This window comes from Emydura macquarii, unplaced genomic scaffold, assembly GCF_026122565.2.
Source record: "Emydura macquarii macquarii isolate MOO-44397 ecotype Brisbane River unplaced genomic scaffold, CSIRO-AGI_Emac_v2 contig_2846, whole genome shotgun sequence".
NCBI lineage: Eukaryota > Metazoa > Chordata > Testudines > Chelidae > Emydura > Emydura macquarii.
The window spans coordinates 1,129,289-1,273,467 of NW_027132983.1; the positions used below are offsets into that span (position 1 = coordinate 1,129,289).

Here is a 144,179-nt window from a genome sequence, read left to right on the forward strand (position 1 = left end):
TGTGCACATATGAATTGTTTAAGAATGAGTGTGTACATAGATGTGAATGGCATGTACATTTGTGTGTCCATGTCAATTGCATGCATGTGTGAGAGCAAGTGTACACTGGTGAACTGCATGTGTAAGAGTGTGTGTGTGAACTGTGTGTGAATTGCATATGTGCGTGATTGTGCACATGTGAACTGTGTTTGTATGAATGAGTGTACACGTGTGAACAGCATGTCTGAGTACACCTGTGAACTGCGTGTGTGGGGGAGGGGAAAGAGCACAGCGAGCGCGTGCCCATGGGTCCCGAGTCCCTCTGCCCGGCGCGCGCTCCTGCCCCCTCCTCCCCCCGGCGATGGCCCCGCCCCGACCTGATGACATTGGCGAGCGCCTGGCCCGAGCCGCTTTTCCTGTCGGAGGTAACTAGGCAAGGCCCGGCCTCCCCTTTAAGGGCCGGACGCCGTTACTAGGGCGGCCGGGGAGGCGCGGAAACCGAACCGCGGCGGCCGCAGAGCGACAGGGAGGGCACGGGCCTGGCCAGCGGCAGAGCGCGCCATGGCCGCCTCCGGCCTGGTAAGGGCCGGTCGCGGGGGCCCGGGGGAGGCTGGTGCAGCTCTTCGGTTACTATCCAAAGCGCGTTGCCAAGGAACGTCCGCCGTGAGGCCGGGGCCTTTTCTCCCTCCCCGCCGGCGCGGCCCGGAGTCGCGGGCGCGGGGGGGGCGGGGGCGAGGTGGGAAGCGGCTCGTTTTGCGGCGCTCGCGCGCCTGAGTCCCTCCCTGACATTCAAATGGGGACGGCGGGAGCCCGGCCCGGCTCAGCTCAGCGAGTCCGCACCGCCGCTGGCTGGGGAGGCGCGGGCCTGACGCCCGGCCGGGCCGAGCCGAGCCGAGCCGAGCCGCCCTTCCCTGCGGGGTGTTTGCCCGACACCGCACTGCATGGTGCTGGGCCTGGCCTGGCCTGACCCGGCGCTGTGCGACAGGCAGCCTGGGGTGTTTGCTTTGTGCGCTTCTTGGACGGTGCAGTCCTGGACCACTTTGAAAAGGAGAGCGACCCGTTTCCTCTCTGAGCTGGGAACCCCTTGGTGTGGAGGGGCAGGGAGGATGACCTGCATTAACGGCATCTGTGGGAATTTGTCTGCTTGCATGTTAAAAACCAGAACGATTTGATGAATTCGCCTTGAAATCCTCATCAGTTTTTAAAGTTGTCTTTGGAGCTTGATTTATTGTTTAGTAGCCCAGTGGGCTAAAAAATGTACCTTGATAGTTGACCTCCAATGTCTGGTGTCTCTCAAATCTCATTAAGAAAACAAATGAGGTGAGGTGTGACGTTACAACCATCCTGCTGCTATTTATGATCTTTCTGTTCTGCTTCTCTTCTTTGTTCCTCCCAACTTTCCTTCCATGTGCAACTGGCTGTTTGCATATATTGTTTCAGTAATTATATGCATACAATGCATACATTATTCAAGTAGTTACACATGCAGTGTTTTTTTTTTTTTTCTTTGCTTCACCCAGTGCTGTGGTTCTATTCTTTTGGAAACCTGGCCTTGACTATTTTGGAGTGGAGAAACAACCCAGCTTTGTCATAAAAATATATGTGTAGTATTTTTATCATGCAAAAGTTACTATTACAATTTAAAGAATATAGGCTAATGTTATTGTCTTTCAGGAGGATCCATCTCTGGAGAGACACTTTAAAGGCCATCGAGATGCCATCACTAGTGTGGATTTTAGTCTCAATAAGAAGCAGTTGGGTAAATTATCTTTTTGTGCTCTGATAGTCATCTGACAATCTCTTCTTTTTCAATGTAATTAAAAGAGCCGCTGTGTTTCTGACTCTATTTTGTAACTATCACCTGCAGAGCACTGAAGTGTTGTTTTCAAGACTGAAGGCCCACATTTTTGCTTAACTTCTAGAAAGGGCATTTAACGTGCGTGTGTGCGCGTGTGTGTGTGTGCGCGCGTGCGTGCATGCGTGTGTGCGCGTCCTGACAAAGTTGCAAGGAGCACTGTGTGTTGCATATTTGTGTGCGTTGCATATTTGTGTGCCTCACTTTACTCTGAGACCACTGTATGGTAAAATTTCACTTTTACTTGGTATGACTAAACCTAGGCTTATTTTCCATCCATTAGTAAGATGCATTGCATTGTACTCAGTTGTCTTTTCTGAGAACCAAATAGAAATTGACAAATGCCTGTTGGCCTGCTACTTAGATTGAGGCCCCTTGTGCTCTTTAGCACAGGAGAGAATTGCTATGTCTTGTGCAGAGGTGGTGAACAAAGAAATGATAGGGCAAGGGTGTCCAATAGACAATGACACAGCAGGGCTAAATGCATTGAAATTCAGTAGCCTAATAGGCTGTCCAAAGGCATATTTCAGTATCCCTTGTCAGGATCCTGGTAACCCACGTAACCCTTGCTCTGAAAATTAGGGCATATCAAAGTTAAGCAAACCCTCCTACCCTATCTTTCTTTTGTTTCTCAGTGGATCCTATATTCTGGTTTTGTTTCCTGTCTCCCTTCCCTTCCTCTTCTTTTTAGGTTCAGGCCAGCAGTTGCAGAGCAAGAGCAGTACTACAGTCCTACATAGCAAGTGCTGTGGGTAAAGCACTTCTATGAATGAAAATGCAGGCAGGAAGACTCAAAATATTTGAGTGAGGTATATTGAGTCAGCTACTGTATGTTCAAGCAACCTGTACACTTCCCATTTTTCATATTTGATTTTTCATATTCTTTAAGCTGAAGAACTGGGCCTTCATTTGATGCCATTTTACTGGGATGTTTACGCTACCTAATGCTTTTAATGATCCACCAATAATAAACTGTGAAATACTGCTTGTATCTCAAAGTGCTGTACGGAGATAGCTAAGCACTATTTTCCCCCATTTCATAGATAGGGAAATTGTGGTACTGCAGTTAAGTAACTTCATCATACAGTGAATCAGTAGCATATTTAGGAATAGAATTCATATCTCTGGAATCTGAGCCCTGTCCTCCAATCCAGATGTCTATAGCTGCCCTCTTTGTTTTAATCTTAATGTTATTTTTATCTTAACCTTAGGGAAAAGTGTTACTTGCAAAAAGCCACTGAATGGAAACGTGTACAAACTTTTCCCCTTAAAGGAACATGAATAATAGAACATCCTGTTTGAAATGGGTCTATGTTAATCTTAAATCACTTCCCAGAAAGGAGAGTTGTTATTTTTGTATTTTAAATGACTGTAAAATAAAAGGCTGTTTCCAGCAAAAGCTTATTGTGGCAAAATACAAATGTAATGAATTAAAATCTTCTTATGATTATGACACTATAGCATCTAAACCTAGCATAAACTAATGTTGTTTTTTTTTCTAGGCACTTTTTATGTTCACCGGAGATATGTCCCACTTGGGAGATAAAGATGATGCTTTAGTCTGTTGACAGGCTAAGATTTTTAAACCATGTAGTTGTTTGTTTGTTTTTTTTAAACCAAGACACAAAAGTTTCCCCCACAAAATTTCTGTATTTTAAGCGTAGGATTAGTTTGAAGAGGTATTTTAATTGTCACTGTTTTAGAGGTTTGCTGTCTAATATTTTTCTGTAAGTTGCCATTGAATATATGTGCCATTATACTTCATAGTAAGTGTCCACTGTGCTACAGACATATAAAACATGGCAGACTGTAGGAGAAGATGGGTGGTTCTATTTTCATCAGGGTTAGTGGCTTAGAGAAGCCTGGGAGCTTTCATTGGAAGCGGTGCCTCAGAAGCAAATGTAGGTAACCATGTAACTACAGGAAAGCCAGTGTCCTGGGGATACAAAGCACTGTCACAAATGTGTTTTCTATATGTTGCTAACTTGCTGGGCTTGTCTGCTTTGTGTATCTGCATTTGGATAATTAACCAACCAAAGTTGTGACTGCTGTTTGCTCTCCAATGGAAATAATCTGATGAAGAGACAGAGTCTCAAAATCATAGAGCATCTCCGCATGTCTGTGTTGCCTTTTATTGGACTATCTCTTACAGTGTTTGTACTTTTTTGTTTTTATATTGTTTACTGCAGTAACAGGATTACATGAACTATCTCTTCATTGAAAGTAGGCATGGCAACCCAAGCTAACAAGTGATGATTCTCGATGCTTGGTTTGAATTGCTAATGAAATATACAATGTGCAGTAGTGCCCAGGATTAACAAAGGTCTTAATTCATTGGAGAGAACTGTTGTTTGAAAGGGCTGAAATCTGTGCTGATCCCTTCAGTGTGTATGACCGTTCTAGTGTTTTTAGAGAAAATATTAATGTGAGTCTTTTTCCTCTAAATTTAGCAAGTGGCTCTATGGATTCGTGTTTGATGATCTGGAGTATGAGACCCCAGATGAGAGCTTATCGCTTCGTGGGTCACAAAGATGCAGTGATGTGTGTTCAGTTTTCCCCTTCTGGCCATCTGGTGGCCTCAGGCTCTAGAGACAAAACGGTCCGTTTGTGGGTTCCAAGTGTGTAAGTATATCTTGCTTCCTAATTTTTTTTAATACTAAGTTGTGGTGTGTGATTTCTTTCAGCCCATTGGCAGGAGTGCTCCAGTAAGGGGTTTGGGAATCAGTTATTTGCTAAAGGAAAGAATATTAGGTGATGCAACAGCCATTCTGCATAGGACTCTTCTGGTGAAGTGAATTTAGTCCTGAAGAAGGTGCCAGCTTACTAACCCTAGAGACTGAAATCCTCTGTCCACAGAACAGGTACAGCCCAGTGTAAGCTTCCTGACACAACTCTACTACTGTACTTAAATACAGGCCAGTTGGTTCCCCTACCAGTTCACATTCCATGTCTCATTAGTCCTTAGCTTTGTGCTGGCACTAAAAAATACAGTGCTGGGCTTTTGTGATGTAGACATCTGTTCTAGGAGCTAGATGCTTGTTGTAATCCACCAAACAATGGGTGGCTTTTCATGACATCTAGTTTTTAAATTTTAATTGCTGACCTAAAGGTAAATAACGCCTTGTTGCATTAATAGCAGAATGATGGTATATGGGTAAAGCACAGGCCTGGAAGTCAGGAGATCTGGATTCTCTTTTTGACGATGTCATGGACTTGCATTGAACCGTACCTTTTGTGCCTCAGTTTTCATCATTTCTAAAACTGTGATAGTGCCCTACCTAACTGGGATATTGGAAGACTTAGTTAGAAGTTTGTAATGTGCTTGGGGATCCTTGTCTGGAAGATGCTAACCATTATTTTTACCATTCCTCTAAGCCATCCAGTCTCTTTGTAGTGTGTTTTAAAATGATCCAAAGATGTTAGTTAGCCAAGAGCAGGCCCATCTATTACTCAACCAGCTGAAATACACCGTAAGTGGCAAAGGCCTGCATGCTACATGGATTCGTATCACACTTCTGTCCGCAGCTATACTTTTTCTACAAGTAATATCTGTTGGACCGCTGTATGGAGCTGAGGAGCAGCAAAGTAGCTGGGTGTGTCTCCCCCATCTTGTCAGACTCCTGCCCTAAACCAGGGAAGTGATATCTTCCCCTTCATGTGGTAGCCAACATGAGGATTCCAGACAAATGGATGGGAAGTGTTGCTTTCTGGGAAGTGCTGCTTTTAAAGACCATAAAGAAACAGTGGATCTGGGCTCCAAGAGAGAAGCAGGCTCATGATAGGTCTCTCTTATTGGGTGTTTGGTTTGTACTCTTTAGCATTCTAAACTAAACTCAGCACCCCAGGAAGCAGGGAAGACATTTTAAAATTAATCCTTTCTATTTTTGTTGGAATGTTTTATGGTTATGACTAATTGTATTAATTTTTAACAACACACTTAAGCCTAAATTAGCCTAAGTCCTAGCTCTTGCTGCAATCTAGAAGTGAATCAGATTTAAAAAATACAGAATCTATTTGCAGGGGAATCCAAAAAAAGATTAGACTTGCCAGAAAAAAGTTTCAAAGGACCCATTTTAAAAACTTATTCATAAACTAATAGGCTTGCCTGTAAATTTTTAAAATTTTTGTTATGTGCTCAGAGTGAGTAATACAGTTAGGGAGGATACATAAATTTAATCCCTGCTTTTAGTGCAAATCTTAATTTGTCCTTTAGTATGGAGGTGCCATTGTGCCTTCATAATGAGTATGTGACTATACAGTAGATCCATTTTACAGTGGAACTGGATAAGGTTAAGCTAAACTTACAGTGAAGCAGGATGAAAATGTGCAGATTGCAATTTCAGTTATAGTGAACTTCGGTTTAGTAGAACTTTTTCCTGGAAGAAATATGACGCATATAAAAACATGTATATTATTTAAAGACACTAGATAAATTACATTTGATTAAAATTTAATCTCGCCGTTCATTCATTTAGACAGGAAAAAAAGGAGTGACAGTTTCTTCTGCATCCAGAGCCTGGCTGCTAATACATGTAATGCTGAAAATAAATTAAACAAAAAACCAATCCATTTCCTGGAATTCTTGGAAGCAAATTTGTAAATTGTATGGAAAAACTGGAATGTTCTCAGAAGGCTGAATTTAAATGAATTGTGCTGGATGATATCTCAGTACCTTGTAGATATTAGTTCAGTGATTTGAAGCTGTATGTATGGTTGCTATCTTAGAAGTGAGCTAGAATGGAAAGGGAATTATTATACCTGTGCCTGTTTTGAGGTAGCTTATGTGGTAACTGTCAGTACTGTTGATTTTGTTTGTGGGTTTTTAATATTATCAGACTGAACTTCTATAACCATACTCAAGGGAAAACATCAGGATTAAGTCAGATGTCTCTTTATTGTGTCAAATTCACAGTTTATTGAAATGTAGTTAAAGGCACTACAGTCTCTTTATTGAGGGGAAGAGCTCAAATGTTCTACTGTATTTGTATATTTAAAAAGCAGTAATGGTAGTCTTGAGTAACTTAGCAAAACATGAAGGTCAGTAGCATTGCTGTTGGCAGTATATGTGTGAGAAGGTCTTGACTTCATTAAAAATGAAGGTAGCTAATTTGGTACTGAACATTTCTGAAATAATGTTTGCATATCTTGCTTTCAAAATATGGATTTTAGCCATTTTGAAATTCATCTGTTCCTTCTCCTTCCTTTTCAGATCTGGCTTGATCCCACTTATCCTGTTCTCTAATTAGTAAGATAAGGCATTTAAACTCAATGACAGGAGGTTCTCAGGAGTGAACCAGCGAGCTCTTATAAACACCTCCCTGGTGAATAAGGGTGTATCTGCTTCTAAAAAAGCTGAGATCTGCACCAGATAGAGAAAGACCTCTTGGTAAAATACTTGGGCCCCAATCCTGCAAACTGTTCTTAGCAAATGGACCTCCATTGAATAAATTGGGGCTACATATGGGTGCAGTTTGTCTGCAGAGAATAAATTACAGGATTGGGGCTTTAGGTTTGTTGTTGGGCCGTGTATACAAAGTTTGCCACTTCACACTGCTATTATCTAATTTAAATATCAGTTGAAGCTTTTTGAGTTGGCAGGAAAAAATAGTTACCAAGAGACTCTTTGTAAAACTAGGGGATGTTCCATACAGCTGCCAGAAACTAGAAGTTTCCTTTCCTTGTCAACCTTTCACACTTGAGGTCACCAGTTGTAGCCACCAGCCTCCTGGCAGATTAGAACTGGATGGAATTTATTTTGGAGCCACTCAAATGGGGGTTTGCTGTTGCGGATAAGAGGAATCTGTCTCTTCCCAGGGCCTGAGTGCTTTCCCTCTGCAGCACCCTTTAGTCCCTGAGAATCCAAGGGCTCAAGAATCTGGCAACAAAACCCTGGTTTTCCAATAACAGCAGTTGTGAGCTGGTCCATTAAATGTTAGCTTTAATGAGGAAACCCCCACCACTTCTCTCTTCAGCTCTTGGCTTGAGCGTTTCCATCTGTTATCTTCACGCTATTGCTAGCCCACTCTACCCTAAGGAGCATTGCAGGATTGGTAACCTACAATGCACATATTGAATCTTGAAAATCTCAGAATTTTGTGCTACAGTTGTATTTGTTTGCCAGAAAAATACCTTTTGCGCTACTTTGAAAATGCTGGAGAGAGGAAGAATTAATTATGTTTAATGTTAAATTATGTAGCTTGTTTGCGTTTTTTTAAATTAGCCTCACTTAGGTACTTTAAAATAAATCAGAAATACCAGAAGTGAATTTGTGAATGTCTCAGAAGATGCCGCATAGGAGAAGTTCAGCTGAATATTATTTTGTGATAAATATTAGACACACTCCCATTTGGTAGCACTGGGTTATCTGACTGTACTTGAAACTTTTCCTTAGGTACCCTTCTTTTTCCTTATTGCAGTGACAGTTTAGACTGATGTCAGCCAAGAATTTCAGCCATTATTGTTGTTGTCTCTATACACTGATGAAGCATCACTGATGTAAACAGTCTTTTTAGCAGAATATTTGATTTACACTAATTAAAAACGTCCTTTTTCTTCTCTGTATAGACACCATAGATATAAATTGTCTCAAGTTCGGATGGGCTTCAGTAACTAAAATCAAAAGAGCAGTTTCTTTTAGTGCTATATTTTTTACAGTTCCTAAACACTTGTCTGCTCAGGATAGGTCAACAATTTCCTCCTAATATAAATGTATCCGGTGCCCATAGAAATAGTGGTTAGAAACACTATGCCTACTGTACACAAGCTTCATGCTGTTTGGAAAATAGTCTCTCCTTCTAGTGCAGCTTAAAAAAATAACTCCCTACTCTTTCTACACAGCAAAGGAGAATCTACTGTATTCAAGGCTCATACAGCAACTGTAAGAAGCGTTCACTTTTCCAGTGATGGCCAGTCCTTGGTTACAGCTTCTGATGACAAAACAGTCAAAGTATGGACAGTTCACAGACAGAAATTTCTCTTCTCCCTGAGCCAGCACATAAACTGGGTTCGCTGTGCCAAGTAAGTACATCCTACTGGCAAAAAACAGTGGTGATGATGTATGCCTTAAAATAAAGAGTGCATTCAACATGTGGTTCTGATATAACAATATTGCATTATGCTTCAAATCAGTCCTGAGCTGAAGTAACTTTTGAACATGTATAGAGAGCCATGTATCTCTGTTCCCCACCCCAGGTAAATGCAGCATCTCAAATTTTTTTCTTTAACAGTTGGGTTTGTGATGACTGGGGGAAGCACATGGAAAATTGCTGGCTGGGTGCAAAAGTTGCAGACCTCTTGAGACACCTAGACAGACTTAAGTGTAATTGTGGGAAGAACCAGTGGTCGTAATACATGTAGATACCAATGACGTAGGGAAAAGTAGGAGGGAGGTCCTGGAAGCCAAATTTAGACTGCTAGATAAGATTTTAAAGTCCAGGACCTCCATGGGAGAATTCTCTGAAATGCTTCAGTTTGACAGGTAGGGCAGCAGGTCTTAATGCATGGCTGAGATGATGCTGATGGGAGAAGAGATTTGGGTTTATTATGAACAAGTTTATCATTTTGGAAAGGAGGAGCCTATACAGGAAGGATGGGCTCCACCTAAACCAAAATGGAATGAGATTGCTGGCATGTAATATTAAAAAGGTTATAGAAGAGTTTTTAAACTAAAGGCTGGGGCAAAGCTGACCAGTGCAGAGGACACAGTTTGGATAGACACATACCTGAAGTGGGTACTTGATACATCCTAGTAAATAGGAGAGGATAGAAGTTGAAAAAGTACAGCTAGGAACTGAAGAGAAACAGTCAAAGAAAGGCAGCTAACTAAATATTGACAAATTATATAGGGGCTTGTGTACAAATACAAGAAGTCTAAATACTAAGATGGCTGAACTTGAGTGCCTGGTATAAAATGAGGAGATTGATATAATAGGCATCACAGGAAATTGGTGGAACAATGGTAATCAGTGGGACATGATGATAATACTAGGGTACAAAATATATAGGAATGGTAGAGTAGGTCGCACTGGTGGGGGAGTGGCACTATATGTGGTTGGGGGAGCATAGAGTCAAATATAGTAAAAATCTTAAATGAATCAAAGTACGCTAGAATCTCTATGAATGGAAATTCCATGTGTGCATAATAGTATAGCAATAGGAATATATTACCAACAACCTAACTAGGATGGTAATGGTGATTGTGAAATGCTTAGGGAGATAGATAAAATCCCCCGTTATTATTGGGTTTTCTGGTTTTGTTGCTTCTCTGTCTGCATGTTGACTGGATGCATGTCATCTCAGGATAGGATGCAGGGTAAAATTTCTAGACACCATTCATGGTTGCGTCTTGGAGCAGCTAGTCCTGGAACCACAAGGGGAGAGGCAATTCTTGATTTAGTTCTAAATGATGCACAAGATCTGGTCCTAGAGGTGAATGTAACTGAACTGCTCAGTAACAACGACCATAATGTAATTAATTTTAACATCCTTGGCGGGGGGGAATGCAACAAGCATGTAGACAAAGGTGATCCAATGGATATAGTGTATTTAGATTTTTCAGAAAGCCTTTGACAAGGTCCCTCACCAAAAGCTCTTAAACAAAGTAAGTGGTCATGGGATAGGAGGGAAAGTCCTCGCTTGTATCAGTAACTGGTTAAAAGATAGGAAACAAAGGGCAGGAATAAATGGTCAGTTTTCAGAATGGAGAGAGGTAAATAGTGGTATCCCCCTGGGATCTGTGCTGGGACCAATAATGTTCAACGTATTCAAAAATGATCTGGAAAAAGGGGTGAACAATGAGGTGGCAAAATTTGCAGATGATACAAAACTGAAACACTGAAGAATGAAGAACCAAAATCTGTTTATGACAAATACAGTATTTGCGGGGGATTAGGGATGTATTTGCAGGAGTGTTGTAAGCAAGACACAAAAGTAAGCAAGACACAAGAATTACTTCTGCTCTACTCCATGCTGAAAAGGCCTCAACTGGAGTATTTTGCCCAGTTCTAGGCATCACATTTCTGGAAAGATGTAGACATTAGAGAAAGTCCACAGAAGAGCAACAAAAATTATTAAAAAAAAAAAAAAAAAAAAAAAAAGAGTCCTATAGCACTTTAAAGACTAACAAATTTAATTTCTGCAGGCATAAGCTTTCATGGGCTGTAACCCACTTTGTCAGATGTTGTTATTAAATGAATTATTAAAGGTCTAGAAAACATGCGGGTAGATTGAAAACATTGAGTTTATTTAGTCTGAAGACTGAGGGGGGATGTGGTAACAGTTTTCAAGTATGTAAAAGGTTGTTACAAGGAGGAGGGAGAAAAATTGTTGTTAACCTTTCAGGATAGAACAAGAAGCAATAGGCTTAAATTGCAGCAAGTGTGGTTTAGGTTGGAGATTTGGAAAAATCTCCTAACTGTCAGGATAGTTAAGCACGGGAATAAATTGCCTAGGGAGGTTGTGGAATCTCCATCACTGGAGATTAAGAGCAGGTTAGACAAATACCTGTCAGAGATGGTCTAGATAATATTTAGTCTTGCCATAAGTGCAGGGGGCTCAACCAGGTGACCTCTTGATGTCCCTTCCAGTTCTATGAGTCTATGATACCCAAATCAAGATAGTTAAGTCTAAAGCAGACTGCACAGGGATCTCTCAAAACTGGGTGACTGGACAACAAAGCAGCAGATAAAATTCAGTTCTGATAAATGCAAAGCGGTGTACACTGAAAAACATAATCATAGCTATTCATACAAAATGATGGGGTCTAAATTGAGTGTTGCTACTGGAGAAAGAGATCTTGGAGTCGTGGATAGTTCTCTGAAAACATTCACTCAATATGCAGTGGTAGTGTGTATTTTAAAAAAAAAAAAAGTGATAGATAATAAGGCAGAAAATATTATAATGCCAGTATATAAATCCATAGTACTCTCTCACCTTGATAATTCTGTGTGCAGTTCTGGTCGTCCCATCTCAAAAAAGATCTATTAGAATTGGAAAAGGTACAGAGAAGGGCAACAAAAATGATTAAGGATATGGAACAACTTCTGTATGAGGAGAGATTAAAAAGACTGGGACTTCTCATCTTGGAAAAGAGACAGCTAAGAGGGGATATGATAAAGGTCTATAAAATCACGACTGGTGTGGAGAAAGTATATAAGGAAGTATTATTTACTCCATCACATAACAGAAGAACCAGGGGTCACTCAATGAAATGTATAGGCAGCAAATTTTAAAACAAACAAAAGGAAATACAGTAGAACCCTGTTTATCCAAGCCTCCATTATTTGGCTCTCCATATTAACTGAACCACTAGTGCGTGCACAGGAAAATGGGAAATTGATGCTCCAGCCCCAGGCGGCGGGTCTCCCCGAGTGCCCACCACCTGGGGCTGGAAGGAAGGGTCAGCTAGTTTTAAGATGCGGAGCTGCTTTTAAATAACAGATAAAAAATTCTTTCCCTATTCTCCTGATTATCTGAATTTTTGATTATCTGATCTGGCCCTGGTCCCAATTTTATCAGATAAATTGGGTTCCACTGTACTTCTTCAAACAATGCACAGTCAGCCTGTGGAACTCATTGCCAGGGGATGTTGTGAAGGCCAAAAGTATAACTGGGTTTAAAAAAAGAATTATATCCCCATCCAGGGGATCATTCAATAATTGTCCTGTTCTGGTCATTCCCTCTGAAGCATCTGGTACTGGTAGCTGTTGGAAGACAGGCTACTGGGTTAGATGGACCATTGGTCCGATCCAGTATGGTCATTCTTATGTTCTTTTCTGTCCAATAGAGAAGCTGACTGTCTAGTTACTTCAGCCCTATTTCACTTCTCCTTATCTTGCCTAGGATAGGGAATCCTCTCCATCTCAGAGTAGTGAACAAAAGCAGTATTAAAATGCTTATCTATATGTATCTGATCACCTTTAGGCTGGTTTCTGCTTAGAAATTATCATCTGCACTCCTAACTTTGCCTCATTATCAGAAGTCTCATTTTTTCAAGAGAAAGTATACTATAAGAATGAAGAGATAGTCCTGGAGAAAAAGTATATATAACTTTAGCATTTTGTTGCGCTAAACTTGCTGTTATTTTAGGTATTCAGTATGGAAGCTTATAATGGGCTGATAAACAATTGTCACTTGTGGTCTTAGTCAGAAAAGCACACGAGTGCAAATAATAGCAAAAGTACTGTACAAAAGGAAAAAATCAGTTTAATGGGAAAGAATGTGCTCTTTTAAAAAGCACCTGTCAGCTGTGTCATACAGTGTCTATTAAATGAAGAACATCTAAAATGTATATAAGGGAAGGCTGCAGTTTCATCTGGGAGTTCTAATTAAATTAATCTCTAATATTGCTGTCATACTCTGGTGTCTGTATGTGTGGATATATAAGATGCGGTGTCAGGAATAGCGTATCCCTGATTACGCTATACACATGGCTGTAATTCTCTCATTGCAAGTTAAATCCCTGATCCTGTAAACATTTATGCATGTGAGTATATGTGTTTGATCTCTGTGGGACTACTTGCCCTTGTGAAGTTGTTGGAAAGGGCGGCTTAAGGTTGCACTAGTCTGGTACTGTTAAACAGTGTTTCTACTGCTGCAGTTACTATTGCCTATTTTAAACTTCTCATTAGAACCTTAACCAGAATATGGGCATTTAGGGGACAAATAAATTATCCTTCCTACAGGTAGTGAATCTAGTCTGGAGCAGGGCCTAGAAATGAAGCACTTGAAACAACCTTAAATGAAAAGAAGCAGGATAGATGATCTGAAATTAGTTTAACCAATTTTTCTGAAGAGTTGTTTAATCTATTTGCACGCTGTTAAATAAAGTCAGTCTTTTTAGGTTGCTTTTCTCAGTAATCATAGAAATCAGCGTTGCAGATTTAGCTCTGCATTGTGCTGACCTTGCTCCTCAAATAATCTTACTGACTTCAGTGGGACTACTCAAAGAGCAAGTGCTTGTCTACATGAATACTTAATTTGCAGAAAGTTGGGCTGTAAATCTATTGCATGCTAAGTGTCCGTGGACCCTGCTGCTGCACACTAGTGGTTCCCTAGTGCACTTTGATCTACCCTGCTTTGAAATGGAAGTCGATCAAAGTGCCCTAGGGAACAGTTAATGCAAAGCTGCAATGTCAACACAGACACTTAGGCTATGTCTACACTGCTGCGCTAATTCAAATTAGCTTAATTTGACTTTCAGAAACCAATTTATAGAAATTGCAGCAGACTGTCCACACTACAGTGTTTTGTGCTGGTTTCTTGCGTCCACACTGGCCAGCCTTAATTCGAATTAGAAAGCAGTGCAATGTGGGTAGCTATCCCCCAGTGCAACTAGCCATGGTGGCTGTTTGGAAGAGTGTCTTCATCCCAGGATGCAACACTGCTTCCCTTTCACCTCCCTCCTCCTCCTCCCCCCCCACCCAAAGAAACAGGAAAAGGATTTCTGCACCATTTTTTTTACTCCCCCCCGATCACCATTGCTGCAGAGACATGGAGACAGCTGAACTCTGCACTGTAATTCTGATTGTGACAAATGCAACGCCACGGAGTACTATAGAAATAGAGCAAGAAGGTGAAGCAGGTACTACACCTATGCCACTGTGGCTGCCCTGCTACAGGCAATCGAGCAGAACAATTCCCGATTGCTGCAGGCTGTAACGTTTCATCAGCAGTCCATGGACTGCAGGTTCTGGTGCAGGGAAACAAGCACAGACTGGTGGGACCGCATAGTTATGCAGATGTGGGATGATGATCAGTGGCTGCAAAACTTTCGTATGCGAAAGGCAACTTTACTCGGACTCTGCCCGGAGCTGTCACTGTCCCTGAATTGCATGAACACTTGCTTGAGACAAGCTATGACGGTGGAGAAGAGAGTCACCATCGCTCTCTGGAAACTGGCAACCCCCAACTGTTACCGCTTGGTTGGGAATCAATTTGGAGTCGGTAAATCTACAGTGGGAGCTGCCATGATTCAAGTGTGCAGTGCCATCAATAGACTTCTGCTATGAAGGCTAGTCACTTTGGGAAGTGTGCAGGACATAGTGGAGGGGTTTGCCACGATGGGTTTCCCAAACTGCAGGGGGGCCATTGTTGGGACTTACATCCCCATCTTAGCGCCTGCACACCTGGCGACTGAGTACATAAACTGCAAGGGGTACTTTTCCATGGTCCTGCAGGGACTTGTGGATCACGGGGATTGTTTCACAGACATCTATGTGGGGTGGTCTGGGAAGGTGCATGATGCTCGTATATTTCGTAACTCGGGGCTGTTCTCTAAGATGCAGGTGGGCATTTTCTTCCCTGACCAAAAAATTCACATCGGGGGTGTGGCAATGCCCATAGTGATCCTGGGGGATCCTGCTTACCCCTTGCTCCCTTGGCTAATGAAGCTGTACACTGGTCACCTTGACAGTGACAAGGAGTGTTTTAATAAGAGGTTAAGCAGTTGCAGAATGGTTGTAGAATGTGCCTTTGGGCATTTAAAGGGTAGATGGAGGAGTCTTCTCACTAGGCTGGACATGAGTGAGAAGTACCTCTCTTCTGTGATATCTGCTTACTGTGTTCTTCATAATGTGTGTGAAGCCAAGGGGGAAAGATTCCCTCAGGGTTGGGCTGTGGAGGCAGAAAGACTGGCTGCCAATTATGAGCAGCCAGATGCCAACACTACACTGAGAGCTAACCGCGATGCCCTTTGCATTAGGGAAGTTTTGAAAACCAGGTTCTGCAATGAGATGCAGGAGTGATGCAGTTCAAGTATGTTGTTTGCCTTTGATGATTCTCCCCCCTCCCCCAAAATCCCCCTTTGATATCTGTGCCTGACAAATCCCTCCTGATCAATAGCATATATAATAATAATAAAAAAAAATTTTGAATGATGCAAAACTTTATTTTTTAACATTCAAGTCATGGGTGAAGGGGGATGGGGGGTGAGGGTTCATTCACTGTCTCCAGAGGTAGGGTGGTATCTGGCTGGCCAGCAATCAGCTTGGCCGTTGCAGCTTTCTGCTCGCCTCCACCGGGGTGGAGGAGAGCATGTACTGCATCCTGGACGATCTCCTCTGAGACCTCATGGTGGTGGGGGAGGTGGAGGGTGGCGGAGCCCTCGTTTCAGGATCATTGTGGAGGGGATGCAGCGGGACTCTGTCCTGTCTCCACTCTGAAAGGTCCACAAGATGCCGGAGCATGTCTAACTGGTCCTGCAGGAGATGCAGCATCTCATGCTTGGTGCTGCGATCAGTCTCCTGCATTTGTCTATGAGTGTCTGTCACCCTGTCCATGCTCTTGGACAAGGTCAGCCTCCACGCTCTTTGCTCTCTCTCTCTGAATGTTGAGGCATTCATGAGCTCAGAAAACATGTCATCTGTTTCTTTTTTTCCTTTTTCTAAACAGACTGTCTTTCCGCAGCATTTCTTAAGGGTCGGTACACTGCAGAGGTGTCTACACAATAAAAGAAAAATAACAAGGGAGCCAGAGTTAGCATAGTGAAGAAAGTGATACTAATGTTTCTATTTCAATAAGGAGACCATGAGACAATGTAGCCACAAGTAGCAGCGTTTAATAATGATAAAAGTGTTACTATGTACATAATTAGACCATGATACAATGTAGCTAGCAGATAATTTCCTCTCTCTGCTTGTATTTCAATCCCTTTCAGAGATCAGCTGCGTAGGGCTTGTGTCTGGATGGGGTGGAAATCTCAGCTCCGATTTCAAACCCTTACAGAGACAAAGTACTTATAGCTTGTTTTGGGGTGGGGGAATGCTTAAAACACAAGAAGTCATGATGCTGGCTATCTTGATTGCAGAGAAGATTCCGGCCGGGGGGGGAGAAACATGGCAGCCCTCCCTTGAAAAGTTTTTTCAGGTGAGGGAAGGATAACCAATTACATACAGTAAATTTTTCCAGGTGATGACAACTGATGATAAACATAGCCTTTCTCAACACATAAATGAAATGAGCCCTGGGTTAATACCCAGTACAGGCAATGAAACTCCTGATATTCCTTCCCTCCCCCTCACCTCCCCCCACACCCCAAATGTACAAGGACAGAAATGCTGATAAGAAAGAAAACTCACCAGATGTGCCTTCCACGGGATCATTTGTGCTGTCCTGTCTGGCGCAGCTCCTTGATCTTCACTCTGCACTGCTAAGCGTCCCTCTTGTATTCCTTCTCCAGCATGCCCTGGGATATCTTCCCATAAATGTCCAGATTCCTTTTGCTGGCTCTGAGCTGAGTCAGAACTGACTCCTCACCCCACAGCCCAATGAGGTCTAAGACGTCTGCTCAACGCCATGCTGGAGCGCATTTGGGCTTTGCAGTAGCCATGTTGAGAACAGTGGGAAAGCTCTCTCCATGCTGGCAGCAAGCACAGGAAATGAAGATTCAAATCTTCCCAGGACTGCTTGAGGGGATGGGACTTTAAAGTGGTGCACTATGGGATACCTTCTGGAGGTCAGTTAATTCAAATTAAGTCCTATTGCATCCACACTGACACTAATTTGAATTAACAAATTCAAATTAGGTGCTACACCACTTGTAGAGGTGGTCTTATTAATTCAATTTTACAGGCACCTTAATTAGAATTAACAGCAGCGCCAGTGTAGACGCTGGAGTAATTAATTCGAATTAAGGGACTTTAAATCAAAAGCTTTAAATCAAAATCAAAACCTAAGCCGCCAGTGTAGACCAGGTCTTATTAGTGCATGGCAGACTAGTGTGGGGTGTTTGTCTACACAAACCCTAAGATGCATTGCAGCATGAGTAAGGTATCCCCTCTTCTGCTCCACACACCACACTAACACTCCCCCCCCCCCCCCAATCCTCCATTTTAATTCTGAACTTTGTTATAACTTCTGTCTTTGTTTTAGGTTTTCTCCTGATGGAAGACTAATAGCTTCTGCCAGTGATGATAAAACTATCAAACTATGGGATAAAACCAGCAGAGAGTGTATACATTCTTTTTGTGAGCATGGTGGGTAAGTACCAGTAAAATGTGCAGGGACAAGACATACAAGGCTGTCTTACTTGAGCCTTCCACACTGCTTTCACTGTTTGGGAAAGTTCAAATCATGATTGACTGATCAACTGCAGTGTCACATAGACCCTAGCTACAATACAGAAATGACCTTTTGTCACCAGTCATTCCATCCAATCCCCTGCAACTGTGCTTGAAAGTGATATGGATGCTGGTCTAAACGGAACCTGATATGTTTTAACATCCATCTCTAAAAGTGGGTGGCAGTGTCCTAGATATGAGAACAGTTCTTAAAAATAACTTTAGCCACATTATGGTTCTCCAAACTGGGGACAAAACCGCATTAAATGAAAATTTTTACATTCTCCCCACCCCCCCCACCCCCAACATGATTAGTCTTTAGTTATAGAGAATATAGGGAGGTTCAAATCTCACTTCCATTCACAAAGTTTGCCAAAATTTTATTTTTATTGTGCTCTAAATTAATGAAGTTCAAGAACCAAATGTGTTTACGGTAATGCTTTGCACTTGTGCAGTACCTTTTAATTCTAGGCTCTCTAAATCATTCATAAAATAAATCAAACCTCATACATCTCTGTGTAGTAGAGAAACGTTATACCTACTGTATAGCTGAAACTACACCACCGCAAGATTAAGGGATTTGTACAAGTTTACAGAGAAAATCAATGATGGAACTGGGATTAGAATCCATGATTTCTAGCTCCCATTCCATAGCATCATTTCACACACTCCTCCTCAATAGATGACTAACTGCATACCACCTTTTTTGTTTTCTCTTTTATACAATTCTCTTGTTTCAAGGTAATGTCTGAAGTTGTCATTAAGGTTGTATTTAATGTCATGATCTTTGATTCTGATCTCGTTAATGCCACGATACAATATTGTTACTTTTCATAAGGCTTTTTAGTACACACAGTTCCTCCACACAATAGATCTCAGAATTTGATGTAAAGCACTATATAAGCACATGGTGGTATTCTTAATATGGGGCAGTGCAAGGATGCTAATAGGGCAATCAGTTTTCTCATATCTGGTCTCTCACTTGTATCAGTGGAGCAAGAGTTAAAACACTTCACAAAGGATCTATTTTACAGTTCCTTTAAAATAATAATGTGTTCAAACAATATGGCTGCATGTTGTATCTCATAAGCACCAGTTAAGAACTCCTGTGACCTTAGTAAAAAATGACTTCTGTTACATACAAGCTTTTGAAAATAAGTGTTTAAACATCTAAATCCACAAAATTCCAGCAGATTTACTTCTGGAACTCATGTAATTGTAATACAAAAATTTGAGGACAGATGTACGTAAAATATAGTTCTCTATCATGCATTAGGGATGTGAGAGAAGCACATGATGATAAATTTTAGTTGACTTGAGCCTTGTTTAGCATCTTTGTCAGATTTCCTCCCGCCCCCATATTGTTACATTAACGTTTTGTTGTGCCTCTTCTTCTGTTGGATTTTGCTTTACAGATTTGTGAATCATGTGGATTTTCATCCCAGTGGTACGTGCATTGCTGCAGCTAGTACAGATAACACAGTGAAGGTGTGGGATGTTAGGATGAATAGACTCCTCCAACATTATCAAGGTAAGTTACAGACCTAGGAGAATTTTATTTTTCACTGTGATTTTTAAGCTAATAATTGGATCCCCAGGAGGCTAGGTAAAGCAAAAGAAATTGCTTGCAATGAATTCTTGTTCACTTTACAAGTTGAAAACAAAACTTGCCAGCTCTAAATTAAACTGTTGTCACCTCTGTTTTATATAACCAGTGATATCTCCCTATCCAACAATGTTTTCTGTTTTATGCATCTATTTACTTAAAAGTCAGACTGGGAAAACTAAAAAGTCTCTAGCTTCCTTATATTAATATATAGTGAATGTACATATGGCTGAAAGATATGAAAAGCTGTAGCAATGCCAAAAGAGCAGAGCTATCTTAGCACTATTCCTGAGCAACCCTCTCCTCCTTCACATCTACCTCTAAAAGCATATGCTTAAATTCTTATTACAGATGAGTGCTTTGGGATGAGTATGTTCAATAGTAAATCAAGAAATGTGCAAAGAGGCCACTGTCAAAGTTCTTTGATACCATAAGGAAGCAAGTGAACAGCAGCACTGTAAAAGAAGAACTTGCCTTCCTTTCTCTCTGAGGGTTTCTTCAGCTCAAAATACATGAGGCATGAGGTTCTCCTCATACTCCAAGTGTGATGAGAGAGTCACCAGGTAGCCCTCAGAGACTACTGCACTCATTTGCTGAGTGACCATGTGCCTGCTTAATCACATTTTAGTAAATAACTCTTCTTAGTGGGAGTGTCTTAATGAATCAGTCTGCAAACTTCAAAACCCTAAACACGAATATATAAAGCTGATCTTACTGTTCATAGATTTTTATGGCCAGAAGAGACATATGTGATCGAGTGTGACTTCCTGTATAAAACAGGCAACAGGATACCTGATTTTCCTGAATTAATTCCAGTTTGAACTAGAGCATCTGGATGGAAAAACTTCCAATCCTGATTTTTTTTTAAGAGGGGTAGCCATGTTAGTCTGTATACAGCAAAAACAACGAGAGTCCTGTAGCACCTTAAAGACTAATAAATTTCTGCGGGCATAAGCTTTTGTGGGCTGCAACCCACTTCGTCAGATGCATGAAGTGGAAATCACAGATAATCTTGATTTTAAAATTTCTAGTGATGGAGGATCCACCACAACCATTGATAAGTTATGCCTATGATTAATTACGCTTTCTGTTAAAATATTGCACCTTATTTCTAGTCTAGCTTCAACTTCCAGCCATATGATCATGTTATACCTTTGCTTGCTAGATTGACAAGCCCTCTATTATTAAATTTCTGTTCCCCATGTTGATACTTATAAACTCTGATGAAGTCCGCTCTAACTTTTTATTTTAAGCTAAACCGATAGAACCCCTTAAGTCTTTCTTTTATTAAGGCATGTTTTCCAATCCTTTAATCATTCTTGGGCTCTTCTGTGAACCCTTTCCAATGTATCATCATTTATGTTGATAAACATATGTTAAAGGAAAGAAAGACCCTTTCAGAAGAGGTCCAGTGGAAAATGCTTGTGGATGGTGCATGCATATCACTGTTGTTGTTGATTACAACAATAGTTGTAACCAAGAATTTCAACACAGAACCAAATATGAATCTGTGAGGTAAAAGAGTATATAACTCCGCTAGCAAAGTTGTCTGTATTGAGAGAAGTGCTTACTCCAAACTGTGTGTGTACTAGTGAAATTTGGAAATGGGTATGTAAAATCTCTGCTGTTTAAACGGGCAGAACTTTTTTAATCCTTAAACTAGGGTAAAGGGCAATCTGAAACTGCTTATCGACTTTAATGCAGTGGCAGGATACACAGCGTGTGTTTCCAGCCACACCATTATTTGGGTCCACAGTGATCCCTTCCTGCTTATGATTTAGAGCTATTAAATATTCTGGATCCAATGAGGTTTCGATTGCCATTTTACTGCTAAGATTAGTTTTTGTCTCTTGGAATATTTTTCCTGAATGGCATTTTATTGTGACACTTTTGTTATTGAAATCTTGTAAAACCAACTACTGCATAAATCCTAATTATGTACCAAACTTTCAGTTTGAAATAATAACTAATTAAAATTAATAAATTGCAGTGGTTATGATGCACAGTGAATTCATACCAGTTGCTTTGCAGATAGAAATTGGGTATCTCTCCTTTTTTTTTTTTTTGCATAAGGATTTATATACCTAACTCATTTGATTTAGATAGCAGTTAACAGATATCGCACATGTGAAAATGAAATTATATTCTTAGAAAAATATATAGAACAGATAACCATCAAACCACTAAGTTCCACTAGAGGGCATCTTTTCCTTCAATATATAATCATGTTTGAAAACTGATACATTTCTGTTTGATTTCAAGGGAATCCATTTTAGGAGTCAAATTGGATTGATTCAAGAATTGTAATTGATACGTAGTGTTTTTTTTTTTGTTTTTTAATAGAAACATAACAGACTTTGGTTGTTACCCAACAACTAATTAGTCTCTTTTTGTTGGTGCCAAGACTTGTTCCAACTGCAATATTTGTAAATTATAGTTAAAGGTTTTACAGTTTTGCTTTGTTTTTCTATGGTGTGTCTCAGTAAACCAATTGATAAATAATCTGGGCATATTTAATGAGCAGACAAATGAACTGTTTACCCACTACACTGGTAGGAGTTAATGCTTCATTAAGTGTACAGCAATTCAACCAAAAATGTCTGTATAGTGGTGTGTTACTGTGTTGTGTACTGTTATGTGTATTAGGCATGCTACCTATAGAAGTAGTGCATCATGATAAAGTTATTATGACATCTCTTACCAGTCCAATTAAGCAAGTGCATAAATAACTAGATGTGCCCTAAGGAAAACCATTTTCCATTTCCTGCATCTGTCTTTGTACTAGGTTATTTTGAATTAGTCTCAAAGTTGTCACTAGAAGTGTCTTTTGGGGTTCTAGTTAGTAACAGATTCATTTAAGGGACTAGATTATGCCCACTTGGAGGCAGAGATTGACTTTTGCCCTGTTTATTCACATCTAGCACAGTGGAATCTGGCCCATGGCTAGGGTTTCTATGTGGTCCCACAATACAAATTAATAATAAAGGTTGATGATAATTTATTCTGCTTAAACTTACTACATTTGGAATAAATTACTATATTGTATAACGTACATTTTAGGTTAAAAAATAGTGCAATGTAGAACTCATGGAGTTGAGTACCATGTGCAGTCATCCAGATCACATTGTGCATTACCAAAATATTTCTATTTGCTGTATTTGAATTTTTTTTGATGTGGTGTGAGGATGGGGTGAGGGAGGCATCATTTGCAGCAGGGGAGAACAGAGGGTGAATTACTAATAGTAACCTAGAGTCCTTTGGATTTCCTTCAGTTTTACCCATTATTTCTTTCTTTAAAACTTGTTGCATCAACCCAGAGTCATTGATCTGGGAGTAAGCCACCTTAGGAGTCAACTCTGCAGTGCTCAAAGTTTGTCAGTGCACATTGTGCTGACGTTAATTTACGAGAACAGCCCTACACTTTTTTTATAATATGATGATGATATTTTTAAAGAATAAAGAAATGATGAAAAGAATAGGACAATAGATGTGCAATGGAAACCACTGTATTGAGATTATGTCGTTACAGCCATCTTAATTTATATTCCAGCAGATGGCTGCTAAAATGGCAATCTGGTACTGAGTGGGCTAACCATTGCTTCAGTTCACAGTTTAAATTTTGTTCACAGTACTTAAGTTCGCCCTATAGACTGCAGTGACTCAATTTTAGTGGATAAATTTGCAAAAAGAGATGTGTGTATGAACTTAGTACTGAGCTAATCCTAACTGACTGACTGTTAATATTGGCCATGTGCAGTGTAGTTGTAGCTGGGTTGGTCCCAGGATATTCAAGAGACGCCTTGTCTCTTTAATATTGGCCATACACACTTCCAAGCCTTGAATGGCAAATGGATAAACTCGTAGCAACAAGGTGGTGGCAGGAGCTGCTTCTTTCCCCTGCTAACTCTATTGTTCATTGCCATCTTTGGTTGCAGCATGAAATAGACTTGGATCACAGTACTTGTTGGCAAGCTTAGTGTGTGTGTGGTAGGGAGTGGTGGTGTTTTAAGTCTGTCCTGAGTGGTGGGAGCTGGTATGGGAAGCAGTCGAGCTATTGATGTTCACCTCCCACTGGCCCATGGTGCCAGCCTCTACTACCCATTTGTTAACTTCTCAAACATCTGCGTGCTTTCTCTCATGCTGCCTCATATGCTTGAGAGGTGTTCCCCATTAATATCTGCAAAGCTACTTCATTATCCACCTTTAAATCCCTTCTCAAAACTCCTTCTCTGTGAAGTCTACAAAAACCTTGACAATGGTTACTCTGCTAGTTTGCCGAAACCGCTGCCTGTCATGCTGACCAGTATTGCCTCACTTTATACTCCTCCCTTTCTATATCCATCTGTTGTCTCATTTTATATTTGGTCCCTGCCCCAAGGAGCTTAGAGTCGTTTTGTTTGTAAATGCCTAGCACAGTGGAGTCCTCGTCTATGAGTAGGTCCCTAGTCACTATGGTAATGCAGATAAATAATTGATGGCAGAGGAGGACAGATGGACCCTCCTCTGAGTTTATAGCTGCCAAGAAGTACTTGGGCACAAAAGCTGTGGCTGCTTACAAAGCTTGGCCTCGAACTGTCTGGGGTTTGCATGGTTTCCTTCCATCCTAGAAAGTTCCCATGTTCTTTGGTGAAATTGGAAGTAGTTCATTTGCTGTCCTGGGCTTCAGAGGAGGCACTTTTGGCCACCATATTTCTGGTCACTTCTCTGTGCAGGCTTGGTCAAAGTATTCTGTTCTGAAACTTATTCCTTGTGATAAAATACACCTATATTCATTAACGGATGGGTATATGGATAATAGATATGAGTGTGGAGGCTATCTACATTCCATTAGCAATACAAAATTATTACTTTGTGAAATATTATCCCATTCTGATGGGTTCCTATCTTAACATCCCTATTCCTGTGACATTATGAACCACAATAAAATACCTATAGTAGAAATGGGTTCTATTTTTGATCTCTGGGTTAGTTTCTTTCTCCAGAAATGTTTGGATGGTGGGTTTTTTTTTCCCACTGCCCTGCAGTAGGGAAAATCATTTACATGATGTCATTAAGTTTATTATTTCAATTACATGAGAAGGTTAAAAGTGTTTACCTGAGGCAATAATTGTTTCCAGGTTACCTGGTTTGTATTGGTCTTTTGTTTTGTTTGTGTGAGTGTGTGTGAGTGTGTAAGTAATTGGGCCTGTCTCTTAAAAGACACTATAAATTATGGATGATGTGAGAACTGTTAGTACTGTTTAAGGAGAAATATCTACATTCTGTATTACAACTCAACAAGATTATTTCAGATTTTACAAACTAATGATGATGCAAGGTATTACTCATTTTTAAAATTCTATCTGAGGTTTGTAGTAAGACTAAGTAGTTGGGGTTTAATGTGAAACTTGGATTTGAAATACAAACTAAGAATTTTCTGTCTCTTTATATAATAAAGTGTAAATTCAAGGTGCTAGAAAGTTTTGAAGCCAGATGATGTAACTAAGACACAAATTAGACTTCATATTCAAAACATTGCCTAGTGCAGTTACTAATATCCTGTAATATCACATATGCATAAGTACTTGTACATTATGTGAAGTACTACATGTTCCCACAGATAAATATGCTCAATAGCATATTTATGCTAAAATACCTAAATATAAGATATTTTCTTGCATTCGGTTTGAAAAAGATGCTATTAAGAAGATTAATTCAGATTTTTCTTGCAGATTTTTTTTTTTTTTTTTTAAACTCTTCCAGATAAAGCTCTCAGGCTCTATCCCCATGCAGAAGACTTGCATCACTGGAGATGCATGTTTCAAAATTAAAAATCCTAAAATACTACTTACTGTTTTAACAAACTTTAAATGTCCTGGTGCTTTTGTTGAAAATATAAAAACTTCTTATGGTAAAGCTTCAATTAGCGTCACTATCAAACATATGTTTTCAAGCTGACTGGTATGTCTCTTATAAAGTGTCTTAAACTAAGACTGTAGATTTTGGAGGAAGATGAAATTTTGACACAAGTGGCAAGTCAAAACAAAATCACTTTCTGTGTTAGGTTTCCACAAAAGTGTTACTTAGCATTCTCCATGAGATGCTGGCCTGGGGTTTTTGCCTTCATTTTAAGATGGTGGAAAAATATTTAATATACAGTTTTTTCACATATGGAATCCCTTTTCTTTGGTAAGAAAAGACCTTGGTGTACAGTTCAAACTTCTGGTTTAAGCCTAAAATGCATAGGCCCAAATCAGGTTTTGGAGTAACTGGCAAAACTTACTTTTCACCAGGCTAAATGTGGCCCTCATTCTAGAATGCTTTGAAAAGAGTTCCTGTATAATGAGAAAATTATGATCAGAAAACATATTAAACATTACAAAACAAAGTATTGTAAATTAACCTTTGTGTGTGTGTGGGGGGGGGGGGGGGAAGGAAGGGGTCTGGAGGAACTTATTATATAAATTGGTTTCAGACATTACTTTGTGTGTGTGTGTGTGTGTGTGTGTGTATATATTTAATTTTTTTTTTCCCCCTAGTGCACAGTGCTGTGGTAAACTGTCTTTCCTTTCACCCCTCTGGAAACTACCTCATTACTGCCTCCAATGATTCAACGCTTAAAATTCTGGATCTACTGGAAGGAAGGCTGCTGTATACTCTTCATGGTCACCAGGTGAGGAGCATCTTCACTATTACTTTGATAAAGTAATGCATAAAGCATGTGGACTCTGCAGCGGACAGAGAAATGTAGTCGAGTGTTAGGCTTCAGTTCTCTTGGCCGATAACTCTTAATGTCCTTGATCAAGTATTTTAATTAACCTGAAACTTCTTCAGTAGGGGGGTGGAGGAAATGTAGAGAAAACATAACAAGAAATGTAATTTGTTAATTTAATGTACTGCTTTCATAAGCAAGGAAAAAAGGGAGGCAGTGTATACCTCAGATCTAGATTTGGCTTTGAGGTTACTTTACAGAACAAGTTCTCATAATTTAGAAACAATCTTTTCAACATTTTCCTGCAGAGTCAGCTACAGAAATAAAAAGTGCTAATACATGAGGATCAATTCAGGAAACTGACTCTACACACAGATTAGTTACTTTGTCTGATAGGGTTTCTGAGAAGGTGGCGGAGTATGTTCCTGGGTGTGATTTGGAGTGAGAGCTTTTCTTGGGTCTTCCTGTTTTGTCGGCTGTTTAAGCTAATTTGTTATCTTCATTTGATTACTTAATGGTCCTGGTTGGTAGAGTTAATTTATTTGTATACTAGTATTTATGCTGCTGGGTGTTTTGTTGTGGTATGTCTAATTATAATCAGAGTGCTCAGAGCTCTTGTTTTTTTAAATGTTAAATCTAAATAAATAGTCTAATTTCACTTTCCAAGTCCAGTGAGGTTCAAACGCATGAATAGTGAAAGGCAAACAAGTTCTAAAATACTCTTTTGCAAGATGATGATGTGACAACTTAAAATTTAACCCAACAGTGTCCTTTTTGGCTGAGGGCTGGGACTTCGGTTTTGTAGCCCCACTTCGAAGGCCCAATTCTTGTAGGCCCATTTTGAAAATCCCAGCCTGAAGCTTCATAGAGGGCTGAATTACATGAAATACAAAAACTAGGATATCCACTAAATACAGGACACACAAACATGTATATTTGTAACCGATGTTTTAATAACCTGCTTTCTTTCTTTCATACTTGACAGGTAAGGGGAGTAAGGGCATTAATTATTTACTGAGAGCGGGGCCTAGGCAGTGGAGAGTAAAGACTGTGCCTCTTAGAAGTCTGATGTACTCTACACAGTTAGGTCGATATAAGGCAGCTTATGTCAACCTATTTATGTCAGTGTCTACAATACAGCCTTCCTCCCACCAATGTAAGTGCCCCACTACACCAACGACATAACTTCACCTCCACAAGAGGTGTAAGGCTTATGTTGGTGTAATTCGGTTGATGCAGTGTCTGTGCAGACGCAGCATCCCTTACATTAGCTATTGACTGTCGTGTCAATTTCATAGCAGGAGCTATGAAATTGCCAAGAAATCCAGGCAGCTAGAGCCCAGCTGCCCTATGCTCCTGGCTGGCAGCCGAGATGAGAAGCCCGGGTGGCTTTGGACCCCGCTTCCGGCTGGGAGCAGGAACAAGAAGCCTGGGTGGCATTGTCAGTTTCACAGCTTGGCGTGGGGAGCGTGGGGGTGGGAAGCTGGGGCAGCTGGACCCCGCTCTCGATGGGTGAGAAGCCCGGGTGGCTTCCCCTGCTCCTGGTGGGGAACTTGGAGTGGAGGGGAGGCAGCCTGCCGTGAGCTGTGGGGCAGCCGGATTCCTGACAGGGAACTGCCAGCGGAACTGAGAAACCAGGTTCTCAGCTCTCCACGCTGCCCCCTTAGGTCAGTGGAAGTGCTCCAGGTGAGGATGCGTACCATTGACCAAAGGAGGGTAGTGTGGACGTAAACCACCACAGTGATTACTGCAGTGGCTGTAAGTCAACTTCATACAGGTCAGCTTACGTTTCTAGTGTAGACATAACCATAGTGAGCCCTAGTGTGAGAGCAGGAGAAGGAGTGGGTAGGAGAGTGTCTTTAGTAACTGATTAACTTATTTATTAGGAGGCTGAGCCTGATTTCTACACACACACACTCTTTCTCTCCCCTCCCACTCCAAACCCTCATGTGGTTGCATAAAGGAGAGAATTTGACCTTGGCCTAGAGTAGTTTCCAGATCTGAAAAGGTAATGAATAGCTGTGAGTCATTAAACTCTGCATTGTGCAATACTAGAGGAAACTTCATTTGTAGATTTTTGTGGATTGATGCTATATTAAAAAAAAGGCTAGATTCTTCTTGAATCAGCCAGTCAGATGTGGGGCTATTTTGAATTGGATACATATGGACACATATATGTCACTCAATTTTGAGTCTGGTCTAGGTCAGTAAGACACGCCTCTCATTTTCTGCTGGATTCCGGCATTCCTTGTTCCCAGCTGTTGCTAATATAAGGTAACTCTTCTGCAGTAAGGGACTGCTACAGACAATCTGCCTTGCAACACACTAGTTCCTCCAGTTAGGGAGTAATGAAAAGAGGTGGGGATGAGAGAGAGCATTTTTTCCTAAAATCAAACTTTCTTCTGCAATCTTAGTAATGTACTAACTTAGGGCCTGGTTCAGCAGACCTGTTCTGGCCCTGAATTGGCTTCCCCAATCTTATAAAAACTGCTGTGTTGATTTGGAGGCTGATTTAACAAATAACTTAGTTTTCCACCCCCAAAAAAGTGTGTATGGGTTATGTATTGTCTCTTTCTTCTTCGAGTGCTTCCTCATGTCCATTCCACCATAGGTGTGTGCACGCCTCCGTGCATGGTTACTCGGAACTTTTCCCCTTAGCAGATCCGGTAGGGTTGGCTCCGGTGCCCCCTTGAACCCCGCGCGCAGGCTGCGGTATATGAGGTGCCGCCCTCCGTACACCCCCTCAGTTCTTTCTTTCCACCCGTGGCAGTTGCTGGAACTAGCCTTGCTCTCAGCAAGTACTATTCCCCTTGTTTGAACTTGTTTGTTGTTCTAAGTTAATTTAGTTAAGTAGTTGTTAAGTGTTGTCTTATCTATAACTACTCTAAACAAGTCCCTGCGGGGACTTCGAGCGGCCGGGCTATGCCCTGGTCGCCGGGATTCAAGCCATGTGCCTCCTGCGGGAAGGCCTTCCCGCTCAGCGACCCCCACGACCGCTGCCTTAAGTGCTTGGGGGAAGCGCACAGAAAAGAAAAGTGTAAGATCTGCAGGGCTTTTAAACTGAGGACTCAGAAGGACTGGGAAATCCGGTTGAAAGCCCGGCGTCCAAGCCAGCCCACTCCACCTCGGCACCAAGCAAGACCTCGGTGCAGAGCACACCGCCGGCACCGGCCTCGACTCGGCACCGCGCAACATCACTGGCACTGAAGAGGAAGAAGCAGTGCACGGAGCGTGGACACTCACCTGCGCCGTCGGTACAGACAGGGTCGAGTACAGAGATGTGCCTGTTCCGGCCTGTTGAGTCTTCTCCGGTGCCTGCATCTCTGGTCAGGGAACCTCCCCCGACTCCTGGGAGTGGGAGAGTGCCCCTGCTGACGCTGTCGACACTGGAGGCTTTTCTGGCGGCAAGAGCCTTATTGGCCTTGCCTACACCACCTCCGTCCTCCCCACTTCACCAAGGGAGAAGGGGCCAGTATCACGGGGGAAACCCACGCTGGGCCCCCTTGAAGGGCAGTGGAGATCCCCGGTATGGGGAGGAAGATCTCCCGCTGAATGGCCTCCGGGGGTAGAGCAGAGCTGCTCCCCCAGCAGTCGCTCCAAGTCGGCATCGGCCTGCACCAGCACGGGACGTGGAGTCTCCCTCTCGGCGCTGACGTTGATCCCTGGCACCGGAGGCAGAGCATGCCAGGAGGCGGCACCGTCGAAGTCTGCCAGGCGGCACTCAGACAGCTCCTATTCCAGATTCCCGGCACCGAGGAGTTTACCCGCATCGAGACGGCGCAGAACCTGGTCGCCTTCGGAGGACCCGACACGGTGCAGTCCACGACGTGGAACCCGGTCACTGGAGTCCAGCTTGGCATCGAGGAATTCGGAGCGGCACCGACCTCGGTCACCGAAGGTGTCTGCAGAGCCGCAAGGCAAGCGGCACTGGAAATCATCAGTACCGAGATGACGCTCCGGTACCTCTAGTCCTTTGGAGCGCACCTCCGTTTGTCTTCACCGCTTGCAGTGACGGAGGCAGTCCTCATCGTCCTCCAGGTCGGAGGCATCGAGAGGGCGGTCCCTGGCACGGAAGGACGCCCAGGACTGAGGACGGACATGGTGCTGCTGGTCCAGTGGTTTGGGGGTCTTCCAGGGGGGACAGTCGGGACAGCCGACGCCCCCACAAAGCGTCATAGCCTGTGGCGCAGTCAGCCCTGGTTTGGCCCCAGGGTCAATGGCCGCAACCATGGCCTTATTGGGCCCCTTGGGGTATCCAGCTGCAGCCGGGGCCCCAATTCCTTTTGTCATCGGGGGTGCAGTCTGCCTCCAGAACAGGAGAAGGCCCATAGACACCACTCCTCGGACGAGGAGTCGGACCCAATGGAAGGACCCTCAGTGGGTGCAACCCTTCGCCGGGAGGGGGCGCACCCGCAGGACACGCCTCAGCAGTCTTCTTCCTCCTCTCCGGATGAGGCAGTCTCCCTCTCTCTGTGCCACTGGACGATTTCAGGGCGCACCAGGATCTGCTCAAGAGGGTGGCCTCCAACTTGGGGCTGGAAGTGAAGGAGTTAGAAGAGGCGGAAGATAGCCTTTTTAATGTGCTGGCGGCGGCTGCCCCAGCGAGAGTGGCCCTCCCAGTTCACGAAAGGGTCCTTAAGATTGTAAAGGCCCTGTGGCACACCCCTTCCTCGGTTGTCCCTACAGCAAAGGTGGCCGAGAAAAAATATTATGTCCCGGCTGAAGGGTTTGAGTATTTGTTCACTCACCCCGACCCAGGAACCTTGGTGGTAGATGCGGCTAACCAGCGTGACAGGCAAGGTCAGCCAGGGTCCACTCCCAAAAACAAAGACAATTAGAAGCTGGACTTGTTTGGGAGAAAGGTTTATTCCACAACAAGCCTTCAGTTCAGGATTGCCAACCATCAGGCCGCCCTGGGGAGATATAATTTCAACCTGTGGGACTCCCTCAGGTGGTTCGCTGAGGTCCTGCCCCAGGACCAGGCTGCAGCCTTTAGCACCATCGTGGAGGAAGGAACCATGGTAGCTAGGGCAGCGCTCCATGCATCCTGTGACGCTGCTGACTCGGTGGGCAGGGCCATAGCCTCCGCCATCTGTATGAGAAGGTGCTCGTGGCTGCAATCCTCAGGCCTGTCCCAGGAGGTGCAGCAGTCTATTCAGGACCTCCCCTTTTGATGAGGAACGATGAGGCAGATCATCTCAGCAGGTCATTTCTACCTCGCCATGACTGGTCGTTGCACCCAGAGGTGGTGGCTATGATTTTCCACAAGCGTGGCGTTCCCCAACTGGACCTATTCATGTTAGCCTGGAACACCAAGTGTCCAAGGTTCTGCTCGCTCCGGGGTTGCGAGACTGGGTCGATTTCCGACGTGTTCCTCATGGACTGAACGGGGACCCTCATTTACGTATTTCCGCCCATTCCTCTCCTGCCCAAAGTTCTCTTGAAAATCAAGAGGGACATGGTAGATGTTATACTCATCGCTTCGGCCTGGCTGAGACAGCACTGGTTCAGCATGCTGCTGGACCTTTTGATCGCCCCATTCCTGGAGCTCCCGAGGCAGCACGACCTTCTGTCCCAGGACCATGGTCACCTGTTGCACCCAGACCTGGACTCCCTGCACCTCACGGCCTGGAGACTCTGTGGCTGACAAGGGGAGAGAGCCTGCTCGGTGCAGGTCCAACAAGTCCTGCTTGGCAGCAGGAAACCTTCAACACAGGTCATGTATCGGGCTAAGTGGAAATGGTTTACCGCTTGGGCAGAGTCCCGGGACATTCCACCCAGCCTCTCGCCTGTACAGGCGATCCTGGAGTACCTGCTCCAGCTAAACCTCCAGGGTCTGGTGTTGGCCTTGCTGAAGATTCACCTGGCAGCCATTTCGGCCTTCCATCAGCCGCTAGAGGAGAGATTCCTGTTCTCCCATCCCATGTCGGTCAGGTTCCTCAAGGGGGTGGAGAGGCTTTATCCCAGGGAGGCACTGGGTCACGGACCTGTGGATCTCAACTTCGTCCTCTCGAGACTCACGGAGTCCCCCTTTGAAGCCATGGCTTCATGCCTGCTACTCATGCTTTCATGGAAGGTAGCCTTCCTGGAGGCCATTACCTCAGCTAGGAGTGTCTCCAAGATTAGGGCCTTGACCTCTGAGCCCCCTTATACAGTATTCTGTAAGGATAAGGTGCAGTTGAGGCTGCATCCAGCCTTCCTGCCCAAGATGGTTTCCCAATTTTATTGTAATAAAATATTTTTTTCCCAAACCGCACAGTTCGGGGGAGGAGAGGAGATGGCATTCACTGGACGTGAGACGAGCCCTGGCCTTCTACATCAAGTGTACAAAGCCGTCCCAGAAATCGACTCAGGTCTTCGTCGTAGTGGCTGACCAGATGAAAGGCTCAGCTGTCTCCACCCAGTGCATCTCCTCGTGGATTACATCATGCATCAAGTTCTGCTACGAGCAGGCGAGGGTGCCGCTTCCGGGAACCATCACAGCGCACTCAACCAGAGCTCAAGCCTCATCTATGGCCTTCCTGGAGAGAGTGCCCCTGCAGGACATCTGCAAGGCCGCCACCTGGTCATCAGTGCATACCTTCACGTCCCACTACGCCATCATCCAACAAATGAGAGAGGACGCGGGATTTGGCAGAGTGGTGAGGAGGGCAGCTCACTGGTAACTCCGACCCACCTCCAAGGTATTGCTTGTTTGTTGCCTATAGTGGAATGGACATGAGCAATCACTTGAAGAAGAAAACAAGGTTACTTACCAGTATCTGATGTTCTTCGAGATGTGTTGCTCATGTCCATTCCACAACCCCCTTCCCCCCGTCCCTGCTGCTGGAGTGGGCAGAAAGAAGGGACTGAGGGGGCGTAGGGCCAGCAGTGCCTCATACCACGACATGCGTGCGGGGCTCCAGGGGGCACCAGAGCCAGCCCTATGGGATCTGCTAAGGGGAAGAAAGTTCCGGGAACTGTGCATGGAGGCGTGCACTCACCTATAGTGGACATGAGCAACACATCTCGAAGAACATCAGTTACTGGTAAGTAACCTTTTTTTACTCCTTCCCCCCCAACCTTAACACAGCTGTCCATACAGGTCCGGTGACAGAGAGATGCTTCTTTCCACTGTGAACAGTTGGTGTAGGGTCTCGCAGTTGCACTGTTTCCTTCATCAGATTAGTTGGCAGATATACCATGTACCCAACGTACTTGAATTTTTTTCCGAAATGTCTTACTACTGAGGGTATGTCTACACTGCATTAAGAACTGAGACTGCAGCAAGTGTAGAACTACCCAACCTAGCTTAGATCTAGTGAGGTGTGAGTAACGGTAGCAGTGAAGCCATGGCAGCATGGATGATACAGCTCTGCCTGGGACCCTGGGTTTGTACTCGGACAGCTAGCCCATGCTGCTGCAGTTTCATTGCTTTCGGTACCCAAACTAGCTAGATAAAGCTAGCTCGGTTATGTCTGTATGTGCTGCAGTCAGGCCTCTGATTACAATGTAGACATATCCTAAGTCAGTGACAGTAGCTATTGAGGTTGGAAATGAAGTGTTAAAAGACAAATGTACTTTTCTTAAGAAAATGAGCAAGATTGTAGAAATATTAGTCACCCAGATGAGCAGCTTGTTCTCAAGACATTCTTGACTTGTGCGTTTGTGTGGGAGAATATGCCTGGTCCACATTTGGTGGCTCTTCTGACAGCTGACTGCTGTTCTGGGACAGTTACTGGTACATGAAGATTTCAGGAAGAAGACGCGAGTTTCTTCAAACATGCTTTGACGCAACTGTTGTAATGCCAGGAATTTGTGTTACTGGCTGATTAGTTCTAGTTTACATAGTGAGGATTGCCAAGTTTACATTGCTGTCTTTAATTATAATGGAGCTGGCCCCTCATAACAGAAGGATCATTAGAGAGACAAGTTTATAGCTCTGAGCTGACATCTTGCAGCTGCAAAATATCATGCTCTAGCTGCATATTTTTATTCTTAAGTGTTTCAAGTAGTGAAATGCTTTCACTCTCATAAAAATGAGATTTGGTGTGCAGGCCCACCATTGATATTTGTTCATCCTACAGGAACAGAACGTTACAGGGCCTTTTAAAAGTCATTCTTAGGTAGTCATTAGAAAAATGTAAATATGTAAGCTGTATGTATACTTTTTCTGAGGGTTCTAATGACTGCTTCCAGACAACTTCATTAACAGAGTACAAGTTGTAAGCAAATAGTTATGTAAAACATTACTATGGTTATATTTATAAATAAAACCAAAAATGCAGAGCTAAGGTGCTGCAAGCAATCTTAACTTTGGCCATATAATTCTCACCTTCTACCCACCTGATTGGTAGGTAGTAAACTATAGAAACTCGCCACTTCACTGACTAAAACTGTAAGACACTTTAAACAGGTGTTTAAGCATATGGATGTACTACTCAACTATCTGCTATCAAAATATATAGAGGACACTGTCAGATTTGCATGAAGTTCCAGGCCTATTGTGCCCATATGTGTTGTGTGGTGGGAGGGGAGATGAGGTAGATACACATGTCTGTGTATAGTGCTTATAAGTAGTGAAATTTTTAGATACCACTTGAAATATAATAAATGGAGTCTTTTTTTTCCATTTCTTAACTTTTTAAAAAAAAAATGAATTGCAGCTAGAAAGCCAGTGAAGAAGTGTCTTTTCAGTAGTTGGTTAGTTGTTTTTACTGGCATACATGCTGTTTTTACTAACTGACCTGACGTCATCTAAATGCTTTTCCCATGCAAAAAAAATTATCTGTATAGTGGCTTCTTACCTCTACATTTTTAAAGAAGTGATTTGTCTTTGCCTCACCTGACAGAAGGGATTAAATGTTATGCCATCATGTGCTCATCCATCATCTGGGTGAATTTCTGACACTACATCATCTTTGTCTAGCACTCACTCAGTGGATAAATGAGCAGAGAATGATTTTGATGCTGAGGCAGAGCAGTATGCAGTTTCCTTTGTGGAAAGGAGAGTGGCATTGGCTCAAGGTCCTGGAGGTTTCTAGTAGCATCACTGGAGGTTTCTAGTAGCATCACTGGAGGAGTCACTGAATTGAAGATTAGGAAGTGTGAGATCTAGATTCCCCCATCTTCTCTCCTTTGTAGTAGGAAGGATGTGCATAGATGGTATCAGTCAGGAGCAGGAACTCTACTGGGCAGCTCTGGTGGCTGATGTGTTTTCCTTCCTGGATGTGGAGGAGGGTAGTGTGGGAAGACTGTGAATAATTGAATGACTTTGTGGGAAAAATCACCATGGTGGACTGCCAACCTTAATGACTGGTTTTCGTTTTCAATGTTGTATCTGTAACAAAATGAGCTAAAAGCAGTCTGTGCATTTTTTTTTTTTTTAATTTTTTTTAGTTTAAAGCTTCAACACAGGAGTTCATAACCTCTGTCAGGACTTGACGACAGTTTTGAAAAGTTTGGAGTTTTACAGTGAGTGACTTTCTCCCAAAAATATCCAACTATTCTAAAAATACTCAGACACTAATTCTCATTGCAGGTAACAGAACAAAATTTTACATTTCCAGATCAAGCCATTTTTGACCTGACATTGTAAGAGGAGATTTTCTCCTTTCCGAAGGTGAAAAAACCTCCATTTGCCAGATAAGCTTTTGTCTAATTAACCTCAAGTTTGGCCTGATTGGGGAGAAGGGGAACCTCATCAGGTCTGAAGACATTCATGAGACATTTTGGGTGAGGCAGATTGGGAGGATTAAAACATGAAATTTATTTGTTTTAGCTTTAATGGGAGTAACTACCAGGTCTTCATTAAGGCATTTGTACAGAAAGTTATAAGACTGCTCTTCCGTTAGATTCGTGTAGCGTTTTACAATCCCCAGTTTTTATAGAGCTTCATGAGCCACCCGGTTGATGAGGTTTTTGTTTTTGAGAAATCTGATTTGCAAGTAGTTCATAAATCTGATAAGAATATATTTTGCGTTTCTGTTTTTTGTAGGTCATCTCCAAAAAGAGGAACAACTATTTGTCTTGATTATATTTAGGTGTAACTTAAGATATGCCATGATGATAGGAGGGAGGGGCCAGCATTGTGTGGGGGGAGGTGGGTTTTGGAAATAAGGTAAAAGAGCAGTACTACCAGAACACTTTTTATAATTTAAAAACATTGTTATTTATAATAAAATTAGGACTGTCAATTAATCACAGTTAATGCGTGTGATTAATGCAAAACAAATTAACTTGATTAAAAAAATTAGTCATGATTAATTGTAGTTTTAATTACACTGTTAAACAATAATATAATACCAATTTAAATTTATTGAATGTTTTTCTACATTTTCATATACATTGACTTCATTTACAACACAGAATACAAAGCGTACAGTTCACTTTGTTTTTATTACAAATATTTGCACTGTAAAAAAGATAAACAAAAGAAATAGTATTTTTCAATTCACCTCATATAAGTCCACTCAGTCCTACTTCTTTTCAGCCAATCACTAAGACAAACAAGTTTTTTCACATTTACGGGAGGCAGTGCTGCCTGCTAATTTACAATATACCTGAAAGTGAGAACAGGCGTTCATATGACATTGCTGTAGCCAGCTTTGCAGGGTATTTACGTGCTAGATATGCTAAACATTCATACACCCCTTGCTTTGACTTGTAGGCTCTAAAGTTTTTTTTACATTGTTTTGTTTGAGTGTAGTTATGGGGGGGAGAGTGGGGGGAATTCTACATTTGTAAATTTCACTTTCACAATAGAGATTGCACAACAGTACTTGTATGAGGTGAAATGAAAAGTACTATTTTTTATCTTTTTAACAGTGCAAATATTTGTAATAAATAATATGAAGTGAATACTGTACACTTTGTATTCTGTATTGTAATTGTTTTTCCACATTTTCAAATATATTGATTTCATCCAGAATATTTATTATATATTTAAATTGGGATTCTATTCTTGTTTAACTGTGTGATTTAAAACCGCTATTAATCACGACTATTTTTTAAATCTCGGGATTAATTGTGATTTAAAATCATTTAACAACTCTAAATAAAACTGATGCAGGAAAACTAAATTTGCTTGGGGTCAAGTAGCTTGTTGCAGCATTGTTTTTTCTTTTTTCTTTTTCTTTTTTTTTTTTTTTTTTTTTTTTTTTTAATACTTATCATTTGAGAGGGGAATAGCAAAGAAAAATGGGGAAGGCAGGAGAAAAGAAAAAAGCAGAAATCCTAATAACAGGTTATAGAAACTAAGTTACATTTTGGGTCTCTGATTCAAATATTCCCGGTTATGGTGGTGTCTTTTTATAAACTGAATGTTTTAAGACTTGCAGCAGCATGTGTAACCGTTGTAACTCTCTCTGTGAACAAAATCACTGCAAAAGGATGGCGTGGTTCTAAATGGCATTTTATAGTATCTAATAGGTATATTTATTGTGCAGCTGACTTCTAGTACTCAGTGAAGATAATGTGATTTTTTTGAAAGTTTGAATATTACTCCTGATTTGGAAAATATTACTGTTTTCTGTCAGAGAAATGACATGTATTCCAGCATAAATTTAATAATAAAAAGTAAATTGTGTTAATGATATTTACCTTGGTTTCCTGCAGTGTCACAGATTTGAACCATATTGTGTGTGTGTTTATATAGAAGAATTCATAATCATGTATAACAAATAATACAGGAGTATTTTCAAAAGACAGATAAGTAATTGATTTCCTTTTAGTAATAGGAGGTGATTAGCGTAGAACTTTGTAAGGCCTCTCCTCCCCTGGACACACCAGGAGCTGCTCCAGCACCAGCCCCGCCCTCAAGCTGCATAGCAGCTGATCCCTCCCCTCCCAGCCCAGTCCCATCCCTTACCCCCACCTTTACAGGTGGTGGTAATACAAGTGATGCTTTATGCTGGTGGTATGCAACATGGTAGAGTTTGGGAACCACTGTTATATTCCGAAAGGTTTACAATAGGTTTCTTTCCCTTCCCTTGGGCAACATGTCCTATTTGTTTCATAGAGGGACCTGCTGCAAGCACCAGGGAGCCGCTCCTGCACAGATTCAACTCTCTGTCTTGCCCAGAGGGCCATGTGCTTCCCTTGGTCTTCACTAAGAGGTGTTTTATGCTCCAAGACAGTTGTTTTAAGAATTCCTTTCAAATCCTTCCATGTGGTCATTGGGTTTGTCCCTTAAGGAATTAGCAGGAGTTTTAGCCCCCTTTTTAAACCATGAATGGACAGATGTCCTGGGATCTCAGGACATCCACAGCCTCTGCTTGTGCAGGCATAATCATGTACCTGTGTATTTGCTCGCATAAAGAACTGTGGGTGCAAGTAGTAGCAGTTGTTCTCTGCCTCATTAGTAGGTGCAAACAGATGAGCTAAGTGGTTTACAATGGCAATTTATCTGGCCTACGTGTATTTCCTTGTTCACTATTTGTAAGGTTTGATGTATGTTTTATTTTCTAAGTGCATCAGAGGAAGAAGGAGAACTGGGCAAAGGGGTGTGGCTTGATTTTTGGGAAAATGAGTGCAGTGCTATTAAAGTAGCACATCCCCTTAACTCAGCTAAGGGTAATGAAAAGCTGATTGCCTGCCTGTCTGGGTGCAGTGTGACCTGATGTAACATAGCAAGGTTACCCAAACTTTACTTCAGTCAAAGTATACATTTTGTGTCTCTGTGTAGGTTTTTACTTGTTAAATTAACTTTTCCAGAAGCCTTAGTCATCTGCAGTCTCTGGAAACCTGATCCAGACTTAGACAGAAGCTCGGCAATATACACTTATTGAAGCAAGCTGCGAAGTAATTGTTTAGTGTCTGTCATAATATTTCATTCCCAGTATTCTCTGCTATTTATTCCTAATAGAACAGTTTGTCTGTTGCGTCTGTGCTTAGATAACTATTTCTTAACTCTCCTTTATTGCATCTAAGTGTTTCCCTTATCCTTTTGAGATTGTGTACATCTTAAATGTTTGTGAAAATACTTTTAAACCAGATGTTTAAACCTGTGTGAATAGTATTGCACTTCTGTTCAACCATTACTTCAGTAGACTAGTCAAGACTATTTAAAGTCTAAAATAATTGACTCTGAAGATTTTCCTAGCACTTCAAAATGTGGGTGTCTATAGTAGATGAAGTATTTTATAAATGCATTAACTTTGACCTTTTCTCTGTATAACTATTTTAAAATCAAATATCTACAGCAGTATTGCCAAGAGCAGCTGTTCTCCGCGTCGCTGAAAAAGGGAAGCTGTCCCGGATTTTTAGGCGGAGGGTATCGAGTATGAGTGTAATTTCCCCACGGAGCCTAAAGGGTTCCGCGGGGAAATTTAATTGAGAAACGCTGATCTACAGCAAATCTTTCTGAAGGTGGTGATGATGATGAAGCCTCAGGTCAATGTCGACATCCAATGGATTTAGCAAGCACTATAGGTGCACACATATATGTGAGGTCAGACCCATGTGAAAACTGCAAATACAGTTACATGTGGGACAAACATGATTGTTCATGTCAGTTGCAGGCTGTTGTATCCTTTCTTTTTGTTGTTCGTGTGTTTTGCATAAGGTGTTAACACGTCTTGCTTCAAAGTGGTTAATGGTGACATGACAAATCTGCTCCCACCTTGCTCTGTCATGGGCTGTTGCTTTCCAGTTGTTGGGGTCAACTTTATATGCTTTCAAAATTGACTTCTGTCTGTCTTTATATCATTTATAGTGGCCACCATGAGAAGAGGTGCTTTGCTTTAGCTGCCCATAAAGTATGGCCTTGGGGGATTCTTGAGTTGACCAGGAGAACGAGATGCTTCTGCAGTGATGTGCAGTGGATAGGGGAGGGGTGCAGGGAGAACCTAATGACTCAGCACAGAGACATTAGCACACCAAGATCTTGCTGTAGTACTAGTGACTTGGTGCACTGAAGATTTGAGGTAGCAGCACTGGACACCCTGCACTTGCTGACATCTTGGCATGAAAGCACTGAGCAATCCCCACTGTGCCTGCACTGTACTAGCATCCGTCTCTTCTCCATCCCATCTACACTTGTCCCCTGTGCTTCCTCCCTGATGCCAGTTGCAGCTACATAGTTATAGCAGATTGTGAAGAAATGCACTAACAGAGCATGAGGATGAGGTTATATTTCAGAGGGGCAGATTAGTTGAATCGTGTACATTTTACATTAACAGGTTTCTTTGTCTCTTTAAAAAAAAAAAAACTGATAAAAGAGAATTGGATTGATGCTCTGATGCACTCTGTGTGCTTCACTGATCTGAGCAGCTGTAGGATATAGTCCTAGTATTGTCAGCTCTGGCAGTTTGAGGTCTCTCAAAGCTCTAGCTCCTGCAGTTACATGATTGTGTGAACAAAGAAAGTCATCTTTCCTTATCTACCACTTATTCGTAACTAAAAACTAGACTTCTCTGAGCCCAAACTTTTGTAAATCTGAATTTATTATTTTGACTGTACAGAGAGCGGTACAAAGGGTGGCTTACTCCCTAAAAGATGAGGGTAACATTAAGTGCCTAGAAGCCAGATTTCAGAGGTAATTTAGGTGTCTGAAGATGCAGGTAAGTGTCTAGTGGAATTTCCAGAAGCGATCTCTTTGGGCACCTAAATATCTTTTGAAAATCTGGCTCAAACTGACTTACGTTCTTTTGAAAATTTTACCCATGGTCCTGAACAGCTTCCCACTAAAACACTAGTGTAGTTCTTTTTACACCTGGCTATTTGATATTGAGGAGCTGGGTATCTTAAATTAAAACGTAAATAAATAAAATTAATTGAGAAACTTCTAGTAACCTCTAAACCTGTTGAAATCTGTATTGAGGAATAAGTGTTTGATTTTGACTGAGTTAAAATTATGCTATTATTTCTTGTCTGAAGGCCTGTCTTGAACCTCAGCATTATAGCTTTTTACCTCCTGTAAATGTTTTTATTTTTACAGGGGCCAGCTACCTGTGTTGCATTCTCAAGAACTGGGGACTCTTTTGCTTCAGGAGGGTCTGATGAACAGGTGCGTGATGTCTGCCTAATCTGACAGTCTTTTGGTTTTTTTTGATTCTTGATATAATTGAGTGAACAGAAAAGGTTTCTACTTCTGATGCAGAAAAATCCAGTGTTTGTGGAACAATGTTGTTTGCGGAGGAGAGGATACATTAGTTTTAGCACAGATGACCTTTTAAGATAGTTTCATGTCTAAGGTTAGGGAATGAAATACAGATGGAATATTTTTTCTGCAGCATTTGTAGGGTGAATCAAGCTATAAGAGGAAATAGAATAAAACCAATCCAATAGAATATAGTCACTCCATACAAGAGAAGTTGTCAAGTGCCTAGACAATCAGCACTTTAGCACCTTTCCACTCAATGTAAAGGGCTCTGTATACACTAAGCATCACCTCAAGAGGTAGGTAAATATTGTATCCATACCTCATGGGTAAACTGAGGCACAGTGAAGGTTATTTGCCTACATTCAAACAGGATAGCAGAGCTTGGAATATAACTTTTTTTCTTTAATTTTAAGTTGCAAAGGCTTCTTGAATTCCTTTATTTTGTTTTGAATTTGTATATATATATTTTTTTCATGTGAGGTAATCTGTTATATCTGACAGCCAGTTCTTTTTCTTTTCTTTTCTTTTCTTTTTTTTTTTTTTCCTTTTCCTCAGTGATGACATTTCACATGTCCAGAAATTTCTCTTGCTATTGTTTAAACCGGGAAACCAAATTATAACACTTGACCTTTCTTTTTTCCAAAAGGTTCTACACATCTAGTTTTACTGGTAGCAACTTCATTATAAACTCTCAGTTTTATACTGTTTTGAAAAATCCTCCCTTTTGGCTGTAATTTTCTTTGCTTACCATCAGCACAAAGGTGATTTTGTGTGTGTGTATGTGTGTGCAAGCACAAAGCTTTAATGCAAGGAGGAAGAAATAACTCAAGCTATGTGTATATTTAAAGTTTTCTGCACACTTCTGTTATGAATGCATTCAGCAAACATTTCATAGCATCTTAATTCTATTAAATTCTGTATTTATGGAATTTAAATACATAATGCCTATAGCCTGATCCTGCAAAGTTTTATACACACGCTTAACTTATTGCACTGTTATCCAGTGTGTAAAATTAAGCCTGAGTGTAAGTCTTTGGGACTTTAGGTTATATACAAAGGTGTCTCTCTTTCTTTTGTTTTTGGCTACTGTTTTACAGTTGCATGATCAGTTTCTGTAACTATGGAAGGTACAATGTGAAATACAATCAAGTTTTCTAAAAACATGGAAGTAAAACTAAACAAAAATATTCCTGGTGTAAAAATGTAATTAGTAGCTAAAATGAACCCCACAAACTTTAAATCCTACAAATATTTAAATGTCCTTTTATTTGTCAAATAGCTTAAAATATTTTAAATACTTATCAACTTTGGTAGGTATTCACTATCCTAAGGAATTCGTGTCGTGTCGTCCCCCCCCTCCCTCCCCCCAGTGCACTTTCATATTGTCATGTGACCAATTTTTTAAAAGAATCCAGATTTTTGTCTTGGCATTCTTCAAAAGTACTTACGGTGGTTACGTAATTCATTGTGGAGAGAAGTTGCCTGTTGTTAGGCTTCAGTTTTGATAGATAGTATGTTTCTATAGGTCTCATTTTACTTTGCCAACTAAGCTCTCTCTTCTCCTGAGAACTAAGCCATAGGTAACAAAGTAAGTCCTGATATTCGGGTCTATGCCTGAAGATTAATATGATGTAAACATAACTTCTCAGCACGTCAGTGGATTTCATGGTATTCAAACATTTTTGGAATTACCAAGGTAGCTGTCTAGTTCCATGGCATACTTGACCCAGGAGAGGTCTTTTGAGAACTCAAATGATGGGTTTGTCTACATGAACTATTAATTTGCAGTTTGCTGGTGTGTGACTCTACCCCCTCACTAGACTGTTGTGGACTAACTGTACATGTGGATCCTGCTGATGCATCTTAAGGTGCCATGATCTACTCCCATTTCAAAGAGGAGTAGATCAGAGCACATTAACATACTGTTAATGCACATCAGCTAGTCCATAGCAGGCTAGTTGTGGGATAGATTCACATCCCAGCTTGCAGCAAACTAAATGTTTGCAAGTGTTATGTAACTTCTCTATTGAATTACATTTTTTCTGATGTTGCCAAAGTCTATTCTATTGCTCTTTGCTGGCAAAGCTTTACTCTCAGAACCCTGGGTGTGCTAACATTTTTCCAGACTGCCAGCAGAATGAAAGCATATATGTAAATTGCAGTTTTTAAAAGGATTAATTTTAACCAGTTGGTTTTTATCCTGCAGGTGATGGTATGGAAAACTAACTTTGATGCTGCTGATTATGGTGAGGTATTGAAAACTCAGACGTTTGCCACTAATGTAACAGGATCTCTTCACAATCTGGTAGGTCAGCCCATCTTACATTAACACTGATGATGATTGTTGACATTTTGACTTCCCTAGTTTACCTACCTATATAAAATACTTGAGAGGAAATGCTAGTTTTTCTTTGAAGCTTTGCAGAATCTTCTCTCTTGCCTATCAGTTGATCTCCCCATTTCAAGTCATTACCAAGTGAAGCTAAATTCTAATCAAGCACCTAACAATAGCTCCTCAGAGGACAGTCTGGAAATCTATGTGAGCACCAGTCACTGATATTCTTTTTAACATTTTTTAGCTTTTGCATAGATTAAGTGAGCTAGCTATTTCCGTTTTTAATGAGAAAACTAAGAGGATATTTAATGAGCATTGCCTATACCTTACAAGGTGTCTGACTGTGTATTTCAGGCTACCAGGGTACTGAGTCCTCTTGTTCTTCAGCATTAACTTAAGTTGCAGAATGTTTATTTTATTGATGAGGCTGTTATTGTTTCTGGTTATCCCCTAAAAAGTGCAATTAAATAAATGGATGAATAATATGGCCTTAGAAAAAAGGGAATATGTAAGCAAAGCTTTTCTTTGATCGAATTGTGTTTAAAGATATAGCTATGATCTGGATAATGTTTCATTTAAAAGAAAACAAAACCATTAGCAGCAACTGAAGTCTAGTGTTATGAAAATATGACTAAATCCATTAGGCTTGTGCCAGAGTTCTGAAAATAGGTTTTGTCATAAGAACAGAAGAAAGGCCATAGCAGGTCAGACCAATGGTCCATCTAGCCCACTAGCCCATCTTCCCACAGTGCCAAATGCTTCAAAGGGAGTGAACGGAATAGGGCAATTTATCAAGTGGTCCATCCTAGCTTCTGGCAATCAAAGATTTAGGGAGACCAAGAACATAGAATTGGGTCCCTGACCATCTTGGGTAATATCCACTAATGGACCTATCCTTCAGAACTTATCTAAATCTTTTTTGAACGCAGTTATGCTTTTGGCCTTCACAATATCCCCTGGCATGGAGTTCCACAGGTTGGCTGTGCACTGTGTGAAGTACTTCTTTGTTTGTTTTAAACCTGCTGCATATTAATTTTATTGGGTGACCTCTGGTTTTTGTGTTGTAAAGCAGTAAATAACACTTTTTTTTTTCTCCCACCATTCATGATTTTATAGACCTCTATCATATCCTCTTTAGTTATCACTTTTCTAAAGTGAACAGTCCAGTCTTTTTAGTCTCTCCTCATATGGAATCTGTTCAGACAAGTTTTTTCCAAGCTAATAACAAGCCAAGATCTAACAAATTAAGCTTTGCAGATGTTTAATGTTGAATGCCAGATAGGTGGTGTATTAGGTAAAAACACTATTTCTAAATGCTGGTCTCCATTTGAACTTGCATCAGCATAGCTATGTCTCTTAGGGATGGTGAAAAATCCACATTCTTGAGAGAGAGCGCTATGCTGACCTTGTCCCTGGTGTAGACAGTGGTAGATTGACAGAAAAATTCTTCTGTTGACCTAGCTACCATTTCTCGGGGAGGTGGATTATCTGCACTGATGGGAGAACCCCACTTGTCAGTGTAGGTAGTGTCTACATGGAAGTGCTGTAGCTATGCTGCTGTAGCGGGTTAAGTGTAGACATACCATAAATCTCTGGAACACTGGTTCAAATCCTTTCCTTGGGTTATGAGTAACCCAAAATATGTATTTGGATTTTGACTGTATTAGTGAACATCTTGCTAACCCACTAGACTAATGAGAATGTGGCTATTACAAGTGTAACCTATTAAGGCTACTAAATACAATGGAAGTAAATTTATTCTGTCTGATATATTTGGTAAATAAATGTAATGTAAACTTAACTGTCTTTTGTGGATATTGCTCATACATTTTTAGCATATCTGTCATGTACAGTAGCATTCAGTAGTGCTGCTATGCTAATGGCATTTTGATATGTCCATTATAAATTTCTGTTAGCGAACTAATTATTGGAACATACAACTCACAATATACCTTTTTAAGTGATCAACTTCCTGGTCTATAAAGTTGACAGAAGATTTTTGCCAAAGTATGAAATTTGATTTGAATTGGGACTATTGTAGCTGTTCTTTAGTATTAGTATTTTGTAATACATACAGAGTTGCTGTTCAAGTTGATTGATTTATTTCAGATTGGTGCCCTTAGAATGCTGAACATTCTGTAAAAAGAGAAGTCAGAATAAACTGAGGTATTAGAGCAAAAGGATGCTAGATGGGAAGAGAGTGAGGTGCCCCAAAAGGGTAGGAGGCAAGAATCCTTAACTGTTTTTGGATAAAATAATGTTCTCCTTTTTCTTTACACCTCAATAATTTTAACACCAAAACTCTGCATGTCACAAAAATCGACAGTGCCATCCGCTGGACTAGACTATTTTAGACTATTAATTTCTACCCTAATTTCAGTTGTCCTGCCACCCCCAACCCTGCTGCCCTTTCAAACAGTGTTTCACTGCAAAAGAAGCAGGCGTACCAGGCAGAATCTCCCTTCTTATTACTCTTCCCCCTCTTGGAGTTACAATGGCCACTGGTAGTGCTGGCTGTTGTTGTGTGCATGCTTGCTTCTGGAAGATGAAATCTTCACTCCATGTTAAGAATAGTTGTAGTCATTTTGGTTCCTTTATTTCTCATGAGACACTGAAGACTTCTGTGCTCAGCATGGTCAGAGGAGCAAGGGGAAGTAACACTTCCAAGGAAAGCGGCATAACACCTATATGTTCCAAAAATATTAGCCCAGTGGAGATTGCGTATACTGGAGTGAAGCATAACTAGATGCAGAGTGAAATTTCAGTATGAGGCCTTGTGACATTTTAAAAAAAATGTTACACCTTTGCACCATGTGGGAAGAACTGTGGGAGCACTTGCGTGATGTTTAACCACTGTGTCTTCTAGACTTGCCATGACCAAGGTTAGAAGACATGTTGCTTGAAAACACGCAGGTGCCTTTCCATACTAGCACTATTGGTAGAACTGTGTGGAGGTTAGTAAGAGTGAAAGTTAAGAAAAACGCTAGCTGACACAGTCTGAGAATTGATAGTCCAATTAAACAGTTCGGGACTTCGACTCCACATCACTGTGATCTCATCCACAGTGTAATTTCTGCTGTATCATGGGAATTGGTTAAAATATGTTCTAGTGTTGCCATGTGGATGAGACACAGTGGAGCATGGGGTGAAATCTTGGCCAATTGAAATCAGTAGCAAAACTCCCTTGACTACAGTGGTGACAGGATATGACTCGTGGTCTTCTCAGAGTTGTCACTGTTCTTACCATGCTTGTAACGTGGTCTTGTCTACACAGGCAAACACACTAGCTATGTTAAGTTGTTTGGGGCACAATCATACTGTGAACAGGTGAATTGCAACATGGTTATAATTACAGTGAAGGCAGGACCTATAAAAGTGCTTTATCAATGGTTTTGCTACATATAGTCAAAATATAGACCCTTTTTTGTTTCAAAATAAAAATGTCCAATAGCCTCAGTTTTCAGTATCCTGATATACATTGGGTTGCTAAGAATATTTCATTTTAACAATCCATACTTTTCCTATTATAGGCTGGAATGTAAGAGGAAGAGATGGTTATAAACACATTTTTCCTTGAGAAGAGCCCAAACACTGATTTAAATTCAATGGGTTGTCTAGCTTTAAAATGTATGTGAAATAACTTGTAAAGCATAGCAGGTATGGCTGTTGAAAAGAGGTTAATGATTCTGGAGGTGGTTTGATTTATTATTTTAAGTGATGTAAATAGCTTGAACACTGAGCCCTAGTTTCCATAACACTGCACTTGCACATAAGTTTGACAACTTTTTACTTTAAATGCTATTCTCAGATACTTTTTTTAAAAGGTAAAATCAGTTTTTTTTTTAAAGCACTTTCTTGTAACTCCAGTTTATTGCAGGCATTAAAACTGAGGTATGTTCAGACTTCTTTGTACATAAGGGCTGTATTTTGTCTCAGGCAAAATAGAGTGGTTTAAAAACAAGATATTTTGCAGTTAAGTTTTTTGTTATGATTTTGAGAGGTAATAGTTTCCTTCCTCCTCTCATCCTTGTGTTCAATCCACCCCTGAAAAATTTTACAAAATCAAACCTTAGAATTGCAGTTTTTGTTTTTCTCATAAGTGGCTTTTGATTTCATGATTAAGAAAATAACTTTGCCCACTGAAAAGGGAAGTTGCTTAATCTTTTTTCCACCAATGCCACATGATTGTACTAAGAATGTTTATTTTTTAAAAGTTGACTGCAGATTCCTTTAACCTTGTTACTTTGTTTTCCATTCAAGGGCTATTGTCAATTATTCCTTACCAATACTCTGGATACACTTAGGCATTGTACTAGAGTACTTCCTGTGTCATTTTGCCTTTCACTTAAATCAAAAAATAAAATGTTTCCTAATGAGAGTTTGTGCTACAAAGTTCTGGTACTTTATTAACCTTTGTGAAAATATATATACTGACCAAAATAGAGCTGATGTAAATAAAAACTCAGCATATGCCTGATAACTCTTTTGACAGCCTCCTTGAGAGAGATGAGACAGGTTAGCACATGAGTGATGGATATAAGAAGGAATGAATGATTGTGTGTTAGGTTACATATGACTCTTCTATCTTCCTACTATTCTTTGCAACAGACTACTTTAGATTTGCCTGACATATCAAGGGTGGTGGACTCAAAATGGAACTTGATCTAAACATGATTTCCATTCTGATCCTGGGAGGGAGGGAGGGATAATAAAATTGCTGCATCTTTTATAAGATAGAGCTTTATAAGATATCAGCTAGTTCAATGGTTCCTAACCTGGGATGCATGACCCCCTTTGGGGGGCACCAAAGATTACAGGGGGTCCTTGCGGCTTCAGTAATATTGAGGTCATTAACCCCTGAGCCCTGTGCTGGCCGCAGCGGAGCAGCAATCCCTCTCCCCAAACCCTGCAGAGGAACTGCCCCCCTGAGCCCTCCACTGGCTGGTCACAGCTGCTCCAAGATCTGTATCCGCTGGTGGGGGCATGGAGCAGCCCCGGCCACCCCACCAGTGCCCGCTGCCTCCATAATCTTCTGTCCATGAGGGATGGGAAGAGGCAGGGCCATACGGGGCATGTGGTGGCATCTGCCCCAAGGAAGGTTTAGCTTCTCACTTGGGTCAGAATAACTTCTTATTATTTATGTAATTTAGTGTTATCATTATAAGTGTTTATAGGGGTTATGTGTTTATGGCCAGTGTGTGTGGGGGGAAGGGGCGTGTTTTATTAGTGTTAACTAGTGGGGCTTTCACTCAAAAAGGTTGGGAAACACTGCTAGGGACCTAGGCTTCTTTGCAATGTCAGGTATGCACCTCCAAATTACTCTGCTTCCCTCCTCTCTCTCTCTCTCCCCCCCCCCTTTTTTTTTTTTTTTTTGTGAGCAATCAAGATCCTGGAATCTTCCTGCACTGAGAGTACCTCTCCCGGGGAAGTAATCCCAGTGATTGGGAAGATACTGGCAATAGTAATAGGGGTTCAATCTTTAGAAATATAGATAACTGGGTTTGTGATGCCTGGAGAACCACACGGTGAAGTGCCTGCTGGGAGTGAAGGTTGTGGATCTCTAGAGATATCTATACAGATTCATGTGCAGTGCTGTGTAGGAGCCAGTGGTCATGGTGCATATAGTTACCAATGAAATAGGGAAAGGTAGGAGAGAGGTCCTGGAGGCCAAGTTTAGGCTGCTAGGTAAAAGATTAAAGTCCAAGACCTCCATGATGGCATTCTTTGAAATGCTTCCAGTTCCACACACAGGGCCAGTTAGAAAGGCAGAACTGCAGGATGAAGAGATCGTGAAGGGAGGTGGATTTTAGGCTTATTTGGAACTGGGGAACTTTTTGGGAAAGGAGGAGCATATACAGGAAGGATGGTCTTGACCTAAACCAAAATGGAACCCAATTGCTGGCATATAAAATTAAAAAGGTCATAGGGGAGTTTTTAAACTAAGGTCTGGGGGAAAGATGACTGGTGCAGAGAAGCACGTGGTTCGGACCGACACATCCCATGTGGGGGATCTATTAGCTGGGATTCTCTATATTCTAGTGAAGAAGAGAGGATAGAATTTGATGAAGTACAAGTAGGAATTGAAGAGAAACAGTCAAATGAGAGTCCCATTCAGTTATATCACATGAAAGCAGACAACTAAATCTTGATGACAAATATTAAAAGTTCCTATATACACATGTTAGAAGTCTAAGTACTAAGATGGGTGAACTTAAGCACCTGGTATTAAATGATGATATTGATAGACATCACAGAAACTTGGTGGAACAATGATAAGCAATGGGACATGGTAAATCAGGGTATAAAATATAAAGGAATGATAAAGTAAGATGTGCTAGTGAGGGAGTGGCACTACTTGTGAAAGAAAGCATAGAGTCAAATATAGTAAAAATCTTAAATGAATCAAACTGTACCATAGAATTTCTATCCATAGAAATTCTATGCTTGAATAATAACAGAAGGAATATACTACTGGCCACCTGACCAGGATGGTGGTGATGGTTTTTAAATGCTCAGGGAGATTATTACTGGGTTTTCTGTTTTGATAGCCTCTCTAATGGGGAATTTTGACTATCCCTGTAATGACTGGGTACATGTCACCTCAGGACTGGATGTAGAGAGGCCATTTCTAGACATCTTAAATGACTACTTCTTGGAGCATTTAGCCCTGGAACCCACAAGGGGAGAGGCAATTCTTGATGTAGTCCTAAGTGGGGCACCAGGATCCGGTCCAAGAGGTGAATATAGCTGAACAGTTCGGTTATAGTGACCATAACCTTTTATGTAATTTAATTTGAACATCTTTGTGGGGAGAGGGAGGAATACCAAAGAAGCCCATCACATTAGCATTTAACTTCAAAAAAGGGGAACTACACAAAAATGAGAGAGCAGTTAAATGGAAATTAAAAGGAATAGTCACAAGTGAAATGCTTGCAAGCTGCATGGAAATGCCTCTAAACACCATAATAGAGTCTCAAAATTAAATGTATGCCCCAAATTAAAAAAATATTAAGAGGGCCGAAACAATGCCATCATGGCTAAACAGAGTAAAAGAAGTGGTTAGTGGCAAAAATGCATCCTTTACGAATTGGAAGTCACATCCTACTGAGGAAAATAAAGGAGTATAAACTCTGGCAAGTCAAATATAAAAATATTATCAGGCAACCCAAAAAAGAATTTGAAAAGCGACTAGTAAACTACTCAAAAACTAACAGCAAAAAAATTAAGTGTATCAAAAGCAGGAAGTCTGCCAAACGATCAGTGGGGCCATTGGACGATCTAGGTTCTGAAGCAGCACTCAAGGAAGACAAGGCCGTTGCAGAGAAGCTGAAAGAATTTTTTGCATCTGTTTTCACTGCAGAAGATATGAGAGAGATTCCCACCTGAGGAATTAGGTGACAAATCTGAGGAACTGTCCCAGATTGAGGTGTCAGTAGAAGAGGCTTTGGAAGAAATTGGTAAATGTAAACAGAAATAAATCACCAAGACTAGATGGTATTCACCCAACAGCTCTGAAGGAGCTCAAATATGAAATTGCGGAATTACTAACTGTGGTATGTAACCTATCACTTAAATCAGCTTCTGTTCCAGGTGACTGGATGATAGCTGATGTGACACTAGTTTTTAAAAAAGACTCCAGAGGCAACCCTGGCAATTATAGGCCAGTAAGCCTAACTTCTTTACAAGGCATATTGGTTGACGCTATAGTAGGGAACAGATTTATCAGACATGCCTATAAATACAGTATAGTGGGGAAGAATCAACGTGGTTTTTGTAAAGGGAAATCATGCCTCACTAATCTTAGAATTTTTTGAGGGAGTCAACAAATGTGGACAAAGGTGATGGAATGGATATAGTGTACTTGGACTTTCAAAAAGCCTTTGACATGGTCCCTCACCAAAGGCTGATAAGCAAAGTAAGCCATCATAGGATAAGAGGAAAGGTCCTCTCATGGATCAGTAACTGGTTGAAAGATAGGAAAGAAAGGTAGGATAAATGGTCAGTCTTCAGAATGGAGAGGTAAATAGTGATGTCCCCCAGGGTTTGTATTGGGACCAGTACTGTTCAGAGTATTCATACATTTTCTGGTAAAAGGGGTAAACAGTGAGGTGGCAAAGTTTGCCAATGATACAAAATTACTCAAAATAGCTAATTCCAAAGCAGATTGCGAAGAGTTACAAAAGGATTTAACAAAACTGGGTGTCTGGGCAACAAAATGGAAGATGAAATAAATGCAAAGTAATGCACATTGGAAAACATAATCCCAATTATACATATAAACTGGTGGGGTCTAAGTTAGCTGTTATCACTCAAGAAAGATCTTGGAGTCATTGTGGATAGTTGTCTGAAAATATCCGCTCAGTGTGCAGTGGCAGTCAAAAAAGCTAACCTTTAGGAAGAAGAGAGATAAGATGCCAGAAAATATTATAATACCACTATATAAATCCATGGTACACCCACAACTTGAATAGTGCATGCAATTCTGGTCATCTCATCTCAAAGAAGATGTATTAGAAATGGAAAAGGTACAGAGAAGAGCAACAAAAATTATTAAGAGTATGGAACAGCTTCCATATAAGGAGAGAGTAAAAAGACTGGGGCTATTCAGCTTGGAAGTGAGACAACTAACAGGTTATTATAAGATATCTATAATATAAATAGTATGGAGAAAGTGAATAAGGAAGTGTTCTTTATCCCTTAACATAACACAAGAACCAGGTGTCATCCAATTAAATTATTAGCAGCAGGTTTAAAATAAACAAAAGGAAATACTTCTTCACACAATGCACAGTCAACCTGTCAACTTGTTGCTGGGGGATGTTGTGAAAGCCAAAAGTATAACTGGGTTCAAGAAACAACTAGATATGTTCATGGAGGATAGGTCCATCAATGACTATTAGCCGAGAGGGTCAGGGATGCAACTGCATGCTCTGGGTGTCTCTATGCTTCTGACTGCCAGATGCTGAGACTGGATGACTGGATGGATCACTTGAGAATTGCCCTGTTCTGTTCATTCCCTCTGAAGCATCTGGCATGGGCTGCTGTTGGAAGGCAGGTTACTGGGCTAGATGGACCATTGTCTGACCCAATTTGGCTGTTCTTCTGTTCTTAAGGTTTGAATATCCCAGCTCATTTCAGAAATAGAATTCTTGTCCATTTCAGTGCCCATTTCAAGTTTGACATCTGGAACAGAAGGTCATAATGAACAGATAATACAAATAATGGCATCACATAAAAACTTTGCTGGGTGAAGGAGAGGCATGATGTTCCCTCTATCTTGTCTTGTGTGAACAAAATCAAAGTTGGCACATGTAACTTGGGCTTGTAAGACCTGAATGTGTTCGTTTAAATGTGATTGACCGGGTGGGTGAGGTAATATCTTCTTTTGGGCCATCTTCTGTTTGGTGAGCATATTGATGGTGGGGTATTTCCCCAACATAGTTATCATTGACATGAATTTACTAGCATATGTATTTCATTATGTGATATATTTGTGGGTACTATTTGCCAGATTCTAGGAAGACTGTATGGTAAATTCTTTGAAGAACAAATGCTGAACAATTGATATCACATTAGCATTTAGAAACTGCTCAGATATTTATCTGTATTTGTATGCTAAAAAGGGTGATGGTGAACAAAGATTGTGGTTTGTGAGCTAAGTTTGTAAATATAACTTTTCGGACACATGAAAATAAGGAAAATTCAATATATTAAAGACTTTTTTCTGAAGTTTAAATATCAGCCTTTGTTTAGGCATGTTAGAATCTGAATTTTGAAGCATGTGATATTACTGCAGTGCAGTAGCTACACTAAATAACACTGAGGTGGAATTTAGTATGTAAACTTGTATTTTCTGCTGATTTTAACTTTCTGGAAGCCTTGCCTTTTGTCTGATGCTTGCCACGATTGATCTAGGACCATATGTGAAACCTTTGCTATGGGGAAAGTTTTTCACATACTATGGGAAAGTGAGACATGGTCTTGGGGCTTTTTTTTTTTTTTTTTTTTTTTTTTTAAAACATGTGAAGAGGTCAGAGTATGAAGAGGGGCATGGCAGAAGGTAAGATTATCACTGCAGTGATGGCAGAGGAAGCGGGCTTTACCTCTTCAGATATGAATTTTTGCAACCATACGAGTCAAATACAAATATCAGAAAACAAGGCCCCCATTTTGTACAACCTCTGTGGCATCCAGTACATTTTGAATAGAATCTTTTGCGTTGTAGCCTGAGCTCCCCAGAACCATTTGTAATATGCTCTGCCACTGAGGTTCTTTTAAGGGTTGTCATAGCTCCTCCTCCAGTGCTTCCATAAAAACACTAGACTAATGGAGTTTCCTTTTCCTTAGTAAAACATACATAGTCAACATGGGCTTGTGGAGTTTATGAAGTATTTCCAAGGTTCTCAGTAACTCTGGGACTTCTGGAAGTCCTAGAAATAGGCATCTGGAGAAAATTGATGCATTATCAAGTGTTTTAAAGTAGAACCTCGAAGATATAAACACCTCGGGAATGGAGGTGGTTCGTAACTCTGCAATGTTCGTAATTCTGAACAAAACATTATGGTACAGTACCCTGCAGTCAGTCTCTTCCAGCTGAGGCTGGGAGAGATCTCTGCAAAGGTGGCACCTGGCAGCACTGCCTGGTTTGCAAGCATCTCCCTGCATATTCCTGTTTCTTGCCTTTGGGCTGACCTGGGGAGGCCTGCCCTGCACCCTTGGCATTACAAGCCCCAGCCCTCAGCTGCCTCTCCCCAGGACTCACCCTGCTTTGTGCACTTCCCACTGCGCTCCAGAGGCAGCATGTGGCAAAGGGTTGGCGCCAACCTGCTGCCAGCGCCTCTCCCTCCTTTTCCCCTTGCACTTCCAGAGGTGCAGCCACGACCCAAGAGTGCAGCCACAGGCAAAACTTGGGCCACATTGGTGCACAGGCTGTGTCGCTTTAAAACTCATCCAGAGCGCAGCCTCTGGCTCCCACTCCAGGCCAGGATTTGGCTGCAACAGCAGCAGCTCAGTCTTTCCCAAGCTTTTGTTCCCTTTCTGAGGGAAAGTGGGGGTGCTTCTGCTCTATATGCTCCAGTCAGGCTGCCTTGGGCTCGCAGCAGGGGCTGTGAACCTCAGCGTCTTCACCTTCTACCTGTAAGTGGCTGCCTCTCACATGGCAAGTGGAGTTGGGGACAGGAAACCTAGATATGCCAACCTTTAAGATGCAATACAGGCACGGTATAGTGCAGAACTGTACTGTATTTGCCTTAACACCTCCCCGCCCCTCCGATCCCACCCCCAATGCTGCCTGATTGCTTACTTCCGGTTTCACATGGTGTTCAGTTGACCGGTCCGTTTGTAACTCCTGGTGTTCTTATCTTTGAGATTCTACTGTAGTTGTAAGCACTGCCTTCCACTGAGATTGGCAGGTCATGTAGTTGCTTAAGTGTTAGAAAAGAGACCAAGTCCTCATCCATGACTAATTGGGAAATCCATATGAATCTTGCTCAGCCAGTTCCTCCAAATTATCCCTCCCTCTCCCCCCTCCCCCCATTTGCAAATCTGGGTTACTACTGCATAAGGGCAAGGATGAAATTGGTACCTCTTAGCTAGGATAGCCCAGACCCTTTACATAGCCACCACAGTAGACACCTTATTTTTCTCCATCAGACAAACTCCAGAGGGAACATCAGTACCCATTCAGTTTCCACCCATGCGGAATACTGGTGTTAGCATGCTGGAACCAATTTGGCATCTGACACAATAAAAGCATAATAGTAATTTTGTGGGTTTGGAAGCCCAGGCCCAGCCCCACCCAAACTAAAGATTGCTGAAGTTTTTTAAATGGTAGTCATGGGGGTTGACTTGGACCCCACAGAAAAACTCTGATAATGTTGTTACATTTTCTGGAATCAAATGGATATTTACAGATAGACCACTTAAAATACAGAGGAGCCTAGGCAGAATATTCATTTTTACTGTATTGATCCTTCCCCACAGGCTCAGGGAGAGAGGATGCTACCTATTTGTAACACTAGTTATATGAGAAAAAACAGGATCTAAGTTTATCTGCACTAGTTCATTCATGTTTCTTGGTACTTTTATACCTAGGTACTTAACTGCATCAGTTTGCCCATGGAAGTTCCATTGAGAGAAAGTCCTGCTACATGATAACCAGGAGATTTCCAATAGTTTCAATTTTTTTCCAATATAGTTTATAACTAGCTATTGCTCTGAATCTTTGAATTAGAGATAGGAGAGCTGGAATAGTGGTTTCTCTTTTGAATATATACAAAAGAGCATCATCTGCATATAACATTAATTTATATTCCATGGAACGAAGTTGTATGCCTCGGGTATCTGGATGAGCCCATAGAGCTACTGCCAGGGGCTCAAGAGCCAAATCAAAAAGTAATCGAGGTAGCAGGCACCCTTGCCTAGTATTCTGGAGAAGGGTAAGATTTGTGATTTATAAACTCTCCAAATCTACCTCTCTCATTTTACTAATAGCTAAATCTGTGTAGCGTTTTGTACCCTTTTCTTCTTTTCCACATTTGCCCAGTGGTCTGTCTCATTGCTAACTGCAGCATTCATTCCATTATCCAGTCATTCTTTATGTAAGTAAATTCTTCCTGAATTACTCATATGTCAGATGTATTTTTTCTGTTCTGACCTCTTGGTTTTCAAATTAGTAACTATCTCTAATTTTGGAATCAGCTCATTACTTCCCTTTTAGCATTTTTTCCCCCTTCTTGTTGTCACATCCCCTCTTGTTGTGCATTTCATCTAGCTCCATGGAGCTAAAACTCCCATTACAGCTAATTCCCTGCACAATCAGATGTGAATATATGCTGTACCTTGCCTTAAAAAAACCCCCAAAACCTGCTATATTCTGCAGGAATAGCCAAAAACACTGTATTCAATAGGAGAGAGTGCGCAATGTTTGATTACTATAGAATGATGCAGTGGGAGTCTTATTCTCCATTTCTAATGTTGCTCCACTTAGTGGATGACAGCCTATGACTGATCTCGGTTATTCTGTTAGCTCAGTGCAATGGATCTAAAGGTTCCAACCCTGCTGATGTCCTTTGTAGGTGCCAGTGTGATACCACATGATGGAATTTTTGTTTCTTCAAGTACGTGTTTCCCTTACCTTATTCTCTGGAATGGCTGAAACTTTAAAAAAATTCAGCCTAAGGCAGGCAGACACCATGGAAAATTTCAGCTCAAATGGTTAAAACTTGTCAGTTCGTTATAAGCAGCTGAACACAGGAGTCTTATAATGGAAAGTTTCAGGCAATCGTACCTGTAGATATCACTATCTGTGTCACCTATGATAAATTGAGGAGTCTTCTGTTTTCAAACTAGAGTTGATCTCAGTAGTTTGTTTTCTGTTATAGAAAATGTGCATCTTCAAAATGTGTGTGCGTTAAAGCAGGGGTTTTCAATCTTTTTTAGAAACTTTACCCTTACGGTCTCAAGGTTTCACCTGAAGTACTCCTTCTTGGTTTTCACTCTACCTGATGTTACCACGGTACCAAACAGTAGTTCTTAAAGCACCTGGCTCTGGCCGGGCTCCGCAACCCCCTGCCCCCACACTCACCTGCTGCTCTCCCCCACATTTACCTGCCACATGGCACCTGGTTCTGGCCAGCCTCCTGCCCAGCATGCAGCCAGGAGGCAGGCTGCAGGCTCCCGCCTAGTCTCTCCTTCCAGCGGGGAGGCAGGCTACAGTTCCCAATGTACCCCTTGTGGTACTCTGAAGTACCCTCAGGGGTATGCGTACCCCCTGTTGGAAACCTCTGCAGTAAAGGATCAAAGACCTCTAAAAGTTTTGTAGAGCACTAGAACTTCTGTCAGCATGTTAACAGATAAGTATGCAATGTGTGGCAGACCTTTCTTGCAATACTTACACAAATGTTGTGCAGATAGTTTTAATATGCTATCTTCAATTCCTCCAAGTCTTTTTACTGCTCAGTATTAAACTGTAGTATCTGACAAGCTGTGATGCTTAAAGAACCATTGCCAGGGTTGAGTGAAGTCTAATTATGAAAATCTGATGGTTTCACTTTTTTCCTAAGTTTTTATTTCCCACCCTTGCTGATTAATATCTTCTCCAAAGAGTTTTTTTAATTAAATAAAAAGAATGCATAATGGATGTTCACACTTGGGTTCATTCTTTTTGAAGATGATGGAATTAGAGAATTGCAAGTTCAGTTCTTAAACATCCTCAACATTTGGTAATACAGGACTACATCTTATTGAAATAGTTCAGTGAAAAGCAGTAACATTAATCAATAGTGCAAACATTAACAAAATAAAACAAACTATCTCTAAGGTTGCTGGAAACAAATACTTTCTAAGATTTCTACTCATAAGCATTACAGAAACATAAGCAATATCCTTTCAATGTCAGGTCTTTGTGTTCATCTTTGGCTGAGAAAGAGGATTCCCATGATACAGGTTAAGATTTGCAGTGCAATAATTCGTGCTTTGCATTCTTTCACCAGACATGAAGGCACTGACATGTCACAGCACATGCAACCTTTAGCTGTAAAGTTCTTGAGGCACTTGTTCCTGAACAACCTTATCTTTCCATATTCCCTTTTCTTTAAAGGGGGCTGCTAGGTAGATCCCAACAGTTCCAGAGTCATGTATCAGCGTTACAGGAAAATATTTATCTGTAAATGATGTGTCTGAGTCACTTAGCCTGGAGCTTCCATATTGCCAAGGTGTCAGATGCCACTTTTTTTTAATTTTATTTTTTTTAATTTTTTTTTATTTTTAAAGGAATTCTGTTGCTACTAGATGTAGTCTTAGGAAAATGCAATTGTTATTTAGTTTGAGTTTATTCCTACTGACATGTATTGAATCTGTGTGGCATTCCAGTTGTGGGGCAGAGCACAGTGAGTGCAAATGTACCTTAAATTACAGAGTTTTAAAACTGCATTTTTATCTGTAAACTTTTTTTTTTTTGTGTGTATACATGTAACCTTTTACAAATTGGAAATGACACCTGGGTCTTTACTACCAATTTCATTGACTGTATGATAGCTTAGCATATAGACTTAGCCAAAGTGCATGAAATATTTACTCATAGCTATAGAAATTGATATTTTACCTTTTGATTAGGAGCCTTACGTCAACAAATTAGAAATTTCATTTTGTGAGAGATGACTGCTTTTATTCTGCTCTTAAGAGAACTGATAATTTTTTTAAGCATTCAATAGGTAATTTTTTTATATTCAACAAGGTGCTCAAAGTTTTCTAGAGAAATTATTCTAAAAGTTGAGATTGTGGATTTTCAACGGTTTAATTCAATTAATGGCAACTTTTAGCAGCCTCCAGGAGAGAGGCATGTGATTGAAAGGGCGTATAAACAGACCTGTCTTCTAGCACAGGTCCTTCTAGGTTAGAATTGAGACATATTGGTTGTGGAAGTTTGCATTACAGTGTAAGTTCTGTATCTCTTTTGGAGGTATAGTGACTGAGTTGTGAAGGCTGTTAGTCTGGGACCATTCATAGCACTAAATTGAGTGTTTGGGGAGTGGGTATGTAGGAGGAAAGAGTCCCACTATTGTGACCACTAGCTAGTGTAAACACCAAAATAAATCTTAGCAGCAGCACCAGCCTTCTTGCTGTAGACAAGACACAATTTAAGGAGGGAGTCATTTTGCATCTTGGCTGTTAGAAAGATATCCTGAATTTACCTGAACAGAATGAGACAAACAAGAAAATGCTCTGTGCTCTTCATGAAGCATCATCTCAGATGCAGCGCGAGCAAGGTATGTACATTTCATTGCAAACTGTATCAGAGCAAGGAAAGAAAATGAGACAAGCCCCTAAATCAGTAAAGCATTGCAACGCTAAGCGCAGCAATACCTAAAAATGCCTTTAAAAATCTGCTTATGTAAACTGTATTGGTACAGTATCTTGAAACAGCCTTCTAGTCTCTTGTGAACTCTTAGCTTTTGGTATCCAACTAAAACACTCGATCTTTTCACAAGCTTATAGTGTTCCCCACCTTTTAATCTACTCCTTTCTGAGAGTATTGTGTTTACTCCTCAGCTGTGTTTACTCTGTTGATGGAGAGGCATGCCCAAGCTTTATGCTTCCCTCTTAGTTTGAATTGTAGCATTCTCATAGTCTTCCCTGACCTCAAATTGTTTACTCACGCTTTTTTCCACCTCGTCTCCCCAAAGGCAGGAAATGGGCTGCATCATCTTTTACTTGCAAAGATTCATTGAGTGATCGATTTAAACCCTATGAAGATTAATAGATATTAACAGCCAAGATTGAGACCATTGTTCTTCTTCGAGTGATTGCTTATGTCCATTCCACTGTAGGTGAGTGCACGCCACTGTGAATGGTTCCCGGAACTTTTTTCCCCTTAGCAGATCCCGTAGGGCTGGCTCTGGTGGCCCCTGGAGCCCCGCACACATGCCGTGGTATATGAGGCACTGCCGGCCCTACGCCCCCTCAGTTCCTTCTTTCCACCCGTGACGGTTGTTGGAACGACTCTTGTTCTTCGCAAGTACCATTCCCCTTTGTTGTTGTTACCTTAGTATAGTTAAATAGTTAAGTACTGTTAAATAGTGTTAGTTTAGAAGATAGGTTAGAAGCCCTGAGGGGCTTAGGGTGGCCGGGCCATGCCCGGGTCACCTGGCTTTAAGCTGTGTGCCTCCTGCGGGAAGGCTTTCCCTCTCAGTGACCCCCACGAATGCTGCCTTAAGTGCTTGGGGGAACAACACAGGAAAGATAAATGCAAAATATGCAAGACTTTTAAACCAAGGACCCAAAAAGACCTGGACATCAGGTTAAAACCAGTACTAATGGAGGCAGCGCTCTGCCTGGCCTCTGAGCTGCCCTGATCCACCTCGGCGTCGAGCGTCTCCTCAGCACAGAGTGCACCCCTGGCACCGACAGCAACGTGGCGCCGAGAGGCATCCCTGGCGCTGAGGAAGAAGTGGCAGTGCACGGAGCACGGACACCCCCCTGTGCCGCCGGTAAGGGCAGGGTTGAGTACGGAGATGCACCAGCCACGGCCCATCGAGTCCCCTCCGGTGCCTGCATTTTCGAGCAGGGAGCCTCCCCCGACTCCTGGGAGTGGGGCAATGCCCCGCCAACGCCGTCGACACAGGAGGCTTTCCTAGCCGCAAGAGCCCTGATGGCCTTGCCTACGCCACCTCCGCGCCCTCTCCCCCCAGGCCGAGGGAGAGAGGGCTGGTGTCCCGGGCAAGCCCGCGTTGGGTCGTCCGTCTGTTACCCCCCCACCTCCCGAAGGGCGGTGGAGACACCCAGCAGGGATGGAAAAGTCTCCTGCTGGACGGCCATTGGGAGTAGAGCGTGGACACTCCCCTAACAGTCGCTCCGAGTCTATCTCGTCGATCCGACCTTCCTCTCGGCACCGAAGCTGGTCCCCGACGCCGGAGGCAGTGCCAGCAAGGTGGCACCACTCGAGGCCCACAGCGCGGTACGGGGACGGTTCAAGTTCTTGATCCCCGGTACCGAGGAGGTTGTCTGCAATGAAGCAGCGCAGAACTCGGTCATTGTCGAGGAGCCTGTCACTGAGGAGTTTGCCCACACCAGCGCAGCGTAGAACCCGGTCACCCTCAAGTGGACGCAGTGCCCGGTCACCGGAGTCGGGTTCGGTACTGTGAAGCTCCCAGCAGCACCGCTCCCGTTCCCCGAAGGGCAAGCGGCACTGAAAGTTGTCGGTATTGAGACGGCGTTCGTCCTCATCGAGCTGTTCGGAGCACTTCTCTACCCGCTGACACCGGTCGCGGAGATGGAAGTGGTCTTCGTCGTCCTCTGCGTTGGGGACATCGAGAGGGCGGTCTCCAGCAGCGAGCGGCACCAAGGGCTAGAGAGGGTCTTGGCACCACCTCTCCAGCGGCTCGGGATCCTACAAGGGGGTCAGCTGTCGGGACAGCCGTAAGGGCAGCCGATTGCCCCCACGACACACCTCAGCCAGTGGCCTTATTGGGGCTCATGGGGCTTCTAGATAGGGCCGGGGCCACAGACTGCTGTCATCAGGGGTTCAGCCCGTGTCCCCTGCTCTGGAAAAGGGATGTGAGGATCATTCCTCGGTTGAGGATTCGGACCCAGGGGAGGGGACCCTCCACGGGTGCACCCCGTTGTCAGGTGGGGAAACAGCCACAGGTCGTGCCTTGGGAGTGCTTCTCCTCTTCCCCAGATGAGGCAGCCTTCAGGGACCACATGGCGCCGCTGAAAGATTTTTAGGGTGCATTAGGAGCTGCTCAAGGGGGTGGCCTCTAACCTAAATCTGGAGATTAAGGAATTGGAGGAGGAAGAGGATACCCTCTTCAATGTGCTGGGGGCAGATGCCCCAGCAAGAGTGGCTCTACCTGTCCACGACAGGGTCCTTAAAATTGCCAAGGCCCTGTGGCAAACCCTTGCCTCTGTTGCCCCTACATCTAAAGGGGCTGAGAAAAAGTACTATGTCCTAAAGGGTTTGAGTTTCTGTTCACCCACCTGGCCCCGGGAACCCTGGTGGTGGATGCGGCCAACCAGCGGGACAGACGGGGTCATCAGGGGTCCACTCCCAAAACAAGGACAATAAGAAACTAGACTTGTTCAGGAGAAAGGTTTATTCAACAGCAGCCCTACAGTTCAGGATTGCCAACCACCAGGCCCTGCTGGGCAGGTACAATTTTAACTTATGGGACTCCCTCAGGCAGCTCACTGAGGCCCTGCCCCAATACCAGGCTGCAGACTTCACCACTGTCCTGGACGAAGGGATTACAGTGGCTAGGGCGGCATTGCAAACGTCCAGCAATGTGGCAGATTCTGCAAGTAGGGCAATGGCATCCGCCATCGCCATGAGACACTGCTCATGGCTGCAGTTCTCAGGGCTGTTGCAGGAGGTGTAGCAGTCTATTCAGGACCTCCCCTTTGATGGGTCAGGCCTGTTTCGGACCAGACCAATGCTAAGCTGCATGGCCTCATGGATTCCAGGGCCACGCTCCGCTCACTGGACCTGTACATGCCCCAGACTTCCAGGTGGCAGCAACCACGGCCCCCGCCTAGGCCTTTCCAGCCCAACAGGGGCAGTGACAGAAATAGGGGGTTTAGAAGGCGGAATCAGCCCCCTAGCTAGTCCTCAGCCTCCCAACAGGGGCCCCCCAAGGGGTCGGGCAATCAAAAAGGACAATTCGATGGTGCACCCAAGGGTGGCGCCCCTACTATCTCCCTGGATCCGCCCCGCCCCTTCCTGGACAGATTAAGACCTTCTATGTAGAATGGGCAAGCATCAGGTCGGACCGTTGGGTCCTCAGGATAGTTCTTCGGGGCTATGCCCTACAATTTGCATCACCCTTCTCCCTTTCCCCCCCACCCCACCAACAACGCTCTCCCTCCGTCCCTCTTCAGGGACCCCTCTCATGAGCAACTCCTCTTGCAGGAGGTGGTCACCCTCCTCAACCTGGGAGCGGTGGAAATGGTTCCCCAAGACAAAAGAGGGAAGGGGTTCTTATTCGAGGTACTTCCTCATCCCCAAGGCGAAGGGGGGGGGGGGGGTCTGAGACCCATATTAGAGCTGCGTCGTCTAAACAAATACATCAAACAACTCAGGTTTCACATGGTCTCCCTAGCCTCCATTATCCCTTCCCTGGATCCTCAACTTGGAGGGTGCACACTTCCATGTGTCTATCCTTCCCAACCACAGACGCTTCCTCCATTTCATGGTGGCTGGTTCCCATTACCAATTTACAGCCCTGCCCTTTGGTCTCTCATCGTCCCCCAGGGTATTCACCAAATGCATAGCGGTACTGGCTGTCCACCTGAGACGCCAGGGTGTGCAGATCTTCCCTTACCTGAATGACTGGTTAATCAAGGGCAGGTCCAGGTCCCATGTGCAGAACAGCGTGACCCTCACTTGCTCTATGTGCAGCAGGCTGGGACTGCTCATAAACAAGCAGAAGTCCACGCTAAGCCCGGTACAGTGCATAGAATTCATTGGGGCCACCCTGGACGCTTCCCAAGCCAGAGCCCCCCTCCCTCAGCCACGGTTCGAGGCAATGGCCTCTATCATCGCCCAGCTGCACTGGTGCCCCATGACAACAGCCAAGCACTGCCTACGACTGTTAGGCCACATGGCGACCTGCATGTATGTAGTGAGGCTAGTTTACCTAAGGCTCAGGCCGCTTCAGGCGTGGTTGGCCTCTGTATACGTGCTGAGCAGACACCCCTTGGACAGGGTAGTCATAGTCCCCCCCACCAGTCCTAGCCTCTTTAAACTGGTAGCAAACTCCCAGGAAGGTGATGAGGGAAGTCCCGTTCACAGACCTGGTTCCATCGGTCACCCTAATCTCCAATGCCTCAGATGTGATGCCCACATCACCGCCAACCTAAGCACTCAGGGGCTCTGATCGGGGGAGGAGAGGCACCTGCACATCAGCTTGAAGGAGCTGAGGGCTATTCGCCTAGCGTACAGGGTGTTCCTCCGATTCCTGAAGGGCAGGGTCATGCAGGTGCTGATGGCAACACCACAGCCATGTTTTATATAAACAGGCAGGGGGGAGCACGCTCCTTGGCCCTCTGCCAGGAGGCCATCTGTCTGTGGGACTTTGCAGTGAGGCAGGACTTCTACTTGTCTGCCTCTCACCTCCCGGGGGTGAGGAATGACGAGGCGGATTGCCTCAGCAGGTCCTTTCTACCCCGTCACGTTTGGTCGTGGCACCCGGAGGTCGTGACTTTAATATTCCACGAGTGGGGTGTTCCCCAACTGGACTTGTTCGCGTTGTCCTGGAACAAGAAGTGCCCAAGGTTCTGCTCGCTCTGGGGTCGCGAGCTGGGATCGATATCTGACGCGTTCCTCATGGAATGGACGGGGACCCTAATGTATGTGTTTCCACCCATTCCGCTCCTGCCCAAAGCTCTCTTGAAAATCGAGAGGGATAGGGCAGATGTGATATTCATCGCCCTGGCCTGGCCGAGACAGCATTGGTTCAGTATGTTGATGGACCTGTTGATCGCCCTGACTGTGGAGTTCCCAAGACGGCACGACCTTCTCTCCCAGGACCACAGCCGCCTGCTACACCCCAACCTGGACTCCCTGCACCTCACGGCCTGGAGGCTCTGTGGCTGACGGAGGGAGAAATAGCCTGCTCGGTGCAGATCCAACAAGTCCTGCTGGGCTGCAGAAAGCCTTCAACACAGGTCGTGTATGGGGCTAAATGGAAGCGGTTTACCTGCTGGGCAGAGTCCTGGGGTATTCCACTGAGCCTCTCCTATTCAGGCGATCCTGGAGTACCTGTTCCAGCTAAAGCTTTAGGGTCTGGCACTGGCCTCCCTGAGGGTTCACCTGGTGGCCATTTCGGCCTTCCATCAGCCGCTAGAGGGGGGATCCTTGTTCTCCCATCCCATGTCGGTCAGGTTCCTCAAGGAGGTGGAGAGGTTTTATCCACAGGTCCATGACCCGGTGCCTCACTGGGATCTCAACCTGGTCCTGTCGAGACTCACTGGGCCCCACTTTGAGCCCATGGCTTCATGCCCCCTGCTTATACTTTCATGGAAGATAGCCTTCCTGGTGGCCATTACCTCGGCTAGGAGGGTCTCCGAGATTAGAGCCTTGACCTCGGAGCCCCCCATATGGTATTATTTAAGGATAAGGTGCAGTTGACACTTTATCCAGCCTTCCTGCCCAAGGTGGTCTCCAAATATCATTATAACCAAGATATTTTTCTCCCAGTGTTTTTTCCCAAACCACATGGTTCGGAGGACGAGCGAAGATGGCATTCGCTGGACGTTAGATGAGCTCTGGTCTACTACTTGGAGAGTACAAAGCCGTTCCGGAAATCGATGCAGCTCTTTGTTACAGTGGCGGACCGGATGAAAGGATCACCTGTCTCCATCCAGCGCATATGCGCATAGATCACATCCTGCATCAAGTTCTGCTACAAGCAGGCGAAGGTGCCGCTTCTGGGTGTCATCACAGCGCACTCAACCGGAGCTCATGCCTCCTTTGTGGCCTTTCTAGAGATAACGCCCCTGCAGGACATCTGCAAAGCCGCCACCTGGTCATCAGTGCACACCTTCATGTCCCACTATGCCATCGTCCAGCAGGCGAGAGAGGACGCGGGATTCGTCAGAGTGGTGCTGAGGGCAGCTCACTGGTAACTCCTCCCTACCTCCAAGGTATGGCTTGTTAATCACCTATAGTAGAATGGACATGAGCAATCACTCAAAGAAGAAAACGAGGTTACTTACCAGTAACTGATGTTCTTCGCGATGTGTTGCTCATGTCCATTTCATACCCACCCCCCGTCCCCACTGTTGGAGTTGGCAGAAAGAAGGGACTGAGGGGGCGTAGGGCCGGCGGTGCCTCATATACTGCGGCTTGTGCGCGGGACTCCAGGGGACACTAGAGCCGGCCCTACGGGATCTACTAAGGGGGGAAAAAAGTTCTGGGAACCATGCACGGTAGCGTGCACTCACCTACAGTGGAATGGACATGAGCAACACATCTTGAAGAACATTAGTTACTGGTAAGTAACCTTGTTTTTCCTTAAGAGAAAGTGTTCTGCTTTGACAAGATTTTTTTGCTGAAATACAAATCAGAATGATAAGACTTTTATTTTCTGTAACAGTGAATAGACTTCCTCTTCAGCTAACATCTGGCACTTATTGAGTGTTCAGCCTATTGGACAATAAAGCAAGTCATGACAAGACATTATTGGAGTGGAGAAAATTACCTTTATTTCAGGAGTGCCATTTCAGACTAATTAATGTAAATTTGCCCGCTTATATTGCTGCTGTATGTAGTTTATTTTAATACTTCAGACATAATCCAAAGAGACAGAAGCAAGATGTTTCCTTCTCCTCCCCCAAACCATTATTTTATGTCTGCTTTAGAGAGAGATGGATGGTACAAATGGTTCAGTCCTTCGTAAATGATAAAATCTTAGGCTTTGTGTTTCTTTGCACTAATAGTTTAAAGTGAGTGAAATAGCAAACGAAAATGTTACTGCTGTAATTTCTTCGAGTGCTTGCTCATGTCGATTCCAAGTAGGTGTGTGTGTGCTGCAGGCACAATTTGTCGGATGTTTTCCTCTGGTAGTATCCATAGGTCTACTCTAGTGTCCCCTGGAGTCTCGCCTTCATGGTGCCGTATAAAGGGCCCTGCCAACCCTCCGTTTCTTCAGTTCCTTTTTACTGCCTGTGACAGACATTGGAACATCATTTCTCTTGCTTTGCAAACTCTTCCCCAGTGAAATTTTTCTAAGTACCTGTAAATAAGTAATACTTAGTGTTAGTTGTGATAGTTCTGAGGATAAACATAGTTAGACCCCACTTATTGGGGTCTTTTTTTCCCACCCCTGGGCCAGGGCATGCCTGGCTTCAACCTTGCAGGGCTTGTAAGAAACGTATGCCCAGAGACAATTCACACTCAACCTGCCTCAGGTGCTTGGGAGAGACGCATCAAAGGGATTGTTATGCAGAGGTTTCCATCCCAGGACCCAAAAGGAAAAAAGCCAGAGACTTAAGTTTTTGCTTATGGAGTTGGCTTGCTGACCCACGAAGCAAAGTTCAGGAAAGCCAAGATTGAGTACTTCAGCATTGTGCAGAGCACACTGGCATCAGTAAGGGATACCATACTGAGAAAGGACTCTATGCCTAGAGACTTTCAGCACTGATATGCTTTCCCAGCACCATGAGATTTGGCACGTAGCAAAGTGTGACGCTACTCCTAATCCTCGGTACCACATAAAAAGCAAAAGAAGACAGATGGGAAGCTCACTGAGGCTGAAGTCATCTGGGCATAAAGGCTTGAGCAAAGTGCAAACTGCACCGGGCCACTCCAGTCCTGAATCCTCGGGCATGGCACTGTCGACTCTGGCCGTGTGGAGGGACTCGTTGAGTCTGGGGTCCTTGGACTCCCTGCCCAGAGAGAGATGTGAGGAGGAGTTGCAGTTCCCCTCCATGCTGGAGACCTTCAAGGTGGTGAGGGAGTTGATCATAGGAACAGCACTGTTACCCCCTCCCAGGTGAGACCAAGAACAGGACCCCAGACCTCTGGCTCAGAGAAGAGCCACAGTACCATCTAAGGTCTTGGATCCACCCTCTCCCCTTTTTACCGGACCGACTATTCCCCTTCTGCCATGCGAGGTCCCAGATCACGTCAGACCACTGGGTTCTACACATGGTGAAACTGGGATACTCTCTCCAATTTTCTTCTCTCACCTTCCCAATTCCCACCCTCTCCGTTCCTCTTCAGGGACCCCTCTCACGAGCAACTTCTATTACAAGAGGTGCAAGTTCTCTTAAGAATAGGAGCTGTGGAAGAGGTTCCTCAGGAGCTAAGGGGCAGGGGATTCTATTCCCGTTTATGTCCTAATCCTGAAAGTCAAGGGTGGGCTCAGATCCATTCTTGACCTGCAAAACCTCAACCAATTCCTGAAGAAGCTGAGATTCCACATGGTCTCCTTTGCCTCCGTTATCCCCTTTCTGAATCTGGGCAATTGGTATGCCGCCCTTGACTTGAGGGATGCCTACTTCCATGTGGCCATTTTCCTGAGCCACAAGAGATTCCTCCGCTTTGTAGTCAGTCAGACCCACTATCAGTTCATGATTCTGCCCTTCGGACTATCTACAGCCCCTTGCGCATTCACCAAGTGTATGGCAGTAGTTGCTGCATTACGGAGAAAGAGAAAGGTATAAGTATATCCTTATCTTGACGACTGGCTAGTCAAGGGACGCACCAGGGTGCAGTGGAGGCAGACGTGAATTGATAAGGTCTAATTTTGACAGTTTGGGCCTTATGGTCAATGAACAGAGGTTGACTCTCACCCCACCCAGAGGATAGAGTTCATTGGGGCAGTGCTAGACTCAGGTCAGACCAGGACATCCCTCCTGGAATCTCATTTTCTGGCTCTCTGCAGCATCATAGAGGACTTAAAATGCTACCCCAACACCACAGCTCAAAACAGCCTAGAACTGCTTGGGCACATGGCAACATGCACACATGTAGCTTCACATGCTGAACTACATCTCAGGCTGCTGCAAGCGGGGCTAGCCTCAGTGTACCATCTAGCTCAAGACAACAGACAGAGTTGTCTCATTCGGTGTTAGAGACCCTAGATTGGTGGCGCAACGCATGCATGGTATGTGCAGAAGTATCTTTCTCTGCACCTTGCCCCTTACTGTATCTAGTGATGGACGCTTTGGTGATGAACTGGGAAGCTGAGGACCCAAGGGTTTAGTCCCATGCAGAACTCCTATTTCATAACAATGTAAGAGAGCTGAGAGCGGTATGCCTGGCCTGTCAGGACTCCCAAGGTCACCTAGAAGGCAAGTGGATATCGGTCCTGACAGACAGTACAACAGCAATGTTTTAAAACTTACATAAACAGTGTGGAACATACCCCTCTCCCTTGTGCCAGGATGCCCCCAGACTGTGGGACTTCTACATCGCCCGATCGATGCACCTGGCAGCATTCTACCTTCCCAGAGCTCAGAATGTGTTGGCCGACAACCTCAGCAGATCCTTCCTGAGTGATCCACCCGGATGTGTTGAGCAATATCTTCCATAATTGGGGCGTTCCCAGCGTGGGCTTATTTGCCACAAGGCTCAACAGGAAGTGCTTGCAGTTCTGCTATTTCCATAATCACAGCCAGGGTCCATCACAGACACGTTTCTTATCCCATGGATGGGTCAACTGTTCTATGCATTGCCACCTACTCTGCTCATCCACAAGGTCCTGCTGAAGATCAGGCAGGAAAGTTCTGCTGTGATTCTGATAGCTTCAGCCTGGCTTCATCAGCAGTGGTACAGCACGCTCCTCAACCTTTCAGTGGAAACCTTGATCACTCTACCTTTATTTCTGGACCTGATCACTCAGGAGCATGGCAATTTCTGACATTCCAATCTGGAGTTCCATCACCTCATGACATGGAAGCTCCATGACTGAACCCTCTGGAGCTAGCATGCTCAGAATCGGTTAGAGAGGTCCTCCTTGGTAGCAGAAAACCCTCCACGAGGGCCACTTACTAAGTGGAAGGAATTTTCAGTTTGGGCAGCTCAGGATATCCCAACCATACTGTCATCAATTCCTACTATCCTGGACTATCTGTTCAATCTGAAACAGGGTCTATCAGTGTCATCAATTATGGTCCACTTGGCAGGCCACTTGGTCTTTGCTAACTCCTTGGTTGGATGTTTTCTGAAGGGCCTGGACAGATTGCATCCTCATACACGCCAGCCAGTTCCCCAATGGGACCTTAACCTTGTGCTGTCAATACTGATGGGACCACCATTTGAGCCCCTGGCAACTTGTTCAGTCCTCTATCTTTCCTGGAAGATGGCCTTCCTGGTGGCCATAACTTCGGCCAGGAGGGTATCTGAGCTCAAGGCACCCATGTCGGAACCTCCCTATACAACTTTCTTCAAGGATAAGGTTCAGCTTTGTCCTCACCCAGCTTCCCTTCCAAAAGTGATTTCCCAGTTCCATGTGAACCAGGATATATTCCTCCTGGTTTTCTATTCAGAACCACACGCTAATAGTCGGGAGCGTAGACTGCATTCTCTGGTTGTCAGGCATGCCTTGGCCTTTTATATTGAAAGGACTAAGCTGTTCAGGAAAACAACTCAGCTCTTCGTAGCAGTGGTAGATAGAATGAAAGGGCTACCTGTTTCATCACAAATGATTTCTTCATGGATCGCTTCGTGTATCAGGGCTTGTTAGGACTTGGTGAATGTGCCTGCCCCAATGTTAACAGCTCATTCCATAAGAACACAAGTGTCCTTTGCAGCAATCCTGCCCAAGTACTGATCTAAGACATTTTGTAGAGCGGCAACGTGGTCATCTATTCACACCTCTGCTCACTATGCATGCCAGAGATGATGCCGCTTTTGGCAGAGAACTGCTTCCATCTGTGGGACTTTGAACTCCACCCCCTCCTCCTACAGTCTAGCTTGGAAGGTCACTTACATGGAATTAACATGAGCAAGCACTTGAAGAAAAAAACAGTTACTAACCTTCTGTAACTATTGTTCTTCAAGATGTATTGCTTGTGTCTATTCCAAGACCCACTCGCTTGCCCTGTTGGAGTCAGCCGGTAATAGGGAACTGAAGAGGTGGAGGGTCGGCTGGGCCTTTTAAATGGTGCCATGAGGGTGCAATTCCAGGGGGACACTAGAGTCGACCGTACAGATACCACTAAGGGAGAACCTTCCAGCGAAGTGGGTATGTGGCGTGCACACACCTACTTGGAATGGTCATGAGCAACACATCTCAAAGAACAAGTTACAGAAGGCTAGTAAAAGCTTTTTGAGTGCAAAGGAATTAATGACACCAATAAACAAAGTGAAACACTAAATGTAAATCATAGCAGTTTCTGCTGTACTGCTTTATTGACTGGGTCATTAATGTGTGTCTTGCTTTCTATCATTGAGCCTATATTTCTTTTGACTTTTAAGAGCACCCAGTTATTCATACATCTAAGAACATGTACATAAACATACTAATATATTGGTGTGTTGGTAGCTATTCCCTCATATGCTTTCCCTGAATTATCTTGAGCTGTCTGGAAAACAATAGTCTTAGGGCTTTTGGTAGACGTCCTTCCCACTATCTGTCTTGTTCAAATTCTTCTCCCTGCCCCCAGTACAGAATTCATTTCAGGGTGCCTTAAGCACAGAAACTCTTCTGAATCTGTATTGTTTTTATCCTTCTGAAGTCACAGAACATGCTGGCCCATCAGGGATCGCTAGTGTGCATCCAAGACTGGTAGTGCTTTGAATGTTTAGACACTAAAGCTGTTGATGTCTCTTGTCAAAAATGCTCATGCTGGATTGTGATAGGGAGATATGATAGTCAAGGAGGGTTGGGGAAGGTAAAATAAAAACTACATCCTCCTTATCAGAGACCAGAAGAACTGCCTCCTAGGTTTGGGAAGTAGCAGGAGCAAAAAGAAGAGTCATAACCCTAATCTAAATATCAACACAATTGGCTGTTAAACATAGAGAGAACTTCTGATGTGAATCCTGCCTCTGGCTTCCCTTTACTATAAATATTTTTTCTTTAGGAACAGCTGATAGTGCTTGAAGTTCCACCTCTCAAAGAATTATCGTTCTAAGGTGGCACCACCCATCTTGCTTTGTAATTGAACACCTAGTCACATCTTTGCTAGTTACGAAATGCTATGCATTTACATGAAGCCATAAATCAGAGGGTTGGAAGGGACCGCAAGGGTCATCTAGTTTAACCCCCTGCCAACATGCAGGATTTGTTGTCTAAACCATCTAAGACAGATGGCTATCCAGCCTCCTTTTGGAAACCTCCAGCGAAGAAGCTTCCAAACCTCCTAATGTAGTCTGCTTAACAAATTCATAGGGTATTTGGCTGGTTCTTTGATCACTGATCAGATGGAAAACTGCCTGGAAGCTTTGGGCAATATTTCACCAAATATCTCTTCCTATGATTTAACTTTCCATAGGAAGACCATGGAATTAGTTCTTCCATAATTGTTTGCTTTTATTATCCTATCATTTGAACCTAAACCTAACCTCTAAACTTGCGTTAGACACCTACTCCAAAATATTCGTTTTAAAGAGGTAAGTATTCACTAGTATTATAAGTAATCTAAGGCATAAAGTTTTCCTTGCCAAAATTCACATGGTCTTAGATGACCACAGGACTGGGAGCCAACTACTAGATATACTCTCCTGTCTGGAAAACGCTGCAGACTGCTACTTTCTTCCAGCTCTAGAATGGCAACAAGGAAAATGTGGCCCAAAAAATGTGTGCATAATAACTGATGCATGGAAACCATGGAATTTTGGTACAAAATACAAACCAAATGGAATACCGGGATGCCATGGAAATTGGTCATTCTGAAGAGACATTATAGGAATTCATTTCTGTTGTTTTTCTTGATGCTTTCTTTAAACACTTACTAGTAACAGTTGTCTCTTAGTCTGCAAAGTGACATTTGCTAAAGATAAAGCACAGCTCAGTAGCACGAAGTGAGACCAACAGTGAAGGAGAAAAGCAAGGTAAACAGGAGGGAAGGGATATGGAAAAGATAACCTCATGATAGGGAGCACCCAAGAACTGGGATTGTGGTACTCATGACCTTCCTGATAAATTTATCTTGAAGCTAATGAGAATTTCCACTGGATATCACTGTTACTCTCCACAGATACAGCTAAAGTAACATTTTACCTGTAGTGAAAATAATGACTTTGAAAGAGGCGATTTCAGTATTTTCTTTGTTTGACTTGACTTGCAGAATGAGGTCCCAAATAAGACAACCTGTACAACCGGTTTCTTTCCATTAGTCCCCGTTTTATTCCCACCAAGCCCTCAAACAGTCTAATATTTTTGATATCAGACTATCGATAGTTTTAAAGACTGTTTTTTTCTAAAATAACTATTTTAAAAATTCCAGTTTTTTATAAATTATCTTTTAGTGTCTGACTTATTCTGAATTCCTTTTTTTGTTGCTCTTTTTGTGTTAAGAGGGTTTTAGCTCCCCATTTTAACTTTTGAGGCTCTGTCAAGCAAGGGAGAAATTTAATAGTCACGGTGAAATAGTGAAACTAACTAGAGGCATAATAGACCAGAGATGGACCACAAAAAAACCACAAACCCTTTCTTCCTACCTTCAGTTATATTAAGCTTGGGGGTTAATTGTAACTGTAGTCAGTATAAAGGTTGCAGATAGAAATGTGATAGTGCCCCTTTTTAATATTAGTTTCTCAGAATCTAGCTGAAATTTTATATAATTGTTTATCAATTTACATTTCCCCCTGGCTTATATATTCCAAAACTGATTTGTTCAAGACCCAACAGTATGGTAGTTGAGTAAAATGCTCTCTAGTTAGAACTGTTTTCATAAAAAATTTCAATATAAAGACTTTTGGAATGAAGGCTGATTTATTTCCCTTCCCGCCATGGCCTCCGAAGTAGTTGAAGTGTGCCATCTTTAAATGGGTGTTATAAATAAATCACTTGTTTTCCCTTTGTCACTAAGAACTGTATTGTATTAAAAAAATGCTCTTCCATTCTTCTTCTAATGTTCAGCTGCTTCTCACTGTACTTCCAATGCCTGATAAGCAGATGTTGTTATAAGATATTTAATGGCACATGCATTTGCTCAGTTGTGCTGAATTGTTCACTTGAACTATGACTAAAATAGATTAAATCTTCAGAGCAGTGTTATTGTATTCAGTGTCCTTCCCCAGAATTCATCTGGCATGTTACTTTACAATTTAGTGGTAAGGGAGAACAGGTATGTTTTTGTGTAATTAGGACACTGGACCGTGCTGAAACAATTGTGAAGCTGGTACCTATTTCACGCTTTTGATAGCATGTATTATTTTTGCAGCATTTTCTGTTTCATCTGCTTGAGGAATGGTCTCTTGAACCTATATCCAGTCCCATTGTAGTCACTAGCTCACCACATGCCCTGTACATCTATTAAAAACAAAATAGTTGCTGCTTGTTTTCAAATGCACTGTAAAGGAAACAAAAATACCCCATCACAAAATGGAAAACATCGGTATTTGTATTCTGCTTATTTTTCTTTAGTTGGATGCAAAATTCCAATAGGCCGTATTACTACTTCCAGTATTCCAGACTCAAGTTGGTGGTGGTGATTATGGAAAAGTTTGCAAGGACTTGGGCTTCTCATTAAAAATAAAATGCAGACCAGAGAGCTCCTGCAAATATAAAATTATATTTGTCACTGCAATCTGGAGGACATAGTAGCAGGTTGATAATGGCAAGTTATTTCCCAATAATTCAGCATCAACCTGTCATCGTCGTACTTGCACTGGGCCAAAAGGGCTGGTAGCTGATTCTGGAAGAACTGCCATTCAACCTGGCACACAGTTACATAGCACAGGCTCTTTCCCATCTATTTGTTTTTAAATCAAGGAGAACTTGCTTCAGTTTAAAAATAATAATTTGTCTATTTTTTTTCTAAGCAGGGCACAAAAGAAATCCAGAGGCCACATTCAGATTCAGTATATTTATTAACTGTTAAGTATTCTATCCAGCCTTTGCCCTGCGAAGTCCTGGTCCCCTTTCTTATACGGGCAAAACTCTCATTGCCTTCAGTTTTGGGATGTTTTGGGCAATGGTGTCGTTAACAGGCGTTCTGAGCCTCATCTGTCCCATTTTAATCAAATTCTTATTTAGAATCTACTGGCTCTGTCAGAATCTGACCAAGATGGAAATCTGGATGAAAATACTTTGACTTACCCCTAAAGTAATGTTTCTTGTTGAGGAGGGAAGTCCACATAGAGGAAGGTGGTGGCCCTTTGCCCTAAATGACTTTCAGCCTTCACTTATTACTGCATCCATCACTACTCTGAACTTCTTGGGCTGCAGTTATTTCCTATAATGCCACTTTTCATTTATGGATAGCTGAGCAGAAGCTTCATATACCTCAGAATGCAGCTATTTGCTTTCCAAGTGGAGCATGCTGTTAAGAGGGCATGATTGAGTTGCTTATATTTCTCTTCACTGGCTTCCTGTTTGCTCGTTGGCTACAATTCAGGGTGGTGTCTGTAGTACTGAAAACTCCGAATGGCCTGGAATTTGGTTACTTCAGGTTTTCCTTGACTTCCACCTCTTTCCCCCCCCCCCCTTTTTTTTTTCTTTTTCTTTTGGTGGCAGGTTAGGCTAGGATGTTCTTGCTGTTTGTTTTTAGTAGTGAATTTACTAAGATTTGTGATAGAGCTCTTTCAGTGGAAAGCTCTCCTTTTGGAAATTACTCCCTAGGGTGGGCCATTGTATCCCTGATTTGGTGGTCTAGATAACTGTAGTTATTTGGCTAGGTCTTAATGCCCATACCACAACCCTAGCTTCCCTCAGCCAGATGCTCAGGGCACATCAGCTACACACTTTCCTGGCCATAGTAGTAGCTTGTTAACTACCTTTCTGGTAGTTCTATATATAATGTGCAAGCTAAATGTTGAGGCAATGGGCTCTTAAGCATTTATTTCTTGACTGTTTTTAAATGTGATGTACAAAAGAGAATAACTTGTATAGCATTTTTCAGGATTATAATAAGTTGAACTATTTTTTAAAAGAGAAGCTGTCAGGTTCTTGCTTTGTTTAAAGGTAGAGGAATAACAGTTTATCAGTACAATTACTTTTCTGCTTGAACAAGTCAGCTTCTTCTGATGGGTTCTGACATGAAAATCCGTAAACATTTTGTTAAGTGAAAATGTTGTATAATGTTAGTGTGCTCAAAGCTCAGATACACCGGGATGAGTGTGGAGTAACCATAGACCAGTCAACCAAAATATAAAATCAGTTTGATTAATAACAGAAAAATATGCTTGGGGTTTGTTTGTTGGTTTTTTTTTTGTTTTTTTTTTATGGTGATCACCTGGTGGGCACATCTATTTTTTCTTTTAAGTAAACTCAGACAAATTGCAATTCTATTGGGTTTCCTTTGGGGTTAAATAGCTTGTGATAGAGCAAACTTATATTAGTAAACTAATGTCACAGTTTGGACTGCAATTCTTGGTGGTTAGACATTCCTGGAGCAGATCTAATATACAAATTGTGGAAATTCCTTGTAGGGCTGTGGTTCCCCCTCTCCTCAATAACTTCTTTGCTTAGAATAAAGTGTGTACACAATGACGTTCTGACTTTCTTATCTGTGATCTGCCTGGTTGGGCTGCTGATTCATGTACCTCAGTAGGACTCTGCACAGACACTGCATTACACCAATTTGGTCTTCCAGTACAGTATTGGGGCCTTATCTTGTATTGGGCAGCAGATGGAAGGAATGTAGGGCACCAAGCAATGCAGTTAATACTTAAAACATAAATGTTTCACAATTATGCTTTTCTAATTTCATAAGCTAGGGGATGTCAAATTAATGTGGATTGTTAGGGGACAGGTGGTTAAGAACTTGTCCTAGTCTTCAGATTACAGTATTGTTGTATAATGTGTTCAAGTAACTCACATCAAATAGGGCTGTGACAGCATAAACAGCATTATTCAGAGAAACATTATTTATACTGTGCTTAGGAGTGAAGAAGGCAAGGAGTCATTAGCCACATTCTGACTAGAAATGGGCCTGAGCAGCATGATTTGGATCTGGATTTCCAGCATTCCAAAGTCTGAGTGTCTGATTCTCTGGCTTGCACATTTTGCAGTCATTTATGCTAGTCCCAAGCAAACGTAAGATGCTAACCTTCTAATTTGGTATCGATGACTGTGCAAGGAGGAGGATCAGGTTCTGAGGATGTTTGGATCTAGAGTTTAGGTTCAAATCCATGTCAATTTCTGATAGTTTATGTAAAGTAGTAAGTATTTGAACATTCCGCATAATTTATTAAGGTAGTTAGCTTTCACATTATGAAAAACAGCTTTTAGTTTATTCAGTTGACGCCAGTTGTTTTTTTTTTTTTTTTTTTTAAATATCCAAAAGGTAGAAAAAGCTTTGGGGATTGTCTCACATAAAAGATAAACTTTTAAGGAGGAAGGAAGGGGGAAATTTTAGCAAAAATGTTTGAGTTAGGAGTTTATGTAGTGAAATTATCAAGCTTGCATAACAAAAAAAGCTGAGATTAAAACGTCAAAGTTTGCTTGTTTTTGTTGCCTCCGTGAGGAGAGAGTTCAAGATATAAACAAAATTAAAATGACTGGACCAAAACTATGAATGTTTAACTTGCATGTGTATTGGAACATTTTTGCTTAATTTTACATGCTTTTGGTGAGGTTAACTGTAGAAATCAAGTTTAGTGTAGCCAATAGATATGGGAAGAAAACGTATTGGTCCCTGTATTGTTGATATAAACCTCTGTGCTTTTTACAGTGTTGAACTAAAACTCTAGGAGATATTCATCACCATGGTAACTTGTAAATTCTCATTTATAAGGACATATTTATAATGTTTGTGTGTGCAAAAGTACGCAAATTGTCTCCCTGATCTCTCTTCAGGTACACTTTGTGCTTTTGTAGCACCCTCCATCCAAGTGGCCCATAGCTCTTTGCGAATTTTAACGTGTACCGTGCATTCCTTCCAGGAGTTGCAGATATTATCCCCGTACTCCAAAGGTTACTTTCCCCAAGTCACACAAGTTAATGGCAGTTCTCCTGATTTCTAGCTGTGTGCTGTTGCCTCAATGCCATCAGTTCTTCTGCACAGCACAGATTCAGTTCCCTGGGACAGATTGTACTTACTGCAAACTATCCCTGAGACAAAAATACTACTTCTGTTGCTTGCATTGTACTAACAAATAGTCTCTCTTTGTTTTCCTAGCAATCAGAAATGGATTGTGGTGATCCTCCTAAGAAAAACAAAACTCAAGAATCTACCAGGAACCAGCAAGAGGAGGAGACAAGTCTTGCAGACACCCTGGAGCATATTGTGGGACAGTTAGATGTTCTCACTCAGGTATGAAGTGCTTTATAGGTAATGGGTCATCCGCTGACATCAAATGATATATGAACTTTTTAAAATAGATCCTTAAAGTAAAAATGTGAATAATCTCAAAACTCACCTGTTTTTGTAGAAGCTTATTGATAAATCTCTTTAGAATGATGGATAATGTCAAATTTCTGGGTTACCTTAAAAAATTGTCACAATATCCTTAAAATGTTATTTTTGATAAGTATTAGAAGGACATAAAGAAAATTATAGTCCACAAAACCTGTAACTTAAATATAATCCCATCTCCATCTACTAACTATTATCTTGCTTCAGGGTAAAACACAAACTGCTACTGAATTCAACATCTATGGCATATGTATTATGCCACATCCCACTGACTTCAGTCAGACCAGAATTAGGCTTGTGCTGGTGACTTTTCAAAATCCCACCTTATATTTTATCCCTTTTTGTGGAGCTAATCTTAATTTTTTCAGGGAGTTCTATGAAGCTCATTAGAAAATAATGTAGGAGGTAGTATAAAAATCTAAATTTGGAGCTAGATTAAGCTATTAAAATATCTGTCAGCAGTAACCTTTGTAGCAATTAATTCTTGATCCTTTATATAAGCACTTTATGCTTTCAAAGCACTGTAAAATTTAAATTTGCAATGTTTACAAATCACATACTAAAATTAAGACCACTTTCTGTGTATTCACAAACGTGTGGGGTTCCAAACACTAAAGTAAATGTCTTTAGGTGTCCTGTAAACCTTCTTTCTCTAGAAGTGTGTAAGCCGGCTTGGATCATGGTAGGGCTCTAACTGGTTTAGTAGCATACTGTTTTCTGGAAATTAAGGAAATATGTGCGTTCAATTCATATGTTTTTTTAAAAAAACAAAACAAAACCCTGGTCAGCAGATTCTACATATAATATTCTTCAGTCTGGGGGTGCATCATTACCTTTAGTAAGAGAATTAACTTTAGTTCTAGATCCTCAGCCTGTAAAATCAGCGTCGCAGCATTATCGTTGTTTTTCCCCCCCCCTCCCATTCAAATCCTGTTTTTTCCTTCCACATTCTTCAAATTCCCTCATGTTCCTAAACAGCTTCTATCCTGTTTCTCTCCACCATGCTTCTCACATGTTCATGTCTGGGTCCCACCACAGCTCTGTCTTTTTTGTTTTTGTTTTTGTTTTTAAGCATTATTTTGTCTTAACCAGATTACCTCACCCACAACACACAACTCCTGCCTCCACTAGTTCTGTACACCTCTTTAATTCTAACCACAAACATTTAACTGTTGAAAAAATCTTAACACAATATCCTTTCTGACAATATCACTTAAATAACACTACTCTAAATATTACAAATAGTAGCTTCCTAAAATGATAAACAACGTACAAACTATTTGCACTTAAACAATCCCAGCCAGTAACATGTAACAAATCCAGCACAGAAAAACAAAACATAACCAGCAAATTAAAAAACACCATCTTCAACAAAACACCAGTTGATCACTCCAGTTAGAAAATTGTAATTTCTTAATGGTACCCACGTAGAATGGTAAGATTAAATATTGTATGTTGAAGTGTGGGGAGAAGGTTTGTATAACAGGGTGGAGGATGTTGATGACCTAATGCAAAGAAGACCAATTGATGGTTGTTATTTGGAAAGAGTGAGTGAGAAAATTTAACAAGTGTCTTATGGCTAATCTTAATTGTTATGTTGATGTTACGGTTGTTTAAGTGCACTTACATGTTTTTTAATTAAGGGGGTTTTTTTGTCTGGGAAGGTATAAAAATAAAAATGTATATGCATTTATTGACATAGAACAGGTTTTCTCCTTTGTTTTCTAATATTAAAAAAAAAATCCTGCTCTTCTCATAAAATGCAGAAGAATTTGAATGCATCATAGCATAACACTAATTTTCATTCCAATTCAGTCTTCTGCTTCTGAGGAGCATGAACATGATTGAAAAGTGTGGAGGTTGGGGTGGATTGCTCGATATAGTACTAGTTTTATCTAAATGTATTGAATCTTGGAACACTTACTACTTTAGTGAAAATAGTGAGGTGAAAACAAAAAAAACATTTAGTTTTCTTGTATTTCTACTGAGTAGCATTATAGTTCTTTTGAAAAACATGGAAAAGTGCTTTTAGATCCTACTGATGATCTATTTCAAACAGTTCTGGTTAGCATCTCAAATGTTGTACACACGAATAAAATGGAACCCAGTGGTTTGTACACTGTGTGCTTCACCAGTACGATTGGAATGCATTCCTTATCTTTCATTATGTAATTCTGATCCACAATTCTGGTTATTGTATAATGGGCTCCATTTCTACTATATAGGTGTTTTATAAGAGAAAAAATATTGTAGTAAACAGTGTGTGTGTGTGTGTGTGTGTGTGTGTGTGTGTGTGTGTGTGTGTGGTTTAAAATAGATATAAGCAATGTAAACATACCTTTTAAACAGAGGTTCAGTAACTTCAGAAACTCCAAATATTATTCTGGATGTAGCAGAGAGAGGGAGGAGGAATAAATTAGAACATTATAGGATAAAGTTGAAAATGAAGTCTGAAAAGATGGTGAAATAGCTGCATTTATGGAACATTTTCCTAACTGTACCTACACCGGAATAACACTAAAATGATTTAATTTTAACTTTTTAATCTTAATTTGATGATGGCTGTATCCTTGGGTGCACCCAGTTTAGTTATGTGAGAGTAGATATGTACATTTAACTATATGAAACAATTCCATAACTGTGCAAGCACCGGGATGATATTGTACCCCTTAGTGTGTGACTTTGGGTGAGTGAGACAAGACCATATACAACTAAGACTTCAGAATGCTACAGGTGGGAACAGTAGAAATCCCTATTTGATAGGAGAGTGGTTTGTAGATAACAGGAGGCTAGAGGAGATCAGAAGGGACTGAATTTGTGTTTCTGTGGAATCAGGCGCTCCAAAGGATGGTGTAGCTCTATCAATGCAATGATGGAGGACATAACTAATTGTTAGAGTTTTGGTTAAATTTACCATTCCTTGAGGCCTAGGCCCTAAATTAGCACTAGCCATCTGTATCCATGCAACAGAATAAAGGGGTGTCATGTGCCCACATCTTCCTGCATCATACAGGCTACCTGGATCATCCATTGCAACACATCAGGAAGCAGGCTCTGCAAAGTCACCACTACTCTTTTACACAGGTGGTTGAGGACTGGGAGGAGCCTGGATGACCAGATAACAGTCTGTGCTGTGTGTAGCGCTGACACAGTGCCTTCCACCCAGAGCAAGAGGAAACTGGGAAGCAGATTGTGACTCTGAGTTAGTCATCTTCCCAAGCTGCTCCTGTGGCAGCTCATCTGCATGTTGCCTGTTGCCCAGGACAGATAGTAAAGTGTCAATCTACCCCGTAAGTGGTGCTGCATGTTTGAATTCAGATTCCAGATATAAAGGCTCATTTCTATAAAATACATAAATACCACAGCATTTCAAGTGGTTCTTTTTTAAAAAAAGAAAAAAGTCTGATGTCTCCATAAAATGAAACGTACACAAAAGGTCGTCTTGGAAAAAGACCAGGAGTATATTGACTGTCTTACTGGTGTATTATAATGAACCATTTAATTAATATTCCTGAATACTGTCAGTTAGAAAAGCTTTACTTTCATAAGCAGAACCTTCCAGTTAAGAAAATAAGACAGACTTCCCCTGTAATATTTCCACACATATATATTTGCACATTTGTCCCAGTTTTCCCAGGCATTTTAATTGTTTAGTATTGAGGGAATTTTAATATATTTCTAATTTACTATGTTGAAGGTTGGAATAAAACTGTGATCATGATGATCTTTTGTTCACATTGAAGTACTCAGCTCTAACCTTTTAATTAACATCATGCAGAGAACACATCATAGTTGTGATAAACTACTTTGGTGGGAAATTTATGCAAACATCACATGGATCTCCTATTCATTTGCTAACATCTCTTCTTTATTTAGCCCATCATGTAAGCAATTTATAATGTTAAACCCTGAATAGTGCGTTATGGGGGAGAAAAGATGATTTTTCATGATTTTGCAATGCAGAGAGATCATTAGTACTAGGGAACCAATTGAACAATGTCATCTGATAGTTGAAAACTGTGCTGCTGCCAATGCACATTTTGTTCCATGTTGCAAATTTGTGAAGTTACATTGTCTGCTCACCAATTGTCAGTACCTTCCCTCCTTAAACTGACAGCAAGTTTAAAGATGAAGTGCAGTACTGTCTACTTATGAGACAGCAGGATTATTTTGAGGCCGCTTCCTGCTGGACGTCAGCTGGAAGTACAGGTGATGAAGCTGTAGAGGTGTTATTGCCTGCCCAACTGGACATACGTAAGCAGGCTTGCTTCTTCAGTGAAGCACTCCAACTAATTATAGAAAGATGTATCAGAAGGGGCTAGTGGTTGCTACATACCACTTCTAGGAATGAGACAGTAGGTAAATTTGATGTAGCTAATGTCCATGATGATGCTTCCAAGTTATGCCTGTTAGCATCATGTTATGATGTTTGTCTCTTGGTTTATGCAAATTATTTTAACCAGTATTATTTTTTTCTACTTAAGAGAGCAAATACGTTACTCAGTCTTCCTTTGTTTACTTCGGAAATAAAATGGCCTTAACATGACATGTAAACAAGAATTATGTATTTACAATATTAACTTTTAGTTTTGATTCACTTTGCAAATATTTTTTATTTTTTGTATACTTAAGCATCCTAAATATGAGTGCTATCCTAAATCTGACCTGCAAAGATAAAAAGTTAAAAACTTTAGGCTTCACTTTCCTGAATAGCAGCATGAAATTAATCTCTTTGCTGTTCTCAGAAATGGGGTAAACTTAAAGATGCAGCAGCCAATTCAATAGGTATGTTTACACTGCAGTTAAAACCCACAGCGGGCCTGTGTCAGCTGACTTGGGCTCGTGGGGCTCAGACTATGGGTCTATTTAATTGTGGTGTAGATGTTTGAGCTTGGGCTGGAGCACAGGCTATGGGACCGTATATAGGGAGAAGGTTCTAGAGCTCAGGCTCCACCAAGTGTCTACACCACAATTAAACAGCACTGTAGCTTGAGCCTCGCGAGCCCAAGTAATCTGATATGGGCCAGCCACAGGTGTTTAATTGCAGTGTAGTCGTACCCAATGTGTCCAGACAAGGAGTGGAATGAATATTCTCATAATTTTTCTATGGGGCAACAAAGCTGTTTTCTTTTGGGTAGTGTTTTCATTCAAAACCAGTTTACTCTAGGATATGTTTGGTGTGATTAGAGCAGAGCTGGTATTAAAATATGTTTTAAAGAGTGCTATCTCATACTCTTTCTTAGCTGCACTTGCAGGTCAAGTATTCCTCTGTGAGAGCAGAAGGTCAGTGAACGAATATCTCAGTTGCAATGGAAAAACTGCATGTGGAATGATTAGCTTCCATGGTTAATATACTTTGCCGTAATCACAAACACCTGCAGTTGCCATTATCAATAAGATAAATATATGTAGCACTAGTACACAGTGGGCACTTTGCTGAGGGAAAATAGCTTCTGTTTTGTGTGTAAAGAAAGATGTCTGTTCCAAATGAAAACAGAGTTCAGAATCAGGTTATCATAAAAATTCATAAATTGCTGAGATAATCCACCCACAGAAAAGAGTTTCACATATACATCCAAAACTAATCCTGCATTGAAACCAGGGGAAAAACAACACAGTGAAATGTAGAAGAGTTCCTAAATCCCTGAGATAATCCATAGCAGGAACTAAGGACAAACTAGGTTGTGTGAGATTAAAGGATCATTTCATTTATTCCAGAAGAGATGGGGGTGTGTGGTTTTTTTAAAATGAAAGTTACTAGTATTAAAACACCTTTTGGAGGCAAAAATGAGTTTAATTAAAACTGAAACTGGTCTTCACAAGTAAAGTATATACTGTAGTCTAAAATAAGTAAAGCAAAATCATTATTGTGTTTACATTCAGAAACATTATTCAAAACTTATTCTGCAAAGGAATGAAATGGTCCTTCCCTTTTCTGAGCTGCATTAAGAATAGAACAAGCAGGTCGTTCAGTAAAATTCACTAATGACTTCAAATAGTTGCAACTCACCTGGGTATAAGACAGATGTTGGCTCCTATGCCTCTGTCAGTACACAAACATGCCAGTGGATAATAAGAGATCAGAAGAGAGCCTTTTAGAAAATATTAAATCAATTGGTTTTGATTCCAATGCTGCTGTTCCTTATTTGATATCTTTAACATTTAAGAAACATTTCCATCTGAAAAACTTCTGAAGCAGTGAGAAACTGTTGCTTTTTGGAACCTTAACCTCATCTAGAGGACCTAGATGCTATATTTCATAATTCTCAATACTCTGTTTTTTGAATTAGCTTTAGGCTCTGACTCATTCAGGATATTTCATTTCTTTGCAGGATATTGACAGTGCTCTTTATTATATTCTCATAGCTACTGTTTGTTGGGAGCAACTCTCTGAAATATGCTTGTTTTGATTCCTTTATAATCTTGAAATGTGGAATTTTTTTCCTTCTGAAACTGCTTAAATAACGCACTTATGTACTTCTCATGTGTCACTGTAGTATCATTGCAGGATATATAATCCAAAGATCTGCTCCTGGAAAGGGCTGAGCAGCACCTCCCTTGAGCTGCTCACGACCTTCAGCTTCTATTGTCCTTCAGTGAGAAGGAGCACTTGACACCTCTCAGAAATAGCTTGATGCAGTCCCCCATTGCAGTCAATGGGAATTTTTCCATTGTCTTCAGTGGGTTTTGGATTAGGCCCAAGGTGCACAGCATCTTGCAGGACTGGAACTTAAACTATTACTCTAAACCCTGGGCTTTTGTCCATGTCCTCTCAAATAATAAATCTGTGTTAGACCAAATATGTCTAAAGTGGTTTGAATGCATTTAAAATGACTAATTCTGCAGAGCTGCTATGGAAGTATCAATGTTTAGATCATTGTGAACAATATTTAGCTATGTATATTCAGTATATATTTGTGGCTAAACTAAAGGAGATAATTTTAGAAATATATTGTATCTCTGTGTGCTATAAAACAGCATAAACCATCTGAAAGTTCACCAAATAACACACAAGTGGGGGAGGGAAAACCAAAAATCAAACTTAACAGCCTCCAACCCTAAATATCCCATAGTGTCCTTAAATAAAACGCCAATGTAATATTGAGATAATTTAACCAGTAAAGCACTTTAAAAATTATCGTGTCTTAAATACAATAAAGAATAACTAAGCAAACTCTCATGTTGAAACTTTGATTTAAAATACAACACTTCAGTCTACAGTACTTCAACATGCAGTTCTCTCAAGGTTTCAGCTAAGATCTGTTACTTTGCTGTAACATAGCATGCACGGTTTTGACTTCATTGAATTATGTCACCCACCCCGTCTTAGTTTTTTTTTTTTTAAGACCATTTTTCTTGGTGTAATTCTGACAAAGCTCAGTGCTTGGAGGCTTTGAGTTGCTTTGTGTTTTTTCTTTTCTTTACTTTAATTAGTTTGTATGATTGGAAGTGGTATCAGTCTTTCCCTAGGGAATCGTGCAAGATTTAGCTACTCCAATGCAGTGTTAACAAGCCTAAATAATATCTCGAAGCTGGCCTTGCTCATGTAGGTACTGCCAGGTGACTCCTGATCTCAATCATTAAATATCTGATTCAGATAAATATATCAAGATAAACACCAGTGCAGTTTGGCCATGTTTGTCTTAAGTGTCCATGAGAATTGTGATGAGTGCCTTATGAGGAATAATACACCTAAAACTTCTGCCATAATCTGGAAATTGTTCACCATCTTCTGCAGTATGGTACATGGTCACTTGCTGGTTTAAACTAATGTAAATGGTGCAGTCTCTGTACCTTAGTCTTTAAATCATGATTTGAGAACTTCAGTAACTCAGCAAGAGGTTAGGGGTCTACTACAGGAGTGGGTGGGTGAGGTTCTGTGGCCTGCAATGTGCAGGAAGTCAGACTAGATGATCATTCATGATGGTCCCTTCTGACCATAAGTCTGAGTCTATGTCCTGCTGTTCGTCAGTATAATATTGTGGTGCTTCAGCTCATCTTTTCATATGGCACACACTACCAGGAACATTGATGTGGATATAGAGCACGAAGTCTATTCTGTGGGTTTTGTATTGTTTCTTGCATTAGGTCTAGAAATCTGAGTCAGCCTTATTATACTGGTAGCATTATTATGAGATGATGAAAACTGAAGAAAATGAAATAATGTATTCCTAATGCCAAGATGTAATCATTCCAGTATCTCCTTTGTGTTTTTTGGTTTCAAATCCTTGTGTCTAAAATTAAGCTATTAGGATGTCTTTCATTCATTTTCCACTAAAAGATTTTTGCCATTGTGTCTTGTTCTGATAGCTTCTTTTGCTAGAATTAATACATATCTTTATAAATTAATGTGTGATGGAGAATAAAATCTTAAGAGGTGGGAGCAGTGGCTTTCTTGCAATATGATACAATGCAAGCTAATGCACTGCCAAACTTTTCTAAGGTAAGGTGTTCCAAAAGTACTATAAAAGTACTAGCTTCCACTTATAATAAAACCATCAAACAAGTTTCATCCAAATTTTATTTGAAATAACCAAGATTCCTCATGTTAATAGATCGAGCTGTAAATTCATAAAATCTCAATTAAGTAATAAAATAAAATACAGATTCTGTATTATAAAATTGTTGATAGAGTAGTAAGAAAAATAATCCCAACAATTTCCATAGCATCCACCTGCAGATGTCTTAGTGGGATCGTGCTCGTCCCTGGTATTAACTCTTTGCTCCATATTTTTATCTAATTCACCTTCAGACCCGGGCCAAACAGTATTTCTTCTTCGAGTGATTGCTCACGTCCATTCCAATATAGGTGAGTGCACGCCACCATTCACGGTTCCTGGAATTTTTTTCCCCTTAGCAGATCCCGTAGGGTCGGCTTTGGTGCTCCCTGGAGTTCTGCGCACGTGCCGCGGCATATGAGGCACTGCCGACCCTACAGCCCCTCAGTTCCTTTTTTCTGCCCGTGACTGTTGCTGGAATGACGCTTGCGCTTCGCAAGTACCGTTCCCCCTTTGTTGGACTTTGTTGTTATTGCCTTAGTGTAGTTAACTATTTAAGTACTGTTAAGTAGTGTTAGTTTAGAAGATAGATTAGAAGCCCGGAGGGGCTTAGGGTGGCCGGGCCATGCCCGGGTCATCTGGCTTTAAGCCCTGTGCCTCTTGCGGGAAGGCTTTCCTGCTCAGCAACTGGCACTAACATTGCTTTAAGTGCTTGGAGGAACAGAACAGGAGAGAGAAATGCAAAATTTGCAAGGCTTTTAAACCTAGGACCCAAAAAGACATGGACATTAGGTTAAAAGCCATACTAATGGAGGCAGCGCTCCGCCTGGCCTCCGAGTTGCCCCGATCCACCTCGGCACCGAGCGTCTCCTTGGTGCACAGCGCGCCCCCGGCACCAACATTGACTCGGCACAGAGAGGCATCCCTGGCACAGAGGAAGAAGAAGCAGCAGCACATGGAGCATGGACACGCCCCTGCGCTGCCGGTAAGGGCAGGGTCAAGTACAGAGATGCACCAGCCATGGCCCATTGAGTCCCTTCCGGTGCCTGCCTCTCCGAGCAGGGAGCCTCCCCCAACTACCTGGGGGAGCGCCCCTGCCGACACCGGAGGCTTTTCAGGCGGCAGGAGTCCTGATGGCCTTGCCTACGCCATTATCGCCCAGCTGCACCGGTGCCCCATGACAACAGCCAGGCACTGCCTACAGCTGTTAGGCCACATGGCAGCCTGCACGTATGTAGTGAGGCTAGCTCGCTTGAAGCTCAGGCCACTTCAGGTGTGGTTGGCCTCATCATTCATGCCGAGCAGACACCCCTTGGACTGGGTGGTCACTGTTCCCCCACCAGTCCTAGCCTCCCTAAACTGGTGGTGGACTCCCAGGGCAGTGATGAGGGGTGTCCTTTTCAGAGACCTTGCCCCGTCGGTCACCCTGATCTCTGATGCCTCAGATGTGGGATGGGAGCCCACATCACTGCCAATCTGGGCACTCGGGCTCTGGATGGGGGAGTAAAGGCACCTGCACATCAATGTAAAAGAGCTCAGGGCCATTCGACTAGCGTGCAAGGTGTTCCTCCGTTTCCTGATGGGCAGGGTGGTGCAGGTGCTGACGGACAACACTGCAGCCATGTTTTATATAAACAGGCAGGGGGGAGCGTGCTCCTCGGCCCTCTGCCAGGAGGCCATCTGCCTGTGGGACTTTGCAGTGAGGCAGGACTTCTACTTGTCTGCCTCTCACCTCCCGGGGGTGAAGAACGATGAGGCGGATCACCTCAGCAGGTCCTTTCTACCTCGCCACGACTGGTCGTTGCACCCGGAGGTCGTGACTTTAATATTCCACGAGTGGGGTGTTCCCCAACTGGACTTGTTCGCGTCGTCCTGGAACAAGAAGTGCCCGAGGTTCTGCTCACTCTGGGGTCACGAGCCGGGATCGATATTTGACGTGTTCCTAATGTATGTGTTTCCACCCATTCCGCTCCTGCCCAAAGTTCTCTTGAAAATCGAGAGGGATAGGGCAGATGTGATATTCATCGCCCTGGCCTGGCTGAGACAGCATTGGTTCAGTATGTTGATGGACCTGTTGATCACCCTGACCGTGGAGCTCCCAAGACGGCACGACCTTCTCTCCCAGGACCACAGCCACCTGCTACACCCCAACCTGGACTCCCTGCACCTCACGGCCTGGAGGCTCTGTGGCTGACGGAGGGAGAAATAGCCTGCTCGGTGCAGGTCCAACAAGTCCTGCTGGGCTGCAGAAAGCCTTCAACACAGGTCATGTATGGGGCTAAATGGAAGCAGTTTACCTGCTGGGCAGAGGGTCTGGCACTGGCCTCCTGAGGGGGTATTCCGCTGAGCCTCTTCCTATTCAGGCGATCCTCACAGACAAGAGTACCTGTTCCAGCTAAAGCTTTAGGGTCTGGCACTGGCCTCCCTGAGGGTTCACCTGGCAAATATAGTGCCCATTTCGGCCTTCCACAAGCTTAAGGAATCCATTTTAAGGCACTTGGAGAGGGAAGATCAGGAACAGTCAACATGGTTCTTCCTGATTGCTTTCTATGATGAGGTGACTGGCTCTGTGGATGTAGGGAATGGTTGGACTTTCAGCTTTTGATACTGTCTCACACAGTATTCTTATCAGCAAGTTGAAGTATGGGTTGGATGAATGGACTATAAAATGGATAGAGAACTGGCTTTAGAGCATAGGGCTCAACGAGTAGTGATCAATGGCTCCATGTCTAGCTGGCAACCGGTCACAAGCGGAGTGCCCCAGGGGTCGGTCCTGGGGCCGGTTTTGTTCAACATCTTTATTAATGATCTGGAGGATGGGGTAGATTGCACCCTCAGCAAGTTTGCGGACGACACTAAGCTGGGGGGAGTGGTAGATACCCTGGAGGGTAGGGATAGGATGCAGAGTGACCTAAGCAAACTAGAGGATTGGGCCAAAAGAAATCTAATGAGGTTCAACAAGGACAAGTGCAGAGTCCTCCACTTAGGAAGGAAGAATCCCATGCACAGCTATAGTGGGACCGCGAGCTGGGCAGCCTCTGCAGAAAAGGACCTGGGCGTAACGGTGGATAAAAAGCTGGATATGAGTCAGCAGTGTGCCCTGGTTGTCAAGAAGGCTAATGGCATATTGGGCTGCATTAGGAGGGGCATTGCCAGCAGGTCACGGGAAGTGATTATTCCCCTCTATTCGGCATTGGTGAGGCCGCATTTAGAATATTGTGTCCAGTTTTGGGCCCCCCACTACAAAAAGGATGTGGACAAGTTGGAGAGAGTGCAGCGGAGGGCAACCAAAATGATTAGGGGCTGGAGCACAGGACTTATGAGGAGAGGCTGAGGGAGCTGGGCTTGTTTAGTCTGCAAAAGAGAAGAGTGAGGGGGGATTTGATAGCAGCCTTTAACTACCTGAAAGGGGGTTCCAGGGAGGATGGGGCTAGGCTGTTCTCGGTGGTGGCAGATGACCGAACAAGGAGCAACGGTCTCAAGTTGCAGGGCGGGAGGTCTAAGTTGGACATTAGGAAAAAGTTTTTTACTAGGAGGGTGGTGAAGCATTGGAATGGGTTACCTAGGGAGGTGGTGGAATCTCCATCCTTAGAGGTTTTTAAGGTGAGGCCTTCCTAGTCCTGCTTTGAGCAGGGGTTGGACTAGATGACCTCCTGAGGTCCCTTCCAACTCTAATATTCTATGATTCTATGATTCTATGTTGGTCAGGTTCCTCAGGGGGGTGGAGAGGCTTTATCCGCAGGTCCATGACCCAGTGCCTCCCTGGGATCTCAACCTGGTCCTCTCTAGACTCTCCCCTTTGAGCCCATGGCTTCAGTTTCATGGAAGGTAGCCTTCCTGGTTACCTCGGAGCCCCCCTATACGGTATTCTATAAAAATAAGATGTAGTTGAGGCCACATCCAGCCTTCCTTCCCAAGGTGGTTTCCCAATTTCATTATAACCAAGATATTTTTCTCCCAGTGTTTTTTCCCAAACCACATGGTTCGGAGGACGAGCGGAGATGGCATTCGCTGGAAGTGAGATGAGCCCGGCTTACTACATTGAGAGGACAAAGCCGTTCGTGAAATCGATTTAGTTCTTCATCGCAGTGGTGGAACGGATGAAGGGATCACCTGTCTCCACCCAGCGCATCTCCATGTGGATCACATCCTGCATCAAGTTCTGCTACGAGCAGGTGAAGGTGCCACTTCCGGGAACCATCATAGCGCACTCAACCAGAGCTCAGGCCTCCTCTGCGGCCTTCCTAGAGAGAGTGCCTCTGTAGGACATCTGCAAAACCGCCACCTGGTCGTTGGTACACACCTTCACGTCCCACTACACCATTGTTCAGCAGGCGAGAGAGGACGCGGGATTCGGCAGAGCCGTGCTGAGGGCAGCTCACCGGCAACTCCTACCCACCTCCAAGGTATTGCTTTTTAATCACCTATATTGGAATGGACATGAGCAATCACTCGAAGAAGAAAACGAGGTTACTTACCAGTAACTGATGTTCTTCGAGATGTATTGCTCATGTCCATTCCACACCCACCCTCCGTCCCTGCTGTCGGAGTTGGCAGAAAGAAGGAACTGAGGGGCCGTAGAGCCGGCAGTGCCTCATTCCGCGGTATGTGTGCGGGATTCCAGGGGGCACGAGAGCCAACCCTACGGGATCTGCTAAAGGGAAAAAGTTCCGGGAACTGTGCACGGTGGTGTGCAATCACCTATATTGGAATGGACATGAGCAACACATCTCGAAGAACATCAGTTACTGGTAAGTAACTTCGTTTTGTTGAAATGACCAGTCATCTGGCTGAGCTGATCATACTTCCCAATTATCCAGAGGGATGTGTGTCATTCCTCTCTTGTGTCAAGATCTGCTGCTGTGTTTATTGAGGAGTTGGTAGCCAATAGTTATAATGCTTTGTGCATTGGGAATTACTAATGGGACCTGCTTAATCCCCCCAGACTCTGTTTTTCAATAGCAAGGTGGAAAATGCTTAGTTTTCCTTTGACAGCCACTAAACTGGTTTCTGTTGAAATTGAATTAACACCTGTTTCTCCTTAGCTCTAACCTTCACGAGAATCTGGACTAACTACCGCTCTTATGCTTAGCCTCAAGGTTGAACCTGTTGTATATTAGATACTTCTACTGCTTAGCAAATCAGAGATGGAAATGTATAACAGCAACATTTTCCATGCATTCAAATTAGTAGCATTGACAGCACAAGCTCACCATGTTGCATGAGGAGGATTCAGGGTGGATATAGTCAACCAGAAAAAAAAAATCCCTATTATGATTTGTGGGTAAAAAAAATTACTGGAAACAATAGTATAATATAGAAGTAAAGTCCTGTCATTTTTTAGGACATTTTGCTGCATGATGCTCTGGTGCAAGTGTCTTCTGTTCTAAAAATTAGATATGTATCAAAATAACAAAGTGCAAGATAAGACATGTTGCATTTTAATATATAATAAACATTTAATAGATAATGGGAAATCTTGCAGTGTGAGGGCCCATAACCCAGTCAAGTTTTGACTCTAACTCTTCTAAACTACACATTTGAGGGTTACAGTAGAGGAACATTGCAAAAAAGATTGGGAGGGTTAGTAGAAATTGTATTGAATCAAATTTTTTTCTGCCGAAAGTCTTAAATTCTGCTCCACTGTTTAGAGTCTGTTCAGGAAACAGTTACATCTTTTTTTTTATTGACAGCTTCAAAATAATTTTACACACATTGTGATTTTTCCTCCCTGATTTTAGTCCTTGATTATGTCCCCTTTCTGCCAGACTAATAAATTATCTGTTTTTTAAGCTTTTACTGTATGATATGTAGTAGTGACTGTATATTCTTACAACATGAGAGCATTTGGTGATCAGAACTCTTTTTTTAAGTTGAGTATGTGGCTTTGTGTAAAAATGAATTCTGGTTTATTTTAGCTGGCAATATTTTTCTCATTTAGGTTTAATTATGACAAGTAATACAATCTGAAAGCAAGAAGAACAACATATAGCAAACTTAATGGTGTGCAATTCCTTTTACCTGCCATAAAGGACTATTTTAAATTGGAAAAAAAAAAAGTAGCAAAAAACCGTAACAACTGTTAATTGAATAGAAGCGTCTCTTCAGTGTCTGTCACAGTAGTTGCTTTTGAACAGTTTTAGCACCTACACAATTGTAGTCAGAAGATTTTAAACCTATATTTATGGATTCTGATTTTTCACTTTCTGCATTTGATGCATTTTCTGTGTTGCTTTTGGCTATTTTTCCATATTGCCACTTCCAAGAAAAATTTTATTTTAGGTTTATTAGAATTGAGATTGTATACACTGGAGCAGGAAATGGTTGTGTTTGACTTACATTTGTTTAATTGCTAACTAAATAAGTTTGTTTTGGTTTTTGTTTAAACAATCCCATTTGTTGTATGGATCCTGTGTTGCCACAGTTTGTAATCATGCGATCATTGATACACCCAGAACACATCCTTAACCCATTGTAGATTTCTGCCCTCCTCTGTGGGTTCTTCCCTGTTCCTCCTTCAGACAGCTAGTAGCTAGATAGGATTTCACACATTGTGGCTAATCAAGCTGACTTGACTGATTATAAATGGCAAAACTTCCATTGACTGCAATTAGGTGAAATCCTGTCCCTGTAGAGTCACAAGTCTTAAAGCCCATCATAGCTTTCAACTTCCCAGGCCCGAATGAGTAATATGATACAAGACAAAGCCTTAAAATAAGAGACTAATATGAGGGGCAGTGGAAACATAAAATAATGCAGGACTGATGTGTTTACTGTAAACATTTCTGTAACTGGAGTAGCACAATGCAGTCCTGCTGTAAATAACTTGCAATAGAAATTAACAGATCATTTATGGGTGGTAGAGGTAAACTATAAAGGGTGAGGAGGCTTGTTGTCTATTGGTTAAATGTCATGACTGGATGTTGAGTTGTAGCGGTGGTTTGAGGGAGTTCTGCACAGTATTTAATATGCCCAGCATTTTTACCAGCTCACTGTATTTCTTTTTGTTCCATCCATACTCTGAATTTCAGTGTAGCTACCACATTTAGTATGGTAAAAGGGCAGTAGAGTGCCTTGGTACCTTCACTTGTGCTTCTACATACAAATAGATTATAATTTACAACACTTCAAAATAATTTTGCGGGGACTTTCATAGCACTGGTTTACAAAATACACTGATGTTAAATACCGTGATGTTTTCCTAGTTACTTGAGTTTCTTTACTAAAAGTAATGTCAATGATACAAAACATCTTTTTCACACAGAAGTCCATTTATAGGTAGGGCTTCTGTTTTTAGGATTTATTAATTGCATTTGGGGGAGTTATTTTTAGCAATTCATGAGTTCTGTGTGGATGTCAAAATAGGGATTTTGGGGGGACTTTCTCTTTTTGTATAATAGAGTGTAATGAGTAATCTTTATAATGTTCCCTAGTGCACTTTAATGTGATATTAGTTCAAACTGCACTGTGTTAAAGTGCACTGAGGAACTTTTAGTGCACACTAGCAGGTTCTACACAGACCAACCAATGAGCAGCACATTAATGCACTTTAGACATCACACCCCGATAGTCTGTATTACTGCTCCATGTAGAGGAGCCCCTGGATACTAGTAATTATTTCTGGTATTTTTCCAGTGTTTATTGGATAAATGCCAATTTTGTTTGGGTGGGTGGGTGTGTATGAGGAAAAAGAGAGGAATATTTTGTGTGTTTAAAATAGGGCTTCTGATATTCGGTTTTAACTGATAAACTAAAAATTCTCATAAATTGTTTGATTATATTTAATGGTTTCTATATCTGTCTAATATTTCAATATTATCAACTGCTCTAGTGTCCTTGAAATGCACTCTTACATTGCTGACTCTTTGATTACTTCAAAGTAATCAATAATTGACTTCAAGCAGAACATTTATCTCCATATGATTAAAATATGCTTCCTGCATACTGTCTTTCTATATCTAGATTTTAGAGCTACGAGAAACAGCTAGTGATCATATTTAGAAGGCATTAATCACAGTGTCTTTAGAGGGTACAAACACAATGTTAAGCGTATCTAAGAATTTTTATAATTGTTTTTGCAATTGTGCCTACTCTAGAAGTGTTGTCTTTTTGCCTGTCTTCATTTCATTTCTGGTCTGTTTGTTTGTCATAAGTCAGCAGCCCATCTCTAAGCTAACTGACACAGCAATCAGGAAAAGGGAAAAAAAATTGGAACTAAGACATGAAATCCAAGACAAAAAAGGGAATAACTACTCAAATCACCTGTATGCCAGGGGCTTTAAGTGAACACCTATATCATGAGCTCTCTGGTATTTGGCATTTTAGAAACAGAAATTGCTTATACGTAAAGGCGGACAACACTCCACCAGAGAGCGAAAATGAAGAGGAAATTTGGGCCCATGCTTTCATATAGTGCTCAAGCACCCATAAATTAGGGCCAGATTTTCAATTGAGCTTAGCAACTCCTATTCCCCTCAATAGACGTTACTGAGCATTAATCCCTTTTGGAACTTCTGATCCTGTAGAATAGACCTGGAATAGCTTGTGATAAGTTATATTTAGCAACTGTACTGAGCAGTAAGGGTGCCACATGTGGCTTATCTTCATACATCATTCAGCAGCACTCTTTATTTTATTATTTCACTTTTCAGACTGTTTCCATTCTGGAGCAGAGACTGACACTGACTGAAGACAAGCTGAAAGAGTGTCTTGAGAATCAGCAGAAGCTCATGCATAGCAAGGGGAATTGATTCCACGAGGGGCTGATAAAGCCAGCATTGTCTGGAGGCTTGGGGTTTTGGTTGTGTGTTTCTAATACTTTGGGTGCATCATTTTTAACAGATGGAATTACTTATTTTATTACAGTAAAATGTACAGCCAATGGCATATGTAAATACACATTTTTTGTTACTGTAAGAATAAAATTCTCTTATTGTACTAAACACAGATAACAGTTTGTGATCCTTTGACGTAACTACCTGTTGAGCAATGGTGGTGCTAGCCCATTGGGGGCCCTAAGCAGGAATATTTTTGCACCACCACCCTCAACACAATAAAAAACAAATGGGGGGCCCCTTGAGCTGCTTGGAGGCCATAAGCAATTGCTCAGTTTGCTTATGTCTCATGCCGGCTCTGTTGAGAGTACAGGTATTGTATCTGGGGTGGAGGGGAAGGCCAGATCCTAACTTCTCAGAGCTGCTGCTGAGTTAAAATAGTTAATCTGAGCATTCTGGAAATGTGAAGCATCTGAAATGTGCTGTCCCACATTTGCTGATCTATTGTTGAGGTGTCTGTGTGCGCTGGTGGGGGAGTTTGCTCACAGGCAAAGAATTCCCAAATACTGGACGAGCACCTCTATTCTAAAACTGTAGAAAGCATCAAATGGAAAACATGACTCATGCTTTTAGAAGGTTTTGCCTCATCCAAGTCCCAAATGGCTGCTAGAGAATTTGATGAAGAGCACTTTAAAATCTGAATGTCATTTGCACAAAGAGCATATTCTTGTGTGTGGGATCAAGTCATCTCTTACGCAGTGTGTAGAAAGGGAAAATAGCAGGGCCTAAAGCTAGATGAGAGGTACCGGCTAGTAAGAGACAATATGGTCCTGAGGAGCATTCTCCTTAATAAAGCTTGATCTGTTTTGGGTTTTTTTTTGTGTTTTTTTAAAGGGCATTGTGGGCAGGAGGATAAATATCAGGACTGTTGGTGCAGCCTTTTACTTTCCTTCTTTTTCTAGCTGAATGTCCCAAACCAGTTTTATCTTGATATTTTTATAGCTGGAATGACACTTCAGTTCACATCTATATTTTCCCCCATAGATTCTTTCAGGGCTCTGCACTTGTGTCCAGTATGTGGCTGCACAGGAGCCTGCACTTCTGAGGCCCCTTGCTTGCTTAGTACTCCTCCCAGAATTCACCCTTCACCTCCCCCTGCCCCCATACACGTAACTGCTTGCTATGGCCACTCCTACCTACCCACCTTGAGAAATGAGCTGCATGAGCCCCAGCCTCAGCTGGTTGCTGAAACTCTCCTACCTACTGCAGTAATGACAGGTGCACTGACTCCTGACCTCACTCCTCTCCCACATATTTTCCAAATCCTCCCATCTCCAGATGTACTCAGGGCATTCTGGAAGTTTGCCTGAGGCTTTGATGGCATGTCTGTTTTAACACAAGGGTATAAAAAACCAGCTCTCTTCCTTGCACTTGTTTCTTTGGAAGATGGTTCTCCTGAATTCTACTGAAAACTTGTTAAATCCAACTGATATCTGATTATTTCCATCTGGATAAAACTTTTTCCATTTTCTCTCTCTGCACCTGAAAGTTCCTTATCTCCTTTTATATTGGTACTGCCCACATCTCCAACTTCTTCTAGCTGGAGCTACCATAGTATATTTCACTCCTTTTGGTTTGCAAGTGCCAAAAGCTTTGTTTGGTCTCCAAGCACCTTTTGCTGATGAATTTGAATCTTTCTGTCTAACCTACAGACTGAGTGCTTATTTTCTCCATTTCCAAGCTGTGAATCTTAGAAATCATTATTTTCACTTAGATTCATCTACTGGAATCAATCCAGTGATATTTTTCCCCCTTAACCACCATATTTTTATGCTTTTTCTAGAAGCTTTCAGTGGTCTTCTGTTGCGAAACCATTACATTCTCATTGAACTCCCTGCAGTGCTTTGCTACTGACAGAGAGAGGAAATTTTTTTTTTTTAAAAAGGAAAATCTGCTTTTAAAGGAGGGCTGTTCTTAAACTTATCTAATTTGATCAGCAGAAATTATATTAAAATGGAAAGTAGTTTCATGCAATGAGAACTTGTAACTGGATCTTATCAATTGAATCCAAATGTCTTGGAACACTTTAAAAAGTTTTTAAGCTTTATTTAAGTTAGATTTCAATTTCCTCGAGTTTCTTGATTCCCTTAAATACTTTTCCACTAAAACTCTATAAAATGTAGCTTTGTATTGCCCTTAATAGCATAAATACATTAATGTCTTGGCGACTTAAACAATTGGTATAATTTTTATGGAGGCTTTCAGTAAAAACAATTTGGTTATAACGTTTGATGTAGACTTTTTCCTTTTTTTTAAGGTGAACTAATTTCAAAGGTGTGTGTGTGTGTACACAGACACACACACACTTCTATTAAATAACTGGATTAAAAGGATAATGATGGGGTGGACATATCTAACAATATGTTCTGAAGCTGCTTCTTTCTATTAAACTTTCAACCAAAAATGCTCTGATCAATATATTTCAAATTATACTTTTGAGCATTAAAGGTTGTATTCTCAAAAGCACACAAGAGCCAATGATTTTCAATGAGACTTGTCCTCCTAACTCACTGTGCCGGTTTTGGAAATTCCACACTTAACTTTACTAACGTAGCTCCAGATTTCTGTTAAATCAGAAAGACTGAAAAAGTATCTTAACAGAACTTAGAACAAAATACCCCCTGGAGTGATTTCTGTCTACACTCATTTTTAAATTTAGGATTGTCATGGCATTGGAAAATCTGCAATGACCATTTTACAAAACTACTACTTCAGGAAGCAATTGAATAGATAAGTGAGTGAAGGGAGTGTGTAAACTTATTTCAAAATGTACATCTATATAGTGTGAGAAGGACTTGTTTTGCAGATTGCTCTTTGTTACTCTGGTGAGAACAAGCAGGGGTTAAGGATTTTATTTTGGATCTCCAAGGCAAACCCTAAGCCAAGTTCTTAAAAAAGTAGTTTAATTTGTTGCCATTAGATTTGCCAGACATATGACCTCACTAAACTTTTAGCAACAGTTCTTTGTGCCGGGATTGGTCCCTAGGGGAGCTACATATGCCTGAAGACTGCAGCAAATGGATTTTTGGCTGCTCTGGGTATGGAGTGTGTTAAACATAAGCATGATCCGTGAAAATGCAAGAATCTTCAAGCACTGCCCACTTTCCTTCCTGTCTGGGAGCTGGAATTGGAGAGAGACCACAGTTTAGCTCATAACTAAGTAGGCAAAAGCACAGAGCACTATGATACTGATTGTTCTGGGTTAGAGGCTGAATGCCCAGCAGAAATTACCTCTAGCCACAGTGTCATAACCACACATCAGTCAGCTAACTAAAAAATAAAATTAAACTCAGCACTATGGAGAAGCTGTACTTGTCCTCACCCACCTGGTGGTACAAATCACATTTTCTTGGTCTTTTAAATTAAAAAAAAAAAAAAAAAAAGTTACATCTGCATTAAAATTAACCTGCTTTTTGAAGCATTAGCCTTTGAGGGGAGGGGAATCACTTTGTGATGCTAAGTGGGCAGAGGTGCAATTTTTCTCCAGATTTTAGAAAAGATCACCCTATGCCAAGTGCATTTCTAACCAGATGATTTTCTGTTATCTTTGTCCCACACAGCACTGATTTGAAGTGAGGATCATGTATGGCTTACATGAATCTAGGTATTTGGGGGGGATGGAACCAGAAAGACAGCTGTCTTGCATGGGATCAACTTCATGCTGATGACAGCATGCTGGATTGTGAGCCGTGAGGCATGGGTTCTGTTGCCAGCTCTGAAACAAAATTGTCATGGATGAATCATGTTCTCTGTGCCTCAGCTTCCCAGTCTCTAAAATAGGGATCATAAAACTTAACTTTTTGTAATGTGCTTGAGCTCTATAGAAGAGCTAGTAATAAGAGTTCTAAATACAGTATGTGTTGGAGAGAGAACTACCATTCTATTAAGAGTAGATTTTTAACATACTTTGGTTCTTCTTTGTAACTGCAGCAAAATAGGCCGTCATTGTGTAGTTACAATATATTTTCCACCTCTCTGCCATTCACTTTCCCTTGGTTGGAATGACTGACTCCTATCACTTAGGATTTTCCAGACTGGAACGTTCTGGAGATAATTGTGCTCTGGATGTGCGCTATATGATGGGCCCTTTCCCTAACAGTGCTCCAAACTACTTTATCCTTAGTACATCACTTAAGACATAAACATACTCCTCTCTGCTAATGCATCGCTTGCTGGGAGTCCCATGGATCCTTCATCACCCCAAAAAGAATTAGGTGAAGTACGTAAGCCTGATGGTTGCCCAAAATCCTATCGCTTCTGTTCTCCTTTGCCATTTCTACTCCTTTTGGGCATTTTTCACACAACCCAATCATTCACTTCCATTTTGTTAATGCATCTTCAGTCAAGAGCACAGTGACTCTTGGTACAAATAAATTGTTAGCAGGTCACATCAGTGGGTTCTTCCCCACCCCAGAAAATGGTGAATAAGTGGCCTGTCTAAATCCTTTCCCAAGCCTGCAGCATGGTGGAGGAGTAGCATCTTTTAGTAATGGTGCTGGTTTGCCTGCTGAAAGGGTTACTTGAATAAGTTGCAGAATAGCTGTCTGGATGAGGTTTAGCATTGCTTCACTTCCTTTTTACACTCCCTCTGTGAGTATTTTCTTAACAGCTGTCTGGGAGCTGTTCCATTCAGACTTCCCCCAGCGTGGGCCTATGAAAACACATAGTCTGCTGCTCTCAGTAAAGTTTCCATTGTCACACTCACATACCCTTTACTGGAAAGATAAAAACAGGCCTTGGTGCATGGTTCTGCAATTTACAGTGGAGCGTGACTTTCCTGATACTGTATTTTCATTCTTAATGGAGGAGGAAATTCTATCACTCTACTAAAATAGGGCTAGTGAAAGTCACCATAAATTGGAGTATTCTCACTGCCTCGCTCTATACATTCTGTGAATGGGATCCCAATGGAGCCCCAGTTACAGGACAAGGTCACTGCTTTCTACCTTTCTGTGAAGTCATCCACTGTATATAGATGAGGCAGTAATAGGAAAAGGTGTTGCCTGTGTGTTAATTTGCGAAGTATGTTATCAGTGTAGCCAGGTGCCACATGGTGACTGCAGAGACATCAAGCGAGCTGTCAATTCTGAATGCCTTCCCCATCCCTCAAGATGCAAGGTTGGGCTTGGCTCAGAAGGCTGGATTCTTTGCCCTGGAGAGAGAGAGAGAATTGTTTCAGCTGTTGGTATCCATTGCTAGATTTAAAAAAAAACAAACCAAACCTTGGTAAAAGCAGCAGTAAATGTCCAAGTCTCATTAAATGTGGACACTTTCCAGGAGATGGGGAGAGAAGGTGGAGGACACCAACTGATCTAAGTTGTTATCCTGTTGTAAACAGCTGACTCAAAGGAGAGCTTTGGGCGATCACTGGGGCAAGGCTTTGGCAGTGTAAGAATCTCATTATTGCCATTGGGTTCTGTTGTGAACCCCAAGATGGAGTCAAAAGATTGTCATGGTGATGGCTTTTGAACTGGCCTGTCACTACTTCAGTTATGTAGCTGATGACAGTGATAGTGTTCTCCCCTGGATCAGTATTAAGTGGGGGTGATCTCTGCCTAAAGCCATATCAACCTTCATAAGAACTAGAGTCTTGGGGAAGCTTTTGAGATTCTTAGATCCCCTGTGATTGGTTTGAGGAAGAAAAGGAATTGCCCCTTTCTCTTTGCTTTGGCCAGGAGCCTTGTATATGTCCCGAGATACACAGAGAGCTGACACTGAAATCCAGCCCCTCCCTGCTCATTCCCTCCAGTAGCGTCCTTCTGGTGCTTGCGAACCCGTCTCCTCGACTCAGCCTGTGAAGTGCCTCCCCAAGGAGTTTGAAAGCGCAGAACTGGAATCGTTGGGACTGACGCCGACAGCTCCTTCAGGTAAGTCCCAGTGGGCTTGCAGTCAGGTGCTGCTGCATCCGAGTGCTCCTCCTTGGTCACAGACGATCCCCTCCCTGCCTAAACCATGGATTCTCCACCCCCCTGACCCTTTGGTGTTGACAGGCTGGGCCAATCCCCGTTCTGTGAAAGAGCCATGCCTGATTCAAGGACCCCCTCCCTGAGCAGGATTTCCCCTCCCCCCTGCATCTATCACCCGGGTTGAGTACAGAGGAAGTAAACCATCAGGTGCATCAAACAGATGATGAACTAACAGCCCCGCCACACTGTGTCCCTCTCAGGCCTTAGTATCCCTCTCCCTGGCCAATGGGAATCTTTCCAGCTTCCCGCCTTTTGGGGTTTTGCACACTGCCCTAAAGGGCGTGCACCCCTCACTAGTTTAGAGTGCACAGGGCCCTACAGCGCTGCACTCGGCACCAATGATTTTGCAGGCAGCACTCTTCTCCTGGAACAAAACCGTTAACTCCAAATGTCTGGATTAAGCCAATACCCCTCCAGCAGCCTCTTCCCTCCCCTTGGCAGCGTTTTGGCCAATGGAGCTGGTCTTCAGCTCTTGTCATCCCATTGAAAATGGCCCCTTCCTAAAACGTGGTGGGTCGTCTTAGTGGGCCGTCTCTTAGTACCCCAGGACAGGGGAGGGTCGAGGAGGAAGCAGGGCCCTGAGATGGACAGCCCCCAGGGCCAGTGGGGAGAGGCCAGCACTCCAGGTCAGCCTGATTGACAGGGCGGCCAGGCCAATGAGGAGCCAGGAGGCCGAGAGTCCCGCCCTCCGTGTGAGCTGGGAGCTGCCTGGGCTAAGTGGGGCCGAGCTAAGGACAGAGCAGCCTGAGGAGCAGAGCCCCAGCAGCAGAACCGGGACCGAGGAGCAGCTCCGGGAGCTGGGCTGGAGGCAGAGCAGAGCCGCGCTGAGGCGGGCTGGAGCCGTCCGGAGCCGGGTGCGGTGAGTGAGCAGCTGGGGAGAGCGGGGGGGACGCCCCCAGCCCAGAGGCCGCGTGGGTCGGGGGCACGACGGGGCTTTGCTTTGAACGAGTTGTTCCCGCGCAGTTTGCTCGGTCTCGGGTCAGTGTGGGAAGGGATCCTCTTCCAGGGAAGCAGTTTGGGTTTAAATTCAGCTGCTGCAGCTGGTCATGAGAACTTCTGGTCTTGAACTTTTAGGAACCAGAGAGCCACTGCCCTGATCCGGAGAAGGTTTGAATAGCAAGACGTTGCATTAATGCCTCTGCCCGGACTGAGCACCCCGCTCTGTTCTGCAGTGCCACGTTAAAAGGCTGTAGTTGTTAGGTTTGCCAATGGTCGCTAGAGGCCCCATTTGTGATCACAGCCCGGCTGTGCCAGGTGCTGTACAGACACCCAAGTAAGACCGTCCCTGCTCCAAAGCGTTTACTGACCAGAAGGTGAGGGGAAAACAGGCATGGAGGAGGGAAGTGACGTGCTGGAGGTCACCCAGCAGGTCACTGGCACAGCTAGGAATGGAATCCAGGTCTCCTGGTTCCCTCCCAGTCCTGTCCGTTAAAACACGCTGCCTCTCCATACTGAAAGGAAATCTGGATTCCTGATCCAGGCTGCTTCCAGCTTGCTGAGTGCTGTCAGGCGAGGGTGCAGACTGAAGTGATCTGTGATTGGGAAAGGTGGCAAGACAGGTTCAGATGGAAGGACCAAAGGGAGACAAAATCTAGCAGAATGGTTGTCAGCTGGCTAGAGGAGTTGAGAATGTTACAGTTGCAGACCCAGTGTTTTGTAAGAGGTGTTTGCCTTTAATGGGAAGCTGGGATGAAACCCCATTGAATTTGCTGCAACTTCATGTAGAGATCTGTGACAAATGCAGCAGTTCAATACAGAGAATTCACGCACTAAGGATCCAAAAGGTATCCTGTTCAAATGTTTTTTCTAAAAGTTGGTTAGCTGATTAAAGCAGCCAGTTACAGGAATAGCTTTAATGCCATTTGATCTTTTGCTTAAAGATCGATTTTCTTTTTTCCCCAAGCCTTTTTTAAAGATCCTGTTTAATGTTTCTTGAGGGAGAGATTGTTTTTTCTTTAGTCTATTATTTATAAGATCATTAGATCTTAAAAAGAAACAATCAGCGGAGTGCTGAGACCCAACCACATGTATGTGAAGATAACCCAGATGCTGAATAATACTTCCTGCTAAAGAATGGGTGGCATCTGTAGCCAGGCCCATCGGCAGTGGATCAGCCAAATGGGTTGCCCTAGAACATGATACAAGATGCTCCAAAGGGTGACGTTCCCATCTCATGCTAGCCCAGGGCCAGCTGGCTGGATGCAGTGTTGCTGCAACATTTCTGAGCCAGCCCATTTTTTGTTGAAAGGCTGAAACCATCAGAGGAGTCTGTCCAAATGGGCCAGTGCCTGGAGCTGGGTGTCAAGCATTAGTTAATTGAAAGGCTGGGAATCTGGGTAGAAGAATTATTTCCATAAATAAGGAAAGGAGCAGCTGAGAAAGCATGGTACATTTCTCCCTCTTTCTTTTGTCTTTCCTGTCTGTGGGAGTTGTTATGTTTTTAAATGGAGTAAAAATAATGGCTAGGTTGTGGTGGATATGTGTGCGTATAATAACTAATCTGTTAGATCAATTGATCTGATTTATTTAATTAGTAATTTTATCTATAATATGCATTAGGCCATAAAGGGGATGAAAGGAAGGGATTGCTGCTACAGACACAGGCCTGGCATCCCTGAATGTTGTGCTTTCAAAGGTTTCTTATAGTAGAATAGAAGAGAATGGGATTGGGAGGTGGAAAGGAGAGGAGAAGAGAGGAATTTCTGGGGTTTCCTGGATCCAGAGGCTTTCACAGTGGGAAAGTGAAAGCCAATGAAATCTGCACCAATGTCCCTGACAAAAGCATTGCTATGACCAAGTAACTTGCTTGGAATAATTCCCTAATGCTTTCCCCTTACTCCCCTGTAATAGTTTTTGGCAATGGAGCTTTATGCATCTCTTTCTAGCAATGGTTCTCTGAGAACTGTAGCTGTTGTGCCTGGTTGTACTGTTTAGGACTTGTCTATACAGGGAAACTCAGGAAAATTAATTTAAATCAACTAAAGGTGTGAATTTTTAAAGTGGATTAGTCAAACCTCAAAAAATCTAAGTGGATGTTCTCACTCAGAATTAAAATGGTCTTAATTGAGTTTATTTTAAGCAAACCAAATTAAGGACATTTGATTTCTGAATCAGTGCATCCAGGGCGGGATTTAATTCAGTTTAACTAATCCACTTTAAATTCACATCTTTAGTTGATTTGGATTAATTTTCCTGTGTCCCCCAATGCAGACAAGCACTGAATTAGGAACTAGTTCAGTGGCAAAGGAACTCAGCTGGAGAAGAAAATCCATCTGTCCACAGGCAAGTGGAAGCAATAGCTTGAGAAGTTTGCAAACATTCCATAATTAACTTTCATTTTTAAGTGCTGTAATTCACTTAACCTTCACTCTAGTTCTTAACTCATTCAGTTACAGTTAACTCTCAGTAATTGAGTTGTGTGACGGCAGGATGACTTTTTTTATGTACTTGGATTTTGCAGTGAGGTCTCCCCTAGATTAGATTATCTTTTTCCGGTAAATTACTCTAGTAACTTGTGTATTTATCTTTAATGGTTAGCGTTCTGTCATCACTGTTGGAATACTGAGGAAATCCTCTATCCACGTAACATTGAATTAAACCCACTAAGTGGGGTTCTCGGTCTGCCATCATGGAATTCGGTGAGCAACTACGTAGGGGATCAGGTGCTGATTTAGGAGACCTAGGTTCAATTCCCAGTCTGCCACAGAGTTTGTGTGTCCTTGGGCACATCATTTAGTCCCTGTCTTGGTTCCCCATCTGTGAAATGGGAATAATTGTATGACTGCCCTACCTCACAGGCTGCTGTGAGGATACGCATGGCAGGTTCTGAGGCGCAGGGGTAATATCCCTGCTCCGTGCTGATTCCCCAGAGATAATCACATTTTGAGACCAATCAGTCAGTTTTTAATCCATTTCACATCTCCAGGTTGGGTTTTTTTTTTTTTTTTTTTTTTTTTTTTTTGTGTTCTCATTTCTTAGTCCAAATGTTGTTAATGCCAGTCAAATGCCATTGATTCCAATAGGATTATTCAAATAGCAAAGTACTATGCCATGTGGCTAAAGGTATCCAAACTTGGCCACTGGTGGACTGGGCTCTTCCCCTCTCTTTCCTTTGGGCCACAGGAATCCCTGAGCTCTATGCCTCCGATGCAGTCCCACTACCATAAAAAGTTCAGTCTGTTGCAGTTTGACAGCATGTTTGAGAGGTTACATTCTCTGCTGCAATTACATCTTGTTTTTGCTTCTCATTACTGCACTTCCTTTGTTGCCAGGTCCCTGAAGAGAAGCAAAGATTAAAGGGAGCCGCGATGATTATATTTAATAGCACTGGAAATTGGCAAAAAGATTTGAGGGCCATTTTCCTTTCTCTCCCGACTATTAAATCAATGAAGTTACTTTGAAGTCATGCACTATGTTTTTCTGCTAGATACTGTGCGCCTAAGTTCAAATGATAGCCCCTCTCTGTTTCCAGATTTTATAGTTAAAAGCCAGTGACAGATTCTCTATTGATGGTTTGTGTTATCAGGGTGTTTCAGGGCTCGTGGTACCATATTGGATTACTTGATGCCTAACGGAGATTTTAAAAAACCTTCCTGCACACCAGCATGGAAGTAAGTGTCATGTCATAGACTCTGCACTATGGCATCCCTCACTGACTCAGGCAGGAGGGACTGGCTAGTTATAGAGGACATGGCTTCCTTTTGATGTAAATATCTCTGTAATTAACAATGACTGGAAAGGAACTGCAGAAAGTACCTGATAGCTAAATGAGAGCTTGCTTGGACATATCACTTTACATTTCCCACAGCATGCTAAGGGCTAATTTAGAACACTGCGTGCACGGCCCTCTTTTCTACCTCACTGCAGTGAGGGTAAACTGCCTGGATCCTGCTCTCTCGTCCATTGTGGACATGGCATCTCCAAATATAACACATGTTACGCCTGGCGGGATACTCCATTTGGGCTCCTTGACTGAGGGTTGCTAAACGAGGGACGACTGGGCTGCATTTCACAGCAACAAGAGCAGAGGTGTTTGGTTTTTTTTTTGTTTTTGTTTTTTTTAATTTTAAAATGTTTTCAGATGCCAGGTCATGGAAATATGCTGTTCTCTTCCTGTGCTGTGCCAGCTTTCTAAGTGGTGTGTATCAGGCAGTGTTAGCCTAGAGTTATGACTGGGAGCAAACAATAAATTTCAAAGAGCAGCAAAGCTCATCAGCTTCTCACCAACCAAACCGATGGTCTGAGAGTCTAGCTGGGATGTTGCATAGGACATCTAATAGCAATAGCTGTGGGAGTGGCCTGGGATGTCCAGATTTGCCCTTGTCACTTGTGTAATTGCTGTATCCAGGACACTGGATGGGTAAGTTTATAAATATCAATCAGTGTGTCTATCACAGGTATTCCTAAGGCATCCATTACCATGGTAAAAACAAGGAGAGTTCTGTAGCACTTTAAAGACTATCAAATTTAATTTCAGCAGGCATAAGCTTTCGTGGGCTTCAGCTCACTTTCTCAGAAGCTTTCATGGGCTTCAGCTCAACTGCATATGCCTGCTGAAATTAAATTTGTTAGTCTTTAAAGGGCTACAGAACTCTCGTTTTTGCTGTATACAGACTAACACGGCTACCCCTCTGGAACATTACCATGGTATTGATCAATACTGCTTGTCTTATGGTATATGAACATTGTGCCCTAAGTATTATGGGTGACTCTGCAAAGCGACTCTGACACTCATCCCACAAATAGACAGCCTGCTGATGTTTCTGGAAAAGTGAGCATGCAGTGAGATTATAAAACCCAGAGGTAAGTGCATAATGCAGCCTGATAGGGAGAAATCTTTTTAATAGCGTAGATGCTGTCTCAGTATTAATTTAATTAACATCTACGAGCTAGATTGTGACAGTAGGTGCTGCCCCGAGCAAGGGATGCTGGATAGATTGCTGCACCCCAGGAGGTGCTATGGCTCAGACACACAATCCCTGCTTCCCTCTTGCTCCCAGGGGTAGTGATTTACTCTGCGGGTGTCTTTCCCAGCAGTAATTACCCTCTGCCCATGGTGCTCGGTCAGCTACCCTGGCCAGCAAGTAGGAGGGTGGAGCCAATGCTCCACTCATTCCACACCCACCTGCTCTGGAGAGGGACTAGGCGGGCAGCTAGCCCTGGCCATGCCCCCAGAGTCCAGGTGGGGGGCATAAGGGGATTCTTACTGGCTTACCCAGGCACACAGTCTAAGTCACGGTCTAGCCCAAGACAGGCAACAAGATACAATAAAGACAAGTGGGGTTAAGAGCTGTTGTAAGCATGTGGTTCCATGTTGGCCTCAGTTTATTCTGTACCTGATTTGAAACCTTCTCCCCCACCCAATGGATACAAAACCATCGAGGATAAACGTTCTACTGTGTGCCATCAAAGGGATGGAAAACCATTTCAAGAGTCAAGGCTAATAAAACTGTAGCTGCCTGGACTATCTAACCACCTAGTAAAACTTGCCCTAAGAACAGTGTTCCTGCCTTAACCAACTGCCTGACAACACCCCAAGGGATCCCAGAACAGGTTCTGTTCTCCTTGTGAAGACCACCTCCACTTGCCCACTGATGTCTTGTTTTGCTGGTCCCCTGGGTGGTCGCTAAAGGCAGGTTTTGCTGTACTTACCAGCCTGTTTTCGGAGCATTCCATCACTCCTGAGCATGTGCACCAGGAGCAAGCCCATGATCCAGGGAGGGGGGAAAGTAACAAACAAGCCAATGATTGTGAAGCGTGAGTCATTCCTCCACCCCTCCACCCCCCGGGGCTTTTTAATAGTGAAAAGGGAAACTGCCAGCAGCAACGTGCAAAGAGTTTGCTAGACAGCAGTTAACGTAACACCACACAGTAGAGATGCGGGAGAGTTATTTTAATATTGCTGATGTTGGAAACTTCTAAGAATCCAGGCCCGCTGGACTCCTTCCCATCCAAGCAGCAGCACTCAGTAGCTTTACGGACAACCGTGTCTGTGAAATCTGAGATTTGGGGGTTTGATTCCCTGCTCTGCCGGTGTCTTAGGAATTTCCTCAAGGGTTTATGGCTTCAGGGACCAATTTTTAAAGGCACAAGGGTCAGTTAGACACCAGTTCCCTTGGCTGTCACTGGGAATTTGGCACCAAGCTCCAATTTGCGCCTGCTAAAATCTCCCCCTGAACAGCAAGATTTCAAACTTCTGTGCTCTGAACACAGCCGATTGTCAATGCAAAAAAGAGTTAAAGGGAGTTGTGGGGCGGAAATTGCCAGCGGTCAATGCCAAGATAGGTATTTCAAATGCCAGGCTGGTTAGAGTGGAGCTTGTGCACATCTGCAGCTGGGCTGTGATGTCAGGCATACTGAATATTGTTATGTTTTCTTGTGTAGCACACAATATATTGGCAGGTAACCGGGAAAGAGGGGCAAGAAAACTTAAAATATTAAGGAGGCTGGGTCAAATGTCCCTGGTGTAAGCCTGACAATGTAAATAGAGCTATGCTAGAGAAGTATTTGGCCTGTTGCTTCTTTCCTGCTCACGCCTTACTGTCATTGGATGAGGAGAGAATGTGTACTGTAGGGGCCTGTTCCTGCTCCCATTGACATCAATGGCAGAGCTTCCACTGACAATTTCATTTATGATTATTTGTATTACCACAGCGCTGGAGGCCCTCCCATTGTGCTAGGTGCTGTGCAAACACAGAATAAAAGGCAGTAGCTATCCCAGAGAGGATCCAATGTCCATATAAGGCACAAGTGGGTTTGCCCACCAAGAGCACGGAGAAGGACAGTAACAGCAATAAAGGACTTGGACCGAAAGGTACATTTCTTGCATGCAGTAATGGCGATCGGAGTGGCCAGGTTCTGTTTCAGGGCCCTACAGGCTGCATCAGACTTTCCAGCACCCTGCACCAAATGCAATTAGCTTCAAACTGCTTTCTCTCTGCAAACAAGCTTCAGCTGTGAAGTGTAGATCAGCCCAATTTTATTTACTGGTAATGGCCCTTGAAATGTTTACTACTCCAAGGTGGTGAGCTGTAACCCCGCCTGCAGGCTCTAGCACCCTGACTGTTTCAGGAGAGCGGTCATGGACTGACTGAATTACTCTGTTCCATTCTCACTATTCCCAGCAGATGTCACCTTCACGCAGTACCTGGGAGGGACTGGAGGTAAGGTACAGGCTTGGGGATACTTCCTGCACAGAGAGGGTCTTTACTTCTTACTTTGGCAGCCAGGGAAATCATGCTAGTGCTTTTAAATAAATGCATTTTTAAATACTGGGAGATCCTCAAGTGTTAAGTACAATTGAAAGCTAATGTGCAACCCCAGGCTTGTGTTCTTTGTTGGTCCCTTTATGCTGTACAGTGGAGGGTGAAATAATTTTGTCAAAGTAAGGGAGTCTACTTGGTTTATTTTTAGCTTTTGTTTGTATAAAATATAGTAATTCAAATGGTCTTTATCCTTCTACATGAGACAGATTTTCTAAAGACATCCAACTGGTGTTGGTAGAGTTCTCTCCACCAGTGGTCATGCTGTCAGGAGCCCACATATTTAACACTGCATCATCTAATCATGCTCAGAACAGGGTCTATTATTAGACACGGACTTGAAAATGCCAGCAACACCATCTATGCTAGGGCCTTTGGTTCCCTCGCACTGGGAAATGATTAGAAATCTTCCCTCGTGTGGATGGACCTATCCTATATGATATTATCTCAAAGGAGATGAGAAGCTGAGAATTGAGTGATTAAGTGAGAGAGGGATTTTTAGACACAGTTGAAAACTAGCTGGTTTTAAATTTTATTTTAACACCTATATAAATAACTCCAGAACCTAATAAACTCTTGGGAGAAAGAACAGTCTTTGTTAAAGTTCCAAAATGCCTCCTCCTTCAATAGAGATCTGAGGCAGTCACTAGAATAAATCTATAAATCTGAGACCTCCAACAAATCCTTAAAGGAGGAACAGACTTGATATTTAAGGTAAAAAAGAAAAAAAAATTAATCCTCCTAATCCTTCTAGGCCATTTTTCTGCATCATAAAGCAGCAAAAGAAGGCACCTGCTAGTCTTTACCAGCAAATCTTTTGCTGCTGAGCCTTATGACATCTGTCTCCTTTCATTCTTGTGAACAGTAAAACTCTGTTGGAATAACTTGACATTTCGTTCCAATCCATGTAGGTAGGAACCCTGAAAGTCAGTGTAGAACTGTGTGTCCTCTCAACCCTGGGCATCTCAAAAGTCCTGCTTTGTATCTTAGAGCATGTGCAGTGTCTGTGTGTGCTTGCTCTGGTGATGCTCTTGCTTTTTATTCTTCCGTGTAGTGTTATCTTTTCTAAATGGGCTGGAAATGGTGCATTTTACTCACTGCAATGCAAAGGGGATTTTTGGGTGGATTTTTTCAAGGGATTTTTGGGTGTTTTCTGTCTCAAACATGTTAGGTCCTAAGATAATTTGAGCTGCAGGATTCCAGTCTAAAAAGATTTGTTTGAACAAATTTCTCAATTTATTTATTTGTATTCCGCTAATGCCTGGAAGGCTCAACTGAGATTGTGGACTGTAACAGATTGTGGTTGACCCTCGGTGTCAGCCTCGGAGGGAAGCCGGATTGCTTCACTGCACAGCCCTTCCGAGGTCTATATGCCCAGGCCCTCAGCAGAGTAGTAAATTGGTAAGGGCTAGTTTGTGTCCAGGTTTGTGTCCCTCAAGGAGTCTGTGAGCCCTGGGCCTTCAGGCAGGATGGGTCAACAAACAGGCTAGAGCCCTGGGCCCTCAGGCAGGGTGCAGCAGCAAACAGGCTAGAGTGAGGGGCAGGCCCAGCAGGCCCTCAGTGGCTCTGACATCAGGCAGTTCTTCCAGGTCGCAGGGGGCAGCCAGCTCCTCTAGGCTCCCGTCAGCTCTGGCAGCTCCTCTATGGTGCAGCAGTCGGGTTCATGTCCCAGTCCCAGAGGAGAGATGTCCGCTCTCCCCTGACTGAGCTACAGGGCATTGCTTTTATACTTCTCCTTCCTGTCCCACCACTGCACTTTGGGTGGGCAAGTGATGTCGTACCTGGGCCTGCCCACCAGGTGGCGTGTGTCGGCCTAGGAGGGTGGCCATACCGCTTTGCTACATGGACCCATTGCATTAAGTGCTGCACAAGCATAGTGACACAGTCCTGGTCCCAAAGTTTGCAATCTAAATAATCTAATCTAAATTCCCCAGGATAATTCAATTAGTGGGTATTGACCTTGAGTTCATTGCAACAAACCAAAGCAAGGAGATGGTCCTGGAGACAAAGAAATGGCAATCATTGCTGAGCCAACCAGTCTTTACAGGTGTGTATGTGCCTACACACAGACTGACTGACTGCTTTTTCCAGTCCCTTGAAGCATGTTTAACACTAGTGAAAGGTGTTAGGTTTTCAGCCTTGGTGGCAGCCCATCCCCTGTTTATTTGCAGATCAGATATAGACAGCAGCGGTGAACCCTTCAGCCGTGCTACCCCAGGAGCACAGTTGGGTGCTCATTTAAATCCTGGCTTTCTGCCAGTGCACAGAGTACAGAATTTATCATTTTGTCTGATTCACCCAGTAGTGGGAGCCAGACTTTTATGTTCAAGCTTTGGTCCTTTTATCAAAGCAAGCTGAGTTCCTCAGAGTGGTTTAGCTGATGACTGGGGACTCCCTATTGTTCTTTCCAAACCTAAATGTCCCAATGTACAAGGTCTCTCAAATTAGCAAATTACTCAGTTTAGGAGTAGACAGGGAGGGCCTGATTTTAACTTTCAGTTAGCCCCTATTTAAATCACTTTGGCAGTATAAAGGTACCATTTATACCCATTTAAGGTCCCATTACTCTGTCAGAGAGGTCTAGAATCTGAAGGACTTGTCTACTGACAAATTCGCAGTAGTTTCACTAAAATAGATTTTTAAACTGGTTTAAACATGTGCATATACCTGTGTGGAAATGGGTTTAAAAATGAGTTTTATTGATTTAGCTGAAGTCGATTGCTTGATTAAATTGGTAACCCCAGTGTGTCCACACAGGGTCGGCCCTAGGCACCCCAGGGAAGGACTGTCTTAGGTGCGCTCCCTCCATTTGTTAAACTTTTAAATACCTTATTTTTTATTGCATTTGTAGGCCATTTCATGACTTTGATGCATGATTTATCCCTGTCATATAAGATGATAAATTTGTTAGGATCTGTAAATCTGTATTTATTCATCCCATATATAAGCAAATAAAAAAATTGTTTCCTCTAAGCTTATGGAAACTTTGTAATTTTAAGAATAACTGAAATGTACTAAAACATCAAGAACTGAACTGTGCACCAACATTGGGTGAACCAGTATTAAATAGTGTTACCGTAGGTGACAGTCTTAGAATATTAACTCTAGTCCTTTAGTTCAAAAGGTTGCTTTTCTCACCTTTGCCCTTGTGAACTGTAGCACAGTATCAGAGAGATTCACAGACTGGCCAATGGGGTTTTCAAGTGATAAAATAGCAAGTGATGTCAGCCACTGTCAATGGAAGATGTGTTTTTAATGAGCCTGAGCTTCAAAAAGCTGCGCTCATCACTCATGACTGTGAGTGGCAGTGTGAGCAGAACCCTCAAAGCTATCCACACATTAGGAAAAGAGATTCTACAAAGGTCCAGAACGATCTAGGAGGTTAGTGAAAAATTAATCCATATATGGAATACCTGAAATATTTTACTTCAAATGTTCTATTTTCCCTTTTGTCACTAACAACAAAAACAACACCCTGAGCCCCTCCTTCCCCCAGCCCGGCACCCCAGGCAGTCACCTGCCCCTAAATCTGGCCCAGTTGAACTAAATCAGTTTAAAACCATGAATTAGTGCAAGTTTTATGTAGACTAGGTCCTAGTGTAAGTGAGAATTAGGTCCTTTCAGGATATAAATTGAAGTGCATTTCAAGGGGATGTATCCATTTGTCTTCCCTTAACATCAACACAAGATGTGCAGCTAAATCTCTGCTTGCTGCATGGAAAGTTTACCTCGTTTGTGTTGAGATCAGATACATATATGGAAATTGTGCAGAGCCTTTGAGCCAGAGTCTAGACCAGCCGACTCGAGAGGCCCCTTCCAAGGTTATCATCTATGATTAAGGGTTCAAATGTAAAACACGTGTTCGTGCAAAGACGGCAGTGGGATTCCTTTAGATTCAACACTGCAGTTTTATAACCAGTTATGGGATTGTCATGCTCGTTGCTTCACATGCTTTGAACACCACCCCTGCTCTGAGCCAGTCCACAGAGTCCTTTTTCTGAGTCTCAATTTCTAGAATTTACTCTGGGTGTGGGTGTGTGTGGAGGCTTGGGAGAGGGGAGAGCTTCCCATTTTCTCTGAAAGACACCAATTGTCACTGCAGTGTTATCTCTATGGCTACTGTCAGGCTTAGCAGGGAATGGTCACACTGTACAGGTGTTTTGGCTTGGCTGGGCTGGTAATGTTCCACAGCCAGTTTTACAAATAGCAGAGAAAAGAAGTTAGAATAGTGGTAATCAAAATAAATGTAATCCCATGCAGGAAATCACTTCCATTCCTATAGCCCTGAAAGATCTCGAAGCACTTTATAGATGTATATCACACCCACACAGGAATTACTTCATGCACCGCTGAATTGCACGGCACAGCATGTTACAAAACTGCGGAAGGAAGGAGGAAATTGTCTGGATCTTTCAAGCTGGACACCCACTAACGAGCCTCTCCTATTGAACAAGCACTTGTCAGGTGCAAACACCTATGTGTTCACGTTGAATATTCTAACTGGAGCTCAGTCGAAAAATGTTGATTCATCAAAATTGAAACAGACCATGGGCATGTTGCTGTCAATGAAATTTTGATGGCAACGAAGGAGGTTTCCTGCCAGCTTGCCCGGCCCCTTGGTAGCATGGCTTCCAAGGAGTCTATTTTATTTCAGAAACAATAAATGATCCAGAGAGAGAACATTTAGGTGTTTTCTAAATGAATTATTAAGGACTTCCAGTTTGCTAAAATAATTTGAGGTTTTGGATTTTTCCAATTTTGGAATGAATTTTTTCCCCTCAAAAACTCAGTTTTTTTCTGGAACTGGGAATCCATTTTCTGGCCAGCTGTAATACTAATGCTGCATATTAGGAATTGTACCCTCAAAAGCAGCTGCTGCTAATGGGATTTGCTGGTGCAAATTCTAGCACCTGCATGTGCAAAGTGTTAAACTATTCATTGTGGGAGAAATCCACCCCAATGCAGAGCGCAAGAACAAGGCCTCACATGGAGCTGAAGTGGAACATAAATGGTGCCTTGTGCTGTGCACTCAGGTTTTAGCATGTGTATGGTGTGTCACCCAGGAGTTGCCATGCTGCATGTACAAGTACATGCATGTGCAAAGTTGCATGCAAACTCGTGCAGGCTAGACTCAGCGTGTACATCTTAAATTCATACAGAGCAGAAGGACCTTGGAACTTTTTAAGCCCTGATCCGTAAGACCCCTTGTGACGGGGCATACCAGCTCCGCCCTGGCCCAGAGAAAGTTAACAATGCACTGCAGGCTGAGGAGGCCATGCCCCTCCGCCTCTGCTGGGCATGCTCATCAGTTTGGAACTCAGGTATAAAAGGAAGCAACCCAGCTCAGTCTGGATGCAGACCGCTCGTGCTTTCCAGGGAGCTGCTGCAGACATCAACCCCAGAGCTAAGCCACGCTGAGCCCCAAGCGGATTCCAGGTTGACGGATGAAGCCAGGAAAGGGACTGAGCCACTGGGAGCAGCCCCACCTGAGGAGCCTGGAGGCCCCAGAGAATCATGCTCCGTCACCACATGAAGCAGGGTAGGAAGTACCCAGGGGATTGGGACGATGCTGCGATGGGAGGAACAGAGAACTAGTCAGTGTTTCGGGAGGATCCCCACTGACTCAGTGGCATGTACCCCCACTACTGCCAGGGCCCTGGGTTGGGGCTCGGAGGAGCAGGGAGGACCCCAGCCCTCCTACCCAGGGGACCACCCATCTGTAGGTGGTGCCACACTACCCCAGCGACCAATAGATCACCTTATCCTACCGAGGTGGGCAACTCTATTGACTCTGGCTACTAGGCTGCGCTGCCCTGACCCAAGGGCAACTCTGTTGACTCTGGCTGCTCAGCCGCACTGCCTTGACCAAAGGGCCGCTCTATTGACTCCAGCTACCAGGCTGCGCTGCCCCAACCAAGGGGCTACTCTGTTGACTCCAGCAACTAAGTCGCACTGTCCTGAAGGGAAGGGCCACTGTAGTGACTGTGACCACTAGGCTGTGCTGCCCCGACTAGAGGGCCGCTCTAGTGACTCAGGCCACTAGGCTGCGCTGCCCTGACTGACAGGGCCACCTTACTGACCCTGGCTATTGGGTCGTGTTACCGTGTTAGATAGTCTGGGATTGTGAATGAGACACCCAATCGGTGGCTCTACGGCTTTTCCTCTGCCTTCCCAGCTCACATGACCCGACGCCCATGGTGGGGCATGCTAGCTCCATGACACCCATACAAAAAAAACTTAATGAAATCAAATTTCTCTCCATCAGAAGTATTGAGGGGCTGGAATTCCCTGGATCCCTGTGAATTTCAAACCTGTTTCAGCGACCACGCTGCCATCCCCTTTCACGTGATATCTACAAACAAGGTCTTTTTGTTTTTCTTGGGTGTAGCAATTTTTTAGGGATGCCTCATTTAGGGCTTATATTTTGTTTTCTTCCCTTTTCCCAAACATACAGACATCTAACACTTTCTTCTTTCTCCACCCCCTCGTTATCTCCCGTACTGCTATGGCCCCATCACCTAGTAACTTGAGTACTTCACAATCTTTAATAGATCTCTGGCAGAGGCTGAGTGTCCTGGGCAGATGTGGCCTCAAAGTTGGACTAAACCCTGGGAGGAGTATAGTTATGCTATTTAAGCACCGTTTAAGTTTCCCGGGTTCTTCTCAGGTAATGCACCAACACTGGGCACTCGGTGTCTGCCTTTGAGGATAGTTATTTCACTTCAGAAGTGGACACAAAGCTAAGTAAATCAATGAGCAAGCATGTGCACTACCCATCATGCAAGATGGGCTGTATAAAACAGTATTAAATAGATTATGCGCGGCTATGCCCAGAACTCTGAATGAAGTCTGGGGGGGCTTGGGAGATTGAGACCTGGCTTGGAAAATATATTCTAAGCTCAGTAGCTGCAGAACCCCTCCAAGCTCTGATGATATCAAACACACTTCCCAGGGTATAGTCCAACTCAGTAGAAGAGTTTTCCCAAAGGGCTAAGGCCCAAAGGTATTGAGGTGCCTAATTCCCACTGAAATTAATGGGAGTTAGGCACCTAAATACCTGGAACGCTCTGGGTATAAGCCCTTCCCATAGCTATTATTCCTTACACCCACTGATATATACAGCAGCAGGCATATTATGCAAGAAAACCACCTACAAGCAATTTTCTTAATCAGGTAAAGTGGGGAAAAAATAAAAAGGAACAGCATAATAGGCTCAGTCATGAACATTATAAAGAGCAATTTTTGTTAACGCTTGTGCAATGAGCAGAGATGATCATAGCATAATGTTATGTAACAGCCAGTAACACAAAGCTGAGATGAGAGAAAGGAAAACTTGCACACCGTTGTCTGAATGAGCGAGTTCTCCCACATTTGGGGCTTTGGAGCCTGAAGAGTTCAGGTTTGCTCCTGCATGTTGGACCTCAGCACCCACTAAGATCACAGGCCTGGCTGTCTGTTGTCCTGCGCCTGGCGTTATATCCATCTGTGCAGGCCAAGAGTGTAATGCAGGCATTCTGATGTGCGGGCACAGACAGTGAATGTGAGTTGTGACATAACCTTGTGGGAACCCAGGCCTTTTGCCTTTGGCAGCACAGGCCTGATTCAGTCTCACAAGGTAACACATGGTACGATCCTTGCACTGACAGCTTCACCCCACGGATGTTCTCGCGTCTCTTGCTAAAGGATGGGGTTTAGTTTGGGAAATCTCTCTTCCTACACCTTGCTATGCTAGAGTTCGAGGGCTCCTAATCACTTCCGAGGTGGCATTTTTCCACAGCAGGCTTTCTGAGGTAATATGGCTGTCCAGGGGCCAGGAGCTGAGTTTTTTCCTTTATCTGTTCAGATGTCTGCATGTGGCTACTCCATGAAATGGCTGTAAGAAAACCTCAGGGCTCCAGCAAAGAACTGCATTACGTGCCTGGATGGGGGCTTTGGGTCCTCCTGGTTAGTCTGGATTGTAACATTATTATAATTATTATTATTAAGGTACCAGCCTATGCAGCACAGGCTGTTTTACCATAGAGGAATTGCATAAATAGCGCCCCCTGTCCAGGGAGTCTTCATGGACACCCACACAAACCTCACTGTCAGTTTCTCTCCCTTCCATGCACATACATGGCATGTTGCAAGTGTTGTGCAGACTTGATCTGATCCTCACAAGCTCAGGATAATCAGGAGTAGCAGCTGCAATAGTGATAGGGAAACCAAGGCAGGATGGTGAGGTGACTCACCCAAGACCCCCAGCAAGTCAGTGGCAGAGCCAAGATTAGCACTCAGAAATTACTGATTTCTAACCTGGTGCTTATTTCTCTTGGCTACACTTCCTCCACATCTCTGTTGTTGCCAGGCTCTCCTGAAGACAGCTAAGCCCTGATGGCTAGGAAGGATGGAGTAGTGATTAGGACACAGGACATGGATTCAGGAGACCGGAGTTCAATTTCTGGCCTCGCTACAGATTTCCTGTGTCAGCTTGGACAGGTCACTTAAGTCTACCCTGTGCTTCAGTTTCCCACTAGTAAAATGGGGCTAATACTTCCCTACCTAACAGAGATGTTGTGAGGATAACACCATGAATGATTATGAGGTGCTTAGATATGATGATGATGAAGGCTCTGTAATTACTTAGGGAGCCAGAACAAATCCGTGCCCTAGGTGGTGATGTTTGTTAGCATTGCTTTGCTGTTTCCCAGTTGTGGATGGGCTATGGTAGGCCCAGGAAGCCAAGGCCCTGTCTGATGAACTGCAACCTTTGGGAAGAGACAAGCCTGTCTGGCTTCATTTTAGGTTTTAGCCCCATCAGGTGGATCCTGCCAGTAAAATTGTCCAGGGGGAAAACCATCATAAATCATCCTCTGTTCAGAATAAAGACTCTGTGAGGTATGAGGCAGAGACACAAAGGCAGAGCACCCCAAGGATGGGTCCCCTTCATCTCACCTGTCACTCCAGGACGTCCCCATTGTGTTTGAGAACTTGCACTGGGAGGCCAAGTTAGAACACAGCTTCTTTGGGCTCCAGCCCATTCCAAAGCTACACCCACTCTTTCATTTCCTCTTCGCCTCATTACTGCTAGCACGTGGCTAACCACAGCAGAGTTTTTGAGAGCCTTCCCCTATTCCCAAAGCCAACCTCTTGCCCCATTGACCCTCTCCAGGCTGGTTTCTTCATCTCAATCATTCCTGCATGTTAAAAGGCTCCATTGGCTGCTAGATCCTTTCTCGATTAGCCTCAGGAGCTTTTCTGTTCAATTTAACATAGAGAGCGTTTCCGATTGCCAGCTAGTTCAGAGGGAATCTCTCCCCACCTGCCCCAGACAGAGAAGTCTTAGAGCCCATCTCCCACTTTTATATCTGTGTCACATGCATTAGAGCCTGACAACATTTTTTGTCCAAAACTATTTTTTGCTGAAAGTTGAAGCTTCGGGTTGACTGAAACATTTTGATAAGTCACTGAATTGTTTTGGTTGGAGGAAAAAAATCCAATTAAAAAAAATTGTTTCATTTCTTCATTTTTTTTAAAATGAAGTGTTTTTTATTCAAAATTTACTTTTATATTTTTTAAATGTAAACACCTCACACCAGCAGCCTTTCATTCAACTGTTTTTTCAGCCTACAAAAAAAATTCAAAGCAAATTTTGTTTTGTTTTGACGCGTAACAATTTTTCCTCCACTTTTTCGTCCAACGAACCAAAAGAATCAACTATTTGCACAGCTCTAATAGGCACATCCATCTGCCCCCATGACACATACCTTTTAAATAAGAATCCCTGCTCAGCCCACAGTGAAGCTTATGAGGAGAGCAGGATGTATTTTGCTAATGAGGGGAATAGGTCACATTCCTAAATTTTTCCCCTCTTTTCCTTCTCTCACCTCCTCCTTTTTCCTTCTCCTGAGGGCTCGTGCATAGGGAATGAGACAATGTTAAAGCAGTCTCCTTGGCACTCCCAGTGGTAGGCTTATTTGTAAATCCCAACCTAATGAAATATCCCTTCCCTATCTTTCACCACTCACTCACATGTCCTCAATCCTATAAAACACTGGCTGACCCTTCCCCCACCCTCGCATATCACACACCCTTTTCCCCGTCTTGCATGTGGAACTCATTACCGAGATCTTCTAGTGTAACTCTAGCCCACCCAATGCTCATGTTCAACTGAATTCTGGAGAGACAAGGCAGCCCTGGGCTGTGTGTGCAGTACGAATGGCAGCAGTGATCTTACGCAAGTGACTGTAGGAGGGTGCAGCAGGGATTCTCCAGTTTGATTGCATGCTGCGACCTACCATGGGCTGTCAGTACCATGAGTGTGAATGGCACAGCATACAATTCAGCTCTACTGTTAGGCAGCATTGGGGAACAATCTCTTTCGCTTGTGGGTTTGGTTTAAAATATCTTGGAAGACTGAAGCCCCTAGAGTGTGTCTAGTATCGTGATCTTTATCCAGCACAGCTCAGGTTGCCTGCATGAGCACAAGATTAATGAGCATGGCCACCAAGTTTTTTTCTGCCCACAGGCAGGAATAAGGCCCAAGAGGAGAAGGTGGAGCCTTAAGATTGCTCCTGACATATAGCAAGGGAGAGTCTGTTTTTCGATCTGGGGACTCAATGGTATTGTATGGAATGTAGGTGGAATGGAGACATTCCTGGACTGTAGCGAAGTGTCTCATAATGAGGATAGCATTTATGCTTATGTCTCTGATTATCCTGTTCTCTACTTATGCCCCACCCGGGATGCCCATGAGTAGTGGAGCAGGAGCAGCGCAGGCATTTTGAACCTCTTGCTTAATGCAAAGGACTGTGATTAGACCTTCCCTCTGCTCCTGGCCATGTACACCTTTCACTCGCACGTGCGTCCTCAGCGCAACCTTGCACATTGCATTGGGATTTGTAGGATCAAGGCTGATAGGAATACATAGTGAATGAGACCATATTGGAATGGAAGGTTTTCTTGTGTTGGCTGACCCCTAAGGCTTCTCTCCCAGCCACAGATCCTGCTTTCACTCCATTGCAGCTAGTCTGGTTTGGAAGAGTCTGTGCGCAAAGCTCTCTTAAATCTGCCATATTTCATAAATGCTTTGTGTGGTTTCCAGTTGGATTGCTTCTGTGGGTTGCAGTGTTTTAAAGGGTGCCTGTTTTCAGCCATCGTTCGGCTGAAATAGCCTAGCATGCACTAGCTCCAAGAGGACTTTGTGGGTGACAGTGGAGAGAAGTGTAAGGCCGGATCCTCAGCTGGTGTGAACTGCTGCAGCTTCAATGGAGATTTACACAAGCTAAGGATCTGACCTGTAATGTGTAATGGCCCATGGATGACTGGATTATCACGTGGCCCGTTGGACATGGTGTAATAGCATTAAAGAATCTGTTGGAAAGAATGTGTTATAAATCCCATGTGTCTCCATGCATCTCACTAGGCTATGTTTGGAGTTGCACATTTTCATGATGCTTGTACCTATGAAGAAAATGGCCACATGCTTTTGTTACGCTAAATGCATCTCTGTTGTAGCTCTGACAAGTCAAGCAAATTACAAGCAGTGTAGCTTGTTGTTTCTCCTGTGACAATTGTAGGAACCAGTATAGCTTCATGGGGCCTGTTCATATCAAGCGAGATTGCCAAGGCTGGAGCATAAGCCATGAGGATAACCTCTTCAGTTTTTTATGTTTTGAAGGTATCAGTGTAAGCCATCAGGCTATCCACTGAGGAGCAAGGAGATGGAGGAGGAGAGGTATGATGCCAACTGGAAAGCTGTGTGCTGTAATATGTTTATATGCAATATTTTATTTGGTCGCTAGAGGTCTCTATGTACTATATATTGCTCATGACGGCATGGTCCCTGGTAAATAAAGGAGACAAAGCAGGAACGCAAGTTGTGTGGAAGACTGTAGTTGTCACGGTTTATTTTAACAAAGACCTTCTGTTTAAAGTGAAACTGTTTCTGTAAATCATGGCAGATGTATTCCCACCCCACCCCCAAGCAGAAATTTAGAGAAATTTTCATTTAGATCATGGAGATCAACTGGATGCTGAACAATTAAATAATGCATAGATTGTCTTTACTGCTCAAATGACTAAGGGCAGTTCCCAGTATCATTAAAAAAACAAAAACAAATCCCTTCTATTTTGCAAACTTTAATACTTACTGTGCTTCCACCCAGTATGTTGTCTGATGATCTGTGGTAGTAAATCATCTTGAGATGCCTACCACACTTATTTCAGGATGATCAGATAAATAAATAATTTGATAGGATCTGCCCTGATTATTTGTGTTGTGCAATCTGAGGCCAGAGGCACAAAATGGATTTCTCAGCCTGGGTTGTTTCCTTCTCTATTATGTTCAGTATGACATACAGTCTTTTACTGCTTTCACCAATTCCCAGAATGGCATTGGGCATGATAGGAACAGTTATTGCCAAGAGAAATAAATGGAAGGGCTTGAGAATTTGTGTCAGGATCTCATAATTCCCTGAGTCAGCAGTAACCAATAATTAATTTTCAGCCAAAGGATTTGGGAGCTGTGCCTTTATTCTATTGGTCACTTTTTGAGAAAAATGTACACACACACACACACACACACGTCTCCCTCTGGCCTAATATTATCTCCTCAGTTTGCTAATTTGGTGGGGAAAATAACAATCGCCAGCTTGGCTTTTCGTCAGTGTCTAGGGACGATGTGATAAGCTACAGGTCAACTGAAGAATGAGACTGTTGTTTAAGCTGTGGCATAGGTGCGTGTGGTTTTTCACAGACCAGCCCAAGACCTGGCACCTGCCCTGACCAGTTCAGATTCTCAGGACCTGATTCTTCACAGGGATCTACCAATGTGGAACCCAGCACAGCTGTGCAGAGATGAGTTGGCCCCAAGCGGGCGGATACCTTTGCAGCAATGGGACCTAAGTTAGCATTTGCAGCCTTGTTAGAATGTGTTGCAGCCATCGTGCAATGGAGTTAGTTCTGAAAAGTAACTTACAGCGTAGGAGTTCAATATGCTCCTCTGTTTGGTGGTGGTTCAGCTGGTCACCGTGGTCTAGAGGAGTGAGCATGGGGCTGAGACTCAGGAGTTCCTGAGCTGTAATCATGTCTCTGCCACTGACTCACTGTGTGACTTTGGACACGTTGCATTGGGCCCAGTCCTCCATGATGCTGAGATACCTGCTTGAGCGCTCTCAGCACCTTGAAGGAGGGGCTCCAGGTCTTGCAGGCTTTTCCTGCTGTTCCCTCATCTGTACGAAGGGGGTATAACGCCTACAAGGGTGTTGTGTGAAGCAGCTAGTCAACATTTGCATGTGGCATTTTGAAGTGGTAAGGGCTAGGAACCATTAGTATTAATGGTCCCCGAGGCTGGTGCTGTGAATTTCTCTTTCTCTTTCTGTTCATCTCAAATTCAGTGCATTCTTGTAAAATCTGCAGTGAACAACAGACAGCCTGGCAAACGGGCAGAGAATTGTGGAACTTGGAGATGTAGAAGACCAATGAGGCCATGTAGAGTCCTCTCTTGCAAGGGCAGAGTCCACCCTGATTCACTGGGGCTGCTCGTGTGAGTAAGGGTCAATGTCCGATCTGAAACCTTGACAGAATGATCAGAGAACTGATTGCACCATATAAAGTGGCCTCAGGATGCTTAATAAGAGGACCATAGTGCCTGATCCTCTGCCTACTTTATGACTAATATGCCTTTTTTGCGGGGGGAGGGATTTTAACAAGTTTCAGATTTTAAGTATAAACCAGTGTTTCCCAACAAATGCCTGCTATGTAAGAGAGTACTCAGTGAATGTTAGATGGAGCTGGGGCTGGGGAACAAAGACTGGGAACATTTTAAAACAGCTCCTGATTTTCAGAAGAGCTGAGGACCCCTGGCTGTCATTTGGAATCATGGGAGTTCATCACCTGTGAATGTCAGACTCTTAGCTTCTGGTCTCCCCACCCTGGCTTCAGGTCATTCCCTGTCAGTTTCCTGCCAGGGAGAGGGTGAATACAGGGAACTGCAGGAAAGAAACAAGTCCTCTCAGCTGGGCAGCAAATCTCCATTCAAAACAGGAAGCCCTATATTGGAATATGTATAACTCGGCCCCACCTGGTCTAAGTTACCAGGCTCAGGGAGCCTGGCTTTATTGCAATAAGCCTGTTTCCCTTTGGCTTGCTTGATCCAGTACAGATGTCTGTTTTGTTTGGTGCCTGCATAACTTTTTTTTACAAAGGCATTGTTTTGGGTGGAATATAAGTCTTTGTGCTTCCTTCTATTAGATATGACGAGCCAGCCGGCCAAAGGGAATCAATTTCAAATCCCCAGATTTTCCTCTAAAATTTGAACTGCAATGGCAAAGCTCTTCCTTCTTTCTTTCTTTCTCCTCTTCTCGTCCACAAATCCAGTGAAACACAAACCATGTGTCGTCGGAATGTAGGCAGAAATGGGGCCAGTTACAAGGGGCGATGCAGGGGGGATAGCAGTCGGAGGGCTCCGAACAATAACCTCTTCATGTTTTCTGAGATAAGAGTTTATCATTCTGACATGACAAGGAATTTGCTTTTCTTTTTTTTTTCTGGTCTGTTCAACCCCGAGAGCATTTTAATAGATGGAAACTGAAACCTAATCTTTCTGCTATAAACATTTCCATGCATATTTACCAGCACCACAGGGAGCTGGTCACCATAGATCTTGTTTCCCCAGCCCTCCCCATCTCTGCCTTCATTTTTTTGCCTCCGAGCACATTACCCTTTGCCCATTAAGCTTGTGAAGAAGAGCGAACTTGAATTCACGCTGTTCACCCATGTAGGCTGGTGCTAAAGAGTTGTGTGTGCAAGTGGAGAGGGGAGGGAGAAGGGCAAGGGCAGCAGGGCCTCCGTGTCTGACTCTGGTTGAGCTATTGAGGCGAAAGTGTATTTCTGACAGCTGTGAGAACCGGAGGCAAGGGAGCTGCTGACATAAGAGGATGTTCCTCATCAGATCGCTGCACCATTCTTATTCTGAATGTGATCTCTGGTGGACATGTGAGAGAGCTGAGGCATGAGAGTTAGACACACTGAGATTGGAGGAGGGCATGGATTAAGCACTTACCATTATGTGCTCTTTTATCCAGGAGCCTCAGAGAGGGGTGGAGACATGGCCCAGGAGAGCATGTCTTAAGTATTACCTCCCTCTCTGAGCATCTGAGGAACAGAGAGAGGAGGAAAGAAGTGTCAGCCGGGTTCTTATAAAAATGTAGCTCATTGTACATCAACTATTATTGCAGTGCACATAGCTGGTAGCATTGCAATAACACTGATGCTGTATATATTTATTTATTTGCATTGTGGTACCATCCAGTTACGAAGCAGAACCCCATTGTGCTTAGTGGTGTACAAACAGAACAAAATGTCAAATCCTAATTGCAGTCTACTGGTAGTGGGTGTTCTATGAAAAGCTACTCTGCACTGTATAGCTAAGCCCTTGGAAACTAGGAAATGTCCAAGTTCAGATTATGCATACAACTGTAACTCTGCTCCTTTTGCATGTGCAAGATTGTGGATTGCATGTGATCGCATACTACAGTTGGTCAAAAGAAAGGGAAATGGCTCTGTGAAAATATTTACAAAGCTTTTCTTTGATGCTCTTTCCACACCCCATATTTCTGAAATACAAACCATTCCAACCAGCTCTATAACTGGTTGAAAAACGAGGACGCTTTTTTGCAAAAATCTAGTTGACATCCTGTCCCCCCCATTTCAAAACTTTTGATGAAATTTGAGAAATACCCACCCTCTCTCTCACATCTGAGTTTTCAAATGCAGCGTAACACATGATAGGCATTGTCGTGTTGGACACCCTGAGCCGAACTATCCTCCTCAATGAAGGTCTGACCTACCCTGCTTTCTTACAAACGAACCTTCATATATTCAGAGATGCATAATGAAGAAGCATCATTTTTATATACTCAAATCATAATAGGGCCTTCTGGCTTTTAAGATCTATACATCCACGGAAGCAGATATTACTCTTTAAAGACTGTCCAGGGCAAGTTTGAAGATGAGTTTCAGCCTTGTTTAGAGTCATATTCCTGGGAGTTTGGGGAAGAACCAGTTTTACTGTGGAGAAAATTTACAATTGTGATTCCTGTATCTTCCCCCTAATAATTCATAAAAAGGCTGAGCAGTGTTTGCTCAACATTTACAAAAAGATTAATCATTTCACGTCATGGATCATTTTCAATCCTAAAGATGAAGATTTCATAAAGTTGTAAATTGGGGGCTTTAATGGAAGTCATTTTGCAACCTCAGCTTGATGGTATTCACCACCAGCTGAAAGCTATGGGCCCCTGGGGAGGCAGCATAATCTAATGGATAGCGCAGCAAGCTGGGATTCAGGAGACCGTGGTTCAAGTCCTGGCTCTGCCACAACTTTACCAAGTAACCTTGGGTGTGTCACTTTCTATATCAGCGTGTCAATTTCCCCATTTGTAAAATGGGGGTAATGATACTGACCCTCTTTGTAAAGTGCTTTGAAATCTATGGATGAAATGCGTTCTCTAAGAGCAGAAGGTATTACATTATGTGTGTATATGCATTACAGGTGTTGATATAATCCCTTACTGCCATTCTTCTTCACACAGAGTAGGAGCTTACATTCTTGAGTAACCCCATTGAAATCAACGATGTTCCTTGTAGAGCTAGGCCCTGATCCTGCAAACCCTTATGCACATGCTTACCTTCACTCCTGTGAGTAATTCCACTGCAATCAGTCAATCAATGGGGCTACTCACCGCAGTAAACTTACAAATGTGCACAGGGGTTTGCAGGATTGGTGTGTAAGGTAGTACTCGGCATAACCACTTAGTGAAGACTCTGATTTGGAAAGCTACTTAAGCAGGTGCCTAGCTTTAAGCAACTGGAGAGATGACAATTTACACTGGCTGTGGAGCTGGTGCGGTGGGACCACTCCCATGCCTGAAGCGAAGCACATGTTGAAGAGCTGTGCTGAAGCTTGTCCAGTGTTTTGCCTCCATCCGCTGAATTCCAATCCAAATTCCAGCTAATGATAATCAGTGGGGCTCTGGAGCTCGTTGGAAGTCCGTTTTTAAAACGTCAGTTTAGAAAAGGTTTTTTTGTTTTTTTCTCGACCGGCGATGTACAATCACCTTGCATGGCTGTCATGAACATGTTGGCAGGTCAGGTATAAAATCTACTTGCTCATGGTTTACCGTCATAAAGGCACAGCTCATTATATTTTAGTTATATCGTCTGTCAAAGGTACTTGCCCCAGGCGGGTAGAATTTTGCAAGGCTGCTGTACAGTATTATTTTTCATTCTGGAAAAGAAATCAAAGAAAATAACATAGGAGCTTTCCTGCTTTTTCCACTTTAAAGATCCATCTATCTACATATACAGGGCTATAGAGTATGTATCTGTATAGAAGCACCATTTTTGTAGGGGCCTTTCCTCAATCACAGCTCAACCTGACACATTCTTTTTCCCCCCGTGTAAGATACTATCTTTGTCTTCTGAGATCGGGACACAGGGGTTTGGGTGGGAGTGGGATGGAGGGGGGGGAAGAAATGTTTGCAATCTAGTTTATTCATCCTCTGCTGCTTCAGAACTGGATCCTTAATACCGATTGCATTTCTTCCCGTGCTGCAGCAGAACATCCCAAGCAAAGCTCCGAGGTGGCTTTATCTAGGGATCTCTGGAATGATGAAAGGATGAGGGAATGATTTGCAAGCTCTTTAGCCACTAGCTGAGCTGGGCATGGACTTGTTGTCTTGCTAATGTTAGGGACTTCCCTTTCTGCGTAATTCTTCCTCCTTTTAAACAGCAGTGCTGAGGATTCCTGAAAAACAGGGTTATTTAGGGGGTTAGCCTGGTGGAGAAGCTCTTAATGAGGCACTTGTGGCTGCCAACTGGCAGTGAATATCCGACTCATTTGAAAAACACATCTTATCTGGAATATCGGAACCGCTCCCTCTGGTAGAATGATTTCCAAACCCAAGAGATTTGAAAAATTCAGGCTCCTGCCAGAACAGATTTATCCATCCATTTCATGTTGATAAAAACTGACAGAGCTGGTAAATACCAAGAACATTTAAGGTGAAAAGCAAACCACTTCTCTGGACTGAGCTACCAGGAAAAACTGACCAAATAAATCAACTGTAGAATACTAGGGGTATGTCTACATTGCATCTGGGAGCACGCCTTCCAGCCCAGGTCCATAGACTTGTGCTAGTGGGGCTTGCGCTAGCTAAAAATAGCCGTGTAGCCAGTGCTTGATGTTGCAACTCGGGATGGAGGATGGGGTGGGCTGGAGAGCTGACCGCCAACCCAAGCTGGAACATCAAAACACAGCATATGGAACCATTTTTAGAATGCTTCCAGGAGCCCTGCGAGTACAAGTCAGTAGATCCAGGCTGGGAGTGCGCTCCCAGATGCGGCGTAGACCTACCATTCGTGGGGATGTCACAGGTTCTGAAACCATTGCCATTGCGCTGAGAACAACCAGCAACTCCAAATCATAGCCTCCCATTGGTCCAGATGGGCTGCCTTTTCAAATCCCAATGAATAACTGTAGGGCTGGCAATTAATCGCAGTTAATGCATGCGATTAATGCAAAATGAATTAATTTGATTAAAAAAAAGTCACAATTAATTGCAGTTTCCATCACACTGTTAAACAGTAATAGAATACCAATTTAAATTTATTATAAATAGTATTTTTCAGTTCACCTCATACAAGTCCACTCAGTCTTACCTCTTGTTCAGCCAATCACTAAGCCGAACAAATTTGTTTACACTTATGTGAGATCATGCTGCCTGCTTCTTATTTACAGTCATCTGAAAGTGAGACCAGGCATTCGCATGACACTGTTGTAGCTGGCGTTGCAAGGTATTTACGTGCCAGATATGCTAAACATCCGTATGTCCCTTCATGCTTCGACTTGTAGGCTCTAAAGTTTTACATGGTTTTGTTTTTGAGTGCAGTTACATTTAAAACAATAAAATTCTGCATTTGCAAGTTGCACTTTCATGATAAAGAGATTGCACTACAGTACTTGTATGAGGTGAATTGAAAATACTACTTATTTTGTTTGTCTTTTTTACAGTGCAAATATTTGTAATAAAAATAATATAAAGTGAGCACTGTATACTTTGTATTCTGTGTTGTAATTGAAAGCAATATATTTGAAAACGTGTAGATAAACATCCAAAATATTTATAATAAATTTAAATTGGCATTCTATTATTGTTTAACTAACTATTATTGTATAATTGTATAATTAAAACTGCAATTAATCATGACTATATTTTTAATCTCATGATTTATTGCAATTATTTTTAAAAAGTGTTTGACAGCCCTAAATAACTGGAATACATTACAAGGCATTTTTCTAGATCATTTTTTGTTTAGTGTCTTTGGAAAAATAGGGACAGTTCAGCCCTTGGCTGTCCAATTTTAATTATTACTCTGACATGTAAGGGCTTTCAGTTAATACCAGCAGTAGCTTTCCACACTCCTGCCACAGAGAATGACTTTATTCTGGAAGGTGTGAATGGAAATCGGAGGGCCTGGTTTTGAGGAGGAGGAGGAGGAGGACTTTAACTTAGCCAGTGAGTGCACCAAGGTAAGAGTTGATAAAAAGGCTACTGCGCAACATAATGAAATGTACTCGATCTGTTCTGGAGGACTTAACAACATACACTGCAGTTGAGATGTATGTGACCTAGCAAGTGGCTGCACGTGAGTGTGTACCTATGTATAGCCATAAAATCTCAGCAGCACATATTTACAAATTAATTTTAAAATAATTACGTTGCCTTTTGTTTTGGCCCTTCTTCCATTCCATCTTCCCTTTCCATCTGTGGGGGGCTCTCTCCTTCTCTCTCTTACTTCTCTCAGCCTAGTTCTTGCAGCTCCACTTAGACTCTCAAGAGCAGCCACCACTCTCTTTCCTCTCCACAGGTTTTCATCCCGTCTGAGCCTGCTCCTTTATTTTCTTTCTGTCGCTATTTTCTTGTCTTGTTTTTGGTATTAACTTTTCATGGTGGCTTTGGAGTGTCTTCCATTGAGGTGGCCCGTTCTAACTTGTTTCCTCTTCTTTACATTATTTCTTCCTCCTCATTTTCTCTGTGCCTCAGCCATTGCTCACTCCCCCCTTCCTCTCCATTCTCAGTTGGGCGTAGAAACTGCATGGCTACAAAAGGAAACATTGCCCATATCTGGGGTTATCTCTTATTCTTTCAAAAAGTGCCTGGGCTCTTTGACTTCATACATTCATAGCTTCCAAAACCAGAAGGGACCATTACAATCATCTAGTCTGTCCTCCTGTATAACACAGGCCATATAACTTCCCCAAAATAACTCCTGGAGCAGATCTTATAGAAAAGCATCCAATCTTGATTTAAGAATTGTTAAGGACAGAGACCCTTGGTAAACTGTTCCAATGGTTAATTACTCTCACCGTTAAAAATGTATGCTTTATTTCCAGTCTTAATTTGTCTCAATTCAACTTCCAGGTATTGAATTGTGTTATACCTTTCTCTGGTACATTGAAGAGCTCATTATTAAATATTTGTTCCCCATGTAAGTATTTACAGACTGTAATCAAGTCACCCCTTAATTTTCTCTTTAAGATAAATAGATTGAGCTCTTTTGAGTCTGTCACTATAAGGCAGGTTTTAATACTTCGTTCATTCTAGTGGCTCTTCTCTGAACTCTCTCCAATTTATCATCATCCTTCTTGAATTGTGGGTACTAGAACTGGACATAGTATTCCAGCAGTTGTCACACCAATGCCAAACACAGAGGTAAAATAACCTCTCTACTCCTACTGGAGATTCCCCTGTTTATGCATCCAAGGATAGCATCAGTCCTTTTGGTCAGAGCATCACACTGGGAGCTAATTATTCACCATGACCCCCAAATCTTCTTTAGAATCACTGCTTCCCAGGATAGAGTCCTCCATGCTGTAAGCATGGCCTACATTCTTTGTTCCTAGATGTATACATTTACATTTAGCCAAGTTGAGAATTACTTAAACAAGTTAGATGTCTTCAAGTTGGCCTGATGAAATACATCCTAGAACAGTGAAGGAACTGGCTGAAGAGATATCTGAGCCGTTACCTCTTATCTTTGAGAATGTGTGGAAGACCTGGGATTGATCCCAGAGGAAATAGGGCAGATATAGTACCTATCTATAAAAAGGGGACTAAAGGCAACCCATGGGATTATAGATCAGACAACTTAATTTCAGTACCTGGAAAGATAATGGAGCAAATAATCAACCAATTTTAAGGATCTAGAAGATAACGTGATAAGTAACAGTCCACATGGATTTGTCAAGCCAACCTAATATCCTTCTTTGAAAGGGTAACAAGCCTTGCGGATGGGGGGAAGCAGTATACCTCGACTTTAGTAAGGCTTTTGATACTGTCTCTCATGATCGTCCCATAAGCAAACTAGGGAAATATAGCCTAGACAAATCTACTATAAGGTGGGTGCGCAACTGGCTGGAAAACTATACTCAAAAAGTAGTTATCAATGGTTCACAATCAAACTGGAAGGGCATATCCAGTGGGATCCTGCAGGGATCTGTCCTGGGTCTGGTTCTATTCAATATCTTCATAAATAATTTGGGTAATGGCATAGACAACATGCTTATAAGGTGTGTGTATTATACCAAACTGGGAGGGGTTGCAAGTGCCTTGGAGGACAGGATTAGAATTCACAATGATCTTGACAAACTGAAGAAATGGTCTGAAATAAATAGGATGAAATTCAATAAGGATAAATGCAAAGTACTACACTTAGGAAGGAATAATCAGTTGCACAAATACAAAATGGGAAGTGACTAGGAAGGAGTGCTGCAGAAAAGGATCTGCGGGTTATAGTGATCATAAACTAAATATGAATCAATATGCATTATTCTGGGATGTATTAGCAGGAGTGTTTGGAAGCAAGACACAAGTAGTAATTCTTCTGCTCTACTCAGCACTGATAAGCCCTCAATTGGATTATGGTGTCCAGTTCTGAGCACCACACTTCTGGAAAAATGTGGACAACTTGGAGAAGCAACAGAGGAGAGCAACAAAAATGATTAAAGGTCTAGAAAACATGACCTACAAGGAAAAATTAATCTGCTTAGACTAAAAAGAGAGGACCGAGGGGGGACATAAGTCTTCAAGTATGTAAAAAGTTGTTATAAAGAGGAGGGTGATAAATTGTTCTCCTTAACTGCTGAGGACAGGACAAGAAGCAATGAGCTCAAATCGCAGCAAAACAGATTTAGATTAGACATTAGAAAAAACTTCCTACTAGTCACTGGAACAAATTACTTAGGGAGATTGTGGAATCTCCATTATTGGAGGTTTTAAAGAACAGGTTAGACAAATACCTGTCAGGGATGGTCTAGGTAATATTTAAGCCCGCCTTAGTGCAGGGGACTGGACTAGATGACAAGGTCCCTTCCAGTTCTACACGTCTATGATTTTATGAACCTATCTAGGAAGAAAGAACCTGGGCCATCCTTATGCACTGGGAGACTATCCTGGGAAGTAGTGACTCTGACCAAGATTCCACCCAATTAAGCCCCACAAGGGGCTTTGGTTTAACATCTTTCCTCTCGGCAGGCAGCACCTCCTAGTATGGTCCTGGGAACTGTATGTAGTAGTGTCACTTCCCTGGGTAACCATGTGACTGAAAAGTGTCTGGCTTGTTAGCATTAACAAGGCCCACAGTCAAGGAATGAACTGTCCTGGAAGGAATCTACTTAGTGAATGTCTTTGTTCTCTCTTGCTTACGGCAATGAAAGCACCTTACTAATGGAGTCCGCCACTCCTGGGACTTGTTCTCTTATATTGGACTATCCATGTTTTCCTCCGCTCCCCACCCTGTCTGAGACGTGGCCATTTGTCCTAGTGGATAGAGAGTGTTTACAGACAGCTAAGGGAGGTAGAATGGTTGTGGGGTTAAGCAAAGGACTGTCCACCAGGGGTTCTGGGTTCTGTTCCCAGCCCTGCCACAAACTCACTGTGTGACCTAAAGCTAGTTATTTAGAAGCTGATCGTCCACAACTTCCCAAAGAGAGCCTTCTGCAAGTCAGAATCAGGTTCTGATCTTAGTTATGCTGGTGTAAATTTGGAGTAGTCCCACTGACTTGACTGGAGTTACTCTGGATTTACAAGGGTTTTCATAAAATCAGAGTCCATGCCTCAGTTTATTCCTCTGTAGAATGGTGTAACACACGTCACAGGGCTGGAATCATGAAGTCTTGTAAAGTGTTTTGACGGTCCTCAGAGGGAAGGGGACAGAGTATTATTACTCACCTGAATGTGGTCCCAAATGCTGTACTATTCTGCTGTATAAATGATGTACAGAAGTGTCAAGGCACTGTTCTTCCTTTACATGGCATTTCCAGGAATGCTTGTATTAGCTTCCAGAAAGGGAGATTAGGGGCTGGTGGTGTTTACCTCAAAGATGCAGTTCCTCCCAAAACTCTCCCAGAATCCAGAAATTCAGATGCCAGGTTTTGCTGTGGGCTCATTGCTAATTCTGGACCAGGAAGAGGGTGGGAATGCTAAGCATGTCACGTGGGGTCAGATCCTTTGTGCTGCACTACGGATGGAACCCTATAGCCAGCCCATGACTTGTCACCATGGATCCTGCAGGGGGGAGAGGCGACAGAGCGAGTTAAGGCAACTGCCATCTTGCAGGGTTGGGTCCTCTTCCTATCTTTTGAGACACAGCCTAATTCAGCAGCTCTAAATCAAAGCACAAAAAGCTCCTTCTCTGGGCTAAAACATTCCAATGCCCCCCATCTTTTAGATGCCTCTCCTTGGACTCTCTGATCTTTGGGGTAGGGTCTTTCTTTACTCTGTTTTCTCCAGCACTAGCGGATTATAATGAATCAGGTCCTTTCTCAGTCAGCCCTTCTCAGTGTAGCATTTATTTTGCTGGGTTGATGTGCAATATGCTTTTCTGTACAGACGGTTTAAAAAAAAAAAAAAACCAAACCAGCTATCCTTGGATGCTGTAAGATGGGCAGGTCCACTTGTGCTTGAAGCTGCCTCTTATGTGACTCAGTTATGGGCGGGCCCTGAAGAAAGTGGAGGTGGCAATTCAATGACAGAATCCATCACTTGGCTCTATGGTAAGCAGGTTTTGTCAGACCCACTTCTTGGTTTAGAAATGTACAGTGGGTGGTTGCTGGGTTGTCCCTGCTTCCTAAAGGTAAATAGGTACCTTGGGAAACTCCATCTGTCAGGAGGGGCCTTGATATGTGATAGAGACATGTTCTACTGAGGAGGAAGCTTGGATCCTCTGAGCTGTTTCTGGATATATGTCTCATGCATTTCCTGATGTGCTATTCCTAGTGATTGATTTGTGTGGTAAGCTGATGAAAGTTCCCTAGTCCAGGCAGGGAGAGGTCTTGCATACTCTATTTCGTGTTCTGTTCAGCACGCTGCGATAAATTGGCTTTGAGATTTTCTCCATCCTTTCTTGGAGTGAGGGGGCTCCAGCCACAGCTGATTGTTGGAGGTTGGAAAAAATTAAACAAAATTTGTATAATATCTCAAATGTGCTGTCATTTTTTTTTCAACAAGTTTAGAAGAGGAACAGTTGTTTGTTCAAAAATGTTTACAAAAATGTTTGTTTGGGAAAAAAATTGTTTTGGCCTTTTTTTTTTTTTTTTTTCTTCCAAGTTTACCTTCCTCCCCTTCCCCTCTTTTTCTCTTCTCTCCACGCCCCCACCCCCTTTTTTTTCCTTTCTCCATTTTGCCTCTGAAAAGAGGAAAATGAAAACAAAAATTTCAGTTTCATAAATCCCCACCAGAAATTAAAAAAAAAAAAAAAGCCATTTTCTACCCCCAAAAATCTTGCATTTTGAAAAATTTTGACTAGCTCTAGCTATCATTTGTCAAAGCAGTCTGCTCTCTGCTGACTTGATATGCTGTTGGTCCAGCTACTCTGGAGTGAATCAAGCATTACCAGACTTGCTAGCCCTTCGTGATAGCCCAGAGGACCAAAGGAGTCCTTATCCCTGGAAGATATGTAATTAAGCATGGAGCAATCAGACCATGTGACCCAAAAGTAGTAAAGTAAGTGAGAATCAGCGATGCGTGTGCTTGGTAGTAGAAACCTAAAACCTAGGATCCATCTTTACCATCTCCACCCACAAGTCCAAACACAAGCCTGAAATCTAACTCTAGTTGGTTTCAGAATGGAGGCATGTTGAAGTTCGGCACAGCTGGAGAGGGGGACACAGCTGCTTTCTTACTGGTAGTGCTGTGGTGCTCACTGCATGCAAAATCTGCTAATTCATTGCTATCCAGCGCTGGGCAGTTTGGAATGCGTTCACGTCTCTTGGCTTTGCATAGGGAGAGTTTCCATTCTCATTGCAGAAATGACTACAGAGCAGTCTCCTTAGATTTGCAGTCCTTGTCTGTATCTGCATCCATCTCTATTTACAAAGCCCTCATTACTGTAGCTTCTTGCAAACACTAATGGATTTATCCTTAAACCTTATCGGATCCTTGTTGGATGACATAGCATTATTCCCATCTTACAGATAGGAAACTAAGGCAGAGATACTGAAGTAAGTCTAGATTTGAGGCCACAGGGCTCCTTATGATCATCTAGCCTGTCCTGTATAACACAGGTCATAGAGCTGTGTGAGGCACTTCTGGCTGAGCTAGAGTTTCTCTTTTAGAAAACTATCTAATCCTGAGTTAAAGAATTCAAGTGACAAAGAATCCACCACATACTTAGGTAAATTATCCCAGTGGTTAATGAACCTCACTGTTAAAAATTGCACCTTATTTCTAGTGTAGCTTCAGCTACTAGTCAAGAAATGTGTCCAAAGTCACTAGCAAGTCTGTGGCAGAGCTAGGAACTGACCTCAAGTCTCTGAGTAGGTCTGTGCAGATTTTTTTGGTTCACTGTCCATTCCAAATTTTTTAAAAGAGAGTATTTCATTTTTGGGTTGACCCAAAACAAATTTTCCAAAAAATCTGAATGGAAAAGGGGCCCAAGTAATTCCTGCTTTGTAGCAGGCACTGCCTAGCGAAATGCTTCATAGGCAGGATGAGGGTCATCTTTAAGCTAATGTCTCAGAAATGTCCTTCCTTTTTTACTTCCACTCTGCAAGCTTACAAGTGAGGAAGCAGCATGCATGGGGCTGGAGAGCTACTGTTGTTCTGTGTAGCGAGCTCATGCCTGGCGCATAGTCTTGGCTGGGCCCTTGTGATGCCTCAAGTCACACCTACACTGGGCACCCCTGCACGATTTGAGCAATCCAGCCCTTTGTGTTAAAGACACAACATAAAATGGCCTGAAAATAAAAAAAGACGTTCATTTGGGGACCTTAGTTGGCTCAAGCCGTACCTGAGGGATACGCCCCAAGTCTCTGACATGATCAGTTAAAGAAGGTGATTTGATATGGTTGTGACAAGGGCTGTATAAGCACCGAGACACACAGCAAATCCCATTGGTACGGACTCCTAGTACCTAGCCCATTCCTGTTTGTTAGAAGGCTCAATTTGGTTGTCAAATCCGTCACCTCTGATCCTATTTGGTTTTGTTTGGTTTTTTTAGTGTCTTTTCTCCAGATTGCCCTTGCTGAAATATTTCTTTTCAAGCAGGGCCTCTCCTGAGCTTTAATTCATTCCCTTACCTTGCCTGGCTGTGCAGCAGAGAGCCCTTTCTCTGTAGCATCACAATTATTTCTATAGCAACCGCATGTGCTGTGTTGTAAAAATGTCAGATTGTGGCATCTTCACTGTATGCAACCAAAGGAAGAGATTCCCCTGTTGTACGGGTGAAAATGATTTGTGCAGAGGCTTGTTAGCTCAGGGACAGCCAGTCATTTGAGAGGCAGGGGCAATGTTTGTTCGGTGCTGTAAATGCTTATTAATTATTATTTGGTTGAGCTTTCTGGGCCATGATTTGAGGTTGCTGGGCAGAGGTGGTTTCTCATGCCTTTATAAAATGAACTAGTCGTAACGGAGGAAGGAGAGCAAGGGGATACAGGAGATATCCTGGCTGAAATCTCTTTAGGATGCAAAGCCTCCAAGTGACATGCTCCAGGGAGTGCCATGAGAGTTGTCTGTTTTCCTAGAGATGGCCTGAAGCATGACCCCAGATCCAAATCTGGCTAGGGATGAACAGGTAGTTCAGGCTCCATGCTCCAAACAATCCTTGATTGCTTTGCTGAGATGGCCAAAGAGCTGCCCAACCACCACAGGTCGTCAGCAGGGACTTAACCCAGGACCTCCAGCACTGAAAGCACAAGCCTCTAGGGCTTGAGCTAATGGACTATAAATCCCATAACCCTCCCTCCCCGCTTGAAGCAGCCTTATTAACCTCTTATGAGGACCAGCCATGAGAGGGAGACAAATCCCTATACTGTGGAAATAGGGGTTCGATTAGTACAAGGTGGGGGGTGGCTGGGATGCTGACACATGCCCACTGGGGGATGTAATGGTTCCGCCACCTGCCTGGAGGATGCCTCTTGAATTGTAACAGCTTGTAGCTTGAATTCATGCCTCAGGAGGCCTCCTCCTAATCAGGTGGTAGCATCCCTACATCAGTTGCTTTAACTCATGGTGTTGTACAGTGATACAGCGTAACTAGAATTTCTGCTGCCTTCATCTCTATCAAAGATACCAATCCACAGAGACCAATGCGATTGTTTGAGCATTATTCTGTATAATTAGCAGTCACTTTGATATAATTTAATTAGCTATAAAAGCAGAATCCATTCAAAATATCCAGCTGAAGTATATATTTCCATGGGAATGAACCGTTACTAAAAACTTGTTTGGAAGAGACGCGAGGATGGTACTGTGTCCAGACAGCCACTTTGAAGATGCAAAATCCAAAGAGGCCAGAGTCCGACCTGATTTAAGCAGGTTTAACAATAGCGATTTCAGGGGATTTGTTCCCCTTGCAGTCTGAATTTGGACTGTGGGGCATGCTTAGTGCAATTTGGCTTGTTTGCTGTTGGGGAATGTTGAGCTGTGAGATCATGGTGGAAGAAGACTAATATGATCTAAAACTCTAGATGCGCAGTAAATGTAGGACCATTTGGCTCTCACTGCAGAAATTCTGGTCTGTAACTGAGTCTGAAGAAAACCAGACACACTACCTAATTTTGTTCCATTATAAGTCACCCACTTCTTCACTCTAGAAAATGTAGTAGAAAGCATTTTTCATTAACTTGTCATTCTTCCATTAGTCTACTCTTTAGATTTGCACAAGTGTTTGTGGCAGAAGTGTTCATACAACCATCTTCAAAGCTTTATGTGAATTTGGGAGTCCTCCAATCAAGGAGCAGAGACAATACCATGTGACTTTGGGGACCAATTAGAGGGTGTGAATAGTAAATTATGAACAGCAATTACTCAAAGGAATAGTCTTGGTGAATAATTTAAAAGTGACCCATAGGGTGAAATGCAGGCATAAACCATTCATCCGAAAATTCTGAATAACAAACAAATCCACAAAAATTAGAGCCAGTTCATGGATAATTCTTGAACAGAGAAGAGGGACAAATTCACTGAATAAACTCCTGTGAATAATCAGTTCAATTCTGAACATACATGTAGTGTCGAGGGTAGTTTTGTTGCTGGAAAAATAGTAGAGGGTGCAAAAGCAGAATAGTTTTCCATCAGTAAAATTTGCCCCTTTAATGGAACTACACCTGTTAGTACAGAGACCTAATTAAGATAGAACAGAGGGCCAATCTCTTCCCTTCGATATGTGCATGTAGCACCCATTGATTTCAGTGGGAGTTGAGCAAGGTTAAGTGAGGGAGCAAGCAAAAGTAAAAATGTATATGCATGTCTGTTTATCATTAAGGTGAGCAGGCTGGTTTGTGGGAGATGTTTAGCTATGTGTGTGTGTGTCAGACAGTGCACATTGACCTGACCTCACTCGTAGCCATTGATCCTTCAGCTATTAATTAGAGACAGTTGTGGGCTTTGGTTACAGGAGAACTGGGAAAAACTAGAGGAAGTCCAATTACTATCGGTCACCCCTACAGTAATACACAGAGTTGAGTTTTCTGACTAATATACTCCTAGTTACCAAGAACATAACTGAATGGGGTTAGGGAAAGGGAGGCAGAGCAAAGATGGCTTTCAAATAAAGAGATAATTCGGCAATTGGGTGGGGATCAAATGAGCTATTGGTGGTATTTGTATGAAGATGACGTGACTCGGTTTACCTATTTGTTGTTATCCTGCCTGACTGCATAGCATTCAGTCAGAGGGAGCTGTTAGGGGGGAAAGAGACAGGAACTGAAACGATGAGAGAGAAGGCTGCTTAAAGGGAGCAATTGATGGGGGATACCCCTACCTGGTTCCATCTAGACTGGCAAGGTTTATTCTTCCCAGTCCAAAAACCCCTAGACTCAAAGGGGATACGAACACCTCAGAGATTCTCACCTAGGGAAGAAGAGGGTTGGAGTGGGTTGTAGGCAGCTACCTGAGTTTGTGGGGAGATGCTGGCCCAGAGAAAGAGAGTGCAATAAGCAGGTTCTTTCTCAACCCACAGATCTGGGTTACTGGGCTGAGGGGAACTTACACCACAATCTTTCCTTGCAAGCTTTTGTAGGTATGACCCAGGCCTTTTATTATTTAGCTCTGTGTGCTGCTGCTGCTGCTATTTATTTAATCATGTTTATTTTGGTAGTTCCTAAGAGCCAGCCAAGAACGGGACCCCTGTGTGCTAGGCAACGCACAAACACAGTAGTGGATGGTCCTTGCCCGCCTCCCCCCCCACCCCTACCCCTCCCACCCCCACCCCCAGAGAGCTTACAATCTAAATAGACAGGGCAGACGCAGGGTGGGGGAAGAGGTAGAACACACCAGCAGAGGGAATAATGGGATGGCAAAAAATGCCATGGTAGTTCCATAATTTGGTTGGTTGGTTTTTCAGCTGGGTTTATTTAAGTGAGGTTCAGTTAAATGAAGAAAGAAGGGACAGGGGAGAAGAGGTAATGGGCAAGTGTAGAGCGGAGCTATGTGCCTCAGGGTAAATAAATGATGCTTTGTTTTGAAGAAGCTGTTTTTGAGTCCCTTTACACAGCCGCTGGACACAGCCTCCTGGAAGAAAAGGCTTTCAGATGCCAGCCGCAGTTGGGCTTGTTGGGTTAACACAGCTGCTGAACAGGGAGGTTGCAGTTCAGAAACCCATCTAACTGGTAGGACCATGTGGCTGCACCCAGAGAGGGGTGAAGGTAGCAAAACATATTCCCAAAGGGGAGCACTTGTGAGAGTCTAAAGGGGGCCAAAGCACAATTTGTTCTGTAACTGACAAATGGTGGAGAGAGATCCTGGCACAAAAGTACCCTGTATATTGTGTTGTAATGTAGATTTCCACACCACCACCACCCTCCCCCGCGCACACACATAATCACCACATTCCTTGCTTTCTACTCTGTAGCAGCTATTTGTGTATATGTTTTTGACACATCACCTGGGTAACACACTGACTCATGGCATGACAGACATCCTCACCATCAGCATTGCTCAATGTGTATCGCTTTTGTTGGTTTCAGACACATCTTGTGGGCTCTCTTTCACTCTAACTTGGATGAGCTTCAGCAGGTCTTGGCCCAAGCACAAAATTCTTCCTCTGGAGTAGTAATATTAATGGACGAGACACTAACTAGAGAACCACAGCTCAAAATTGCATCTGTTCTCAGTTCTGGTGTGTGGGAGGGGGTGTAATTGCCCTTGGAATTTGTCTGTAATGTATTATGTTTTTAGGTGCATTTGATTCACAGTAGCTTGGAGGCAGTGATGGAACAACTGTAAAATGTGTAAAACAGACATAGTGAATTGGTGGTTCTGAAAATGGCAGCTGTCTTATCAAGCTTATGTCCCTGTAAGTTCATTTCAACCACTGCATCCCTATGTGGTCAAGTCCTGCATGTTGTGGATTTCCTTTCTTTAGGTCAAAGGGCATGGAGAGAGGTTGGCTGGTATCCAAATCAGTTATGCACAATGAAGTCGAGTGAATAATTCAGAGCAAAAAATTTATTTGATGAATGTGTCCTCTCTTAGCATTGGCAGAATGTCCATTGGCAGATCAGGATTATTTCAGATTTATTCATGATTCAAAATTATTCAGTGAACTTTTTCTCCAATTGCAGTTAAGAAACTGCAAAATTCCAGTGGTGTAACTTTAGCTGTGTGTGATCACATGGCGTCCTTGCTGTTCCCTGCTTGGAGGAATATAAATAACTCTTTAATAGTCAGTTTTAGGGCTTGGGGGTGATTTTTGTATGGAAAATGAATCTAAAACTTACTTTCCAGTAATATTTGAGAGTGTAAGCTTAATATTCACTTTGCGTGAACATTTTGTGCTAATAAAACTCGATTGCATGAACGTGAACATGAAAAGGGTACAAAGACAGCCAAAGTGAATCCAGTTAAGAATTTGAAAGAATATTCTAGCAATTCCCTCCCACTCCATTATTGCTCCAGTGCTAATATGTGGTATTTAGCTGTCAACAGACTAACTCCTGCTCCACTAACCTGTCTAGAGGTGCAGAAATCAGCATGTAAGGCATCTAATTTTTATCTATTTCTAGGTCCATTTTCTTTTCAAAAAGCTTTTTCCTTCCTGTATTATGACTGGAGCTCACTGAAAAATAGAGTGAGAGAAAAAAGTCACAAAAATTTTGAAAGTAATTTTTGTTCCACATGTTTAGGAGAGAAGCTGTTTTGGTTTATTTGAATTTTTTGCACACCATTGTACACACCAGTTCGTTTTATTCAGCTGAGGATCAGCACTTAACTTAATACCACAGCACTGAAAACAATCATAAGTTTATGATCAAAGATCAAGATTTCAGAGATTGTGAGCAAGGATAATGGAAACAACAGGTTACATATAAAGCAAAAATATAATATGCTTTCTAAAGACTAAACTGAAGGGGTTAGCCTCCAATCTAAATACATTTATCTCACCTCCAATGTCTTCTGCAGCATTTCAACCAGGGCTGGTTGTGATCCTGTTTTCATGAATGTAATCACACTGCCCTATTACCCCCATTATCCTGCACCTAGGAAGTATCTTTTTACCTTCTTTGTATATTCCCCAAAGTTCTTAATCTACCCCATGAGACAGGACAACCCCCTTGTCGTTCTGTCTCTCGTGTCTGGTGTCTCTGGTCTGGTGTCTCTGTTGATGCATCCCCCTGTTGATTTCATATGTAAATGGGGTTTTCACTGTGTTGGCTTACAATGCTTAATTTACAATGCGGACCCAGAGAGAGAGGTGGATCTACATCCTCTGTCCAGCAGAAACTTGTTTGTCAACCGTGCCTTGATACAGACTTTAAGAATGTATTTTCATTATATGTACATAACTCCTTACATAATATCTGTACGTACTGTTAAGTTATTAATGACTAGCATGATCCTAGCTTTCATTTAAAATCTTACATGACCCTCTTACATGACTCATGAACCAGAATGTATGTACTGGAATCAGGATACTCTTGTAACTCCTTTGCCAGCTGGCAATGAGGGGTCTTAGGATCACAGTAATATAGCTGATTTGCATCTAAGAAATTGAAAAATCCACTATGATGATCAAATTTCTGTCCACCATCCCTATGAAAGCATTTCCTGGGATATTTTCCTCCCTAGCAGTATTTCTCTAGTTTGGTTTTATCCAACCGTTTTCACCCTGATTTCTATCCTATCCACTGAATCTCATGAAACTTGATGGATGCTTCCCATCAAATCCTCTGCTGGTGCAGACAAGTGAAACTCCATTGAAGTCAATGGAGCTGCCTCCTCTACACTAGCAGTGAATGACCCCTCGTCTTCATTCCACCCTTTTCTTCTGCCTCTCACTGCTTTCATCAGAGCCATTGAGTCGCTGATCTTTACAAGTGTGATCCAAAATCCATTGGAGTCAATGGGTCTCCATTGGCTGCAGTGAGCTATGTGGATCAAGGCACATTCTCCTATAGAGAACTTCCAGCATCCTTCAGCTCACAGAGCTAATACTCTTCTGCTCTTGCTTCTTCTAACACTAGCTGTCAGGCATTAGCAACCATTTCTGGTCATTGTTTCTTCTATGTTTTACCCAGTTGCTTATAGTCTGCAAGGAGCCAATTCTCACAAATTCCCTCCCACGTTCCCAACCAGTGGCATTCTACTCTTGGCACCACACCGACTTCAGAACCCATCAGTGATACTTAAAAGGATGGTGGTGGGGAAATGGCTGAAGAGAATTAAGACATAGGATCAAATGCCCTGCTGCTGTAAATGGCTGCAGTTCCATTCAAGCTCATGGAGATGAGCCAGATTACATCAGCTGTGAATGTAGCCCTTTGTGAGTGAATTGGTCTTTGATTTCTTTCGCTGGGCGAATGGGGAGTGTGTGTGAGAGACAGAGAGAAATCTGGCCAACAAGTCCCTATGTGCTCCTTCCTCTAACTGAGCATGTTCTCTCTTCCCCTGCCAATGTCATGCAATGTCATGCATCCAAGTATTCAGCCATCACTGGCTACGCACCAGCTCTCGTTGTTCAGAGTGAGGATAGCTAGACAGCTCTCCTCTCCCGTACTAGTCACTCAAGCCCCCAGGGAAGTCAGATATTCAGCCCCTTTTGGCTCTCAGCCAACAGCTCTTTCCTCACTCTACAGTGAAGGACGCCAGTTCCCCTCACCTTGAGGTGCTCCACACAGCACAGCCTAGTAATCCTGAGCAATCGCAAGGAGGCTGCACTCTCTGGTGACTAGCTTTAATGTCCTTGCTGTCTCCCAGGGACAGGCCAGAAGCCAGCCCCCTCGGTGACAACTTGTTGGCAGGGGCCAGGCATGGAGAGGCACAATTGCTGGTACCTTAGGAAGCAAATGCTGCAACAGACTCTGGTTATTGTGTTCGTTTGCCACAGATGATGCTGGGGGCGGACAAAGGGAATCAGGAGAGAATGACTTCACAAAACCGCTGGGTGAATCAATTCCTCCCTCCCTGAAAGAGGAGTTCTGGATGGAAGCCTAGCAAAAGCACTGCCAGCGATGTCTTCATCTTTGTGCCCTATTGCAGTCAGCATTTACAAACCTCCAATTGATGCTCTTCAGCGAGAAGCAGATCAGCTCCTCTATGATATAGCTTTAGGCACCCACTGCCAGTCAGAACTTCCAGCCGCGTCTTTTGTCTTGGGTCACAGCTATAGTCATGGGGGTGGGGCCATGCAGCACAAAGGGCTAGGATGAAATGAAATAGCAGGCAGCTGCAGTGTTGTCTACTCTGTCGCTTTCCATTGGGGTGAACCAGGCGGCTGGGGCTGCTGTAGTTTTCCTTCCTTCCGTCTTTTTTCTTCTCCTTAAGGCATGTATTTAAATTAACCACAACAATCTATACGGCTCACATTCAACCCCCCTTCCAGATGTGAGCTGACATTAGTCCACACCCTTGTCAGCTGAGCATTGGCCCATGCCCCAGATGGGGGGAAATGGGGCACCGGTGAACTGTTGAACTCTTTAAGAAGCACCCTCCCACTTTCTCCCATGCTTTTTCCCCTGAGGCTCCCCATACTCATCCAGAAGGCCACCACACTGTCTTTCAAATACC

General features: G+C 42.8%; 1 protein-coding gene across 1 annotated transcript; it reads left to right on the forward strand.

Annotated features, from left to right (window-relative positions):
* Positions 1 to 404: 404 nt before the first annotated feature.
* POC1A (POC1 centriolar protein A) lies at positions 405 to 95,522 on the forward strand. The gene is made up of 11 exons (XM_067568104.1): positions 405 to 558; positions 1,654 to 1,738; positions 4,285 to 4,456; positions 8,672 to 8,851; positions 17,702 to 17,809; positions 19,305 to 19,420; positions 26,014 to 26,147; positions 41,104 to 41,172; positions 43,475 to 43,573; positions 77,837 to 77,971; positions 95,223 to 95,522. Exons 1-11 carry the CDS (start codon positions 541 to 543, stop codon positions 95,319 to 95,321), a joined length of 1,215 nt encoding a protein of 404 aa, XP_067424205.1. The 5' UTR covers positions 405 to 540; the 3' UTR covers positions 95,322 to 95,522.
* The last annotated feature ends 48,657 nt before the right edge of the window (positions 95,523 to 144,179 follow it).

Excerpts from the sequence above, each read along its gene's own strand:
- POC1A (XM_067568104.1), top strand. Across the intron at positions 17,810-19,304 it reads TCTTTTTGTGAGCATGGTGG|ATTTGTGAATCATGTGGATT; the intron begins GTAAGTACCAGT and ends TTTGCTTTACAG. Across the intron at positions 41,173-43,474 it reads CAGGAGGGTCTGATGAACAG|GTGATGGTATGGAAAACTAA; the intron begins GTGCGTGATGTC and ends TTTATCCTGCAG.